Source organism: Neofelis nebulosa, chromosome 7, assembly GCF_028018385.1.
Source record: "Neofelis nebulosa isolate mNeoNeb1 chromosome 7, mNeoNeb1.pri, whole genome shotgun sequence".
NCBI lineage: Eukaryota > Metazoa > Chordata > Mammalia > Carnivora > Felidae > Neofelis > Neofelis nebulosa.
Genome location: NC_080788.1, coordinates 74,003,236 through 74,146,630, shown reverse-complemented (window position 1 = coordinate 74,146,630; position 143,395 = coordinate 74,003,236). Strand labels below are relative to the sequence as shown.

General features: G+C 44.7%; 2 protein-coding genes, 2 long non-coding RNA genes and 1 gene segment (V, D, J or C); 3 read left to right on the top strand and 2 right to left on the bottom strand.

Annotated features, from left to right (window-relative positions):
* LOC131516933 (uncharacterized) overlaps positions 1-8,806 on the top strand; it is a 14,153-nt gene extending 5,347 nt beyond the window's left edge. The window contains exons 2-3 of one of the 2 annotated variants that reach the window (XR_009264296.1): positions 4,830-4,932; positions 8,639-8,806. This is a non-coding gene — a long non-coding RNA (uncharacterized LOC131516933). Of the gene's footprint in view, positions 1-4,829; positions 4,933-7,007; positions 7,306-8,638 lie in introns of those variants that run through there. The other variant, XR_009264297.1, reaches the window with a different exon arrangement.
* Positions 8,807-16,735: 7,929 nt separating this feature from the next.
* Positions 16,736-40,689, bottom strand: ABHD4 (abhydrolase domain containing 4, N-acyl phospholipase B). 3 transcript variants are annotated; one of them, XM_058738471.1, is made up of 7 exons: positions 40,569-40,689; positions 25,789-25,877; positions 24,379-24,751; positions 24,067-24,221; positions 22,021-22,132; positions 19,036-19,222; positions 16,736-18,300 (listed from the first exon to the last, which is right to left on the bottom strand). In XM_058738471.1, the coding sequence occupies exons 2-7, from the start codon at positions 25,826-25,828 to the stop codon at positions 18,211-18,213; spliced, it is 957 nt and encodes a 318-aa protein (XP_058594454.1). In that variant the 5' UTR covers positions 25,829-25,877; positions 40,569-40,689; the 3' UTR covers positions 16,736-18,210. The 3 variants fall into 3 exon arrangements, with proteins under 3 accessions (XP_058594454.1, XP_058594453.1, XP_058594455.1); XM_058738470.1 differs by lacking the exon at positions 40,569-40,689 and adding an exon at positions 29,785-29,899; XM_058738472.1 differs by lacking the exon at positions 40,569-40,689 and adding an exon at positions 29,676-29,805.
* Positions 40,690-40,770: 81 nt separating this feature from the next.
* On the top strand, positions 40,771-62,629 carry DAD1 (defender against cell death 1). 2 transcript variants are annotated; one of them, XM_058738477.1, is made up of 3 exons: positions 40,776-41,068; positions 51,292-51,466; positions 62,388-62,527. In XM_058738477.1, the coding sequence occupies exons 1-2, from the start codon at positions 40,858-40,860 to the stop codon at positions 51,420-51,422; spliced, it is 342 nt and encodes a 113-aa protein (XP_058594460.1). In that variant the 5' UTR covers positions 40,776-40,857; the 3' UTR covers positions 51,423-51,466; positions 62,388-62,527. The 2 variants fall into 2 exon arrangements, with proteins under 2 accessions (XP_058594459.1, XP_058594460.1); XM_058738476.1 differs by lacking the exon at positions 51,292-51,466 and having other exon boundaries at positions 40,771-41,068; positions 62,388-62,629.
* Positions 62,630-74,889: 12,260 nt separating this feature from the next.
* LOC131517959 (T-cell receptor alpha chain constant-like) lies at positions 74,890-141,649 on the bottom strand. The segment is given in 5 exon segments: positions 74,890-75,420; positions 76,105-76,212; positions 76,995-77,039; positions 78,590-78,844; positions 141,394-141,649. Coding segments are annotated over 4 exon segments (663 nt in total).
* LOC131516928 (uncharacterized) lies at positions 103,340-114,953 on the top strand. The gene is made up of 2 exons (XR_009264291.1): positions 103,340-110,487; positions 114,170-114,953. It is a non-coding gene; the product is annotated as an uncharacterized LOC131516928 (long non-coding RNA).
* Positions 141,650-143,395: the final 1,746 nt, after the last annotated feature.

Sequence of the window (143,395 nt, the reverse complement as noted above, 5' to 3'; positions counted from 1 at the left end):
TATGCTTGCTGCATTTACCCAACACCTTAGGGTCTATTGTGTTGGAGGAGGGTGCTTGATAGATGTTGAAGTCTTTGAAGCTAAATGAGCATCTGGGGGGCCTGGGTGGCTCAGTCGGTTAAGCATCTGACTCGATTTCAGCTCAGGTCATGATCTTACAATTTGTGAGATTGAGCCCCGTGTGGGACTCTGTGCTGACAGTGAAAAACCTGCTTGGGATTTTCTCTCTGCCCACCCCCTCAAAAATAACCATTAAAAAAAATTAGCATCAGGGGCGCCTGGGTGGCTCAGTCGGTTGGGCGTCCGACTTCGGCTCAGGTCACGATCTCACCGTCTGTGAGTTCGAGCCCCGCGTCGGGCTCTGTGCTGACAGCTCAGAGCCTGGAGCCTGTTTCAGATTCTATGTCTCCCTCTTCCTATGACCCTCCCCTGTTCATGCTCTCTCTCTCTGTCTGTCTCAAAGATAAATAAATGTTAAAAAAAAAAAAATTAAAAAAAAAAAAAAATTAGCATCAGAGTTCCAGTCCCTTTTCGCCTCTAGGAGAGTTCTCAAATTTATATACACACTGATTTATGTAAACAGATATGAGGGGGCACTTTTTGCCTCTATTTGTTGCAGAATTCAAGGCACTAGTGTAAGTGGGTGCTCTGAGAAATGGGCTCAGGGGGCATGCCAATGGTGCCAGGCTGGTGATGGATGCTCTCTGCTCTTCCCAGCTGCACTGGAACCCCAACTCCTACCTGGCCAAAATATGTGGCTAGTCCAGCTTAGTGGTAGACATTTTGCTGTGGTTATTTTTTTATAATTGCTCAATGACTTTTTCTCTGGTTCTCGTTCTTCATAACCTTTTCATATATTGGAACTACTGACACTCCTACCATCTTGGATTTTTCCTCCCCTGCTTGCTAACCCTGCATAATTCTGTTTCTGCTGCTTTGCTTTCTGACTACTCTTCTTGTTCCCTGTGGTGACACCTTCTTCTGCCTTTTAACTGAAGGCCCTCACTGAGGTTCCATTTTTTTTTTTTTTCCCTTCTCTACATAAGCTTCCCCAGAGTATATGGTTTCAGATTCACTTGCTTGCTCCCTTACTCCTACTCACTCACTATGGAGTCTCTCATGTCTCTGATATATTACCAGGATTAGGGAATACCAACATTAATAAAATCTGCCTTCAGGGAGTCATATAACTGAGATCCTGGCTCTTTCTGCATGCATCCCAATGCTCATTGCTTTCTAGTGAAAGACTCTAAGTTATTTAAGCATGCTTAATTTAAATCTCATATCTTCCATGAATCCTTTGCCTGCACTTCCCAACTTTTACTGGTTTTCTTTCTATAAACTCATCAGGAGAGTTGGCTTTTATTCCTTCAATACTTTGTTACCTTAGGTGACTCTTGACTTGTGTTGGGCTTGTGTGTAGAATGAGGGAGCTTGTAACACTAGGACCCTTTCATCTCCAAACTTCTATGGTTTGATGATCACATACAATTGGAGGGAGGTGGTGGCTAATATAAAACAGCAATTATATAGTGAACCTAATGCGTTAAAAAACAAACAAACAGGGGCGCCTGGGTGGCGCAGTCGGTTAAGCGTCCGACTTCAGCCAGGTCACGATCTCGCAGTCCGTGAGTTCGAGCCCCGCGTCGGGCTCTGGGCTGATGGCTCGGAGCCTGGAGCCTGTTTCCGATTCTGTGTCTCCCTCTCTCTCTGCCCCTCCCCGTTCATGCTCTGTCTCTCTCTGTCCCAAAAATAAATAAAAAATGTTGAAAAAAAAAATTAAAAAAAAAAAAAAAAACAAACAAACATAAGTAGCATCCTCCTGCCAGTTCATCATAGAATTGTTTCTTTGGTCTGGAAAATATTTGCCTTTGTCACTTATTATAGTTAGCTTAGTTGTCAGAACCATTAACATGCTCAAGTATAGGAAAAGCAGGCATGCGAGTGGCTGGAGTTTAAGCAGGATAAAGTGGCAGCCTGAAACTTTCTGGAAGGATTATCCTCATATAGATAATGTTGTAAAACCATTGACCTTAACAATAATTTGTGCCTTACTCTATAAATTTATGAATGTAATTCATGTTAAATAAATTTCTGTAGAGTAAGAATTCTGCTTTGGATTTAAAAAAAATCACTTTTGGCTGAAAAAGTGATATTGTTTCCTCAGTCATCATACTTTGAATTTAAAAAACAGAGGCCCACTTAAGCTAGATGACTAAGGGCGTGCATGTGTGTGTGTGTGTGTGTGTGTGTGTGTGCAGGTGTGTGTGTATGGCAATGAAGATAAGTCACAAATAGCATGGTTGATTTCCTCAAATATAAGGTTGAGCAAAGATGTCCAACACAAAATAATACATGCTTTATTATTCAATTTATATGAATTTCAAAGAGAAGCAAAACTAACCCATGGTGTTAGAAATCAGGAGGAGGGTTACCTTTGGGATGGGGGAGGCAGCTTGAAAGGGACATCTGGGGTGCTAGTCCCATTTTATCTCTTGATCTGGGTGGTGATTACATGAGAGTACTCACCTTATGGTAATTCACTGAGCCTATGCTATATATGTGTTACATTTAAATAAAAAAATATTTAAAGCGCTCAAGTTTTACATTGTGGATTCCTGATTCCAAGTGCAAGAAAAGTATGTCTAAAGAGGGACAACCCAATTTAGGCTTCAGCAAGAAGGACAAGAGCTGGGCTCTGGAAATGAGGTGCCTGAACACTTTCCCAATGGTAAGACACATGGGGGCACAGGACCAGTTTGGGGCAGAGTGAAGATAATGGCTAGATTGAAGTAAATGATGTGTACGGAGTGTGTAAGGTGGGAGCTAAGGTTGGGGGGTAAGTTTTGGAGAGACTAGGCATGGGGTTCTTGAGTGCCAGGCTCAGCAGCTTGGATTTTTTTCTTTTGGAGAGTGGAAAATCACTGAAGATTTGGTACTTTGATAGCAATACTTCAGGATGTTAGGGAGGAGGGTATTGGGTAACATAGAGTGGCAGTTGGACTCAACTGTTATAATGGCACTGGAGAGGGGGCAGATGGAGGACAGTGCACTGGAAGATTCTCTGAGATATGTCCGGTGGTATTAATCTTGTGCCTACTCTAGTTCTTGCTAGTGTAGACATGTTTGGGTTTGCTTTCTTTCCTAAGTGGGCTTCAGGGGCATTAGGTTCAGGTAATGGCAGTTCAGAAACAGCTTTGTAAATTGTGCCCCCAAGGACCCCCCACAATTGGATCCTTCTCAGAAAGTGCATGCTCTTACCTGAACCGAACTTGCCCCACTTTCTCCCAGTGGGGTCTAAGCACGGGACCCAAATATGAGACTTTCCCATAGGATTGCCCCTTTTGGTACTGAGAATGCAGAGCCTGTTTGTGGGAGTAGAAACCTCAGCATGACAGTGCCCAAGCCTGGGCTGCCCTGTGCACGGGACATGCTGAGGGCTGGCCAGTCTGCCTCATTTAGGCTAATGTGAGTATTGCCGAGTCCCCTCTGTGAGAGTTGTTCTGAGTATTGCCGACCCCTCTGTAGAATGCAGATGGTGGAAGACAGGGTCGATTCCTTATCCCAGGAATCCTAGGCAAGCAAGGTTGAGCAAAATTCCCATGTAGAGATGTAGCTTCTCTTTGTCTTTATTTGCAGTAACTGAGTAACCCACCCAGGTGCCCTTAGCTTTTTAAATATAAATTTTGACATGTGCCAAAGAATAAATTTAACATGGTAAACACGCAGGCCTAAAATGGTGTGTCATTTAGATCCAGTCCCCAAACCAGGGCTTGATACGTAATCTAATTGCAATTTCAACCTCCCCCAGAAACATAGTCTTAACCTATCATTCAGGAATTTTTCCATCAGCGCCAATGAGTCTGCCCTGTGAGTCTTCTCCATGGCTCTAAGGAAGACGAGGTAATCTGTATTGATAAGACCCCTTGCTTTTCCCCCATCAAGAAAAGTTGCCTTGCCTGGAACAATCCTTTTCTTTTGCTAATAACTTTCTTTCCCTACCTTTCTTCTATAAAAACCTTCCATTTTGTGCATCTCCTCAGACCCCTTCTTGTTGCCAAATTCATGAATTGTGTATTAAAGACAATCAGATCTTTAAAATTTACTCAGTTGTGGGGTGCCTGGGTGGCTCAGTCACTTAAGCGGCCAACTTTGGCTCAGGTCATGATCTCACGGCTTGTGGGTTTGAGTCCCCCGTTGGGCTCTGTGCTGACAGCTCAGAGCCTGGAATCTGCTTCAGATTCCGTGTCTCCCTCTCTCTCTCTCTGCCCCTCCCCTGCTCATGCTGTGTCTCACTTTCTCAAAAATAAATAAACGTTAAAAAAATGTTTTTAAAAAATAGCAAGTAGATTGGAGGGAAAAAATGGAGGATCCAAAATAGATCCCATTATGTGTGAAAGTTTCTCAAAAATAAATAAACAAAAAATAGTTTTAAAAAATTTTACTCAGTTGATAAAAAAGTAAATAAATAAAAATAAAATCTACTCAGTTGAATATTTGTTATTTAACAAAATACATACTGGAGTCTAAATTATAAAGCTTTCTAATATACTGAGTCCCAATGAACCCACTACCTGAATCCCAAACTGAGAATTACTCATGTGGGTTCCTCCCCTAGTGTATGCCCTGCCTCCCACCCCGGAGATAACCACTGTTCAGAATTTTGTGTTTATTATGACCATTCTGGGCTGACCATTCTGGGCTGACTGCTGCAGGGGTTGTAGCTTGGTTTCCTTGCCTGGTTGCTTCAGAGTTTGTGGGCCAGATTCTACCGTCGTATGTGGTCTGGCTATTGGCCATTTCTATATTCAGTGTCTCTGTTCTTACAGCATTGCAAGTTCCTGTAACATTTTACAACTTAAGTTGATGGGCAATCCTCCCAAAGCTGACACCCATATCCTGTGGGTAACAGATGATGAAAGGTGAGCTCAGGTAAGTGGAATTTAGTTGGGGGTTAGCAGGCCAGGAGTGGGAATTGTAGAAACTGAGGCGGCCTCGCATGTACCGAAGAGCCTGCTCCCTCTAAGTGGACTCAAGCTCCAAGATTTAGACCCTTTGGCTGGGAGGGCCTGCCCAGGGCACCCCTGGCACTAGAGGCAGCTTACTGTTGCAATGCATCTCAGAGCAGTTAAGGCTCTGAGGCCCACGAGATTAGAGACAGAACAGGTGTCTGGGGTCAGATTAGTGGAGAGAAGGAAGGTAGGGCCCTCTGCTTCCCTGTAGGGCACTGAGAGGGCCTCAGAATTATGTCCCCTCTGTGGAAAGTTTCACCTAAAACATCTGGACGTTCATGAGCTGTCAGTTGTCTTTCTTTCCTAGCTCCAGAAACTCTTTAAAACACTGACCAAAAGTTTCTGGGTTTGGATTTAAAAATAGCAAACACATTTCTAAGTCCCCACTGGGAACTTTTAGCCAAGCACTTACATTCTCAGCTCACTGAAAAACCTTTCTTTTAGGCCTGTTCATTCTTCGTGGGTTTAGTGTGCTAGTCTGTCTTCCCCAAGAAGAGAAGTGCCACTGAGGGCAGAAAACGTGGTGTTACAGGTTTCTGGGTCCCTGGCCCTTTTTCTCCAGGAACCTACATTAGGGTTTCTCACACTAGATATGTCCAATAGATGTTTATCTAATATTATTTTTTTTAAACATTTATTTATTTATTTTGAGAAAGAGAGAGAGAGAGAGAGACAGCATGAGCACACAAGTAGGGAAGGGGCAGAGAGAGAGGGAGAGAGAATCCCAAGCAGGCTCCATGTTGTCAGCACAGAGTCTGATGCCAGGCTTGATCCCTCAGACGGTGAGATCATGACAGGAGCCAAGATCAAGAGTTGGGTGCTTAACTGACCACCCAGGCACCACCCAGGTGGTGCCTGGGAGCCACCCAGGCAACCCAAGAGATGGTTTTTCTGCGTGAAAACTTTGCTTCAGTCAGTCTATATTTACTTTCACTTTTGCACTCATTCCATTTCTTTCTTTTCTTTTTTTTAAAAATTTTTTTTAATGTTTTTATTTATTTTTGCGACAGAGAGAGACAGAACATGAGCAGGGGAGGGCCAGAGAGAGAGGGAGACACAGAATCGGAAGCAGGCTCCAGGCTCTGAGCTGTCAGCACAGAGCCCAATGCGGGGCTCGAACCCACAGACTGTGAGATCATGACCTGAGCCGAAGTTGGACGCTTAACCGACGAGCCACCCAGGCACCCCTCTTTTCTTTTTTTTAAGTAAGCTCTAGGCCCAACATGGGGCTTGAACTCATTACCTTGAGATCAAGAGTCTCCTGCTCTACCGACTGAGCCAGTCTGGTACTCTATACATTCATTCCACTTCTAAGACCCAATGGGAAGTAGGTTTTCCCCTTCCTCAAATGACAGAACCTTAAAAATGGCCTGCCATCTGGTCCCAGAAAGCCTGGGGATTGGAGAAGTGTGTCCAAGTGGCCCCCAGCAGTGCTCTCCATTCATTGATGTGACATCCTTTTCCTAAGGTATTCCCACTGCCCTCATTTGCCTTGGGCCTCCATGAATCCTCCTCCCAGCCCCAGAGGGCTGCTCCAGGCTGCAGCAGACAGAGCCTGGGGAGCTCCCAGGCCTCCAAAGATGTATGAGCCCATCTGATCACTTGGCAGCTGTTGGGGAAATATAATTAAAAACCAAGTTCCCTGCCAACCCAAATAGCCTCTCCACAAAGGTAGAAGAGAAAGAAAACGACTTGACTATTAAGTAAGGATGAAACCAGAATGTGATTTTTTTTTAAGTTCACTTATTTATTTTTGAGAGAGAGAGAGGCAGAGAGAGAGAGAGGGAGAGAGAGAGAATCCCAAGCAGGCTCCACACTGTCAGAGCAGAGCCCGACCTCAGGAACCACCGTGAGATCATGACCTGAGCCAGAATCAAGAGTTGGACACTTAACTTACCGAGCTACCCAGGCGTCCCGAAACCTTAACGTGATTGAAGGAGGACCTCTGCTGCCTCCATTTTGACCTCAAATTTCTAGTTGGGTTTGTCTTTTCAGCCTGTCTCTTGGCTCGAGTGGAAGACCCTGAGGGCAAAGCAACCCCTGATGGGAACAGAAACCACCCTCTCAAGTAACTAGACTGCCCTGAGCCACAAGTCACAGCCAGTGATTGACTCTGAGACAGTGATTGATTTGACCTTCACTGCCCACCTGCAAGTATCCACCCACCTTTGCCTCAGGTTTTCCTTATATAAACCTGGAATTCTTTTTGGCACTTTGGAGATAGTCTTTGAAACGCTAATCAACTGTCTTTCCAGTGTTGGCCGGATGGTAATAAGTCCTTGTTTTACCTTCACTGGTCTCTCTGCCTTTGAATTTTTTCAGCAGCAAGTGGCTGAACCTAGTCTGTTTGGTGGCCCCTGAGTCAGGGGCTCTCACACCCTTGAGCCCTGGCTACTTGATGAATATCCCAGGCAATCCTCTAAAGAGACTGTGAAGACAGAAATAAATCCCACCCTTTTATATAGCCCAGTAGGTTCAACGAATTGCACATTTTGTCAAGATAAAGAATGAGTGGGGAGCCTGGGCGGCTCAGTTGGTTAAGCTTCTAGCTTCGGTTCAGGTCATGATCTCACGGTTCATGGGTTCGAGCCCTGCATCAGGCTCTGTGCTGACAGCTCCGAGCCTGGACCCTCCTTCGGAATCTGTGTCTCCTTCTCTCTTTGCCCCTCCCCCACTCATGCTCTGTCTCTGTCTGTCTCAAAAATAAATAAACATTAAAAAAAAAAGATAAAGAATGAGTCCTCAAGAGAACTTGACAGCTCCATTTGTCACGCATAGTTCATCCTAAATTCACTTGGTAATTGGGGTGACCATCTGTTAGCTAACTGGCTTTAGAAGAGGTAGTTTGGGAGTGAAGGAGATGGGGTGCTGACTTTCTTGAAGATTACACTTCAAGGAGACGGTTTCCAGGTCATTAAGAAAGACATTACGGGTGGGGTGCCTGGATGGCTCAGTTGGTTGGGTGGCTGACTCTTGATTTCAGCTTAGGTCATGGTCTCATGGTTTGTGGGTTTGAGCCCCACATTGCGCTCTGTGCTCACTGCGCGGAGCATGCTTCGGATCCGTCTCCCTCTCTCTGGCCTTCTCCTGCTCGTGCTCTCTCTCTCTCTCTCTCAAAAATAAATAAATGTCAAAAATTAAAAAAGGCATCATGGGTTACAAAACTGGCCAGAGGCTCATTTAGATTTTTAGAAGATTTGTATTATATATTTCAAAGAGACAGAGAAAGAAGTTACACGTCTTTTTATTTTTTTATTTTTTTATTTATTTTTTTTTTTTTCAACGTTTTTTTATTTATTTTTTTTGGGACAGAGAGAGACAGAGCATGAACGGGGGAGGGGCAGAGAGAGAGGGAGACACAGAATCGGAAACAGGCTCCAGGCTCCGAGCCATCAGCCCAGAGCCTGACGCGGGGCTCGAACTCACGGACCGTGAGATCGTGACCTGGCTGAAGTCGGACGCTTAACCGACTGCGCCACCCAGGCGCCCCTGTTACACGTCTTTTTAAAGTAAATGTCTAAGAAAAGGGAGAAGGGAGAAGTCTCTTGGTTGATTTTCAGCAGGGAAAATTAAGCCTCTTCCTTTTTTTTTTTTTTTTTTTTTTTTTTGCATTTGTCTTTACATAGCCAGCCCAGGGAGCCCAGTCCACAGTGCTCTCTGCTTCTCTGCTTTGTCAACCCTAGGTATGTATTTGTGCTAGACCTTGTGTAAAACAAGGCAAGCAGACCTGCTTCCGGCCTCAAGGAGCTCACCCCTGAAACCAACAACACGAATATAAGTCAAAATTAGGATCACCTTTGACTGGAGAGCTTTTTTGTCTTTAATCATAAAAGTACACACTCGTTGCCAAATTTCAGCCAGTGGAAAAGTGTATAAAGGGAAACATGAGAGTCTCACCAGCCAATTCCACTCTGTAGCAGCAAAAATTGTTAAACATATTTTATGTTTATGGGACATACCCATAGTTATTCACACACAAGTAGCTTTTATTTTACAAAAATGGAATGGTGTTACATGAACTGTCCACAACTTGATATTTTAAAATATCTTTGCATGTCAGTACCTATAAAACTACATAATATATTTTTATTTTTTTCCATAATATAATTTTAGATGTCACTTTTATAGCCAATGGACACTGAGATTCATAAATGGTTCTAACATTTATTGGCATAAATTTTGACTATTAGGATTCATGGCTCCTAGTATATGCCCATTTTATTTATTTTATTTTATTAAAATTTTTTGTTAATGTTTATTATTTTTGAGGGAGGGAGAGAGAATGTGAGCAGGGGAGGAGCAGAGAGGGAGGGAAACAGAATCAGAGGCAGGCTCCAGGCTCTGAGCTGTCAGCACAGAGTCTGACACAGGGCTCGAACTCACAGACCATGAGATCATGACCTGAGCTGAAGTCGGACGTTTAACTGACTCAGCCACCCAGGAGTCCCAATTTTATTTTATATTTTAGAGATTTTATTTTTTAAGTAATCTCTATACCCAACATGGGACTCTTGGGACTACACAACTCATAACCCTGAAAGCAAGAATCACATGCACCCCACATGCCCATTTTAAATTTCAGTAGATTAGGGGTGCCTGGGTGGCTCAGTCGGTTGGGCGGCCGACTTCGGCTCAGGTCATGATCTCGCGGTCCGTGAGTTCGAGCCCCGTGTCAGGCTGTGTGCTGACAGCTCAGAGCCTGGAGCCTGTTTCGGATTCTGTGTCTCCCTCTCTCTGACCCTCCCGTTTATGCTCTGTCTCTCTCTGTCTCAAAAATAAATAAACGTTAAAAAAAGAAAATTTAAATTTCAGTAGATTAAAAAAAAAAGCTTAATGAGGAAACAAAAGGTTTAATGAGAAAAATAAATAAATTTAACTAGATACTTTGGTAGATTCTGTTAAATTGTCTATAAAAGTGTGGTAACAATTTCCTCTCCCACCATTATATAAAAATGCCCATTTTCCTCACATTTGACATTATATTGTCAATCTTAAATTTTTTTGACAATATTCATGTAAAAAATAGTATCTCATTATTATTTTGTATTACTGTATTACTAGTGAGGCTGAATATCTTTTCATGTGTTCATTGGCTATCTGTGTATCTTTTGTGAATTGCTTTTTCATATTGTTTGTCCTGTACACAAAGATAAAACATTTATTTTTCTGCTGGCTTGCTTTCCCTTTTCTGATTGTTTGGTATAAACTATTTTGGGGCTTATCAAAAACCTTAATATTCTGCATACCCTTCAATTCTACAATTTTACATCTAGGATTGGTCAAACAGGCAAAAATGAATACACAAGGTGCTTCATGCATTGTTCATAATCTAAAAATATTCAGAAAGAACTCTAAAATCCAACAATAGAGAAATGAATCAATACATTATTGCAAATCTACACAAAGGACTACAATTAAAATAATGATATATTTTTTTACATTCTTTACTTATTGATGTAAAAAGAGATTTATAACAATGAAGTTAAGAAAACATTTAATAAAGCACTTTGTCAGTATGCTTTTATCCTGGTAAATATATATTTATATATAATAATGTGTGTGCATATATATGTATATGTATCTAGAATATAAATACACACATATATAAACATATAAATGCATAAATATTCCAAAATGTTTAATGCGGTTATTTCTGGATGGTATAAATATGGCCGGATTTTTTTTTTAATGTTTATTTTTGAGACAGAGAGAGACAGAGCATGAGCAGGGGAGGGTCAGAGAGAGAGGGAGACACAGAATCTGAAACAGGCCCCAGCCCCATGGCTGGATTTTTAAATTTTTTTTTTTTTCAACATTTTTTATTTATTTTTGGGACAGAGAGAGACAGAGCATGAACGGGGGAGGGGCAGAGAGAGAGGGAGACACAGAATCGGAAACAGGCTCCAGTCTCCGAGCCATCAGCCCAGAGCCTGACGCGGGGCTCGAACTCACGGGCCGCGAGATCGTGACCTGGCTGAAGTCGGACGCTTAACCGACTGCGCCACCCAGGCGCCCCATGGCTGGATTTTTAAAAGACTTTTCTTTCAGGGTGCCTGGGTGGCTCAGTGGGTTGAGCGTCCGACTTCAGCTCAGGTCATGAGCTCACAGTCCATGAGTTCGAGCCCCGTGTCGGGCTCTGTGCTGACTGCTCAGAGCCTGGAGCCTGGTTCAGAATCTGTGTCTCCCTCTCTCTCTGACCCTCCCCTACTCATGCTCTCTCTCACACTCTCTCTCTCTTTGTCAAAAATAAATAAACATTTTAAAAAAATTAAAGACTTCTTTTTCCACGATGATAATGTTTTGTTTACATAAAAAAGGAAAAATGTGGGGCTCCTGGGTGCCTCATTCGGTTGAGCCTCTGGCTCTTGGTTTTAGCTCAGGTCATGATCTCACAGTTGTGCGAGTTTGAGTCCCATGCCAGGCTCTGCACTGACCGTGTGGAGCCTGATTGGAATTCTCCCTCTGTCTCTGCCCCTCTCCCACTTGCGCTCTGTCTCTCTCAAAATAAATAAACTAATTAAAAAAAAAAAAGAAAGAAAGAAAGAAAGAAAAATGTTCTGAGTTGAACCTGCACTCAGATCAGAGAATAAGGGGGCTCACTTACCACACATTGCATTGGGTTTTTTGGCAGCTTCATCTTTTACTGCTTTAAACTGAGCTTCCAGCCCACTAAAACCTTCGTATTGGTTTAATGTTTTCATATGAACTGTCCTTGCTTTACCTGTTTGATACATTTTTTGATGTAAGAGATGTGACCTTCATCTCAGCCCACAGTTTGATCACATCAGAAGACAGAGTGTGCAGCGGCCCTCCTTCCTTCCTCAGCAGGATCCTTTGGGGGAAAACTACTAGAACTTCACATTTGAGAACTCTCTGTCCCTTTTTGAGCCCCTTAGGTAATTTTCCTTGGATCATTTTAAGATCTGACCTCTTGAAATCTGTAAAAATTATGTCTGGCCATCTTTCTTCAACATTGTAGCAAGTGAAATTGTTAGTGGGCCAAAAACTTACTAGGTGCTCTGCTTCCCACAGAAAGAGCTGATGTCCTGGCACAGCCATATCCTGCCTTGGATCACTTTTACAGTTTGAATTAAAAAAGCATCACCCATGTCCTCTGTTTATTTTAACATCTATTCTGAACTCCTACCACGTTTTATTTCCTGTTCATTTCTTCTTTTATCCACATCCAAAGGCTTCTTTTCAGAAGGTTTGTGATTTCCTTTTCGACATATACACTACTGTTGAAAACTGTAATTAGATCTACTTCCTCTGAGCAATGTTATCTTTCCAGGGTCATCCACCAGTCATGAGCTCCATATAATCTATTTATCTTCTTCTGATAAAATTCAAGTTCCTTTCCCAGTCTGGTCTTCTAAAATGTAGCACTTCCCAGACTTTAGGGTTTTACTAAAATTAATTAAAATTTCAGGGGAAAAAATCTCCCAAATTCATGTGTTTGGCAACAGGAAATGACATTTCCTCCCACCCCCAAACAATCTTAGACTATCATCATCTTTTCATAGGAGAACAACAATTTAATCCTGAAAAGGTTAGAAAGGGCATAATTTCAGAATTTAAAAATATTGAAAAAAATATTCTTTCATTATAGACCTGAAATCCTTTGTCATGGACCAGCTCCAGTCCACAGACCCATGTAGGAAAACCACAGCTGTATTATATGGTTTTGCAGTTCTATTTGGAAATCTTTCCCTTTCTCCAACAATTTTAGGAAGTACACGATGACCGGTTTTTGTGTTAGTTACCTTGACATTTATCAGAGGCCCATAAATCTTCTGTCATAAGTCACAGCTGTCCCCCAAATCCCGATCCGTGACACTACATGGGTTGTCAGTGCTCTTTCTTTTCCAAAGCCACTCTTCAAGTTGAAAAGATGAAAATATCGCCTGCAGCCACAGTCCTTCAGTCCTTTTTTTTTTTTTTTTTTTTTTTTTTAATTTATTTATTTATTTATTTATTTTTTAATATATGAAATTTACTGTCAAATTGGTTTCCATACAACACCCAGTGCTCATCCCAAAAGGTGCCCTCCTCAATACCCATCACCCACCCTGCCCTCCCTCCCACCCCCCATCAACCCTCAGTTTGTTCTCAGTCCTTCAGTCCTTTTTAGTAACTAGCATGTCTCAGGTGTATTTTGCCTGTATAATTTATGCTCATATGGATCAATTAATATACGATGTTGCCAAATTGTAACAAAGTCTTCCTCCTGCTTCAGAATACACTGGAGGAAGGAACTTAATCATTAGCAAGGCCAGGTCTGCTGTGGGCTCCTCTTACCACCTTATAGAATTACCAACTGAGAGAATGAGGTTTTATCTTCCTGAATTGGGGGGAGGGTTCTGTACATCCATTGGCAACAATGAATCCTTCTTGGTAATCTGTCTAAGAATGCATGATTCCCATGAAAGTCAGGTTAGGATTGTCTTTTCTCCTTACCCTATTGAAGAGTGCTATTTAGTAGGATAAAGACAAAGACTTCTAGCATAATAATGCTGAATTTATGCCACAAAAAGCAGTCAACATTAGCAAGAGAAGAGATGGTTTCTTTTGAGCTATTTCGCCTGGATGGGGTTGGGACTGACGCTCAAAATCCCATGTTTGGCTTGCCTCTGCAAGACAGACTAGGACTTTGTGGGAGGGCAGAAGAGGGAGGGATCCCAGAGGAAAAAGACCTTCCAGACTCTCTCCAGGGAGAACTCTGTAGGAATTGAAAGCTCACAGGATGAGAAAAGTGATGTTTCTCACTGTTTATTAGACATTGTGCTTATTATCAGCCAACAGGATTGTTTTCTATCTGGTCATGAACTGCACTTGCAGTTGTGGGCTTATAGTGTGATATGTCAGAAGGGAGAGAGGTATTCATCAAGTTTTCACCATCTTTTTGGCAATGAAAGCAGACTGCATTTTTAGCACACATATTTTGGTGTCTATCCCAAGAAGGCAGTTAAATTTAGCACATTTCCTGCTAGCCCCTGAATTGTGCAGGACCGCCCCAGTCTTGAGTTTATGTCTGTCTGTGGAATCTCTCCTTGCAAACTGCTAGGTCTTTGGGGAACTCACATTTATAGGGTGAACTGGTACCCCAAATCCTTAGAACCTACCAGGAAAGGTGCAGTCTAGTGGTATATACATAGTGGTTTCTTAGTCCTAGCCCTGAGAATGTTAGGAGTGTGTGTGTGTGTGCGCACAGGCGCCTGCATGAATCCATGTGTGTGGGCCTGGGAGTGGAAACAGGGCACTCTGGGTGACCTTCCTCAGACTCTTACATGTGGTCATGAGGAATGTATCTGGATCAGCATGTTATGCAGGTTCCCAGGGAGAAGTGGCTCTGGAGCAAGCAGGAAATGGAACCCCCAGGGCCATAGGCTATACTTCTCCACCTAGGGCCTTCCAGGTCTAGGGTCAGAGACACAGATTCCCTTAGATCAGTGCCTGCGGACAGGAGGCATCATCATCTTTGAGGTAATGTGTTTAAATGCAGATGTCGTGGTTGGACTGAACCAAATTCTGGCAGAGACAGCCCAGGAATCTGTGCTAAAAAATATACTGCGGGGGCGCCTGGATGGCTCAGTCGGTTGGGCATCTGACTCTTGATCGGGTCATGATCTCATGGTTTGTGAGTTTGAGCCCTACAATGGGCTCTGCGCTGACAGTGCAGAGCCTGCTTGGGATTCTCTTTCCCCCTCTCTCTTTCCCCTTCTCCCGCTAGCTTTCCCTCTCAGAATAAATAAACTTAAAAAAAAAAAAAATACTGCGGGTTGTGTTGCTATGTGAGTGGGTTTGGTGACCAGTGCCTCACTCACTCAGTTCTCCAAGGGGGGTGGCAGCATCATTCAGTGTTGACATCAAGTCCCTTTGATTTTATCTCCTAAGCTTTTCTTGCAGCTCCCTCCTCCCGTGTGTCCACTAGCCACTAGCCAAGTCCAAGCCACCAACATGTCTGGCCCGGACTGCTGCAGTAGCCTCAAGTTTCCCAGCAGGGACACGCCCCCTCTGATCTGTACTCCACAGAACAGCCTGGGCAGCGGGTTTAAGTCACAAATCAGATTCTGTCACAACCCCCACTCCACCCTGGCCCTCACTCCAGCTCTTTCCTTCCACCGCTGTTCAGATGAACACAACATTCTTCCAGAGGCCGGAGGACCCAGATTCCTACCTACTGCCCCAGCCTCATTTCAAGCATCATCCCTGCTGACAGGCCTTTGCTCTCTCCAGATGCTCCTTCCCCCTTTACTGCCTTCAGACTCAGCAGTGGTCCTTATCTCTGCAGAGAGGCCTTCCTAACCTCTCAAGGGTGGCCCTTTCAGTGGCAATTTTGTATAGATTTACATAATAATTTAATTGTGTCTCTCTGAGTCTGATGTGCCATGAAGACAGGGACCACGTTTCTCCACTATGTAACCCTAGTGCTTGGCATACAATAAGCTCCAAACACCAGCCATAGCAGCGGTTGGCCATCAAGCAATCTTCAGTCACAAAGACACAGCATCCTGGGATGGATCAGAGCTTTGTAATTATACCCAGGAATTCCGTTCACTTACTTATTCATTCATTTATTCCTCATGACAAGTGTGGGCTTCTATGCTGTTTGGAGTGAGGAATTCGGAGACTTGCTGGAGCCTGCCAGCCCGCAGCAGGCACTGTTGGTAGTGATTTGAACCTGATTTTGAGCAGTTGGCATACCTTGTTTCTCTTGGCTCAATCAGAACTAACACTTACTGAACATGAACTAGGTGCCAGATGTGCTCCTTTTCCTTAAGTAGCTTCTCGTCTACGATGAAAAGGCAGACAGTAAACAAGTGACAAGTTCATGAGTCTTAAAGAGGCAGTTGGGTACACCATGGAGACACAGAAGAAGGAGTCTAAGTCTAGTGTAGGGGGTCAGTCTCGGAAGCTTCCCTGAATAAGGAATATTTGAGCTGAGACCTGGAGGATGAGTAGGAGGTAGGAGCAGTCCAAGTACAGGCCCATGTGGAGTGAACTTTGGAAGACAGGGCTATTTTGTTAAAAAAAAAATTTTTTTTTTCATGTTTATTTATTATTGAGAGAGAGAGAGAGAGAGAGAGCGCGCATCAGCATGGGAGGGGCAGAGAGAGGAGGAGACACAGAATCCAAAGCAGTCTTCAGGCTCTGAGCTGTCAGCACAGAGCCCTATGTGGGGCTCAAACTCACAAACTGTGAGGTCATGACCTGAGCTGAAGTCGGATGCTTAACTGACTGAGCCATCCAGGCGCCCCTGGGCTATTTTGTTTTTAATTTGAGAGAGAGAGAAAGAGAGAGAGAGAGAGAGAGAGAGAAAGAGGAAGGGCAGAGGGAGAGAGGGACTCCTGGATCCACGCTCAGTGCAGAGTATGATGTAGGGTTCGATCCCATGACCCCTGGGATCGTGACCTGAGCTGAAATCAAGAGTTGGATGCTCAACTGACTCAGCTACCCTGGCACACCGAAGACAGGGCTTTTTGATGGGCAGTGGGGAAGCACCCAGTTCTCCCGATTCTCCTCCTGTGACTTGGGGCTTGGCCTGTCCACACTCCTCATCCATCCTCTGAGGGGCTTGGCTGACATGGCCCATGCCGATCTGGGTGAATGATACATTAAACAGGAGACAGGTGGCATGTAAGCAGATACTTCTTGGGCCTTCTTCTCCACCTCAAGTACCATCCCAGCACTCCTATCAGAGCAATAGTAAACATCGCTGCCACCAGTTTTCACTCATTTCTTTATTAATATAGAAAAGGAGCCCAAGGCAGCCGGACCAGTAGTACAAAGCACCAGGAGTTAATACTATTCTGGTGAAAGGGTTGGCTTTACAAAACGGGAGCAGACAGGAGCTGCCCTGGTTCCGGGGCCAGGCCCAGCCTGCTGCCCAGAACCTCAGAGCAGCACCCGGAACCAGCCCCTGGGAGACAGTTGACAGGTAGTTGGGGGGTGGGATGGGCTGGTGACTGTGGGGACAGATGGCAGGGATGGAGGGCCAGGCAGTGAGAACCATCCTGTGGCTGACGAGGACAGGGAACTGCTGGCTGGAGGCTCTCCACTGGACCGTGGGCAGGGGCTCACAGTGGGCTTCGGCCCTGGGGACAGTAGAAAAGCCCCGCAGATACTAGGGGGAGTAAGGAATCCAGACACAGCCCTGGGGTTGAAGGGCCTTTCCCTGTCTCTCCACCAGGGGCCACCTTTGCTCTATACTACAGGTGGGGCTTCAGGCCCAAGGCACAGAGGGAGGCCAAGAGGCCTCCCAGTTGGGAGGATGAGGGGGCAAGGGAAGGAAGCCCTGGAGTGTCCCCAGCTCAGGCATCTGGAGCTGAGACACAGGACAGGACAGTGGCACCCCTGCACAATGGGGCTAGAATGTGGGACAGGGATGGGCTCACCTATGGCCAGTGACTAGGACCAGACTCATGGCAATGGTGCCTGCCTTAGACTTTAGCAAAATAGAGTCAGCGATGAGTCCTGGGTGTCAGCAGACCTGGGTTCTGGCCTTAGCTCTCCTGGAGCAGAGCTGTATCACCATGGGCCAGCCATGTCCTGCCCTGGCCTGCTCCTCATCCACTCATGAGGGCTTTGAATAGGACTTCTTAGGTCATGGGTGGGGGGGGGGGGGGGGGGGGGGTGTGGGCGGCACTCGGCAGGTCAAGGGAGCTCTGGGACCTATTCTTGGTAGTTGAGAAGTTAGTAGTTAGTTGGTAGTTAGCTCCCAATCAGAATCTGGACAAAACAGGCAAGGAATGGAGACTAGGGGGTGATGGAGGAAGATGTTTTTGCTTGGAACCTACCCCCACAAAACACTCCAGAGCTGGGAAAGGCTGCTGGGAGCCTCTCCTTCACCCAGGGGAAGAGGCCGCCCTCCCTTTGGCTCAGGGAGGGAGCATGACTCGTGCGATCCCTTCACAACGACCATCTGGGGGACACTTGGCATGGAGAGAATGGGTGGCACTATGCAACCCTTTATGTTCTTCCCCGGGGAGGGGAGCTCAAGGCCTCTCATGGCTTCTGCCTCCAACCCTTAGCGTGGGCTCAGGAATGCGCTTTTTCACTGTGGTCCTGCGCTGGGGACAGCCCAAGACTGCCTGGCTGGCACGTGTTAGTCGGTGAGGAAAGGACACAGGGGCGAGTAAGCGGACAGGGAGGTGAGAGCGACTCTCTGGCTTTCTCCTCTTCCTCTACGGACAGCATCTCAGTCAACGGAGTCACAGATCTCTTCTACCACAGCATTGAAGATGTGTGGCTGGTCCGCATAGACGTGGTGCGACGCACCCTCAATCTCCTATGGAGAGAGGAAGAGCCCGCCAGGGGTGGAAAGGCCCTTTATTCGGGGCACCGGAAACTGGTGTCTCACACCGATTCTTTTTCCCTTATACCTGCTTGCCCATCACCTATGAGCACTTACCAGAAACATCGGTCCACCTTTCTCCTAGAATCTGGGCACTTTTCCATGCAGGGGGAGGGGTCCATGAATCCCAAGGTCCCATTCATTTTCTCCTCTGGTTATTCACTGTACCTCCTTCAATGCCAGCCCCACCGCTATCTGCTCATTTCATCTACAGGTCTGATGAACCAGGGCCCATACGTGGCACCCAGCCTAATTAAGCATTCATTAGCAAATGGGGGTGGAGAGGGATAAGAAAAAGGGAAGGCAGGAATGTGGTGGGAAGGCTTCTGGGCAGCCTTTACTACTTGCTCTACTGTTCATGGCTCTGGTATTGGGTGGGACAGGGGGTCTGGAGTGGCATCATGCTGTCTGTGTCCAGCTACTGAACGAGAACCAGTCATTTCCCTGGACCGTGCTAAGCAAGAATGAAAGCCCCTGATGACGGTATTACTGAGTCAGCCCTTTCAAACGCACTACACCATCCCCATCTGTCCATTCCTTTTTCCCCCCAACTCTCTGATCCCCCTTCTCCATCCCAAGGCTCATCCATGCCCAGAGCTAATCACTGTGTGCAGGGATTCAACGCACCACATTTCCACCTCAATCCTGTGCCTTGGCGGGCCAACATACCATGTCTCGGACATAGGAATCCGGCCGCTGCATCTTTACTTTCTTTCCTGTGCTGGTATCTATCCAGGTGTTGGCCCCGTAGATCATGGTGATGGGCACATCTTTTCGAATCAAGTGAATTCGCTCCAACATGGGGCGCCGTGCCCAGCCGAAGGACTCCATCATGGCTTTGAATGCCGTCTCACCACTGAAGGAGCAAAACACGGTGAGGCAATTAGTAGAATAAACCCTGCAGCATAAAGTGTCAACGTTTTGGTCTCTTCAGATGCTGGGGCAGTATCCTTGTCCTGTGTGTCCCTCTCAGGCCCCAGCACTGGGCGCCTTAAATCCTGATAAGATTAGGAGGTAGGCCCGAATCTGTGGAGGCCTCCCAGCACAGAAGACAGTTAGGAAGGGACACACGTATGAAAACCCCGGACACTGAGAATTGTCCAAAGATGCAATGGTTAACATTTACTCAACAAATATTGACATGTCATGCCCTGGGCTGAGTGTAGGGACGCAGGAGTCAGATTCACGTGGTGCCGGCCCTGCTGGAGCTCACGATTATCCCACATTTTGGGGAGGCAGGCGTTAAATAGCTAATCATATGATTATTTAACATCAGATTTCCCAAGAATCATGAAAGGGTGGTGGAGCAGGAAGAGAATGGACTAGGGGCTTAGCTTGCTGGGGGTGAAGGAGAGGGGCGAAGGGCTCATGTTAGAGGGGTAGTGAAGAGCAAATACTATAGCAGTGCAAAGGGCTTCCTGATGGGATTGTTACCAGTCTTGTGAGGACCCAGGGGGAGCCGTACTTTGTGAGAAGCAAGGCTCATCTAATCTACTTTGCTCCCCGGCCATCTCCTTAGGCAGAGCTGACCGAGAGGAGCATAAGGGGTCTGCAGGGCTGGGGAGGAAGCTGACATTCTGAGCTGCTCTGCAGCTTTTGCAGGAGGCAGGAGGCAGGAGGCGGGGTGCTTCGGGAGACTGCTGCCCGCCAGGCTCAGCCTGTTCAGGTATTGTGTCCCCCCTCCTTTGGAGCCCCGGAATGAAGGCGGGCCTGAGTTCTGCACAGGCCAGCAGAAACAGAGTTCTTCCTTCAGACATAGCAGCATGGTGGAAAACTATGGACTCTGAAGTCAGAGAGACAGGAGTTCAAATTCTGGCTGTATTTTCTTAGCCGGTCATGTAACCAGAATACATTTTAATGTTTTCATCTACAAATTGGGGAATTATATCTTCTTTATTCCTTCATTGAAGAAAATGACATGTACAGGGCCCCTCAGGTTAGGTGGAGCAGAGTAGGTAGCCCCCACATATTTCTTCTTGGCCAAATGTCATGTTTTCCAAGGGACTGGTAAGAGTTACTACGGGCCTGTCAGGGTTACAACTCAGAAACACTCAGGTGGTTATAAAAGTGAGTGATGGTGGGGCGCCTGGGTATCTCAGTGCATTGAGCGTCTGACTTCAGCTCAGGTCATGATCTCGTTGTTTGTGAGTTCGAGCCCTGCATCGGGCTCTGTGCTGACAGCTCAGAGCCTGGAATCTGCCTCAGAATCTGTGTCTTCCTCTCTCTGCCCCTCCCCTGCTCGCACTCCGTCTCTCTCTCTCTCAAAAACAAATAAACATTAAAAAAAAAAATTTTTTTTTAAATTGAGTGATGGTGTTAGGCAGAGAGGGCTATCACTGATGTCATCTCTGCTTTCCCCAGGACACAAAGGAGCTGCGTGATTATATATTCTGAGGCTTAGATTGGGAGGCCATTCATTGCACACAACTAGGTCTGGGACTGGGGAAAGTTGTGAGGAGGGAGCTGGGGTAGGAGACTGGCACTGAGCCCAGTGGGGGCTGACAGAGGGGTCGAGAGCAGGAAGCAGAGGGCTACCTGATTTGACTGCAGAGCTGAGTTTCAATACTGCTGCTTCAGCGGGGCCCTTCAATTAGCTGAGCTCATGCGGAATGCTGGCTAGACAGTTCCCACGCTGCCCCAAAGCCAGCTGGGTGTGAGGCTAATGCTCAGACAGTAATGCTGGAATGCAACCCCCCACCATCTTCACAGCTTTGGGCTCACGATGGGTGACCTGGACAGGCCTGGCATGAGGCGGGGCAGTGCTGCTGCTCCGGTGTCCTTGGCTTCCCCCAGATGCCCCACAGCAAGCTGGCTGAGGTCTCCACAGAGGCGGTGCCACCCACAGATCCTCCTGTATCAGCCACTCACAGGGCACTGCCTGAGAGGAAGATAACCTCCCTGACTCTGCCCTGGCTCTCAGGTGCCAAGAATGCAGATCAGCAGGTTTGTGGGGCCTGCTGTGTGAGCAGTCATAGATAGGAACCTCTCAAGATTCTGGGGACACCCCAAAATGTTCAAAAGGCGTGGAAGGAGTTCCTGTCCCAACAGTAAGCATTTCATGGTGTACAGAATTTAGGTTTTAAATCACACTTTTCCACCAGCCATTCTACTTGTAGGAATGTACAGATCTAGTCACGTGTGTGCAAAAGAAGATGTGCAAAGAAGTTCTCTGAAGCAATGTCACATAATATCTCAGACTGGAAACAGCAAGGAAATTTGAGAACTACAGGCTGGGAGGGAGAAGATTTTCCCTTTTCTTTCTTTCTCTTTCTTTCTTTCTTTCTTTCTTTCTTTTTTTCTCTCTCTGCCTTTAAAAAAATACCACATATTCATATCACTTTTTCAGTTAAAAATCTTTTAAAATGTTTTCCAGACTCTTGCCTGTCAGGCTAACTGCCTATCTCCAGGGGAGAGTAAGAGTCTTCCTCTAGAGATGGGCAGCATGTTTCATCAATCTATTATCTTCTCCATCCCTTTGGGCCCATCCCTGGGGAGGTCTCTGGAAATAATTGAGCCTGCTAGTGCCTGCGTTCCCCTAAGTGAATGAGAGCTTTGTGCAAGATGCATTGCAACAAAGTTCTGGAGTTTTTCTACCAGCTGGAGTTTCATCTCCAAACCTGTGCACTCCGAGCTGGCTCTGGGAGCCGCCCTCACCTGGGATTCTGTGCATTGCAATGGTAGATATACTCAGATATAGTATCATCTTCAAAGAAGTCTGCAAACTTGCGCTTGAAGTCCGGCCGGAATCGCTGTACCAAGCCAGGCCCTGGAGGGGAGAGAAAAACATGGGAGTGGCCAGTTTGGGGGGCGGGGGGCGGTGGTGGGGGTGTGCAGGAAGACTTCTGTGTTACGTTTGCTTGGACAACTTTACCAAATGTTATTTCTCTAGGGGTTTGTTTACTTCCTACATTTAACTCGATAGTGGCAGACAGAGTGTGTGAGCTGTCAGGGAGCTCCAGATGACTACAAATTGAGAGTCAGTTGGTTACCAAAGAAGGCAGACAGTCCAGTGTCACTAAGGAAGCAGGTTATTTTCAGTTCAAGGAAGTCCCAAGCTCTTTTCCTCTAAGGGTCTCAAGCCCAAGAGTCCATGGCTGAGATGCTTTTCTCCCACAGTCTGAACTAAGTTCTTTCTCCCTGAGACTCTTGGGGCCTTTTTTTTTTTTTTAAAGTAATCTCTACACCCAGTAAGGGGCTCAAACTCATAACTCTGAGATCAAGAGTCCCATGCTCTACCGACTGAGCCAGCCAGGCACCCTGAGACCCTTAGGGCCTTTTAATATTCTGAAGGTTGCAGATGAAACCACCTGCCAAGAGGCCTCTCATGTTCAGGTCTGTAATAGAATACGAGTGGAGAAGTAAACTTAACTCTGGCATGTCAGACTTGGGCTGCTGTTTTAGAGCAATCTGTTCCCTTCACCTTCCTTTAGAGCACACACATAAGCAGTAGGGCACCTAAAACAGACTAACAATTGGGCCTGATGGTCAACTTCTGATCTCTCGCTCTCTCTCCTGGTCTTCTCTCTGCATCTGAGGATCAAGGTGTTGAGATGGAGGCACAGCCAGGATCCTCTGGGCCCTGGTCCTCCTCCATGGCTGCCAGCCAACTGCCCAACCATACTGGCTTTGAGGCCCATGCGTGAACTTGGCCAGATGCAAGTCGAGAAATGGGGAGAGTGGTTAGAGCAGAACTTCTCTCTGGAAAAGGGCTCCAGAGGGTCTGATGGAGTCCAGAGTGCTGGGAACTCTAAGAGGGTCAGCTCTCTGCTCATTTACTCTTCTTTTGCACCTGTCTCTTGATATCCTTCCTTTCTTCCTAAGCTCCTACCTCTACTCAAATGCTCATTTTTCTCTTTTATCCAAAGTCATTCTGTTTCTCTTGAAGGGCGTAGAGAGACAACTCTTATTTAGTCATTAGCAATCAATATGTAGTAATTGGCAACTGAATATTACTATGTGTACATAAGCCGTCACTGCAAGATAGGGGGTCCACAATCTTTTCTACAGAGGGAATCTGCTTGTTACTTCATCAGATTAAAAAGCCCCCCCAGAAAGGAAGGGTGCTGGCAGGATGAGGTCAGAAGGCCGAGACCTACGAATTTTACTTACTATGGCTGGTTTTCCCCGACTTCCTTTCCTCTCCTCACCCATTAAAATTTGCTGACTACTTCTAAGTGGGGAAGATGTGATACCTAACCGGAGTAGGCCATGGTCTAGAGGGGCTTGCCTGCCACTGTGGGTCATGTTGGAGGCTCTGGTTCTGACATCTCCCTCCCACAGGTGCTGGGTGAGCTGCAGAGATGGTATCCAGTGGTGGTTACCATACCGAATCACCAACATGTGATTGTATGTGCCACATACTCACATATGTAGCATAAGAACTCAGCAGAGGAAGAGTCACTTCATGGCCTCCTTCTCTCTCTCTCTCTGGGGGTCTAGCCAAGGCACAGAGTGATAGTTCTGCTCTATCTGTGCCCCACACAGGAAAGGTTTTTGCATGCAGATGAAGGAAAAAAAAGAACCTTCTGAAAATGCGGACAAAGAGATCTAGTTCAGATTAACAGCTTTAAATAACAATGCCAGGTCTATTCCCACCTCTCCTGGACAAGTGGGGATGGTGGGAGGCTGGATGCAATGGGGCTTCTAGAATGGCACAGCCTTGGGTTGAGGAGATAGATTCTTTCTTTGCAGGCTACTCACCCCAGGGCCCAGCTACTCGTAGAACAGCCAGTGGATTGGAACGCCCTAGGACAGACGCCACAGCCTTGAACCAGGTTGGGGGTGCACGGATCTCACTGGGGTCAGTCGGTCGAAGAGGAAAGCCCCATGGGTCTACCAGGATGAGGTGTTTAACTCTATGGGAGGAAAAAGGGAAAAACAAGTTGTATGTGCTTAGAGGTACCACAGCCCTTAAACTGCCCCGGAAGAAGAGACCCACTGGAAACTAATACTGTAAGGTTCCCAGTGGGAGAGGGAATTAGGTCATGAGCAAGAGGGGTGGCTCTTCCTTACCTTTCAGGGTACTTGATAGAGTAAGAGGTGGCCAGGAATCCTCCCAAACTGTGCCCGAGGAGGATCATACTGGGGATCCCCATGGTCTCCCGCCACGTCTCTATTGATGTCACAAACTCATCCTCAGCCCCCTCTGGGTCCCTCGGGAATGTTGGCCTCGAGCTTCGCCCAAAGCCAAGCAGATCAAAGGTGTGCAGGGTACGGCGGGCACTCAGTGAATCCATGTTGAGGATCCAGAGGCCCACGCCACCCCCAAAGCCGTGTACCATCACCAGGGGGGTACGTTCCCTCAGCTCGGGACTCACGGTTACCGTCCAGATCTTGTTCTGGTTTGGGAGGGACACATATCGGGCCAGGAACTTGTTCTGGAGGCCTGGGGAGACGGGAATCCAGGGCAGAGCAGTAAGACTGTTTTCTGACAGCACCATCACTTTGCCTGGACTACCATTCCTTGGCTTTCTCTCTCCACTGCCAAATCCCTCCTGACCTGCCTCACCTCCTTCCTTTCACAACCTTCTGACCCATACGCCCTAAGAGATGAACTCCAAGCACTATTTGTAGACCATCTAGTCTCTCACAGGGCAGTGCTTGCTCTGTGACAGAGCTGCTTGGGGGGGAAGTTGCCTGGATCCTGAGTGGACGCTTGAGAGCTGTGACTGCTCTGCAGCCCTACTTCCTCAGGCCCATGGGAAGAGAAGGTATCTGTGGCTGAGGCAGTGGATGCAGGGCAGGAAAGATCATAAGGGAAACCAGGCAGACGTGACTCAAGGGTCTTGTCTGAGCCTGTGGCTGCTGCCAATCATGGGATGCCTTGCCCCAACATAATGCTGCTCTTGATAGTTGATCTGTTGGAATCCCAAACTACCGTAGTAACCAGGTAGGTGGTGTGCCTAACTGGATAGAATACAAAGAGAGCAATATTAGAGAACAGAGGATTGCTGCTGGTCCTTAGGTAGAAGGTGGTAAAGCTGAGAAGGGCATGTGTGTTTGGAAGAAGAGAGAGGGAGAGAAGGAAGAAGGGAAGAATGGGGGAAGAAGGAAGGAGGGAAGAATGGGGGGAGAAGGAAGGAGGGAAAGAGAGAATATATAGATGAGTGTGTGTGTGTGTGTGTGTGTGTGTGTGTGTGTGTGTGTTGTGTTGACAGTTGGTACTGGCTTTGAAGTGAAGTTATGGGATGTGTCAGGAACCAGCATGATGGACAGGAAGGGAGATGTCGAAAAATCACTATCACACAATATGGTATCCTCAGTGCAAATCTCTCCCTTCAAACCACTGACACCACTTACTCCCACCCCAAGCACTATTAATTAATCAAAAATCTGTGGGTTCTGTCAACTAGGCTCTGGAGAGATCCTGTATCCTCCTTGGGCCTCTTGATGGAGGTGGGATAAACCATCCCTCCTACTCACATTGGAGGATCCTGGCTTCCACATTCTTCAGGTGAGACATCGACGTGGGGCGCCAAGCAGGCAGCCAGCTACTCAGCCAGCCTTGAGGCCTGAGACAAGGAGACACGATGACAATCATTGGCAACATTGACACTCTCAGCCTTGCTGACAGTTACAAGAGTTATCGGGGTGTTTCCCAGGCTCAGAAGACCTGCCGCTGTGGCGGTCAGCAATTCCCTGCTGCCTGATAGACTGTTACTCTTCTCCAGCAAAGGGCTGGTAACAACATGCCCTTTGTTTCAACAGATACTCAGGATGCCGTGTGTATAACACTTTACAGTTTGCAACGCTCTTTCACATTTATTATCTCATTTGAGCTTTATAACTTTTGTTACTGGTTATCATAATGTTCAAGGAGATCACAAGAGAAAAAATGCCAACTATTAACTAATGTTTCAATTATCTTTATCTTTTGCCATCCCCAGGACCGGATGTTCCTTTAGGGTAGGACAAATTCCCATGCCATCTGCCCTCCTGGCAGGGCCTTGGGGTTTGTGCATGCCCTCTTCTAAGCCCCTAGAAGAACAGAGCAAGGTCAGTGCCCAGCTGGGCTCTCACGTAATCAATCAGTCCAGCCTGGAACAATGAGATGGGACAGGAACGGAGAAGAAGGCAGGAGACCTGGGTTCAAGTCCTGCTGTGATTGCGTTCCCAGGTTGCCTCTGGCTTTGTTTTTCCAGATTATAAAATGCCTACAAAGCTCACATATGTCCTCACCTCCAATAGTATGAGGTAAAATAGAGAGAATCCATCCTGCCGGCCCCTTTATGCCCAAGGAAATTGAAGTCATTTCAGGGTAGAGATTGAAAGCACCAGTTTTGGAGGGGAAACAAAACAAAACAAAACAACAACCCCCTCTGGTTCTGCCATCACACTATCACCATTTACAAGCAGAATGGCTTTGGCCTGATAAATAACCAGTGTTGGAGCATCTAGATATGTTGAGAGACCTCATAACGTGCCTGGGACAAACTGGACACTCAACAAATGAGTTTACTACTCCTTTTCCATTGTATGATATTTCTCTTGAATTGTGCCTGAATGAAGGAATTACAAGGTGGATACCACCAGCTACAGGAAGGGTCTTTCAATATCGACATACTCAGGCAGGGGTATTTTGTGGGGGAACGAGGACAACCATTACTTATCCTCTTGGCCACACACACAGGACATCCTGATACACCATCTGAAGCACAGAATTTTAGATTAGGATGGTTCCTTAGGAATCATCTAGTCCAGCCTCTTTATTTTACAGATGAAACTGATGCCCAAAGAGGCCATGCTGCTGGTGAGAACAAGCAGAAGTACAACCCAGACCTCAGATCCAGGGTTCTCCGTACCCTTCCTCTGGGCAGGTACCTCAGCTTTTCTTTTTTTCTTTTTTAAAGGAGAATTAGGTTTAAAATTTATTTATTTATTTTTCAGTAATCTCCAGTGTGGGGCTCAAAGTCATGACCCCGAGATCAAGAGCTGAATGCTCTTCTGACTGAGACACTCAGGCCCCAGTCTCAGCTTTTCAAATTCACAATACATAACCACATCTTCACACGGTCTCCGTTTTCTTTTTTTTTTTTTTCTTTTTTTATTTATTTTTGGGACAGAGAGAGACAGAGCATGAACGGGGGAGGGGCAGAGAGAGAGGGAGACACAGAATCGGAAGCAGGCTCCAGGCTCCGAGCCATCAGCCCAGAGCCTGACGCGGGGCTCGAACTCACGGACCGCGAGATCGTGACCTGGCTGAAGTCGGACGCTTAACCGACTGCGCCACCCAGGCGCCCCCGGTCTCCGTTTTCTGAAAGGAAGTGTGATCTAAAACCAGAAGCCAGAGTTCTAATCCTGGCACTGCCACTTATCAGCAGTGTGATTTGGGGCACATTATGTAGCCTTTATCTGTCAGTTTCCTCATCTTTAAGAGACAGGTAAGGGGCGCCTGGGTGGCTCAGTCGGTTAAGCGTCCGACTTCAGCTCAGGTCACGATCTCACACTCCGTGAGTTCGAGCCCCGCGTCGGGCTCTGGGCCGATGGCTCAGAGCCTGGAGCCTGCTTCCGATTCTGTGTCTCCCTCTCTCTCTGCCCCTCACCCGTTCATGCTCTGTCTCTCTCTGTCTCAAAAATAAATAAACGTTAAAAAAAAAATTTAAAAATAAATAAATAAATAAATAAACATTAAAAAAAAAAAGAGAGGTAATAATAGTATCTACTTCATAGGGATCTCATAAAGATTAAGTGCATTTATGCACATAGAATAATGCCTAGCATAAGATAAATTTCCAATAAAAGTTCTTTTCCCCCAGCTAAATCATAAGCTGCCTACATTCAACTCTTCAAGGACTGCCAGAGGCTTGCAGGAAATACTGAGGGTTCAGCCAAGAGTGGTGTATCAATGGCTTAAGCCAGATGAGAATTGTCAGTCTCAATCAATCCAATTCTATGGAGACTCTCAACCCTTTTAATACTCCACTGGAATTCCTTACTGTGGGCTTAAAGCACGAGCACCAAGACCGCAGAATTTTGCCAGTCTTAAGAGACAGACTTTCTCTCCACATCAGACACTGTGACAAGTCAGACCATGACACGTGGACCCCACATTGCCTTGTATCTGCCCAAAGCAGTGCTCAGGAGAAACGCTGTCCAATGGAACAACACGATGGGCTGCTCAGAGGATATTCTTCAGGGAGAAGCTTTACTTTGCCTCTCTTCTTCACCAGAAATGTTCTAAAGCACTGGAAGTGATATCTGGCACACTGCATTTGCTAAATACTACTGGGGATGTGAGGGCTGGAGTGGGAAATTGAGGCAAGGGGCAGAGAAGTCACTTAGCCTTGAACTTGGCCTGGCCAGAGTGGTCTCTCCCCTCTAAAGGGCTCTTATCCCGTTGGGAGGTGAAGCAAAAGGAGTTCTGTGTTGGGTCAGAAGCCTGCTCTGGACCTCTGTGATTTGGGCAAGTCTCCTCTAACTTTCATGGGTGCTGGCTTCTTCATCTGTAAAAAAGAGTTGAATTACCTGCATCTCTACCAGCTCTAATCTGTGTTTCCCTAAGTCATCGTAACCATTGTAAATTTCCTTTTGGAAAAGTCATCTTCAGAAAGCAACACTCTTCCTGAGCAGTTCCTTCAAGCTCAGGAAGATACTATGGTCATAAAGTTAATTAGTTTTGCAGGCTGCCAGTTCTGCAGCTCTGAAAAGCAGGAACACAGGATCCAGGAGAGGCCCTGTTCTGGTGAAACCAAGGCTTGGCTGGGAGCTGAGTCATTCTGGAAGCAACTTTTCCTTGCTTCTATCAGACTGCGAACTGCTAGCCACACTACCTACAGGTGGCATCCCGAACCTGATGCCCTTGAGACAGTGTCAACAAATCCCAAAAACGGTAATTCTGAAAGCACAGCATTAAGGATCTCGTGATGATTAAAAAACGTTATTAACTAGAGTGGGAAGCGGCTAAGTGTCTCAGTAGGCAAGAACTAAAGAAACTTGCGAGCCCATTACTCCAGACAATCCCAGCGCCGGCGCCCTCTCTCTTTTCTTCGCGAGCCCTTTCCCTGCCGGGCTAAGAAAGGCCCTTGCCACCCCCCGACCACCGTTCTGGGGGCAAATCCCAGTGAGCAGACCCGGCTGCTACCCCCGCGCCCGCATCCCACGAGCTGCGCGGAGGATCTGGGCCATCACCACTAAGTCTAACCTCTCTGTACCAGAGGAGCGAGGAGCGATCGCGAAGACTAAGCGTGGAAAGTCAGAGTCCCCCGGCTCAGGCAAGCTAATCTACCATCGCTCCCCGAGCTCTGCTGCTGCCTCTTCTGGGCAGAAGCAGAGCATGCAAACGCAACCCCGGGCCCTCCCATGAAGCCGACCTGGAAAAGGAAAGGCGGGAAGGTGTCTACAACTGTTCCTCAGTCACCGACAGTCCCGGGATCATGGCCCAGAGAGAGAGAGCAAGAGAAAGACACAGGATTAACTCACTGTTGCTCCAGATCATCAGCCATAGTAAACAAGCCCTGCCGGGTCGAGCCGAGCCAGCCCATCCCTCCGCCTGACGCCAGCACCAGCTGACCCAGGAAAGGGTCGGATAACAAAGTGGGGCGTGGCCAGGGCCGCCGGGCGGAGGCGCAGGTCCCCAGAACGCCCAGGCGGGACCTGAACCCGGCTGGTGGTCGAGCCGGGCGGGGTCTGCGTGCCGGCACAGGGGCCTCTGGGGTCTCACGGAAAAGGACGGGATTCCTGCTCACACATTTGGGGGACAGTGAGGGAGATGGGTAGTACTGAAACAACCGGCTCCCTCACAGCCCTCGTTCGGCCCTAGTTAAAAAGTGACAAAACTACCCCTGCACGCTCACACCAACTCTGGGCTTCCCGGCAGAGCTCCCTCTCCGCTGAAATCCTCCTCCTGGTGTTTCTTGTAAGGTGATGCTTAAGATGCTTGTGGAGACACTACTATTGGTTAAATGTTTCTACAAAGAGCCTGGGGGCCTGTAACTCAAGTACATTGCCACGTTTTGCAAATAAAAAACAGGATGCCCAAAGCTGAACTTCAGATAAACAACGAATGCTTTTTTAGAATAAGTACATCCCGTGCAATGTTTGGGACATAACTGGGCATCCTGTATTTTATCTGGCAACCCTAAACTTTAGCGACATGTGCCAAGATGCAGTTCTTGTGCTCTGGAGATTTCCCAACCTAGTTCCCAGGAAAGATGTGCTCAATGCCAGGTCTCCCTCAGTTTGGGGAATCCCTGCCTCCCCTACCCTCAGGAAGGGCAAATGAAGTACTAATCTATAAGGCTGGGTCTGCTCTAGGTTGCTGGAATCCCATATGGGGCATGGGGGTGGGGGTGGCTGGCTTATCTCTTAGGTCCGGAGCTTACTTCAGGCTTGCTCAGCAGAGGACCCAAATCTTGAGGCTGGCTCCAGAACTTACCTGAACTGGTAAACAAGTCCTAATGTTGAGGGAGTTGTCGGGGTTCAGGTCATCCCCTTGGTTAGATTAAAACCAAACTAAGGAGTGATGGAGGGTGAGTGGGAGAATGCTGACAGGGACGGGGTTTGTCAATGTGTTTTTCATTAGCCCTCTTGCAGGTCTTAGATTCTGAGATTTCTCCTTTTTTGTTACACAGTGTTAAATTGATCTGATGACCATTATAAGGCCTCAAAGTTTAAGAGAATGGGCATGTATAGAGTTTAGGGACCTAGGAATTTGCCAGATGTGGGGCAAAGCAGTATAAAGAGTGGAGTTGTGGCATACATTCTTTCAACTGGGCGCAGTGGTTCTAAACTTCAGTGTGTATAAAAATCATCTGGAGGGCTTGTTACAAATTCAGGATTCTAATCCCTAACCTCTGAGATTCTAATTTAGTTGGTTTGGCTTGATGCTAAAAACTGCATTTTTAGGAAGTCCTTTAGATGCTGGAGTTCACTGAGACTCATTGGTTAATTAGAAGCATTGTTTCTGGGGTCAGAAATCTGGGTTAAGGGTAGTCTTGGTTTTGCTACATATCCACTACATGCATTTGGGTAAATTACTTAGTGTCTCTTAATTTTCTTCCCCTGACTGTGTCTTGTGAGGATTAACCAAGATAATTCCAATAAACATTTAGTACATTTATGCTAAAATTTATTACTATTATTGTTACTGTATACCTATTCAAAGCCAAACCTTATGTTAGGCACTAAGAATACTATTATCAAAAGGAAATAGACAGCCTGCTCTAGTGGTAAACATAGACTTTCTATCTGCTGCCACCCCAGGCTGTTTGTCCCTTTGCAGGGCTGGAAGCTTTATTTTCGGAGCTCAGCTCAAACCTCCTGTCTTCTGAGGCCTCTCCTGACCACAGGGTCTAAGAGAGACCTCCAATCACTCTATTTTTATTTACATTTATTTACATCACTGTATTTTATTATCTTCATAACACTTATCACCATCTGAAATTATTGTGCCTTTGTGTTTACTAATTTATTATTAGTTTCCCTTCACTAGAACTGAATGAAGGTTGGGGAGAGGGTATGGGGGAGGGTTGTCTGTTTTGTTCTCAGCTTTGCTGCCAGCACCTACAACAGGGTGTGGCTCAGAGTAGATACTCAGTAATGACTGGATGAATAAATGGATAAAAAGTCCAGCTAGGAGGCAGCTGTGTAAACAATTACCTATAAACTAATATGCTAAGTGTCAAGGCTTTGGGAGCTGTATTTTAAATTGTACCTTATAGGAAATTCTGGGCTTCATCATCTCAAGATAGGACAACAAAATCTCTCCTTTTTCTGAAAACCTGTTAAGATGTAGCAGTTTTTTGAGGCAAGGATGACCTGGCTAGAACTGATACTGTATCTCTCTAGACTTCATCTCAGGAGGCAGTGTATTTTGTTTCTGTGTGCAAAACCATCTTTTGTTTGTTTGTTTATTTATTTATTTAGAGAGCACACATATGCACACGCAGGGGAGAGGGGCAAATACGGAGAGAGAATCCCGAGCACAGGGCCTGACTTGGGGCTCCATCCCATGAACTGTGAGATCACGACCTGAGCCAAAATCAAGAGTCAGATGCACAACCCACTGAACCACCCAGGTGCCCCACCAAACCATCTTTATGAGGTACTTCCTACTTGGAAGTAGGAAACGTGTAAATGGAAAATGCCTTTTTTAACCAAAGTCAATATATTCCTTAAGGTGTCCCCAGAGCTGGGATAATTTAGGATTGGGCTGGATCTGCTAGAATTACAGACTGGAGAAGACTCTAAGTGCCTGTTCTAGGCAGGCCTCTGGAGAGAAATTTTCTCCTTACCTTCAAGACAAGACACACTATGTGCAAGTACAAAATAATCTATTTTCTGTCTATTGCCATTATGTGTGATTTTATGTATGATTAAAGTTTAAAAACATTTTTAAAAATGTTTTATTCATTTTTGAGAGAATATGAGCAGGGGAGGGGCAGAGAGATAGGGAGACACAGAATCTGAAGCAGGCTCCAGGCTCTGAGCTGTCAGCACAGAACCTGACACAGGGCTTGAACTCATGACCCTGAGATCATGAACTGAGCCGAAGTTGGATGCTTGACAAACTGAGCCACCCAGGTGCCCCTGTATGATTAAAGTTTTAATATGGTCTTTATGGATGGAAACTAATTTTGACAAACCCTCTTTCCTATGCCTATAAGTTGCATTAAATATTCTAGGAGTTGGTGGAGCTGATAACTGATAGATTAGGTCTGGCAGGGATAGAACATTCTTTGGTTTCAAATGGGTGTGACTGTGTTTTGAATGAACTATGAACAAGGTATGACCCTTAGATTAAACATAGGAACTGAGTGGAATAGTTGTAAAGTTGTTTTGTCCAATATGATAGCCATTAATTATATGTGGCTACTTAGGTTTGTTAGAAAACAAAATTTAACAAGTAAATTTTGCAGATCTAATTGCCTTTATTAAACAATTCATGAGGGGTGCCTGTGTGGCTCAGTCTGTTGAGCATCCAACTCTTTTAAAAAAATTTTTTTTAAACGTTTATTTATTTTTGAGAGACACAGAGAGAGAGAGAGAGAGAGAGAGAGAGAGAGACAAAATACAAGTTGGGGAGGAGCAGAGAGAGACACAGAATCTGAAGCAGGCTCCAGGCTCTAAGCTGTCAGCACAGAGCAGGACATGGGGCTCAAACTCATGAACCATAAGATCATGACCTGAACTGAAGTCAGATGCTTAAGTGAATGAGCCATCCAGGGACCCCAAGCAACCAACTCTTTATTTGGGCTCAGACCATGATCCCAGGGGTGTGGGATTTTCTCTCTCTCTTTCTGTCCCTTTCCCCTACTCGTGTTCTCCCTAAAAATAAACAGACAATTCAAAATCTGGCAGTGTCTCCTCTAGCAAATAGAGGGGAAGAGTTTTATGAAATGGAAGGGTTTTATAAAAAGAGGGTGGGCAAGAAAGCTATTAGCAAAAGAAAAGGATTGTTCAGGCCACTTTTCCATAGTAGGGGAAAGCAAGGGGTCTTCTCTTCCTTTGGGGGAGGGAGAGGGCCCATGTGGCAGACTCATTGGCACTGATGGAAAAATTCTTGACTAACCTGTTAAGACTACATTTCTGGGGAATGTTGAAACTACAATTAGATTAGGTACTAAAGCTTGGATTTGGGAATGTGGTGTAAGTGAAGCCATTTTGGGGCTTTGGTTTTCTTTTTCTTTTTTTAGATTTAATTTTTTTTTAAGTAATCTCTGCACCCGACCTGGGTCTTGAACTCATGACCCCAAGACCAAGAGTCACATGCTCTTCTGACTGAGCTAGCCAGGCATCCCTGGGCCTGTAGTTTTCTTTTTAACAGATTTAAATTAATAAAAATGAAAAAATTTCTTAGTTACAACTGGCTACATTTGAGTGCTCAGTAGCCACAAATGTTTGGTGGCTGCCATACCCGACAGCACAGACACATCTGCATCATCACAGAAAATTCTATAGAACAGTGTTCCTCAAGCAGTGATAAGTTCAGTCCCATGGTGTGGAGAGTGTTCTGCCCTTGCACAGCACAATATAGTAGACTCCTGGGCACTAGAGAGGAAAAATGAGGGGTTTTCTTTAAAGATTTGGGCTCCCAAAGATTATGTCAAGGAGGAAGAATTTCCAGGGCGCCTGGGTGGCTCAGTCAGTTAAGCATCCGACTTTAGCTCAGGTCACGATCTCACGGTCCGTGAGTTCGAGCCCCACGTCGGGCACTGTGCTGACAGCTAAGAGCCTGGAGCCTGTTTCGGATTCTGTGTCTCCCTCTCTCTCTGCCTCTCCCCCACTCGCACTCTGTCTCTCTTTCAAAAATAAGTAAACATTAAAAAACAACAACAAAAAATGAGGAAGAATTTCCTCTGCTTTCTAGCTGAAGAATCAAATTGACATGACAAATAAAATAAACAGGAGAATATCAAGTCCAGGTTATCACCTGTGCTTCTTCCAACTGGCTACAAATTGGAGATTCCCATGACCCCCTCCTGAGGTTCAATAATTTGCTAGAATGGCTCACAGAACCCAGGAAAATAGTTTACTGTATTACTGTATTGCTAGAATGGCTCACAAGGTCTAAAATGGAGTCACTTTTGCTAAAACCTCACCAAGACTTAATACCTAACCTAACTGCAGTTTCTGCCTTTGGAACTTCCTGGTCAGCTCTGGTGAGGCAATCTGACTGAGACCCCAGGGACTTAATCTATGGGAAGGTAACCTTGCCTGGAATAATCCTTTTAGCTTCCTTGTCCCACCCTCCTCTTGCCTACAAAAACCTTCCATTTTTGTACAACTCCTTGGAGCTCATTTCTATTTGCTAGATGGGATGTTCCCTGACTCATAAATTCTTGCATAAAGTCAATTAGATCTTTAAATTTACTCAGCTGAATTTTTTTTTTTTTTAACACTGATTTAGTATAAAAGGATACAACTTAGGCACAGCAATATGGAAGAGATGCATAGGGCAAGGCATGGGGGAAGGGGCACACAGCCTTCATGTTGTCCCCAGTTACACCACTCTCCCAGTGCCCAGATGTGCTCAGCAACCCATAAATTTGCCAAACCTCTCTGGTTAGGCGAATTTTTCCTTTTTACTTTAATGGAAGTTTCATTACAGAGGCATGACTGATCAAGTTATTGCCCATTGGTGACTGAACTCCATCTTCAGCCCCTTTCCTCTCTAGGATGGGGCTTCAAGTTCCTACCCTGGAATCAGAGTTAGTTTCCCTGGCAACCGGTCCCTACCCTTGAGGGCTTTCCAAAAGCCATTTCATTAACTTAGATTCCAGTGTGGTTCAAAGGGGCCTGTTATGAGTAACAAAAGATGCTCTTTTCACCTTTATTGCTCTGGAGCTATTACAGAAACTGAGGACAAAACCAAATATTATAACAAAAGATTCTCCTAGTGCTCTTATCATCACTTAGGAAATTACTAGAGTTTTAGGAGCTCTGTGCCAGGAACAGGGGTGAAGACTGAATACACATTTCTTACATTAAAAAATATAAAGAAGGGGGTGTTAGCCACACTGGGGCAAACTTAAAAGGTGGAGCTGTTATATACAATACTTAAGAAAAGCAAAAGGAGGGCTCTGAAGGATAAAATATACAGGGAAGAAGAATTGGAAAAAACTCTTCTTTCCCATGCAGAGATTTTCTTTAGAAGAGTCCTTTTCTCTGCAAGATTTGTATTTTGATAAAGAGTGTCATTTCTTACTGTACAGAGACACTGTAAAGTCATGGCCTTTGCCTGTAAGGGGACCATCTTGCCCCTCCACTTTCCTATTGTTTTATGATGTTGAGTGTTGAATAGCAGAACATGCCACCCCAAAATATGTCACTGTACCATAAAGATTATTTTGAGCCAAAGGCAATTGAGAAGAAGCAGGTACAAGAAAAGCTCTCAGCCTCCTCCTATTTGTGTAAAAGCAAGACTTAACTTTGTAGATGTGCCTTCTCCCTCCCCCGCCCCCCTTACAAAGGAAGAACAGAAGCATTCTAGATCCTTATCAACCCAGAGAGGGCACCAGAGGAATCTACGTAACAAACTCTAACTAACCCTTATTTTTTATTAATTCCCTCATATATTTTTACCTTCCCACAATTTGCTGCCCTAGAAACTCAGTCTTTTTTCTTTGTCATTTCTCCAAAAGTGTATTCCTTTTTTGTTAAGGTGATGTTGTTTCAAACAAGGCAACAGGCTCTAAATGGAGTCACTTATACTAGGCCCTACATCATCAAATATTAGTTTTGACTTTCCCAGAAATGGTAACAATCTGGAATTACCTAATTAGCCTTAATCAGTTAATGTGCCTGATAGATCCCTGCCACCCCCTGAAGGAAAGTGACCTTGATATAACCAATCTGCTTTTTGTCATTATAACTTCCTAGTTCCAGCTCCCTTCTGCCTATAAAAGTCTTTCATTTTGTATAGCTCCTCAGAGCTCCTTTCTGTTAGATTGAATATTGCCTGATTATGGATCATTGGATAAAGCCAGTAAGATCTTTGAAATGTACTCAGCTGAATTTTGTTTTTTAAGGTGATATAAGCCCAAGTTCTAACCACCCCTTTGAGTTACTCATAACTGGGTACTCCCATGTGTATATACGATGCATATGTTAGTAAACTTCTGTTTGTTTTCTCTTGTTAATCTGTCTTTTTTTAGTCTAATTTACAGGGCCAATAAAACTAAGATGGTTAGAGGGAAGAGTTTTTCCCTCTCCAACAGTGTTTTTGTAATAAAACCTCTAAGGTCTATTCTGACTTCAGCTTCAATTTATAAATTTGTAGTCTTTCAGTGCCATCTCTTGCGTGCCCCAAATACTGGGGCTCTGTGGTTTGCCCAACTTGTAATTATTCAGAGAACTAGAGGAATCATAGTTAATCACCGGTACTAATGGTTGTTAAGAACAAACATTTACTGAGTGTCAAATACTATGTTAAGTGCTTAGTGTCAACATCTGATTTAGTCCTCACAACTGTTAAAAAACAAGTCAACCAAGTAAATTTTGAAGGCTTAATTGGCTTTTTATTTTTTTTTATTTTCCTTATTTTTTAAATTTTTTTTCAACGTTTTTTTTTTATTTATTTTTGGGACAGAGAGAGACAGAGCATGAATGGGGGAGGGGCAGAGAGAGAGGGAGACACAGAATCGGAAACAGGCTCCAGGCTCCGAGCCATCAGCCCAGAGCCTGACGCGGGGCTCGAACTCACGGACCGCGAGATCGTGACCTGGCTGAAGTCGGACGCTTAACCGACTGCGCCACCCAGGCGCCCCTTAATTGGCTTTTTAAAACGATTCATGAATTGGGTAGCATTTCATCTAGCAAATAGAGGGGAATGCTGAGGAGTTTTACAAAATGGGGGGTTTTTATAGAAAGAGGGCAGGGCAAGAAAGTTATTAGCCAAAGGAAAGGATTGTTCAGGCCACTTTTCCATGGTAGGGGGGAAAGCAAGGGGTCTTATCTAACTTTGAGAGATGGAGAGGGCCTGTGTGGCAAACTCACTGGTGCTGACTGAAAAATTCCCGACTGGTTAAGACTACATTTCTGGGAGATGTTGAAACTGCAATTAGATTGCATTAATATGCATTAAGCCCTGGTTTGAGGACTAAGCCTAAGCAGTGCCATTTTGGGCCTATGGCTCTCTTTTTAACATAACATTCCAATGATCTTGCTATTGCTATTTCCATTTCATAGAAAAGGAAAATGAGCTGCCAGACTAACTTGTCATGAATTAGACAATTAGTAAACAGCAGAATCAATGTTCCAACACAGGACTGGCTGACTGGGAAGCCTGCATTCTTATCCATTATTCTGACCCTGAATTTTTACATATATTAACATTTTGATTTTAACTATTGAAATCAGATCTCCTGGGTGGTGCAGTAGGTTAAGCATCCAACTCTTGATTTTGGGTCAGGTCATGATCCTAGGGTCTTCTTGGGCTTGAGGCCCATGTCGGGCTCAGCACTGAGCATGGAGCCTGCTTATGATTCTTTCTCTCCCTCTGCCCCTCTTCCGCACTCATCTGTGCTCTCTCTCTCTCTCTAAAACAAACAAAAAGAACATTTAAAAAAATGAATAAATGTACAAACGATTGAAATCAATACTAGTATTAGCAATTTCCTATTGGCAGATAAGTCAAAAATGTTTCCGTGATTATAGAATCATAAACTGAACACAGAACAAGACCTTTTCTTGATGTTTTAAGTAGTCCAGAACAGCTTTAGTTTATTATATTGGTGTTTGACTTTGCAGGTCTCAGAAAAGAATGCACTTGGTAAGTGAATTTGGTATTTTTCATTTCTTCTGCTTTCCCCCTTTGGGAGTTCCTGTGGAGATGCTAATGATGATAGTTGACATGGATCAAAGGCAGACAAAGCATAAGGGAGAAACTGCTGGAAGGAGCCTGGCTGATGGAACAGAAACCCCTTGAGAAATTCACTCCTGAATGATTAAAAGACATCAGCCTAGCCTTTAAAGTCTGAAGTTGAATACTGGTGAGGAAGCTACCCTCCTACTTGCTGATGAGGCAGGGAGAAAGGTTCAACTTGTCAGAGAAACTGAAGGTTCCTGCTTTATTATATTGAAATGGGAACCAGCCTGGTTATTCACACTTTTTTTCCCTTTTCTTCTCAGAAACATAAGAGAGTTTAGACTGCACTTAAGTTCATATAGCAGCAGTGCAAATCTCTGTGGGTGTGAATATGAATATACCTCTTCAAATAGATTGTAAAGCTTTCTTTCTTTCCTTTAATTAATTAATTCATTATTTTTCACAGCGGTTAGGGGCAGAAGGAGAGAGAGAATCACGAGCAGGCTCCATGCTTGGAGCCTGACCCTGGGGTTGATCTCAGGACTGTGAGATCATGATCTGACCAAAATCAAGAGTCTGACGCTTAACCGACTGAGCCACCCAGGTGCCCCATAAAGCTTTCTGAGGACACGAATTATTTCTTTTCTTTCTAGAACCTGACCAAGGTTTTCCTCACCACTGCTAAATGGCACATTTGTTGATGGTGATATAGCTTCCAGTTTAACAAGTAAAAAATGAAAATGCAGAACCCTTGTCTTTACTTGCTGCTTTAGGAATTTTGATTGAGTACCTAGGATAGCTCAAATTTGTTAATAAGCTTAAAAAGCACCTGGTTATGTACAACCTGCAGCTGAAAGATGAGATGAACTTGAGCTGGAAGGTCAGATTAATGTGAAATTAAAAGTGCAGCAAAAGCCAGAAATTAAAGTGGATCTTATTTTTTAAAAAAGTTAAAACGCTAAGTAAAAATAGGCAATTCCACTTGTTAAATACAAAACCACAAACCTTCAGTTTCCCCTGCAAAATGAGTTGGGGGTGGTGGTGGTGGTGGTGGTGGTGGTAGGGTTTGAACCAAGCAATGCTCTTATGGGACTTTTGACGCTGATATTCTGGGATATTACACAGGATTCAAGATGCTAGCTTGGAGTAAGAGGTTGCTAAACTTTATCATTTATTGTCTTCACATTAATCGACTGTTTTCTCTTGCTCCCCGCCCCAAACACAGGCCCCTTTAAGACCGCATCTGAAGGGCCCCTGAGTGGGTCAGCGGGTTAAGCATCCGATTTGGGTTCAGGTCATAATCTCCAGGATCCTGAGTTCAAGCCCCACATCAGGTTCGCTACTGTCAGCGCCGATCCTGCTTCGGATCCTCTCCCCACCACCTCTGCCCCTCCCTCACTGGTGCGCTCTCTCTCTCCCTCAAAAAACAAACTTAAAAAAAAAAAAAAAGAGACCATATCTGATTGGCCCAACGGTACCTACAATTTAGCACAACGCTACGAGGAGGCGACCAGTAAATGTCAGCTGAATTACAATTTAGGTTCTACTGTGCTTATTCGTAAGCGCTCCCAGAGCGAGATCTCAGTCCCAGTTCAGGACCAGGTAGAGGTCAAGCTCCCTCCCTCCTCCATCCGTCCCACACTTCCCTCCGCCCATAACCAAGTGTAAACTAGTGCTTGCGCAGTGATTAGCAGCGGTGTTTTTCACTGAAGGGGAACTTAACTTGCCCTAGTGATCTGGGACAGGCATCTGCCCTTAACAGCTACGGCGGCTCGGGTGCTGAACCCCGATAGCACCAGACATTGCCTCACTTCCGATCCAGTTAATCTTTGAAGACGCCAGTGGTCCAAAGAAAGCCCGAATCCTAGGGGAGCTACGCCTTCCTTTGTAAAACGTATCCCCGGGGCTCTTTCTCTCACGCTATCCTGTTGCTAGAGCAACTGTGGGCGTCACCAACCTGACCGCGGAAGTAGGACAAAAAGAGTACACGTCTCCAGGCCACGAACAGATCCATTGCGCAGGCGCATTAGCTTTCTCTGGCCGCAGCGCTCTTTCTGTGGATGTATTCTGCGTCTGCGCATTAGTTGTTTCGCGCCCTGGCCTGCGTGTACGCCTGCGCAAAGTGGCAAATCGGAAAGGGCGGAGCTGGGCCACAGCGGTGCGCAGGCGCTAAGGCTACATCCGGTGTGGCCATCGGTTTCGCCAGGTGTTTGCGGAGGGCAGGCCGGAGGACCGAGTGTGTAGTCATGTCGGCGTCGGTAGTGTCCGTCATCTCGCGGTTCTTAGAAGAGTACTTGAGCTCCACTCCTCAGCGTCTGAAGTTGCTTGACGCGTACCTCCTGTACATACTGCTGACCGGGGCGCTGCAGTTCGGTTATTGCCTCCTCGTGGGGACCTTCCCCTTCAACTCTTTTCTCTCGGGCTTCATCTCTTGTGTGGGGAGCTTCATCCTAGCGGGTAATGATTCTATAAGTAATCGCAGTAATAATGTGTTTACTTTGGCGCACTGCTTTTATTCCCACAGCACTCTTTTTTGTATCACCTCCCCGCCTCGTGACGTTATGAGAGGAGCTGCATTGCCCTCTTGTGAATGGGGAAATTGAGGCTCGGAAAGGTTACCACAAGCCTAATGCCAAACAGCCGCCTAGGAGCTGGAATTAAGTCTCTAGAAAAACTCCCTTCATGCTGCTGCTCAATTTGGTGATCCAGTACACTATGTTCCTATTGGTCCAGGAAAACTCCATTCCAACTTTCATTTAGCTTTAACATATCTTTAAAGTTGGTAGACCTTTAAAATGGAAACCCAGCTCTGAAAGCATCTCTCTCAACTTGGCCTAATCACTGCTAACCTCCAGTGAAACATTTCAATGAACAGTGTAAGAAATATAAATACAGGTGGTTTGCTCATTGAATCAACCTTTACTTGACTTTGGCTTTTAGCTGCTTCTACTGATTTCTTGTGGATGAAACTGTTATTTCATTAGCCTGAACTCAGTTTTTATTCACATAGTTCTGTTTTAGCTTTTATTCTGATTCCCAGCATTTGATACCTTGTAGACAGTCATATTTAACAAGAGTTGACTGTCCCATAAATTTTTGCCAAAATCTGACCTTTCTTGCCCAATAGGAACTGTATGAATGCCAAGTTCAGGCTTGACCCATGAGTGTTAGGCAGTCCACTTTATAGGTGGCCATCAGATGGCCTTTCCAGTCCCTGGTATCGCCTTCTCTCTGACTTTGAGAACATGCCAGAATTAATTTTTTTTCCCAGTGTGATTATTATCAGTCAGGCCATCAATTGCATTTTGAATCAAATACAAATACTGTGATAAAAGCTTTGGAGGTGCATCAGGTTTATGTTCCTTGTTCTTAATGAGTGTACAGTTTAGGTGGGGCACAGACAAAATACAGGATTAGAATTGTTAATTTATAGTGGTTCTCTGCTTATAGGTCTATAGAATGGCTTTTACACAAATGCTACTTCAGACTCAAACCAGAGATATTTTGCTTTCTCTCTCAGAACTAAGCCTGAAGACTTACTGACTTGTGCACTAGCTTGGTCTGGAGTTTGAGAGTTAATAGTCTGTTAGTTGGATGTTTCATTATGATTTTGAGTTTTGTCCTAGAGGACCAACACTAGGTTCTTTGTGGCCGCATCCTGGCTATCAGTTCAAATGTTACCACCATCATATACCCCAGATGCACTACCCTTTTTGCTCCAGATTCCTGACCTATCCCACCTCCCCTCACCCTGCCCCCGACTTTTTGTGACTAGGATTTTTATTATCTAGGCTGGAGAAGGAATTTTGAGAACCTCCAGTGACTTTTGTTTGATGGTTTTTGCCTTCCAGGTCTGCAGGAGTAGGAATAGGGTGGGGCCCAAGCTGATTAAAAAGAAAGTTTATTGCTGAAGTCTCCCCGGTTTCATAAGCCTCTTAAGGTTAAGAATGCTTCCTCAAGGGGCGCCTGGGTGGCGCAGTCGGTTAAGCGTCCGACTTCAGCCAGGTCACGATCTCACGGTCCGTGAGTTCGAGCCCCGCGTCAGGCTCTGGGCTGATGGCTCGGAGCCTGGAGCCTGTTTCCGATTCTGTGTCTCCCTCTCTCTCTGCCCCTCCCCCGTTCATGCTCTGTCTCTCTCTGTCCCAAAAATAAATAAAAAAAAAAAAAAAAAAAAAAAAAAAAGAATGCTTCCTCAAGGCTATATGGAAGAGTGTGATTTACTGAAGAGTAGGTATGGACTACAGTTGTAGATTATTAATGTGATAAAACCAGAGCAAATTATTTTTATTTTTATTTTATTTATTATCTTTAATGTTTATTTATTTACATGTTTTTTTTTTTTTGGGGGGGTGGTGGTGGGGAGAGAGAGACAGAGCATGAGCAGGGGAGAGGCAGAGAGAGAGGGAGACACAGAATCTGAAGCAGGCCCCAGAGTGTGAGATGTCAGCACAGAGCCTGATGCAGGGCTTGAAGCCATGAACTGCGAGATCGTGACCTGTGCTGAAGTTGGATGCTTAACCTACTGAGCCACCTAGGTGCCCTGGGAACAAATTCTTAAAGATGTTTATTTATTTTGAGAGTGAGAGTGGTGTCCATGTGAGAGTGGAGATGGGCAGAGGGAGAGCGAGAGAGAATCCCAAGCAGGCTCTGTGCTGTCATCGCAGTGCCTGACTTGGGGCTCAATACACAAACTGTGAGATCATGATGTGAGCTGAATCAAGTCAGATACTTAACCGACTGAGCCTCCCAGGCACCCGAAAACCGAAGATTTTTTGAGCAGATAATTTTTCCTGTTTTTGAAGCTATTGTATCTACAGTTGAGTTGGCAGACTCCCTACCCACCTCCCTAGTAAGAAGTCATAGCTTGTCTTTGAAGAGAATGTCTGTGAAAGGGCACTTTATTAGTGGAGTCAATATGGGGGATTGGGATTTCCAAAACTGTTAGATTACAGGTAATTGGGCCAGAGAAATGAAAGTTGCTTCAGGAAAAGAAAGCATTCATCACAATTCATAGTTACCACCAAAGGGTATCGTCTGCATTTCTTTTGACAGCGTTGCCCTTATTAAATGCCCTTACTACCTCTCTGCTCATTGTTAGCCCAGATCCTCAACAGATTTTTTTTTTTTCTTTCTTTTTTTTTTTTTTAACGTTTATTTATTTTTGAGACAGAGAGAGACAGAGCATGAATGGGGGAGGGTCAGAGAGAGGGAGACACAGAATCCGAAACAGGCTCCAGGCTCTGAGCTGTCAGCACAGAGCCCGATGCAGGGCTTGAACTCCCGAACCGTGAGATCATGACCTAAACTGAAGTCGGCCGCTTAATTGACTGAGCCACCCAGGCGCCCCAACAGGAGATGTTTTAAAGTGTGTGTGTATGTTTAATATTTATTTTTTGAGAGAGGGGGACAAGGATCTGAAGCATGCTCCACACTGCATACAGTGAGCCCCAATGCGGTGCTCAAACTCAAAAACTGTGAGATCATGACCTGAGCTGAAGTCATGCTCAACTGACTGAGCTGCCCAGGTGCCCCTCAACAGGAGATATTTTAATGGGAAATTTGAAATTTGGAGTTTATCCTTTGTTGTGATTGTTGGGAAGGGAAGACTTGTACCTGTTTATGGTGCTGGGTTGCTAATTTTCCTGTGGTTTCCTGTTGGAAGAGGAGGGAGGAGGCCATTTAGCTGGAGAATGGGATTGTAGGAGGTTATGTTGAAAGTTTAGGTAGTGCGGATGCTAGAGCTTTGAGTGCCAGGCCAAAGATTTTACTCTGTAGGTAATGGGAAAGCATCTCAGGATTTAGATTTTATTTTATTTTACTTTATTTTATTTTTATTTATTTACTTAACTTATGCAGTCTCTACACCCAGTGTGGGGCTTGAACTCAAAACCTGGAGACCTAGAGTTGCATGCTTTTCTGACTGAGCCAGCCAGGTGCCTCCCCCTCTACTCCCTGCTTTTTTTCTAAATTTGAATAAGGGAGAGACTTATACACTGATGAATTGGAGGGAAAACTTACTTTGTCTGGTTTCCTAATTTCTTTTTGGCAGCCTGTTTTGTTCCATTCCTTCTTTTTTTTTTTTTTTTTTTTTTTTTTTTTTAATTTTTTTTTTAATTTTTTTTTTTTTTCAACATTTTTTATTTTTTGGGACAGAGAGAGACAGAGCATGAACGGGGGAGGGGCAGAGAGAGAGGGAGACACAGAATCGGAAACAGGCTCCAGGCTCCGAGCCATCAGCCCAGAGCCTGACGCGGGGCTCGAACTCACGGACCGCGAGATCGTGACCTGGCTGAAGTCGGACGCTTAACCGACTGCGCCACCCAGGCGCCCCTGTTCCATTCCTTCTACATGTGTTAATTTAACATATGTTTTTTGGAAATTGATCAGTATATTTTTAACTAATATAGAATGCTATCACACTTTTTTTCTTTTTTCTTTCTTTTTTTTACTGTCACATTTTTAAAAAACCTGGTGTTAATTTGGTGTCAGTGAAAATAGTCTGTTTTCTTCTATTCCCTTATGGCTAGGAGACTTATCTGTGGTTTCAAGGAGCCAGAGGTAGAAAATTGCCATTGAGAAATCTTTTTTTTTTTTTTTTTTGGATCAACAGTGTAAAGTATAGTAAGCTTGAAAAAGACAGATTTCAAATTTCCTTAGCAGCTGACTGTTTATCTTATGGTTAGATATCTCTAGCTGAGGACATCTGTCCCTTTGTTAGAGTAACATTCCTGGGTTGGCAGCCCTTCTAGTTTCCTTTTTTACCCTAAGTGAAATCCCTCTTTCTACTCATTCAGAGTACTATTTAGGAGAGATAAGCAGAAAACATGAAGATTTTTAAAAATAAGTCTTTGATCTTGAAATCAGTTTTTAAGTCATTTTACAACTTTGATTTATTTTATTCTCTAATCTATATGAAACAGTTTTGGATTAAAAAAAAATAGTTCGTTTCTTCCAGTGTACAAATCCAAAAGCAGTTTGAATTTAAAAGGCAAGGATGCCTAAACCAGAGTATTTATCTCATGGGAGCTATTGGGCCATGTGGACTGGGGTCCAGCATTTCTTTGGGAATTATCTATCAGATTTATGGGCCCTAATATTATCTACCATAACTGCTATCCCAGAGATTAGAAGTTTGCTAACCTTGTTCCTGTTTCTAAATCTCTTTCATATCTGTAGCTAGCTCTCCATCCTCAGTGACCAAGGCTCTCAGTATCTCTTGTTTATTTATTTTTTATTAAAATTTTTTTAGTGTTTATTTTTATGAGAGGGAGGGACCGAGCATGAGCAGGGGAGGGGCAGAGATAGAGGGAGACACAGAATTTGAAGCAGGCTCCAGGCTCTGAGCTGTCAGCACAGAGCCTGACGCGAGGCTTGAACTCACGAACTGCGAGATCATTACCTGAGCCACAGTCGGATGCTTAACCGACTGAACCACCCAGGCACCCCTCAATATCCCTTATTTAGACCACTGTAATCTTCCTCACTTGTGTCCCAGCCTCTGGTCTCTCTCCCTCCAGTCTGTCTTCCACTTGTGTTTGTGGGCTCGATTTGACTTGCAAATCAGATCATTCCACTTCCCGCATAAAATTTGTCAGTGTCCCAGTGAAAAATTAAAAACCTTAAAAAAATTTATTTGTTTGTTTGTTTGTTTGTTTTTGAGAGAGACAGAGACTGTGAGCGGGGGAAGGGCAGAGAGAGGAGACACAGAATCTGAAGCTGGCTCTAGGCTCTGAGCTGTCAGCATAGAGCCCGACACAGGACTCGAACCCATGAACCATGAGATCATGACCTGAGCTGAAGTTGGAAGTTTAACCAACTGAGCCACCCCAGGTGCCCCTAAAAATCTTTTTCATGGCACCAGGCTCTTTCATGATCTGATCCCATCTATATCTCCAGTTTCATCTCTTGTCTCTGCTTCCTCTGTACTTCATACCCTAGCATTTGTTACTTGATATTCTCTGAACGTGCTGTGATGTCTCAAGCTATTTTACTTTTGCTTGACTGCCTGGGAAATTCCTTTGTTTCTTAGCTTAGCTCAAGTGCTGCTTCCCTTTGGAACCGTTCCCTGACTCCTCCAACAGATATTGGTCTTTTTTTCTATATTCTTATTTCACGCGTGTGTGTGTGTGTGTGTGTGAGAGAGAGAGGGTGGGAGGGAGGTGTGGCACTTTGATACTGTGCTGTATATATTTGTTTGTGTGTCTGTCTTCACTCTGGAAGATGGGCCTCTTGAGGAAAGGGACTGTCTTTTCATCTATTCATCTTCAGTGCTTAACACTGTATATGTTAAATCGTGAGTGTGCCCGTAATAATTAAGTGAATACTAAGCAGTTATGTGCCAGATTCTCTGCCATGTACTGAGGATGAGCTGTGAGACCCACAGACATGGTCTCTGCTGTCCTAGAGTTTATAATCTAGTGGGAGATACAGACAAGTACCTGGATGGATGGAGTGCTCTGATGGAAAAGTATGGTGAAAATAGGCACATGGGCACACATACAGGACCACTTACCCAGTGGTCCTATAATACTCCCTTAAAGGTTTGCTTTTCCAAAATAATGCATTATAACTTCTCTCTTAACTCTCTTCTGTATATCCTCTTTTCCTTTATTCTCAGTTGATGATCTTGTTTTATTTTTTTACTAAAAAGGTAGACAGGAATCCTTTCGTCTTCCCAGCAAGGAATCCTAGCAGCACATCTGCACCTGTACCCTTACTCTTTGACTTCCCATGATAATGGTTGATGTGTCCCTTTCCTGCCCAATGCCAGCTCCTTCACTTGGGTAGTGTTCTCTTGTTCCCTCAGGGACCCAACTTATGCAATCATCTTTTCATTCTGCATTATTATTTTTCTCTCAGCAGATCTTCCTGCCCACGGGTCCTGTCCTCCTGCTTTAATAAAATCACCTTTTTGCACCAAAAACAAAACAAAACAAAACAAAACACCCAACCCCTCCCCCCCCACCAAAAAAAAAGCCTCTCTCTCTCTAGTGGATCATTCCCATCATATATGCAGATTCTAATATTATCCAATTAAGGGCAGCCTGGGTGGCTCAGTCAGTTAAGCATCCGACTGTTGATTTTGACTCAGCTTATGATCTTAAATTGTGGGTTTGAGGGCCACGTCGGGCTCTGCACTGACGGCATGGAGCCTGCTTGGAATTCTCTCCCTCTCTTTATCCCTTCCCCTGCTCACACGCTCACATTCTCTCTCTCTCCCAAGAATAAACAAACAAACAAACAAAAATTTGGCCCCAGAAACGTCTCCATGATTTCTTCCCCATCATCACAGAATGCCTTGACAGAATAGTTGCTGTTTCTTTCTCACTTACCGTTCATTCCTTACCCCACTCTTGAGGTGGTCTGTTCCACTGCTCAGTGAAACTGCTTGCCATCTTGCCAAACCTAATGGCCATCTATTTCACCTTGCCTGAATGCACAACAACATTTAGTATTTAACATGGTTGGCTGCTGCCTCCTATTGGAAGTACTTTCTTCTTGAAGCTTTTATAGCACTACACTCTCCTGGTTGTTCCTTCTCACCTCATTGGTTTTCCCTTCCTACTGTTTGTGCTCGGTACTTCTCTGTCTGAGGACATGATGCTAGATCCCTCCTGTTCTCCAATTTCTTTCCGTAGGTGAGTTTAATGTCTATATAACTACAATTTACCACATTGATGTTTTTAGTTCTGACCCATTCCCTGCATTCCAAATTAGTAAATCCTCTTGCCTCATCTTCACGTGATGTCTGGTCTGAAACTCCAAATTGAACCTTTCCTTGTTTTATTTTCTTCATGGCACATAATCACTACCTGATATTTCCTTGTTTATTTGCTTACTTATTATATGTTTCTCTCTATTAGAGTGTAAGTTTCTTGGGAGCCAGACTCTTGTCTGTCTTGTTCTGTGCCATGTTCCCAGCACCTGGGATGATGCATGGCACATAATAGGTGCTCAGTAAATAGTTTGCTGGATGAATGAACATTTAAGGAGATAGATTGAATTAGGACTGCTTAAATGAAGTTGTCTGCCTTAGGAGGTAGTAAATTTCCATCTTTGGAAGTGCTTAGGGAGAGACTGAATGATCATTTGTGGAGGAGCTTTTTGAACAGATTTTCTTTGCCATGTTTGTATCCCAGTGCTTATGAGGAATAGGACACCCCTATTAGTAACACAGGTTCTGGAAGGTTTGTAATTCCTTACCTAGGGATGGCTTATCAGATTCTAGTAGTGGTGAGTATACTTTGGAAGACTTCCCAGGTGATCATGCACCCTCCGCCAGTATGCCCCACCCCCACCTCTTCTTGGGCATTTTATGTGTCAGATGGGTATTGGCCTTTATAACTCCAAGGTCCTTTCTGTCTCCATGGAACTCTGATTCTTACATTGTCAATAAAATAAGGTGGCTTACTGTGATTGTAGTAATGAAAACGCATCGATTCATTACCTTACCAACCTTCACAGGGAGCTTCTCTTTTGTCCCCTCATATTTTCTGAAACAGTACTCTGTCCCCACCCTCCATCTCCAGAGCCACTGTTAATAGTTTGGTATCTATTTCTCCATATTTTTTCCCAGGTTCCAACTAACAGAAATGAGAAAATATCTTTTTTTTAAAGAGAAATGGAGAATGGAATAATTTTTTGGCTTTTTTTTTCTTCACTTAATATATCTTGGTTGTCTTTACTGTCAGGATATAGAGAATTTATCTCTCTTTTTTTAAATAATTGCATAGGATTTTATTGCATGTCTGTAGTGTAATTTATTGAAATAATCCCCTTGGTGACATTTGGACTGTTTTCACTTTTTTTTTCAACTTTATGAACATGCTGTTAGAAATTCTTTGTTCTGGGGGCGCCTGGGTGGCGCAGTCGGTTAAGCGTCCGACTTCAGCCAGGTCACGATCTCGCGGTCCGTGAGTTCGAGCCCCGCGTCGGGCTCTGGGCTGATGGCTCGGAGCCTGGAGCCTGTTTCCGATTCTGTGTCTCCCTCTCTCTCTGCCCCTCCCCCGTTCATGCTCTGTCTCTCTCTGTCCCAAAAATAAATAAAAAATGTTGAAAAAAAAAAAAATTTAAAAAGAAATTCTTTGTTCTGCTAGACAAATTCCTTATTCAAAAAGTAAAAACATTTAAAATTTTAATGGATATTGCCAACTCTCCCAAATGGTTGAACCGGTCTGTACTCTCCACAGCGGGATTTTAATTGGTTGCCCTTGCTTCAGTCAGTGTCCTTCATATTTTGAAGAGTCCAGGTGCTTGAAAAGATCAGTAGTGTTTCCACAGTATTTACATGTTTAAGCATAATGAAAACTGTTGCCATGGTAATGGCCTCTGGAGAACTAATCTGGTAGTTTTCTGATCTTTGGGTTAGATCTCAGTTCATTTCATTTTCTTGGTTGGTGATGTAAGGGGTGCTAGCCTGAAGCAAATTTAGATTTTCTTAAGTAGTCTAATTATTTAACACAGGCATAAAGATATTTTGGAAAAGTGTACTCGTAGAACTTCCGTTTCATGTCAAATGGTGACTGTGGCTAATGTATCAGGTTGCATCTTCAGGGATCTAGAGTGTGGCAGTGGAGAGTTCTGTCAACGTTACATAGTTTAGATCTCTTGCCTTTTTTTGAGACAAGCAGCTGCTAGAACTTTAATATCAAAGATGATAACTATGAGGTCCTCATGGATAAGCATCTTCTATTTATAGTCTGTGCTATCCAATATTATGCACATTTTATTAGAAAATAATTCACAGTTTGGGGTGCCTGGGTGGCTGAGTCGATTAAGCATCCGACTCTTGATTTTGGTTCAGGTCATGATCTTGCGGTTTTATGGGCTTGAGCCCTGCATAGGTCTCTGCGCACTGACCGTGTGGAGTCTGCTTGGGATTCTCTCTCTCCCTTTCTCTCTCTGCCCCTCCCCTGCTCATACATGCACTCTCTTTCTCAAAATAAATAAATGAGCTAAAAAAAAAAATTCACGGTTTTATAACTTTTTGTCATTCAGCCCGGCCTCTTTGTTACTGCCTCACCTACACCCCAATTGAGGTGTAATTATAAATTTAAGTCAGGAGATAGGAGAGTTCTGAAGATATGTTAGTAATATATATCTTTTTCTGAGTGAGCTTTTGGTTTTTAATCTGACACATCATATTTTTTTCTTTTAACTTAAACATGAACATAAAACTGAGTTGTACCATCATGAATTCTTAAATTCACCTGTCTGGCCGGCACCCAGAGCAGAACATTACCAGCACCTAGAGCCCTCCTTACACCTTCCCAGTCATTCCTCTTCCTGTGAAAGAGGCTTATATGGCTTATATTTTCGTGGATTGGTTTGCCTCCTGTTAAACTGTATATAGATGGGATCATACAGCATGGGTTTTTGGTGTCTGGATTGTGTTGCTTAACATATTTGTGGGAGGTCTTCATATTGTGAAGTTCTTTTTCACTGCTGCATGGTACTTTATTGTGTGCATATGCCATAGTTTATCCATTTGCCTGTTGAGAGACATTTAGATTGTTTCTCGTTTGGGGCTGTTCTGGGTATCATTCCTGTACGTGCCTTTGGATGCACTTATGCATCATTTCTGTTAGAATTATTGGGACGTAGAGTATGGGTGTGTTCATTAGCAGTCATATTTGTGTTTTTTTCTAGATAATCATTTTCATGTTTTGCTTCTTGTGCAGTTTGCCTCAGGATACAGATCAACCCACAGAACAAAGCGGATTTCCAAGGCATCTCCCCAGAACGAGCTTTTGCTGATTTTCTCTTTGCCAGCACCATCCTGCACCTTGTCGTAATGAACTTCGTTGGCTGAATTACTCCCATTTACTTAATTGAGGAGTAGGAGGCTAGAAGAATGTAAGTAGTGATCATAGCCCTTGTGCCATAATGTTGATTTTAGGCATGGAAGTTGAGTGTGGCTGGTTTTGATTATAGTTGCCCGGGTTCCCATATTGCTGATAAGACATTTGCAGAATTTTCTATTGGAATGCAAAGCATTAATATGATCATGAGTCTTCAGTGCTGTCTCTCTTGGTCATTGCCTTCTCTTCTCACTGTTTTGCAAATCATTAAGATAACAGAAAGTAAGACTTTGCCTGTAGCTAATACCTAAATTTCTGCATCAGTAACTTCATGAAAATAACGGAAATCTTGGAAGAGACATAAATTGTAGGTTCTGCCTGGAGATTTGCTCTATAATCTTTTTCTTTGATCTCAGGTAACTTTTAAATGCTGGGCCATTGTTCCCCTAGTAGAATGCTCACATCTGGTAGACATCCAGTATATGCTGAATGAAGGACTGTGGCCATTTGCTAATAATGTGTGCTAAAGTGGAAATAAATGGGGAAATTGGATTAGCTTGGGGGAAGACTTTAAAATATATGATGAAATGTCATTTGGTTCGTTTGCCATTTTCCCTTTATTAGCGTAGAACTCCTTTTTCTCTAAACTTTTATGTAGAATCTCAGTATATAAAACAGCAATGGAGCTGGAGTTGTTTTGATTGACAGAATTGAAAAGCCCTCTCTGCTTGGCCTTTCTTCCTCCCAAGCAGAATCCTAAATCTCTAAGAAGCACATGGGTGGTTTCCAAACTGTGTGTTGACACTGTTATTTTATATATGAGAAAACAGAGGCCTTCTGTGGCCACACAGCTAGGTGGTTGCAGAGTGGTGCCTTCCCTAGTGGTGCCCTTGGCCTAGTGCTCCTCTAGTACCCTACCTGGCTTACGATGAGCGAATGCGCTATTTTCTTTGCCTTTCCATCATAACATTTAGTGTTGCTATTGGGTGGTAGGAAAAAAAAGAACCTTAGGAAATGTTATCCTTTTTGGGGGAAGAATATCCTAGGACTAGCCTCTGTCACTACTTAGAAATCTGTCATGTTTGTACTAATTGGCAGTATAACACAAGAGTTAGCGACTCTGTCCAAAGTGTATGCAATAATGTGACAAGGACTGTACATTAATTTCTGGCATGAATGAATCAGTTGCTTACAGTGTTCCATGGATTCTTTTTGTCATTGATAACTGCTTCAAAAACAGTTCTGTTAATTCAGGTAAGTTTTCATTTTTGGTAGTGGTAAGTTGACAGAAACAGTTTATTTCAGTGAAAAAGTTTGAGAAGTACTTCTTTCTACTATTCTGATACAGTTTAACTCTTTGGAAACCTGATCAGGGCTTGAGTTGTCCCCCTCCCTCCCCTTACCACACCTTCTATGTGGCAGTCAGTGCCTTGTTACTGGGAATACAAACAAAAGTAAAATGTGGCTCTTAACTTTTCTAGTAGAGGAGAAGGCCTATAAACATAGCAGTTAAAATTCAGCATAGTTAGAGCCACACCAAAGATCTGAACAAAGTACTGTGGGAGTCCAGAGAAGGGAGCTATATGCCATTTGGGAGCAGAGGCAGCAGACAAGGTATCTGAGGATGATAACTCTTTGAGTACAGCTAAAAAACCAAACCACCAACATTGACCTTATACTTGCAAACCTCATGAGTGACTCTTGGGCTCTCTGATAGTAACCTTGCTGGGAAAGTCATAAGTCTTTTGACTGATTTGCTTTAGATTACTAAAATTATTTTTTCTAGATGAGTCATGTGTATGCTTAGGAAGGGAACAGAGCAAACAATTCAAGGGTGTTCTTTAGGCTCAGGGAGATACCAAATCATGGAAAATGATTTCCTATGGCCGACGTGATTGGAAGAGGACTCTGCTGCAGAGAGCTTAGTATTTCAAAATTATGACAAAAACAGAGACAAAAAAGCAGGCTCAGCAGGAATTGCATACTGCAGACCATATTAACAATGTAGGGCCACTTGTTCAACTGGGAATTAATGGGCCCAAGGTAGAGCAAAATCTTCCAATCCCAGATTATAGTGGTAAATCATTCTGTAGAGAGTATGCTCATTGAAAAATCCTTTTCTTGGACATCGCCCAAAAGATTTTTCACAGAGATCATTTGACACAGGTTATACTCTCCTACTTTTAAACCTGTATCTATTTTCCCTTTTTATGTGCTTCTTTTTATTTTAGCTTTTTTTTTATTTTTAAAGGTTTATTTTTGAGAGAGAGAGAGAGCAAGCAGGGAAGGGGCAGAGAGAGAGGGAGACACAGAATCTGAAGCAGACTCCAGGCTCTGAGCTGTCAGTACAGACCCCGACGTGGGACTAGAACCCACAAACTGTAAGATCATGACCTGAGCTGAAGTTGGATGCTTAACCGACTGAGCCACTCAGATGCCCCTAACTCTTTCTTTAAGTTTATTTTATTATTTATTTTGAGAGAAAGCAGGGGAAGGGACAGAGACAGAGGGAAAAAGATGCTGTCAGTGCAGAGCCTGACATGGGGCTTGAACTCATGAACTGTGAGATCCTGACCTGAGCCAAAATCAAGGGCTGGATGCTTAACCAACTGAGCCGCCTAGGCACCCCTGCCCTTTTTATGTGTAGTGTGCCAAAACACTTTTAAAATATTTTCCAAGTAAGTTCTCAATATTTACACCAACTCAGAAGGTAGAACAAAACAGATTGAACATTCTCTATACTTGCCAAGTACATTGAGGGTTGGGTATAAAAAGAATAAACATCTATAGTGTACGCTCTTGCATGAATTTGAGGATGACATTTAAAACTAGCAGCTACTCTGAAAAAAGGCAGATCAGAAGAAAATGGCGTTGAGTTGAAAAAATAAATATTCAAGAAGTAACTAAATTAACATACAGATAGTGAGAGCTCACCATAGGTCAGGATTTAAGTGCTTCTTGTTCTGTGTCTTTTATTTATTTTTTATTTTTTAAAAGTTTATTTATTTATTTTGGGAGAGAGTTCGAGCAGGGGAGAGAGGCAGAGAGGGAGAATTCTGCGGGGCTTAATCCCACAAACCACAAGATCATGACCTGAGCCGAAATCAAGAGTTGGACACTTAACTGATTGAGCCACCCAGGCACCCATGTCTTACTTTAATTTTAAAATAACCTCATGAGGGGGGCACTTGGGTGGCTCAGTCAGTTGAGCATCTGACTTGGGCTCAGGTCATGATCTCAGGGTTCGTGGGTTTGAGTCCCTGCATTGGGTTCTGTGTGAATAGCTCAGAGCCCGGAGCCTGCTTCAGATTGTTTCCTTCTCTCTGCCTCTCCCCTGCTCATTCTCTCTCTCTCTCTCTCTCTCTCTCTGTCTCTCTCAAAAATAAATAAAACATTAAAAACAAAAAAGCCTGATAATCCAGTGTGACTTCAAAAAAGTTTTCTTATGCCCCATTTTTGCTTGTTTGTTTACTATAGAGTATTTGACAATTGAAGAGTTAAAGAAGTGTGTTTAAAAAGTCAGCTATTGGGGCGCCTGGGTGGCTCAGTCAGTTAAGTGTCCATCTTTGGCTCAGGTCATCATCTCGCGGTCTGTGAGTTCGAGCCCTGCATCAGGCTCTGTGCTAACAGCTCAGAGCCTGGAGCCTGCTTCAGTTTACGTGTCTCCCTCTCTCTCTGCCCCATCCCCTGTTCACGCTTTGTCTCTCTCCATCTCTCAAAAATGAATAAATGTTAAAATTAAAAAAAAAAAAATCAGTTATTTATCACTGTGCTTTCCTTACTATTTTCTTTGCTTTTATTATAACAAGTTTAAAAAATACAGAAAAGTAGAAAGAATAACCTAACCAATCGATGCTGGGAATTAAGATTTTGAACAGATTAGGGGTGCCTGGGTGTCTCAGTCAGTTAAGTGTCCAACTTTGGCTCAGGTCATGATCTCTTGGTTGTGGGTTCAAGCCCCGCATCAGAGCCCAGAGCCTGGAGCCTGCTTCAGATTCTGTGTCTCCCTCTGTCTCTGCCCCTCCCCTGCTCGCACTCTGTCTCTGTCTCTCAAAAATAAATAAACATTAAAAAAAAAAAAAAAAGATTTTGAACAGATTAGACATTGTAGATTCAGCTGAAGTTCCCTTCCCTCTGCTGGAAGACCTGAGCTTCATGACAATTTCATTCAGCTAGGACTAATGTAAAACCTAGATCTATTAACACAGCCTTTTCCAACCTTTAGCCAGCCTATGTGGTCTCCCGAAAACCCATCCTGTGCCACTCAGTTGGCAGCACTGGTTATATAGTTGGCTAAAGTTTATTTATTTTGAGAGAGAGAAAGAGAAAGAGAATCCCAAGCACGCTGCACACTGTCAGCGCAGAGCTCGATACGGGGCTCAAACTCATGAACCGTGAGATCATGACGGAGCTGAAGTCTGACGCTTAACCACCTGAACCACCCAGACACCCCTTACTTTATTTTTAGGCAAACTCCACACCCAACGCCAGGCTCAAACTCAATGACCCCAGAGATCAAGAGTCGCATGTTCTCCTGCCAGGCATACCACTCATGATAGTTTTTAGATGATCCTAAAAATGAAAATCCAAAAGTAAAAAATGCTCCTAGTGACCTTTGGAGTTGCTGATTAGTGTCTGGCACTTAGGTGGCTGTAAATTTATTTTGGATGAATTTATGACACAGTTCAGTAGATTTGAATATTTTAAAATTTACATACTATCTCTAAGTATTTCCTATGTTTGTTTCTTTACGTCTGTGAAGTTCTTTTCAAAATTTGTCAGCTTCTCTGAGGTGTTCTGAAGGGAAATGAAGAAGAGGGACACAGCTCCATTGGATCACAGTTTGGGAAGGGAAGTTCCTGATGACAAGGTCCCTGGATCTGAGGGAAAGTGAACTGGGCACAAGGGACAAACCTGAGCTTGGAAATGTGCTCAGCCCCTGGGGAGGTTGTTTGCAAAATGCTCCAATGCTCATGCTAAAATCTTGTTAGTGTTGCTTTGTTTTTATAATAGAGACCATTCTCCCACAGATCTTTAAAAATTCATGGTGTTTAATCCTGGCTGGAACAAGGGGACTAACCGAGCTGGGCAGAACAGAACTCTGACAAGCAGTGCTATTTACAAACAATTGTTATTGGCTCTTTGAATTTATCAGGGGAGCACAGTAGTCCCCTATTCTCTGTGGGGGATGCGTTCCAAGCCCCCCAGTGGATGCCTGAAACCACCAATAGTTCCGAACCCTATGTATACTATTGTTTTTCCTATATACATATACCTGTGGTAAAGTTCAGTTCATCAGTTAGGCCCAGTAAGAGGTTAACAACAGTTACGAATCACAAAATAGGACAATTATATACTGGAATTAAAGTGTTGTGACTATATTCTCTCTCAGAACATCTTACTGTTCTGTATTCACCCTGCTTGCGATGATGTGAGATGATAAAATGCCTATGTGATGAGATGAAGTGAGGTGAATGATGTAGGTGTTGTGACCTAGTGTTAGGGTACTATTGACCTGACAGTACTTTAGAAGGAGGGTCATCTGCTTCCCCTGTGATGGACTGCAGTAACTATGGAAAGTGAAACCTTGAATAAGGGGGTACTCCTGTGTAGTGTCCTAGAAAATTTCCTCTGGACGGGAATCTAAATATTCTTTAGGCTCTACTGCCACCTAGTGGGTCGTACATTTCATGCCAAGAATGTACTACTACAAAGCAAAAGTTGAGTTGGGTGGGGGCTGGGTGGGGGTGGGGAACACTGATACCTTTGTGATAAAATCTAGTTTTTTTCTAGTCGCAGGAGGGCAGCAGAGGTCCAAGTGGGCTTACATGCTAGGTGGGGGTCGCTTTACATTCTGACCACTGGTGGGCAGTGTGGAGTTAGGCTCCAAAGGTCATGCAACCTTAATGTGGCTTAGGGATTTTGTTATCCAGGGAAGACCTCAAGTGCACAGAGACCCACAGATTTTCCCTTTATTTCCTTTTCTTGTCAGTTGAAGAGCACCTTTTTGGTTCATTCTAGACCTGTTTTTGTTCCCAACATGACCTCCACTGGTAATAATCTTTAAGTTTTTTGAACGGGGGGGGGGGGGGGCGCTGTTCAGTTTTTATTTCATTTTCTCTTTGACACTTCCTCTTACTGAATTAGAGCTAGCCACCAAGTAAGTTCTCAAAAAAGGAACTATTCTAAATTTGTAGACTGTATTTTGAGCTAAGCACACAGTATAATCTTTTTTTTTCCAGCCCCCTTTTTTCACCAGATGGAGGGGGAGATTCTGTACCCATTATTAAGGCCCTAAATCTGCTTATTTTATTTACTAAAAAACACTAGTTAACGACTAATTGGTGATTGAACTCTGTTTTGTATTTGGTCTGTTTAAAGCTCTCAATAAAAAAAATATATCAAGTAGAGTTGTATTTATGAAATTCATTGCTGCCCTAACTCCTTACTCCATCCTTTCAGCTTGGATAATTCCTACCCAAGTTGTATAGGAGTCTTTTCTGGGGCCCGTTGTGCATACCTGTAGTGCTGCATTTAGCCAGTAGTTATGAAACTGTTCATTTGCTTTCCTGTCTCTCCCACTGAACTCTTAAATTCCCTGAAGGACCTCAGGGCTTAGCATGAGGTGAACAGTCACTGTGCATGTTTGTTGAGTGAGTGTATGAATAAATAAACCCTTTCAACTATAAGAAAATGCTATAAAAATAGCTAAATCATTAGTTACATGGATGCTAAGACATGGAAAGTACTGTGGAAGAAAGAAGCCAAGGAAACAATTTGTTTGAAGGACTGTAGGGTGGAGCACAAGCATGAGACTAGAAATTGGAAGGCCTGCATTGTAGAGTTTGCTCTGTTAACTAGTTGATTGGACAAATAAGCTTGTTTCTGAGGCCCAGTTTCCCAATGCACATCATCTGGATGTTCATCACTCTCTTGCAGCTGCTATAGCCTGTGATTATTAGAATTCATGATAGTTCCCAGTGTATTTCAGGGAGATTGTGCTGTTTGTGTGGATCCTCAGTTGAGCTTTGCTTTTTTTTCTTCAATTGTTGCTTTTTATCCGTGTTACCAGATTTCCATCATCCATCCACAAGAGGTAGAAAGTTAGTGTCAGTATATACAACAAAATGCACAATGTTTGCATAAGACCTTTCACAAAATTAGGTAACATTTGGAAATGTTTTACGGTTATCATATTATCAGGCTTATGGGACTCACATATACTCTTAGACACATTAACCCATGTGATCCTGTTGCCTCTTCCTGCAGTGAGGTTGATGAATGATAGTATTCCTATTTTACACATGAGGTAATTAAACTTTAGTGAAATTTAATTTTTAAAAAGTAATCTCTACACCTAATGTGAGACTGGAACTCATGACCCCAGGATCTGGAGTCCCATGCTTCACCAACTGAGCCAGCCAAGTGCCCGCCAACCTTGGTGAATTTTATTTTATTTTATTTTATTTTTTTTTTTTTCAACGTTTTAAATTTATTTTTGGGACAGAGAGAGACAGAGCATGAACGGGGGAGGGGCAGAGAGAGAGGGAGACACAGAATCGGAAACAGGCTCCAGGCTCCGAGCCATCGGCCCAGAGCCCGACGCGGGGCTCGAACTCACGGACCGCGAGATCGTGACCTGGCTGAAGTCGGACGCTTAACCGACTGTGCCACCCAGGCGCCCCCCTTGGTGAATTTTAAATTAACTTGTCCAGGCCCTGGAACTGTTAAGTAACTGAGTGGCAACTTGATAACAGATACTTGACTCTAAACTTTCATATTCCTTCTTCTCTATTTTGTTCAGAGACTTTTGGATGATGAATTACATCTTCTTGTTAAAAGGTTTTCATTAAAAATATTAAGCTGCTTTTTTTTCAATGAGAAAGCTTAGGAGAGATAAGAAAAGATGAAGGTAGGCTCTCTAAAATATTTCTGCTGGGCGCCTGGCCACCCATGTTGAGTGTAGAGATTACTTAAAATTAATAAATAAAATATTTCTACAAAGTTGGTCATCTTGGGTCCAGAAGACATGCTAGAGAAGGCAGATCAGGAGACCTGACTATCCAGAGGGGATGACCTTGGTGTAGTGCCCTCTAGTAGAACTCTGCAACGTGGAAATAGTTCTAAGTCTGTACCATTTGGTATGGTAGCCACTAGCCATGTGTTGTTAATGAACATTTGAAATGTGCGTGACTGAGGCACTGATTTTTACATTTTATTTAATTTTAACTAAGTTTAAATAGCCACGTATGGCTGGTGGCTTCAGTGTTAAAGATAGCATGGCCCTGGAAAAATCTATTAAACTCCCAGTACCTACTGCTTTCCTCATCTATGAAATGAGAGGATCAGACTGCTTGATCTGTAAAGCCCCTCTCATTTTTAGAAACACATGATTTGTGCCTTCTGAGATTGTAGTGATTCACATTGAGCTCGGAACCTAGAATTTCTGCAGAATGGTCTTGATTCACATTTTCTCTAATTTCACTGTTAATTGGGTGACCGGGATCCAGGATGAGATGGGTTTGAAGGAAAATCAGTATTTGAGCCTATCTGCTCAGTGCTAGTGTCTGAATAGAGATGCTGCTGGAGAAGAATACGGATTCCAAATGGAAATGACCCTGTCTGGCATTCTCTTTTGTGTCTATACAGAGAATAATTATTTTTAACTTTGTGTTGTGCCTGGCTTTCTTTTAAGGTGATTAGAGCAGACTGATCAGATGGCACTGTCTTTTCTGCATGGGTGACATAGACTGAAGAAGTCATGCTAATTTTTCTCAGTAGGTGCCTTCCATTTTGCATGTCTTGATACTATGGGAAGAAATTTGATTAGTTTCCTGAAATCTTCGTCCCCTGGTTAGCAGTTGAAGCCATTCTTCTGAGCTGTTGAATAGTCCAGTTTTGTTAACATTTCAAAGAATCCGAGCTCTTCTGCTTTTATATTTTTTTAAAGTTTTCTTTTTTTTTTTAATGTTTATTTATTTTTCAGACAGAGAGAAACAGAGCATGAACGGGGGGAGGGTTAGAGAGAGGGAGACACAGCATCCGAAACAGGCTCCAGGCTCTGAGCGGTCAGCACAGAGCCTGATGTGGGGCTCAAACTTGCGACCACAAGATCATGACCTGAGCCGAAGTCGGACGCCCAACCGACTGAGCCACCCAGGTGCCCCTCCTCTGCTTTTAGAATACTATCTGGTAAATGTAGTTTTGTCTTAAAAGAAGGGAGCAGGTCTTTGTTAAGTAGAATTTTCTGAAAACCACTATCACGAGACTTAGGTCCTGAGTCATTTTTGCCTTCTAGATGGACCAGGCTTCGTGCCTTAGATTTGTTTGACAGTTTTAATACCATAGAAGCTTAAGACTTGACTTTTGTACTAAACTATGATTTCTTTTATAATTCTGTCTCAAGGCTCCTCACTCAAATGATCCTATGTTCTAGTCTGCTCTCACCTGGGCCATTAGAACTGATGCATTCATAATTCATAGTCTGTGGCCAGAGTGGTTTTTTTTTTTTTTAAATTAATTAATTATTTTTTTGAGAGGGAGAGAACACGAGCAGGGAAGGGGCAGAGAGAGAGAGGGGAACAGAGGATCCCAAGTGGGCTCTGCTGACAGCAGAGAGCCCGAGGTGGGGCTCAAACCCACCAACTGTGAAATCCAGCTGACCTGAGCTGAAGTTGGATGCTTAACTGACTGAGCCACCCAGACATCCTGAGAGAGTTTTTGCTTTAAGAAATTTGATGGAGTGGGGCACCTGGCTGGCTCAGTTTGTAGAGCATGTGACTCTTGATCTTGTGGTTGTGAGTTTGAGCCCCACGTTGGGTGTAGACATTACTTAAGATTTTTTAAAAAAAGGAAGTTTGGTGTAGTGAATAGGTGAGTTTTAACAGGTCTGTTTGTTCACTGTGAACACTTTTCCCTGTTTTTTTTTTTTTTTTTTTTTTGCTCTTTTATGCATTTCTCACAATTCTATTGATATAAGAATGTTCTACAGTTCTGTATCATGTCTCTAAGTACCATTGTTACTGACATAAAAGCACTCTGGCTAGAAGTCTAATATGTTTCTATTAAGCTCTGATGCTAGAATCTCCAGGTCACCTTAACCGGTATGCAAAATAAGGTGATGCCCTTTTACCTGCCAGGGTGGCTCAGCTCTTCTGAAAGGTAGTGTTTTCAAGCCCTTTTCAAGTCGTGGCAGCCAAAGAAGATTGCAGAATTTTAATGGCACACTGCAGGAGAAATGGCTACTGACGGCTCAGTGTGTTGGAGCCCCTAAATCTAAGGGGCCACTTTCTGGCTGCACCCTTAGCGCAGCACACGAGACGCTATGAGGAACCCATCTCACAGCTTACAGCTCGCATCTCAAGTGACTAGCAGTAGGGCAGCTGCTTCTCTTGGAGTTATCCTCCACCTTCTTGCCAAAAATAACCTTATCTGTCAGTGCAAATTATTTCTTCTCTTTCCGTGTTAAATTTGAGATTGGGAGTTTTTCTCTGTTGAATTCTTCCTTTTACTCCCTGTTCTTCCCGCTGAAATGTAGTGCTTTGTAGGCTTTCTAGATCCAGAAAAGCCCCGGAGGCTCAATTGCAACCCCTGCCCCCCTCCTCCCCCCCAAAGAGTTTGTGAGCCAGAGAGGTCAGAGTGACTTCTGTTAAGTCATGTAGCTTATTAATTCTAGAGCGGAGTTGAAACCCATGCCTGCAACTCTTAGTAAGTTTTGCCTTGGTGTGCTTGGGATTCAGATTTGAACATTCCTTTTTATGGATATCTCTGTAAAATGTTCTGTGAAAAATATTTGCTTTATTCTGGTTCTTCTAGCCTGGCTTAAATGCTGTCCAGAATTTGGGAACCCCATAGTTGTCTTTGTCTTTGTGGGTTTAGAATTTTGTTGGAAGGATTTGGGGCCCTGTCTTGTAGTGTTCTAAGACATTTTTAAAAACCTTGGATATCTCTCTTACCTTTCTGCTTCTCTCTTTTAGGTTCACTTTTTGCTTTCCCCTGGATAAGAGCTTTTGAGATGGCAACTTGGACACGTGGATTTTCTTCCGATTTATACTTCCTACCGACTCTGATTTGGAATGTAGGTGGAGAGCCCAGAGAAGTTCCCTTGCTTCTGTGTTAGAGCAGTTTTGTAATGAGCATTTATGAAGATGGCCTCTACTTTCCATTAAGTGGGACCTCCTTTTTGCCTTTCAAATTAATAAACTCCATGCCACTCCTTCCTCTGCCTGTGGCTCTGTTTTTTATTTTTCTTCTTTACTGGTATTAAAATCCTTCTTTCCCTTCAGTCCTCTGCAGAGCTCTTTAGGAGTTTATAACTTGCAAATGTGAATCTGCTTCCGTGTTTTCATTAAGTATATCTGAAGTTAATGACAAAAGGCAGTGCTGACGACCCTGGGAAATGACAGTCCTTTGTCTTTTCCCTGAGGCTGGTAATCCTTTACTAATCCCTCACTTGTTACAGGTGGTTCCATGCTTATGACACAATGCATTCCTGGAACTGCATCATTAAGCACTTTGTTAGAAATTGAACTAAGTACTTCCACATTTACATGTTTCAGCTTGCTTTGGTGGCGAAAAGTGGAATGTAACTCTTAGGCAGTGTTAACGGAGTGCAGGATGTGAGGATTGTTTATGTGTTTGCTTATAGGAAATGGTACTCTTCAAACCACTTGCGCAAATAATTCTCTCGTTTTGTTCTTTCAACTGTCTCGGGGGTTCTAATTCTCATGACATACGCGAAGAAATTAAAGATCAGTTTTGTCACTTGCTTAAGATCAGAAGTCCTGACACAGCTTGTGTAGAGCAATAGATCTGCTGGTTGAAGTGTAGGCATATTTATGTGTATCATGCTAGCAACTCTGTTTCCATCTTGGGTGCTATATATAGGAACTAAGCTATGCTGAGAATTCCACCATTTAAATTTAGCTGACTACTGAGATGACGGGTTGTGCTCTAGAGGTTCTCCCAACTTGGCTGTACATTAAAATCGCTTGAGGAACTTCAAAATGAGAGCCCAGTGCCCAGGTCACACCCCAGACCAATTAAAAATCTTTGAGGGTGGCATCTATACTAGGTACAGCTGATCCTCCTATGCAGCCAAGTTGGAGAAGCCCTGGTCTGCATTCTTGCTACTCAAAATGTAGTTCTCTGACCAACAGAATCACCTAGGAACTTTGAAAAGGAGAGTCTCAAGCACCTGCCTCCCCACCCCAGATCCTATAGCAGGAAAATCTTTAACATGGTTCTCATGTGATTCATGTGCATATTAAAAATTTTTTAAATCTTTAATCTTTATTTATTTTTGAGAGAGACAGAGTGCAAGCAGGGGAGGAACAGAGAGAGAGGGAGACAGAGAATCTGAAGCAGGCTCCAGGCTCCGAGCTGTCAGCACAGAGCCCAGCGCGGGGCTCGAACTCATGAATTGTGAGATCATGACCTGAGCTGAAGTTGCTTAACCGACTGAACCACTCATGCACCCTTTATGTGCATATTAAAGTTTGAGAAGCACTAAGCTAGAACAATGGTTCTCAAATTTTGGTATATCTCACAATTCTTAGAGATACTGGTTCACTAAAATTATCATTGAGCAATTTAATTTCCTTTAAATGGTATACCGATAAGCTTTATCAGGAGGCTTCTATTTTTAGCCTAGATTGATAAACAGGTATTTTGGATAAAAAGTCTGAACTTTGAGGCAAATGGGTCATAAACTGGGAATATATAAATTTTATCAAGGAAGAACATCATAATTTTCAGAGACTTTAATGTACAGGTTTTGATGAGGGAGCATGAGGCAAGCTGAGGGCAAAGTACAGGCTAATAGCACCCAACCCCTCCCCCAAAATGGGATAGCCCGGCTACCCAAGAACAAAGGAAAGGGGTTTAAGTACTTGGCCATGGTGATGTGGGAAACTAAGGCAAATGAAAAATCAAATTCCCTTACTGCTTATAGCCCATTGACAAGTTCTTGAAACCGGCAGAGTGACCTCCCTCTAGGAAGGAGCTCAGCTGCCTCAATGATGACACTTTGCTAGGGGCAAAAGGGAATCTTGCCTTAACATCCTGATCCCCCAGGACCCTGTAACATATAACATGTTATTTTTAACCTATAAAAATTCCTTCGGAAGCTTCCTTTATCTCAACTCCTCCAAGATACATGCTGGCAATCATACTCCAAGCTTATGGCCCCCTGATACACATCTGAAGGGTCTCATGACTGAGGTTTTACTGAACGGAAATAAATGGCGTTTTCCTAACAGCAGCTAGCCCCTCAAGGTCCTGGAAACCTTGCTTCCAAAATTCCTTAGAGACTTAAGCTGTCCCTAACTCCTTCCCAACCTGAGGGTATATAATCAGTTACCCATCACAACCCCACTGCAGCCCTTCCTGCCCACGGGTCCTGTCTCCATGCTTTAATAAAATCACCTTTTTGCACCAGTGTCTTCAAGAATTTTTTCTTGACTGTCTGTTCCAAACCCCACCATCACTCCCAAAACTTCATCAGGTTTTGTTTAATGCCTTTCAATGATCTTGAGATACATAGTTCATCAGGTTAGCTATTGTTTCAGAGGCCATTTAACCCACACCAGGGACCGTCAACCAGAAACATTCATCTTTGAAGTGTCTTTTTCCCCATATGTAATAGGGCAAAATGCCTATAGAATGCTTTTGAAGTTCAGGTTTTTAAATTTAGTTAAAAACTCATTACAAGTGACTCACTTGTTTGACTTGCTCGGTGGTTCTCAGCTATGCATATACAGAAGAGTTAGCTTTGGAACTATTCCTTCAAGCTTAAAAGAATGTGTTACCCCTACTCCACTCCCCTAATGGAGTTTCTGACTCTTAGGTGTGTGTGTGTGTTTTTTTTTTTTTAGCTGAAGTAGCTAAAGACATGGTAGATGAGAGGCACTGAACCAGGATAGGTAGTCTGTTCATTAGATGCCTCTTCTTATTTCTGGACCTTTCTTAATACCCACCGGTGGTGTTGCGATAATGTCTCTCCACGGGCCTTACACGTGGGTGCTCAATACAGCATGTGGAACAAGTGGATTTTGAGTACTACGGTACAGAGAGTAGCAGCATTTCCTGCTGCTTCTAGCTCGACACCTTTTATAAGGTGGGTTTATTTTTATTTTCTGTTCTCTTTTGTGGGGCCGGAAGCCATTTGCCACAACCACTGTACAGAGTCTGTTCCCCGCCATTCTCTGCAGCCGTGGGAAGCCCAGCCCTGAGCACCTCCTGCCCGCACATTTCCTGTGCCCTATCACATGGAAACCATCTCATGTGTTTTCTTCTCTTAGCAGCCTATACCTTTGGCCTCTTTGATCATACCCTTTCATCTCAGGCTTCAAAATACTTTTGTTATGATGGTTGGAAAATACTTGGCGAGGTCACAGAGGCCTGTTCTCTGGTTGTGGAAGTTCAGAAAGTGAGCACTGGCCAGTTACCAGAGGCTTGGGCTGTCTAAAGTTTGAGTGCTCTATGGCTTTGTACCTACGTTTCATTAAAAAAAAAAAAAATTCAACAAATATGAAAAAATGGATCTCTCCTGTGAGGGGACCAGAACATTTCTCGGAACAAGGATTCTCAGATGAGGGAAATAAGAAAGAAGTAGGAGGAAGCTTCTGCAAAGCAAAATAAAGCACATTGGCTTACATTGAATTAGTAAGCAGGTCCATGCGTATTGCAAAACTTCTATCGATGGGATGAAAAAGAGATGTATTTTCCAGCCACCCCTTCCCCCTCCCCCAGGCAGCCTGGTGTTGCAGAAAGCATTTTGTTTGACTGGAAAGTGTTGATTTAAGAACCTGTTCTGCTGCTTATGGTCTGTATTGACCTTTTGTGCTGTCTCTAAAATTTAGCAAATAATTAGGCACCTACGTACTGCACTGCATAGTGCACAGGGTTCTAAAAGGTAAGAACCCTTGCTGTCCAAGAGTGAGTGATTTGACATGGAGTGTCTACCATTGTGCCTGCAATGGTATTAAGTGCCCTCCTGCTGTTTATGTTTCCCTATAAATCCATGAGGAAGGGGGTGCTATTCCTTGAGATGAGGAAATGGAAATTCAGTCTGCAAGTGTTAGGGTTTGAATCTTATTTCTGTCTTATTCCAAAGCATTTGGATTAGGCTTTGAGTGCAATAAATAATAAAATAATAAGCATGGGGATAATAATACTTCACATGTCCCAACAAAATGTAAGTGAAAGTACCTTGTTAATGTAATTGCTCTACAAATGTGTCCATACTCTCATGGCTGTCATCAGAAACGCTGAGGACCATTTCACACATATTGCTTTTTTCCCTCCGCTGCACATCCAGTTTTACTGGCTTTAGGCTACAGGACTATGATGGCCAATGGCAGGCCTTCCTCTCCCCAGAGGAGAGAGCCCTCGCTGCCAGGAGCCCTCATTAGGTCAGCTAGCTATTCAGGCTTGCTCTGCTTAAAAAAATTTTTTTTAAATGCTTGTTTATTTTTGAGAAAGAGGCAGAGCATGAGTGGGGGAGGGGCAGAGAGAGAGAGAGAGAGAGAGAGAGAGAGAGGGAATTGAAGCAGGCTCCAGCCTGATGCGGGGCTTGAACTCATGGTCAGGTGAGATCATGCATGACCTGAGCCGAAGTCATATGCTTAACCAGCTGAGCCACCTAGGTGCCCCTGGCTTGCTCTGCTTTTTAAAATTCAAGGATGAACACTTAGGTTTTAACTTTTTTTTTTTTCAACATTTTTTATTTATTTATTTATTTTTTTGGGACAGAGAGAGACAGAGCATGAACGGGGGAGGGGCAGAGAGAGAGGGAGACACAGAATCGGAAACAGGCTCCAGGCTCCGAGCCATCAGCCCAGAGCCTGACGCGGGGCTCGAACTCACGGACCGCGAGATCGTGACCTGGCTGAAGTCGGACGCTTAACCGACTGCGCCACCCAGGCGCCCCAGAATCGTGTTGTTCTTTGGGGAGTGGAGGACATAAACAATGCGAGGTGGCTGTAAATGGAGCTGGGGAGGGAGCTCCTCAGAAGCAGTGGTCAGGAAAGCCCTGAGCAGGTGACATTTAGGCTGAGATCTGACAGCTGAGAGAGCCAGGAGCCCAACCAGCTGAGTGTGTCTAGATATTACTTTACTAACTTGTGTTGCCATATGAATGAGTAGTGGAGTTTGCGTGTGCAGAAAGTATTGCCTCGGGGGGCGCCTGGGTGGCTGAGTCAGTTGAGCGTTTGACTTGGGCGCAGGTCATGATCTCACAGTTCGTGAGTTCGAGCCCCGCATCAGGCTTTGTGCTGACAGCTCAGAACCTGGAGCCTGCTTCGGATTCTGTGTCTCCCTCTCTCTGCCCCTTCCCCGTTCATGCTCTGTCTCTCTCTGTCTCTGAAGATGAATAAACGTTAAAAAAAAAAAAAAAAAGAATGAAAGTATTGCCTCGGGAGATTACTAGGAACAATGTGCATTGGAGGAGTGCTTCCTAAATGTGTGGGCCTCTGTTTTGCCTTCTAGTCTGATTCTAAAGGGGGGATCAAGTAGGTGCAGAGTCTCAGAAGAGGGGAGGGACAATCAGGCAGAATACAAGACTTGTCTTGGGCAAGTCCAGAGACCCCAGGTCTTTCCTGTTCCTTCCCCTCTGATGGCAGCTTCTGGAACCAACTGGGGCTTCATGTCCACAGTTGCTTCCTGGAAAGCCAGGGGGTCCTGATGTGGGCCTAGTGCTCTGTATCCCCAGCAAGCCACTTAACCTAAGCTTCCTCACTTGTGAAAGGGAGAGATAGTACTCTGTCTTAGGCTTAGGTTTACCATGAAGATCAGAGGAGACAATGTTTGCTTTGGTGTGGAACAGGCCATTATGCACTAAAGATTCTAGATAAGGACGTTGCCACACCCATGTTGCTTGGTAAATCTCTGGAATAACGGGCCAGCCAGGAGAAGCAAGGACACCCCAGAGTTTGCTAAAAATAGTGTCTTGAAGTCTTCACTGGAGAGAAGTCCTTTTTAAGGTTAACCCAGTTTCCCCTGATCAAGGCTGGAAGCATGAAATGGAGGCCAGTTTCTCACCACTCTCTAAACCACATTCCTTCGTCTCCTTAAGCTCTCTTAAGTCCTGCCAGCCTTGTCTTACATTTATGTGCTCTTCCCCTAATATTTTCTTTTCTTCTCCTTCCTTGGCTAGATTATATTTGGGTGGTTCAGGGAAAGGGTAGACAGGCACTCTCCTCTGCCTCAGTGGGATTTTCAAAAGGTTTTGAACATGGGAGGGATCTCTCCTGTGGACCCTACACCTGGAATGGGAATGTGCTCCCATTTCAAGAGCAAAGAGGAAGACTGGGCTCTTCCCAAAGGTGGTGAAAGCCCCCTGGAGCCATTAAGGGTGTTCTGGCCTGCAAGATGGCTGCCCCGAGAAGCTGTCCCCTGGAGGGTGCTGGAGAAGTCTGCCTTATGCTTTCAGATCTTGTGTCCTGTGGGGCTCCCAGGGACCTTTCTGGGGGCACAGAGGCCCCGGAGGGTGAGAGGGGAGATAAGAACCAGAAGTGTTCAGGGTAGGGGATCAGGGAGGCCTGGAGTGCTCTGGGGCCAGGAGTAGTGGCTTTTGTTAGAAATGGGGCCACAGCCTTGCCAGTGTTTCTGGCAGGTTCTCCATCAGGAGGTTCTTTCCATCCAGGTTCTTCCTGGAAGCTGGAAGCCATGGAGGGAGCAAGACGTGCATGCTGGTATAGTTAGAAGCTCCCACGGCCATGGTGAAGTGAGAGGTGGTCATCTGCTATGGGAAACAGCACATGCTAGTGGGACCTGGGAGCCTGGAGCTCGCCAGGGGCTGTTGTTGGTCAGCGTGGTGGGCCAGCCTGGCAATCAGGATGCGGGGCCATGGTCCTTCCTCCCAGGTATTTCCTTATGCAGTAAAATCTTGCTTTGTGAGCATAATTAGTTCCAGAAACATGCTTCTAATCCAAAGCACTCGTATATCAAAGTGAATTTCAAGAACATTGGCTTTGTTGTGATCGTGTGACGTTCGGCGTCACATACTACTCATTGCAAGATATCGCTCATTTATGAAGTTAAAATTTATTAGAATTGTTTGCTCATCTTGCAGAACACTCGCAGAACAAGTTACTCTCCACCCAAGGTTTTACTGTATATGCATGTGTGTTTACTAAGCTTGTGCACCCTTACCGACAGCATTGAGAAGTAGGTGGGCTACTTTATATTTTATCCACATGACTGGTGAAAAATTGGGACTCAAAAGTTGAAGACTAGTGAGGCTGTGAAGCTTACAGATAATCGGTTCTCCTGACTCCTGCCCAGGACTCGTCCCCAAAATGTAACGGAAACCTCCATCATGAAAGTACAGAAATTGACACATCTCTTTCATGCTTACATAGTCACTGGACTGTTAGCTCCTTGAGGACAGAAACTGTGTTTGCATTTAATAGGAAGGGTGCTTTATTGAAATTTAATTAATATACACAAAAATGCACAAGTCCGAGGTGTAGATTTTGACACATTTTGACAGATGTACACATCCATGTAACCATCACCCAGATCAAGATACTGATAGTTTTCACCACCCAGAAACTTCCCTCATGGCCTTTCCCAGTCAATCCTTCTACCTCAGAGGCATCCACTGTTCTCATTTCTATCACTGGTGATTGTTTTTGCCCATTCTTGGACTTCATCTGTGTGGAGTCATGCAGTTGTACAGAGACAACGCCCAGAGCCTGGCACAGGGTCCGGCACGTGGCAGGAAAGCAATGTGAAAGAAGGCGTTGGTTCTTAAACTACCCTGTGAGAGAGCACTGATCTCACTGGGAAACTGAGGCTCTGGGCATTTGCTGATCCTGGCACCAGGCCAGGGTGAAGGTGGACCCTAACGCCAGTTATGAATCTCCTAAGGCTCCCCTTAGCTCCTCCCCCTAGGCTCCCCTTTAGCGCTCTGCCTGAGCGTGAGTGAGCGAGCCTGATGATCCTGGGCAGGTAGTGCCCCCTGCCGCTTGCGGGGCCTGACCCGGGACCCACTTCCCTCTACGGGGAGGTGATAGGATCACAAAAGCTCTGGAGCCCCGTGCAGCGACTGGCAATGATCAGGGGCTCCGTTCACGGAATGAAAGTCACCTGCCCTTTTATTTTCTTCTGAAGGAGGTTTTCCTAAGTTTTGGGGGGCTTCCCTTCCTCAGAATAAGCAGACTAAGGGAAAGAGGCCTTTTTTGGTGGAGCGCTGCTGCCCCCAGGTGGGCGGCGGGGGACACTACCACCGAGCGGGACGTCCAAGCCCTGCGTTGCGTCTCGGTTTCTGGTCTTAGTTCTGAGGCTCCTTGCCTATTGGTCTCCTGCATCCTGGGCTGTTGGTCTCCGAGAGGCAGATGTCCGTCAGGGCCATCACCCAGCACTTCAGCCTCGGCCTGGAGTAAAGGTCTTCTTCCGAGAACCAACCAGCTCCAGCTGTGTGTGGGGCCAGATGTGGCTCCAGGGAGGGTGGGCTGGACGTAAGCCTTGAGGGCCGGCCCTGTATTAAGCAAATGTTTAATCAGGTGTGGTCAAGGTTTGATCTTAGTGCTTGGTTCAGAGGAGGGGCAGAGGCGGGCGGGGGAGGTTTCTCTGCAACGGGGTGTGCAGCACCTCCCCGGCCTGCTGCCCGCCAGCAGCCCTCCCCCCGCCCCGTCCCCTCCCGGCTCCGCGCCCCTCCCAGCTCTTCGTCCTCCTGTCGCACCTGCGGTTGGTGGCGGTATAACGGCCCGGCCCGCCTGGCCTCGGCACGTGGCCTGGGGCGATGCTATCTCACACTCAGTATTTTTAACTCCTGTTTGCAGAGGATGTGGCTTTTGCGGGAGAGCTTCAAAGGGTGCCCCATTTGCCCTCTCGGCAACCATGACGTCATGGAAATGGGGAGGGGAGGCCCTGAATCCCCAAACACCTGCAGGGAAGTGGGAGACTTTTTCCACTTCCTGTCCTACTTCTGGCTACTGACTCAGTGTCTGACCTGTTTATTAATTTCAAAATATAGCTCTCCGGCGTGATCCTCAGAGGAAACCTTATACATGTGTGTGCCTGGGTGAAATGAGGTCTGGAAACCAGGTGGCCTTATACAAAGGCAGGGCTCAGGTGGTCCTGCAGGCTTCTCACCAGTCAGCGCACTTATTAACAGAATGACAGCACGGGGTCCCTACCTGGCTTACTCCCTGCAGGTCTGTCCTCAGTCAGGAGCCCTTTGTCCCACACATTGCTCCAGGGAGGTAGACTGGAGAAGTGGTTTTAAGATAGGCCACGTGGGGAAAGTGAGGTGGAACAGTCATGTGACCTTCTGGCCCAGACCTTACAATGGTTGGGCTGTGTCGGGGGTTCTGCCTACCCTGCTCCCTGTGTGTTCTCCCAGAGTAACACCCTCCAGACTATTGGATGATTGCCTGCTTGGGGGCTTCACTGGCCAATGGACCATCACTCAGGTTTTGCTTTTCCTGATAGTTCTTGACAGGTTACTCTCAGCTCTTGGCAAAACTGTGAAATAGTGGCCAACTCCTCTATTAATCTCCATTTCCCTTTCTCTTATGCTCCTCTCACCTCCCCCACCAACTTGGTTTCCCTCCCAATGCCAAACGGCACTAATTATGTATTTGTCCATTTGCTAGTTATGTGTATGTTAAGGGTCTCTTGTGTGACAGAAACTGTGCTAGGTGTTGCGGACACACAGATGAACAAGATACACTTCCCATCCTGAGGAGTGCATAGTTGAGTGGACTTTCTTGCCAAGATGTTACCTGATAACTAAGATGATACCTGTTAAGGCTTCCCAGGTGACCCAGAGGGGTTGGATTTTAATGGGTAAAGCAAGAAGATGAATAATCCTTGAAGACTCAGTTGGCTGCTTCTCCAGCAGCCAGTGGGTCATGGCAGAGGGTCCCTCTGTTGGAGCTGAAGACCCCACTTCAGGGTGTTCCTGAAGCACATGCTTGTGTAGCCTGCCCTTCTCCTGACAGGATAGTGATTCCAGTTTTACACTCAGGGGTAGGTCTCTGGGTCAGAGAATTCTCTAGGATCTTAGGCCTGGGGTTGAGAAGTCGTTTGGTTCATTCTTCTGCCTTCGGGGCAGGAGGGTGTCTGTCCAGACGAATCCATTCCACAACTGGCCTTGGTGACATATTCCCTAGTGGGATGGACAGTGGCCTCCTCTCCTTGAGGCTGGTCCCTGTTCATGGGGCCTGGGGCTCTTCAGGGCTGGGCCTTGCTATAGATGTAATGACTGTGTCTCTAGGTTTCCTCGGCAGCCTCTTCCCTCCAGGCTGAGCAACACCTGGTCCTTTACTGCACTGAGGGGCTCTGCTGCAGTGACCCTAGGCCCAGCACTGACCCTCCCAGTGGGCACAGGAACCCTGTATCTGGGCCACCTCATAAGCCTACTTTAATTCCCTCTGATACCCTTGATGGGCCCTGCAGCCAGACATGAGGGCTGAGTGAATAAAGATGAGCACAGTCTCTGCACCACACCCCCTCAGCACACCCGCTTGCTCCTGGTCTGCCCCCTGACTTGGCTCTAGGTGGCTTTAGGTGTAACCACTTTAGACTTGAGGGAGGGTTCTTGTTGGGATCGAGGAGCGCTGGTTTGGGATAGAAATGTCTCTGCTTTCCAGATGGCTTCCTACCTGCCCGAGGTGTTGTCACCCTTGGCTTGGGCTGGGCCTGGAACCAGGAGCCCCTGCTCTCTCTGTGGGTCTCAGTGGATCCCCAGCCACTGTCCATCACCTCATAGGTCCTTGGGTGGCCTTAGGGGTCCATGACTTCAGAGCCCTGACAGATGAGGGCCCAGGGCTGGCATGACTCCACAGGCTCCCTTGGCCTCCTTCACTCTGGGCTTCCTCCCAGGTTCTTGGAGGGGTCTCTCTGTCCGGTCCCCTGCCCTGAAGCCCCTGTGTCTCCTTTAGCCTCAGCATCTTTGCCGCCAACTCTCAGGAGCAGAGCTGCTTCTCCAGCCACCCACACATCCTGTGCCTGGGTCTTTTGCATACAGACCAAAGTGAATTACTACTTTAGGGGAGAAAAAAAAATAAACGAATTTGCCTTAGGTTTTTAACGGTTGATAAAGTCTTGCTCTGTTAACCCTCCCAGGGGCATTTGCATTTAATATGGAGAGGAGAATCCTTTAATTAAAAGAAATTCCCAATGGTGGGATCTCTGGCATCGTGTCAGATTCATGGGGAGGCAGTTTTCAGTTCCCCACAGGTGGCAGAATCTCACTTTTGGCAAAGTGGCCTCTGTCCTATGTGTGACAGTGATCCGCCAGGATGAGATTTCCTCGGCCGATGTTCCCTCCAATGATCTTTAAAGGGACTTGTATTCAGGCTGCAGATGAGGGGGTTCCGAGAGAACTGAGGATTCTGTGACTACCCTCAGTAAAGCTAGCCAGGAGATGGGCAATGGTTCTTAGTTCTGAATGGAGGCCACAGAATCAGAGATGCAAGGAGCTTCCATGGATCTTCCTTCCAGGCAGCCTTCTAGTCCTAAATGACATTTTATAGGTGGTGATCCTGGGGCTCATGGAGGAGAGGGACATGCCTAAATCACTTCTTGAAGTAGTGGCTCTATCCCTGTGATAAGAAGCAGGCCTGAATTGTAGCTTGGAAGGATTTGTATATTAATGGTTGGTGTGGCCAGAGACACATGGGTGAACCATAGAGGTGTCTGGGGATAGGTCCCTTTCTTACCCCTGGGAATTGGTAAGCACTGGGCTTGACATCAGTAATTGTGAGGAGGATGGCTGAATCTCTGAGGGATGTTCCCATAAGTGTCCATGACCCCAGGAAAGGCACTCAGGTAGCAGAAGGCTCAGAAGAATCCCAGGGGCCCCAGGGAGCCCTACCTTCTGTCCTGTAGGTGAGAGCTTGAGACATCCACTCTCCTTGGCAGAGTCCCTGGGCTTGAGGGGAGAGGACCCATTTCTAACATCCGGGGTTGGGGGGGGGATAGAAAGTCTGGCTAATCTTCACCCCTTTCCTCTTAGACTGGGCACCCCAAAGTTGGGGCATTGGGTTGGGACCCAGGCATTCAAGTGGTGGGTGGTCCCAAGCCATGAATTTGTGGGGGCAATGCACCGTTTCAGTGGGAATCGAGTCTGAAAGGAAAGGCAAAGGAAATGTTCCCGGAAGGCAGGAGACAGTGGGTGGCATTTTGGGGATACTTGCTGTGTGGTCCCCGTCTGCCAAATTTCAACTGCCAGTCATTACCAGTCATGGATGCAGGCCTCCTGCTATGGGTGGCCTAGTGGTGTGGCCTGAAAACGGAAGAGCAGGGACCTAAACTTTTAAGTGGGTTTGCCTGGCCCCCAGCACAGCCTTCTAAGTGGAATTTTTAAGAGGTTGTTCCAGGAAGAGGTTGACTTAAGCAACTTGTTGAGTTAGGCTTTCTGAATGACATTAGGACGAATGCCTTGGTTTCTTTCTGCCAAGCCAGTGATCAAGAGCAAGCCGAAAGCGACCCTGACCAAACCCAGTCAAACAGAAACACAGTCTCTGCTCTTTCAATTGCCTTTAATGAAGTCATGGGTAGCAGAATATACAATGTGGCTCAGATACACAGCACAGCAGGGCCTAGATAATAATTTTCCTCACATCTTGGGGACAAGTGTGATGTGTTATTCCTTTATGAACGTAATTTAAAATATATAAACTCCTCACAACATTCTCCAGGAGCTAGAGCCTGAGAGGACCCACTGGGGATCCCTCATCCAGGGGACATCTCAGGGGAAGGTCGGGGAGTTTCTCCCCAGCCAGGTGAGGCCACAGCAGCAGCTCCTTTGCCGGGAGTGTCAGGCAGTGACAAGCAGCGATGAGGGGACAGACTGGTGGCAGCGGTGTTTGGCAACTCTTCAGCATCTTGATCACAAATATCTGCTAGGGTCCGGTCAGTGGCGTTGCCAGTGGGACCAGAGAGGTGGAGGGAAACTTCTTCTCCATGGGGGCAGAGAGTGTGCCTCTCTTCTTGAAGAGGGGGAGAAGGTGTGGGAGGAGCAGGGGAGCGCTGGGCTCTCACATTCTTGGCGACCTGGGATAGGGAAGAGCAGAAGTCAGGCTAGGTACCGAGGAGACAGACTCAAGACAGTTAGGGATGTGATGGAGATGCTTCTATGTGCAGAGTTCTAATGGACTCTGGAGTTCTTTTTGCTGGTGGTGGAACAGGATGCACTTGTCAGTAGGATGACCAAGGATACTGGGAGAGAAGGGTATGGAGACGCTAGCCAGGATTAGGGTGTATTAGGAATATAATATCTTCCCACCATATTGGGGGTGGAGGAGATGAGGAAAGGAATTGTGGACCCCTCTAGGTTTTGCAGTGAAATGGGGACAGTGGAAGGCATGGGTACGAATGAGCCTGGGTTCTGAGATTCTCTTATTCTTTGACTCTAATTAGTGGGTGGCCCTTGATGTTGCTTGGCCTCAACTTCTTCCTTCCAAAGTGAGGACAATAACAGCCATTCTTCGTGATTCATGGGAGAGACAAGGCTCAACTGAGGTAACTGTTGTCACCTGAGGAGTGTACTGTGTTATACCAGTGATCCAGGCCATTGTGATTAACAACAGGGACCCCTAACAGGAAAAAGTAGAAGAGTTCGGTGTGCCCAGCCTTAGGACCTAAAAGCAAGACCCTGGGGGGAGGTTTGCTTTCTGACCTTGGGGACCCACCCTAAGACCCTCACGGCCCGCATTCCCACAGGAGATGCCTGCTCACCTCAGCTGGACCACAGCCGCAGCGTCATGAGCAGGTTAAAGCCAACCACCTTCAGGAAGGTGATGCGGAGCACGATCACTAGCAGGTTGTAGAAATTTAGGTTCATATCTGCAAAACCAAGAGATTATTAGCATGTACATCCGATGTGTCTACACAGCCCCTATGACCTACCCACGATTTCCCCCAAAGCCTCAGCTCCTAGCCCACCTCTCCCTTTGAACTTGGGTACACATCCCCTCCTAAGCATATTTGTACATTCCTCCAGGGTTAAGAGGGTTCCCTTTCAAAAGGAAAACACCAACTGCGCTCAGTATTTATTTTATTTCTGCATCCTTCAGGAGTGGGGATGGGGTGGTGCTCAGAACTCACTGTAATCCCTTGGATCTGGGCCCCTGAGTGAGAAGCTGGTGTCTGGACCCCAAGAGGGACCATTCAATGAAAACGGCTCAGATGGAAATGGATGGGTCCAGGGTAGGTGGTGAGGAGAGGTGAGGATCCTGAGAGATAAGACTACTGCTGTGTGAGTTCTGCTGCTTTTCTCCAAAGGAGGCAGACAGAGAGAAAATGTCCTTAGGGTGACCTGGTTAGTTCAGGCCTTTGTGTAAGCCAGTGGGAAATATCATAGGTGGGCCACCGAGAAACTCTTTGGTTCTCCTGACAGTGGAGCAAGGGAAAGGAATACAGAGGCCTAGGAGTGAGTCATGGGTCTAGTAATACTGAAAGTACTTCGAGGGGAAAAGAACATTAGAGATGGTGAGAGGAGCCTGGGCATTCCAGAATGTTCCTGTTCCTCCTAACTTCATTCTAGATCCACATATTCCTTCCCAACTCTCCTATCTAGTCAGGGTGATTATGGATGCATTTCAAGCCATGATAGACCCCTCTCTTACCTGTTTCAAAGCCTTTCTCTACCACATTGGCATCACAGGGAAATTCTAAAAGGAGAAACAAAGAAATTTTCTTAGAGTTGAGTGTGCTGACTTTCCCACCCCAGACCTTGGATTTGGGCAGATGAATGTCTGTCTATAGGCTTTCCACATTCTCTCATGGAAATGTCTGGAGGGAACTTGTTGCATATGGGCACCTGCTAGGAGAGCCCCTGGCATTGGTGGGATCAACACCGTAGCTTCCAGGTACCACTCCATTCACGTAACAAACACTGGTCGTGCAAAGTACACATTACATGACACACAAGGCCACAAGGAGCCATCAGACACAGACCCTGCCCTTGGGTAAGTTCCAGTCTGGTGTCTGAAAAGAGGCAGTAAGACATACACAGTGACAAGTGCTATAAAGAGTGTGGATGTTTTCATGTGTCCCACAAAGTTTGGATCCCTGCACTCTAAATTTGTTCCTTTGTTGTCACCATCTCAGTAAATGGCTCTGTCACTGACTCAACTGCTTGGGCATACAATCTAACTGCCTTCCTTGATCTCCTCTTTCTTTCTCACCCCTCCTTGGGTCTAACTTTAAATCTGAGATAGTGTTGGCCACTCATTTCCCCTGCTGCCTCCCTGTCTGGGCCTCCATCATCTCTCTGCTGCAATAGCCTCCTTTCTGCTTCCACTCTTGGTTCCTACAATCCATTTTCCACTCAGCAGTCAGAGTGTTCTTTTAAAAAAAGTAAATTGGATGTCATTCTCCTGCTTAAAACCAATCGATAGCTTCTCATTGTACTTAGAGTGGTGGCTGTCCTCTCATGACCTAGGAGGCCCTGTGTTGTGACCCTTCCCTACTTCCTCCATCTCATTTCCTGCTGCTCTCCCCCTTTTCTCACCGTGCACCTGCCTCAGGCCTGCATAGGATCCTTCTTTTGCCCTTGGAATGGCTGGTCTTTTCTTATCCTTTAAATATCATCTCACAGGGCATTTCTCTAGAGAGCCCTTTCCTGACTTTTTGTTCCAAAGTTGGCTGTTTCCTCAACTCCCAAGTTAAAGCACATATTACAATCTGAAGCTGTCTAGATTTCTGCTTGCTGATGGATGGTCTCTCCCAACTAAAATGGAGCTTCCTCATGGCACACCCCTCATCTGACTTATTTACTCCTCCATTCCAGCACCTGGCATATTGTACAGGCACAATCAATGTTGAATGAATAAATGACTGGGTGAGGTTTGACCTTTGGCAGAGAGACAGAAACAAGGGGTGGTATCTTGGAGAAAGGCATTGGACTGGAGCCTGAAGAGCAGCAACAGGGGCAAACAGCCTGAGCAGAGGCAAGGAGGCAGGAACTCAGGGCAGGTGAGAAGCCAGTGCCCTTCCTGCCACCTTTTCCCCATCTGCTCTTTGCCTGCAACAGCCTGCAACCTGCCAGGATGGACCTCACTGGTGCTCAGTGACAAGAGGGTAGGGCTTTGCTGACCATCGATGAGGCTGAGACCACCAGTCAGAGCAGCTTTTAGATGCCCTCCACTTGACCTCCGGGAATAACCAGGCCTCTCAAAGTGAAGAGACTCAGCTTGCACAGGCACCAAGGCTGACTCACCTGAGCTGGAGTGGAAGGTGTAGTTGAAGGTACTGTTGCATCCCAAATCAAAGCTGTTGCTCCAGGCCAGGGCCCCGTTGCTCTTGGAATCCATAGTCTTCATGTCCAGTGAAGTACTTTTCAATCTAATCATGTTGGACTCTGTGGATGGTTTCATATTGACTTCCGAATCAAAATCAGTGAACAGGCAGACAGAGATGTTACTGGATTCAGGGCTTTTCAGCTGGTACACGGCAGGGTCAGGGTTCTGAATAGCTGTGGGCCAAAAGAACCCAGGTTAGGAGATATCCGTTTGCCTCCTGCCCGAACCCAGGCCTGAGTCCAGATGCCAGTGATGGGCAAGAGCAGGGCTCTGTGGGACTGACAAGTCACATTCTCAGGCTTTGATGGGAAAGAACATTCCAGAAACCAGTTGCTCCAAAGAGCCTGGGAGTCAGAGACTGGTATAAACCATGAGTCCTGACCAAGCGGCCAGACTCTCAGTGAAGGCTTGCTGCCTGGCCTTGCCGGCCATTCAAGGAAACAAGAAACATAGGGCTGGCTACTTAATGGTATTGCTCATTTTTTTAGTTAATAGGAACTTCTTCAAAAGCACAAGGGGCCTACCAAGCAACAATATAGCTCTGGCAGGACAAAACAAGCCTAGAAAAAAGGCCTAGCAAAGCAAACCGTATGCCTTAGAATCTGGGGTGGTCTCCCCCAACTGAGACTGGGTATTGACAAGAATCCGAGGTTTATTATTGGCTGGCATTAAGTTGGAAGGAGGGTCACATCACCAGAAGACTTCTCACTGATAAAAGTTTTGGACAATAAACCTGCATCCCAGACCTGGTTTTACCATTCACTAGATACAAGGCCCTGTGCAAGTCACATCGGCTCCTTAAATGTCAGGAAGTTCATCTGTAAAATGGAGATATTGCCTCTTCCACCTTCCTAACCAGGCCATTCTGAGAAACAAAGGGGGAGTTTCTCCTTATAGAATTATATTTAATAAACCGTAAGGCACTGAATAAATGTTAGTGATTGCAGCTATTGATACCACTAGGACGTTGCCATCATAACGTGCTACCGAGTTATACACAGTTTCTACTCTTCACCCCCCCATGAAGCAGGGGCTGTTGGAGGCTTTTCCTTAGTGCTGAGAATCATTCTTCAGTATTTCTGGAGGATTTTGTGTTTTTAATGTAACTCTCATTGTTTATTCTTTCAGACCTCCTGCCTTTAGAGGAGGAAGCAGAGGTTTGCTGGGAGGGTTAACACGCTGGGGCCACCCAGAGAGTTTAGAGCAGCACTGGGACTAGAGCTTCCTGCCCCTGTGGTTCCCTGCTCCCACACCTCCTCATCATGCATGCAAGGTTTCTCAGACCAGGAGTGCACCCCATGTGTGAGGCCAGCCAGGGTGGCCTTGGCAATGCAGACTTCCGGCTGGACCTGAAACCAGGGGAATCAGCCCTTGGCATGGCTTTGGGTTGCTTAGTCAAGGCATCCCAAGGGTGTGGGGCCGTCCCTGAAACAGCAGAACAAGGGTGGGTCCCTGGTCACGTGTGAGGGATGTCCAAAGCTCTGGCCCTGAGGGATTCTGCCTTTTCCCCTCCAGTGTCCACATATCCAGGGAGTCTGCCATCACTGTGGGTTAAGGCCCTAAGGCATAAATCTTGCAGGGAGAGGAGAGACCAGAAGCCATTATGCACCACAACACACCCCAATGGATTTTTTAATCATCAGTGGGAGTCATGGGTGGGACTGGGGAGGGGGATGTGGAAGGGTGTGGAGGTGCTGAGAGAATGTGGCTTTGAGGAGAAGGCAGAAGATAAGGTGCCACTAGATGCAGTTTGAGCTTAGAGGGGAAAAGGGATTGCAGTGGGGGCCAGATGTCCAACTTTCAGTCCTGGTTAAACACTCACTCAAGTCCTAGAGCCAGTCAGCGTCAGACTAGAGAAGGTCTAGACCACACTGTCCAATATGATAGTCTTTAGCTACATGTGGCTATTTAAATTAAAGCTAACCAAAATTAAATAAAATGAACATTCAATTAAAAATTAAAATTCATTCCAAAACCAGACAAAGACCCCACTAAAAAGCAGAACTACAGACCAATTTCCCTAATGAACATGGACACAAAAATCCTCAACAAGATACTAGCCAACCAGATCCAACAATACATTAAAAGAATTATTCACCATGACCAAGTGGGATTTATACCTGGGATGCAGGGCTGGTTCAATATCTGCAAAACAATCAATGTGATACATCGCATCAATAAAAGAAAGGACATGATCCTCTCAATAGATGCAGAGAAAGCATTTGACAAAATACAGCATCCTTTCTTGATAAAAACCCTCAAGAAACTAGGGATAGAAGGATCATACTTCAAGATCATAAAAGCCATATATGAAAGACCCAACGCTAATATCATCCACAATGGGGAAAAACTGAGAGCTTTCCCCCTAAGCTCAGGAACACAACAGGGATGTCCACTCTCGCCACTGTTATTTAACATAGTGTTGGAAGTCCTAGCCTCAGCAATCAGATAACACAAAGGAATAAAAGACATCTAAATTGGCAAGAAGGAAGTCAAACTTTCACTCTTTGCAGACAACATGTACTCTATATGGAAAACCCAAAAGATCCCACCAAAAAACTGCTTAGAACTGATCCATGAATTCAGCAAAGTTGCAGGATATGAAATCAATGCACAGAAATCAGTTGCATTCCTATACACCAATAATGAAGCAACAGAAAGAGAAATCAAGGAATCGATCCCATATACCATTGCACCAAAAACCATAAAATACCGAGGAATAAACCTAACCAAAGAAGTAAAAAATTTATCAACTGAAAACTATAGAAAGTTCATGAAAGAAATTGAAGAAGACATAAAAAAGTGGAAAAATATTCCATGCTCATGGGTTGGAAGAACAAATATTGTTAAAATGTCAATACTACCCTAAGCAATCTACATATTCTCTGTAATCCCTATCAAAATAATGCCTGCATTCTTTACAGAGCTGGAACAAATAATCCTAAAATTTGTATGGAACCAGAAGAGACCCCGAATAGCCAAAGCAATCTTGAAAAAGAAAACCAAAGCAGGAGGCAGACTTCAAGATGTATTACAAAGCTATAATCATCAAGACAGTATGATACTGGCATAAAAGCAGACACTCAGATCAATGGACCAGAATTGAGAACCCAGAAATGGACTCACAAATGTACGGCCAATTAATCTTTGACAAAGCAGGAAAGAATATCCAATGGAACAAAGACAGTCTCTTTAGCAAATGGTGCTGGGAAAACTGGACAGCAACATGCAGAAGAATGAACCTGGACCACTTTCTTACACCATACACAAAAATAAACTCAAAATGGATGAAAGACCTCAGTGTAAGATGGGAAGCCATCAAAATTCTTGAGGAGAAAGCAGGCAAAAACCCCTTTGACCTTGGCCGGAGCAACTTCTTACTCAACATGTCTCCAGAGGCAAGGGAAACATAAGCAAAAATGAACTATTGGGACCTCATCAAAATAAAAATTTTCTGCACAGTGAAGGAAACAATCAGCAAAACTAAAAGGCAACCGATGGAATGGGAGAAGATATTTGCAAACTACATATCAGATAAAGGGTTAGTATCCAAAATCTCTAAAGAACTTATCAAACTCAACACCCAAAAAACAATCCAGTGAAGAAATGGGCAAAAGACAGGAATAGACACTTCATACATCCAGATGGCCAATTGACACATGAAAAAATGCTCAACATCACTCATCATCAGGGAAATACAAATCAAAACCACAAGGAGATACCGCCTTACACTGTCAGAATGGCTAACATTACCAACTCAGGCAGTAACAGTTGTTGGCAAGGATGTGGAGTAGGAGGATCTCTTTTGCACTGCTGGTGGGAATGCAAACTGGTGCAGCCACTCTGGAAAACAGTATGGAGGTTCCTCAAAAAATTAAAAATGGAACTACCCTACGACCTAGCAATTGCACTACTAGGTATTTATCCAAGGGATACAGATATGCTGTTTCAAAGGGGCACATGCACCCCAATGTTTATAGCAGCGCTATCGACAATAGCCAAAGTATGGAAAGAGCCCAAATGTCCATCAATGGATGAATGGATAAAGAAGATGTGGGGTGTGTGTGTATGCGTGTGTGTGTGTGTGTATATATATATACATATATACACACACACACACATATATACACATACATATATGTATATATACGCATATATATATATATATACACACACACACACACACATACACACACACATTAACAATGGAGTATTACTTGGCAATCAAAAAGAATGAAATCTTGCCATTTGCAACTATGTGGATGGAACTGGAGGGTATCATGTTAAGCAAAATTAGTCAGAGAAAGACAAATATCATATGACTTTACTCATATGAGGAATTTAAGATACTAAACAGATGAACATAAGGGAAAGGAAGCAAAATAATATAAAAACAGGGAGGGGGACAAAATATAAAAGACTCTTAAATACAGAGAACAAACAGGGTTGCTGGAGGGTTGTGGGTGGGGAGATGGGATAAATGGGTAAGGGGCATCAGGGAGGACACTGTTGGGATGAGCACTGGGTGTCATACATAGGGGATGAATCACTGGAATCTACTCCTGAAATCATTATAGCACTATATGCTAACTAACTTGGACGTAAATTAAAAAATAAATAAATTAAAACAAATAAAAATTAAAACTTCATTTTAAGAGCTTAGTAGCTACATGTGGCTGGTGGCTACCATATTAGACAGTACAGGTTGATAGAACATTTCCATTGTCACAGAAATTTATATTGGACGGCGTTGGTCTGGAGAGAGCTATGCCACAGAACATGAGATTTTGAGGAAGGGCACTAAGGGCTGAGTGTGGGTCTTAAAAACAATCTCTAAGTCTGTTGTGGGAGATGACTCCATCAGGGGCAGGCCAATTTTTGCTCAGCTTTGCTAGTGAGAGATCAAAATGAAATAGCAATCAATGAAGTCAGAAGAATTGAGGTGATTTTGGCCTCTCTCAAGTCTAGTTGTCATCAATTGATACACTTTGGGCTTCTCTATCTGCATTTTTGCTGTTGTTTCTCCTGTCCAGCTCTTTTTGTCTGAAGACAAGAAATGAGTCACTTTTAATCTGGAGGTCTTTAGGGGTCCATCTGCCAGAGCCCTGGGAGGAGAGGCATTCTGTTGCACCTTAGCAAAACATATCCTACCACCGATGACATCTCAGCAGTTGGCCTTAGCAAGACCATCAATTTTTCAATGTGGAAGTTCAACTATTCTGGATCCTAAACTTTCATTTTAATTCAAAACTGACCACAGAAACCCATGCCCAGATGCTCAGTGCTTTGGAGGCAGAGGGGCACATAATGATCGAAAGCTTCCTTACCACTAAATCTGTGCTTTGTAGTTAGGTATCAGGAACTCGGAAGTGTGAGTTAGCAACCCTGACTCCAGGTCCCACTGAGCCTCTGGTGAGCATGGAAGCAGTGAGCCTGGGCAGACTTACCCAGAGTTATGAAAATTCTGGTTCCTTTGCCAAATTTCAGCTGGGAGGCAACACCTTCATGCCACCCCTAATATCTCCATTACAGAAACCCTTGGGTTTCCCCTCCTCTGAGGGATGGGGTAACCCACCTCTTAGAGCCCACTGAAGAAGGAAGAAGGGAGGTCCCTAGGCCTTGAGCTGTCCACGGAAGGAGCCAGCTCCTCTCACATTCACATCCAGTCTGCATTTCTAAGTTGGATCCCTGATTTCCTAGTGGGGGCCTTTGGCCCTAATTATCTGTATTTCTCTCAAAGGCTCTAGAATCCCTTTTCTCTGTTGTCTAAGAAGACATCTTATTTGCCTTTCTCTGCATCCGAATTTATTATCAGATGTGTTTACTTAGGCCAAAATGCATGTGCCTTGTTCATGCCCAACATCATGCCTTCTTTCTTGTTGTTCCTTATGCCTGAAATTCCCCCTTCTCTCCTTTCTTTGCCCATACGGATCTTACCTGTCCTTCAGGCTCAATGAATCCTTTCTACTGCATAAAACCTTATCCATCTGGGCTGGCTCCCAGTCGTAACCTGATTCCTTTGAATCTCTGTTGTGCCTATTGACGTCACCAATTGGTTAATACTAAAATAGTTTTCAGGTTGCTAAATTTATAATAGTTATGTGCCTTTGGCTAGTTTTCATCCTATTTGGGAATAGGTTAGGCATCTATGTTAGACTTCTTCGCACTCAATCTAACACTTTATAGAGTGATGTCCACACAGAAGGCATTAGAAAATATCCATTGAACCATTAAAGTCAAATTTTAATGTGTTTGACCTAGAGAAACACAGATTTTGAAAACTGATAGTGATGTGGGCACACAGGTGGCCTGGTCCCAGCTCCAAGACAGCTCCAGGCCTCTGAAGACAATTCATTGTAACACCCATAGTTAGTCTTACCATAGTAAGACTGATACCCCTGAGGAAAGGAATAGTGACACTCACTGGCCCATGGGTGTCACCTGGGATGATGACTCACCAGATATTACAGACACTTGGGTTCCTTTTCCAAATGTGAATTTGCCCACACTTCCTCCAGTATTCACACTGCAGGTGACACCATTACAGAAACTCACTAAATCTACCTCCTCCTTCAATAGGAGAAGCACTGATCTCCCACAGAAGACAAGAGAATCACACTTTTTAGAGTTAGACCTTCTGCTCTTTTTGGGTTGAGACTTTGGTGTGTTCATCCCTTTTCCTCCTGCCCTATCCTGCTGTAGTGCCCTGGGTTGGAGGTTGTGATTTCAATAAACCAAGAATTCAGTAGAGCAAAACCCCTGTTCAGGGCAGCAGTATCTTGGATCTTCTCGTGGAAGGTCCAGGACTACTTGTTTATCATTTGCCTCATGATTCTTAAAGTCTCAGTCTAAAGATGTTTCCCAAGCACAGAGTGCTGGTTGGGGAAAAATCCCCATTTGGGATCCTTCAGAAGAAAATACCTGGGCTTAACTTAGCATCTTGGGCAAAGAAGAATCAATTGTCAATGTCGATACTTGCCCCACTTTACTTACTTGGATGGACACTCAGTCTGGTTCCTGCTCCAAAGATTAGCCTGGTATCCATGCTGTATCCTCACTGCAGCTAAGGCCTTTCTAATATCCTTCCTGACATAAATCTGCCTGAACCCACCAGGCTGTGAAAGTACCATCCTCAAAGGCTCCCTGAGTCTTTGTTTCTTAGATTTCCTATATCCCAGGGAAGCTGTTCCCCCTTCTCTTTATAATAATGTAAGCCTTTTATAGCAAGGCCTTGATGATGATGATGATATCTTTTCTAGATAATAATAATTATTAAAAGCTACCATTTATTAATTACTTGCTTTAGGCTGGACATTGTCTTATATTATTATGATGTCCTTATTGTCATTTTGCTGTTGAGGAAGGAGGCTTTATTAGTTAGAGAGGGTAGAGCCAGAATTTTCCCCAGATCTGCCAGCGTCTCAAATTTGCTACGAACCCCATACCATCCTGCCTCCATGCCTTGCTCTGTCACATCATATAATTGCCATGCAGATAGGAGTTGGGGTTACTTTTACCCTGGGAGAGGTTCAAAACTCTACCAAACTCCAGAGAGGAAGATTCTGTGAGAAGGTAAGTCATTAGCCAAAAGGAGGAATTTAGCTACCTGCAAGCATTGTGTTCGCCATTAAGTTATTCCTTCCCCCAAGGGCACGGAGCTAATTTCCTGAATGATCAGATTATCTGGTGCTGATATTATCAGCTTCGCTTGAGAGCACAGAGTATCTGGAAATCTTTTTATGTTTCTGTAAATTATTCTGCTCAGATTTTCATTTACTCAACTGCCTCTTGGCATTTCTGTCTTTAATATGAGAAATGGGACCATTTTAAGTCACCAAGAAAGCTTGTAGAAATGGGAAACTAGTATTTAATATTGCCCCGTTTGCCATAAATCATTGCCTGTTTTCTCATAGACAGGTTGTCCGTTACTTTGGTCCTTGACATGTGCATGGTCATACTCACACGGCCGCACAGCTAGCCTGGTCCCAGCTCCAAAGATCAGCTTATTGTAGCTACCAGACAACACACAATAGCAGGGTGCTTTATAAGAACTCTAACCTAGGCAGGCCCAGCCTTCCTGGGGCAGCAACATCTCCTCTGTTCTACAGACTCCTCCAGATCACCCTTTCTCTGACACTAGGAAACAGTCTGGGTCACTGAGTCCTAATTTCTCAGCTTTCAGTGTAATAACCCCACAGATCTTACCCTCATAGTTAGCCTTGAGCTGTTCTGGCCTTCCCGGAGGGTGAACAGCCTTTCTGGGTCCCACACTGAAAGTGAAGGAGGAAAATTGGAAGAGTCTGAAGATGAGCCAGTAATTAATTAGGAAATGAACCTTGAAAGAGAATTCAGAGCACTGGCAATAGATGGAAAACCTAGGGTAGGGCTGAATCATGAAATGGAGGCCTGCGCAAGGCCCTTCTTTTAGAAAGTAGTTTTATTATTTCTTGAGGGCAGAGAAAAAGAGAGGCTAAAATTGCCATAGGAATATTCACATGAAACGCACAGGGAAGATTGCTTAACTCTGAAGGTTGTGCAAATCAGGAGGGAGTTATGTACGGGGCTTGAGAATCTCTTTCTCCAGATGTTTCTAAGGTTAGGGTTGACATCCAAAGGGGGAAAAAATCTTTCAAAGTTTGAGAGTGGTTTAGATAAATCCTTCTGGGTGAGAATTTCACAGAACTCTACTCTTTCTAAATTTTTCTGCAAAAAAAGATTCTAAGCTCAAATAAGTTTGGAAAGTGCTGTATACTGTATACTAACAGGGCATATTAGCTAGTTTTAAAGGCTCCGAGAAGTCCTGCAGTAAAGAATCCAGAACCTCCCAACCATTTGATCCAGTAATCTTTTTTTCTTAAAACATCCATTAACATCTGTGGAACATATACAGGTTTAGATATATATGTATATTCCTTAGAAGTTCCTTTTCTAGCTCTAAGAATTTAAAATTCCATTCTAAATTTTAGCCTAATTTTAATCCTTAAGTTTTCTGTGTTCTGAGTCTGTTCTGCCTGTGGCCACAATTAGGGGTCTCATTGATTCTGATTCTTTCTTTCTAATTATCATGAAACAGCTTCATTCTATTTGGGGAATTGCTGAACATGTAGTCAGCTGTATAGTGAATTCTCCTGCCACCATCAGGAACAGCTCGAGGGCAGTTACGGATGCAGTCAAGATGCAGGAATCACGTTGCTTTAACACTTTGCAAAGTTTACCTTCTAGAAACAATGGCAACTTTAAAACCTTTCCCAAATATGAATTTATTGGTCTTCCTTCCACACACCTTCCTATACACCTTGAAGCTGTGTACTTCAAAGAAGATTCTGGTCCTAATGGAGGAAAGTTTCCTGGGTGGTCTCTCAAGTGGAGACCTATTTATCAACAGACCTTTTTCCTTTTTGCCAGTAAAACCCATTTATGCTGCTTCCCTATCACAGGCATTATAGTTCTTACATGACTCTGAACTCTGGTTCTTGAGGAATATGATAGGTTTCAGGCTTTTTATTTTTTATTTTTTATTTATTTATTTTTTTCAACATTTTTAATTTATTTTTGGGACAGAGAGAGACAGAGCATGAACGGGGGAGGGGCAGAGAGAGAGGGAGACACAGAATCGGAAACAGGCTCCAGGCTCCGAGCCATCAGCCCAGAGCCTGACGCGGGGCTCGAACTCACGGACCGCGAGATCGTGACCTGGCTGAAGTCGGACGCTTAACCGACTGCGCCACCCAGGCGCCCCGGTTTCAGGCTTTTTAAATACAGCCTGAACAGACCCATGGCAGGGCAGAGGCTTTGCTGAAGTGCACTAATGAACAGGTCAAAGCAGAGGAAGTTTTCCCCAGAGAGATGGGCTTTATTTCACCCATGTGGATTTGGATGGATGTAATCTCCCATTTTGAAGTCTGACAACTCTCTCCATTGGGGAATACTTACTATTGTCTAAAGCAACGTGTTCTGGGATGCCTGGGTGGCTCAGTCAGTTAAGCATCCGACTCGGTTTTGGCTCACATCATGGCTTTGTGGGTTCGAGCCCCGCATCAGGCTCTGCACTTCCTTCCTTCCTTCCCTCCACCCTCACATCTAGCATAGTGCTCAGAATATAGTAGGTGCTTTGTAAATATTTGTTGAATAGAAAAGACCTCTAAATATTTGAATTCATTTTTAATGCAGTCCTGCTCTCTATCTTCTTTTATTAGCATTATTTCATTTCTCTTTTGAATTCTGCATGGTGCTATTTTCTGAAGTTTTTATGGTTTTTATTGCATTATTTAGGCTTTAAGCTCTTACTACAGCTCTTGATTAGATATGGAGTTTTGTGAGTGTGTCCAATGGCCAGCATCTTTGGGGAGTTTAATTTCCCACCTTTCATGAAAACTAGATGATAACAAAAATATATTTTTTGGCATAATCAGTCATAATTTCTTTTCTGATAAAGATCTTTTGTCTCAAAAGGATCTAGAAACAGCAAAAGAGTCTGTCTCAGGAATGATGAAAAGGCCAATCCCCGTGGGCAATTTCTAGCATTAGAAAATAAACCACTATTGAGCCAGTGGCTGGAAATTAAAATTTCAAAACATTCAAGTCTCATGAAGAAACATGAGAAATTGGCTCAGGAAGTGCAGATTCATCACCTAAGAAAGCAGAGTAGGGACTTTCTGTGTCTTTGACTAGAATCTAAGGTCAGGCACTTACTTGGATGCACTTGGAGTCTTGTTCCACTCCCAAAATTGAGCGCTCTGCCACTTGTCCCCGCACCCTGATATGATTCAGTACAAATACCTGCCCTCTGCCACCCAGGGTGGCTGCCTGGTCCCCTCACGCGTTCACAGTGTTCACTCTTGGGAACAGGGCTTTTAAATAGCCTGTTCCATGGTTTTATGATAGATTTCTCTTTCCATGTCACCTCGTGCCCATGGTTCTATTTCCCTGCCTGCCTTACCTGCATCCTGCCAACCCAATCCAATGACTTTACTGATTTCTCCAGAAATGCCAAGTCCTTGCCAAGGCTGCCATGGTCACCATGGCAAGAGGGCTCAGGATGGGTGAAGCAAAGACCAAATAAGTGGCCTCTGAGATCTGGGGTCTTCTTTCTCAGAGTGCAGGAGAGATGTGGTAGCAGGGATAACAAGAAAACAATAGTCAGATAGAAGTCAAATATATTTGAGTTAAACTCTAAGTCTATCATTCCTAGCTATGTGATCGTGGGCACGTTACTTATGGGAAGCCTCTGTTTCCTTATCTGTAAAATGGGCATGATACCAGCTACCTGACATTAGCATGGATGTGAACCTTGCAAGAGAACTTATGAGCAAGATAGAGAATATCACTGGTACATGTCAGGCATTCAGTAAATAGTAGCTAATAATGTGATGATTCCCAGCAAGGCTTTACACTAAGGGAAAGAAATGAGGCTTCTCACCGCTAGAGGAGACCCATCCCTGCCTCACATGCCCCTCCCTCCAGCACCCTTGGGTGCCTTACTCTGGCTGGGACACTTTCACATAGGACAGGTATTTCATGGATCCACAGGGAGGTATGAGAGAGAGTCTCAGCCACAAGGTTGAGGGAGGGGGTAGACATGTTGGCTGCCATGAAGAAAGTCCTGCTTCAGAAACTGAACCAAGAGTGAAGTATCTTTTCTCAAAACTTGAGAATTTGTCCTCTGAAAGCACCATGAAATACCCTTGTTCAGCAGACCCTTGACCATTTCATTAGACCCAACACCCTAAGTTACTCCCAGACAACAAAGGATGGAGCAGACCGCATCACGGACTCTCATTATTATGATATCCTTCCATAATATATTGCTGTCTACAAAATCTGCCTTATTGAAATGGTAATTTCTGTAATACTCACAAGGATGAACAACAAGGCTGGTCCCTCTTCCAAATATAGGTCTGTAGTTGCTTCCTGATACCCACAGCAAAGAAAGCCTTTGCTAAATCCTGTCTTATGTGACCTCCCCCTACCGACGGCCCGAGTGATGCTGGGGCAATAATCCAGGGAAAAAACACTGGGGACCCTTTGAGAGTTGCAAGAAATCTCCTGAGCCTTAGCCTCAAGGGGTGATGATGGGAGCCAGTGGTGGGGGCTGGAGAGTGCCTCACTTCCTTTACCCAGGAGAATATCATGTTCCTGGCAGCAGAGAAGTGGGGAGTGACTCCCCAATACCAGCACCACCACCCTGCCTGCTTGGCCAACACTAAGGGTCTGATCCTGCTGCTCTTCTGTCAGATACAAGGGGCTTCTGGAAGTCTCCAAGGCTGGAGGGCCCAGGACACATTTGGTAGTACATTGTGCTGAAGCTGTTCTATCTCCTTTTCCTGAAAGGCTTCTGTTCTGTCTTTCCCCTTCTTTTTTTTTTTTTAATTTTTTTTTTCCAACGTTTTTTATTTATTTTTGGGACAGAGAGAGACAGAGCATGAACGGGGGAGGGGCAGAGAGAGAGGGAGACACAGAATCCGAAACAGGCTCCAGGCTCCGAGCCGTCAGCCCAGAGCCTGACGCGGGGCTCAAACTCACGGACCGCGAGATCGTGACCTGGCTGAAGTCGGACGCTTAACCGACTGCGCCACCCAGGCGCCCCTGTCTTTCCCCTTCTTTAGCTCTTTAGGGTTTCCCATTCCTCGGCTTCTTCCTGCATTGAGGCTCATGGGTCTAGTCCCTGCATTTCCCTGGTTGTAGGCCAGACTCCAAGCAGATTTTGGCCCTTCCTGTGATTGGTACTTTTCTCCTTCCCTCTTTACCACCTGGAAATAGGCCAAAGCATCCAAAGGTCTTTGGTTCCTTTTTTTTTAAGCTCCCAATATGGGGGTTGAACTCATGACCCTGAGATCAAGAGTCACATGCTCTCCTGACTGAGCCAGCCAGGCACCCCTTTATTCCTAATGACCTTGATTCAGACAGGGCCTGGCTTTTATGAACCATAGCGCAGAGAAAAAAAGTCACAAGAATTTCCATAAAATCTCTGAAGGATGAGAGAACCAGAGACCATGCTCCCTTCTTCTGAGATGGGAAAGCTAACCTCTCAGAAGTTATGGCCTGAGCTGAGGTCCTGAACTGAGGTGGGAACTCAGCTCTTGGTTTCCTGGCCAGTGCATGCTGCTGGTCCTCAGAGGGCTTACCTTGCACTAGGCTTGAGCTGTGTGTCTTTGCTGAGCTCAGGGCTTGCTGAGTGAGGGGCTGGGGCCTTGTCCCTACTTTTCACTGCCTGCCCAGCATGGCCCTGGACAGGTGCTTGGACCCTGGGCCTCTGGCTCCCCCTACAACAAGAACAAGATGTCCCCAAGGCCCCTTCCAGCTCTCATCTCTGTAGGTCTTTGTGCAATTTGAAACCCAATCTCAGGGAAGAGCAGGGCAGATTTTCATGGAGGATGGGAGCATGGTCAGTGGAGATGCTGAGAGAAGCGGAGGGTAAAAGAAACAAAGGACAGGCAAAGGTTTGGGACAGTCACTGTCTAAGAACCTTAGGTGTGGCATCGATGAATGACATGTCCCCTACCCCCATGGACAGAAGAAGTTGTCCAGCACTGGGGGTTGGAACAGTGTTTGGGGGTGATGGGAGGGAGGTCATTTGTACAGGAGGATCCCAGCTCACTTACCTGGTGTGACCATCACCTGGGTCCCCTTCCCAAAAGTGAGTCTGTTGTTCCCATAGCCACACTCTGGGTAAGAGCATTACAAAAAGGTCCTGGTTTTGTGCACCCTCTCATGGAGGACACATACCTTTCACTGGAGCTCTAAAAGCTGGGGACCTAGAGGGACACCTGGGTGGCTCAGTCGGTTGAACGTCCAACTTTGGCTCAGGTCATGATCTCACGCTTCGTGAGTTCAAGCCCTACATCGGGCTCTGCACTGACAGCTCAGAGCCTGGAGCCTGCTTCAGATTCTGTGTCTCCCTCTCTCTCTCTGCCCCTCCCCCACTCATACTCTGTCTGTGTCTCTGTCTCTCTCTCTCTCTCAAAAATAAACATTAAAAAAAAAAAAAGCTGGGGACCTGGAAAGCCTGATCCTTCTGTTTTCCCTGTAATGCATGCTACAACCACCCTAATGGGTTTAGCTGTGCCACCTCCCACTGGCCTCCCTATTCCTCATCATAGCTGTCAACAAACACAGCCTCTGGCTATTTTTCCTCTGGGGATGGCGGGGGGGGGGGGGGTGGGGGGGTGGTGGTGGTGGTGGTGGTGGTGGTGGTGGTGGTGGTGGAACAGAGCCTTCACAAAAGGTTGCGGAAAAACCTGCCTCCAATCTAGGTCAGGGTAGGTGTGAGTATTTCTAAAGATGGAAATTACAAGGCACCGGGGAGGCATTTTCTTACCTCAGCTGACACACCTGAAAAGAAGGTACCATTTTCTTGGGTAACATACGCAAAAATGTATTTTTCACTTTGCCAGAAAGAGTAGGAGCGAGAGCATTTCCAGCATGCCCTGCTGGGGCCCCGTGCTAAAAACATGCCTTGGCATGACTCAGTCACCTCTTCCTCTCTGGGGCTGAGTAAGAGTCCTGGTGACTCAGCCTGACTCATTGCAGTTTCTATCCTCACCTCACTCAAGGATTCTGCCCAGGGGGCTTTTTGTCCTCAAGAAAGTCAAACATCTCAGCAGATAACAGACATAAGTCCTTTTCCAGAAGCACATAGGTGGAATCATGCTTGGTCTCTGCCTGGGAATGCGGACTGACCCTTGTCACCACTGTCCTGTCTCCAGCCAACAGGACTCCCTGCCAGGTCCCAGGTCTTGTGCATGACCACATACAGTACCCATCTTGGCACATTCACATGTAAATTATCGTTAGACTTTTAATATATAAGTGTTGTTTCTCTGATAAGACTGGAACTTCTTGAGAGCAGGGGCCGTATCTTATGCTTCTTTTTTTCTTTTTTTCTTTTTTTAAAAGCAGCTGTGGTCCCTAGCTTATTGATGAGACCCAGTGATCATAAACAGTTGAACTGATTTTTGCTGTGCATAATTATTGGGACAAGGAGGCCAATTATGGGAGAGGTTAAAAGCAAAGTATACTCTGGATAAATGTAAGTTGCAAAATCTAAGTACCTAGGCAGGGAAAAATCAAGGAAACTTTTCTAAGACAGACAATAAGGAGGCAGTATAAAATCCAAAACATTTTGAGGTTCATATTGACCCTCAGCAGAGAAGGGGAGCATCTGAATGAACAACTAAGTTACTTGATTCCAAAGGAAACTCAAACATTTACCTCCTGATACCCTGACACTGACTCTCTTTAAAAGGTAAAAAAAAAAATAATATGGTAGAAAATGTATATTCTGAGTTAGCAGCATTGTTATGATCAATAATAACAAAATAGCAGTAGTACTAGTCATAATGATGTTCTATTACAGACCATGCTAAATGCTACATATAAAAATGTAAACCCAGTTTTGGAGATGGGTTTACACATTTCAGGAGTTCTGACTTACTTGGGCTGATCAGAAGTTGGGTGCCAGTTCCAAATATGAGTTTCTGAATGGCTGTGTTCACACTCTGACATAACTCTATACAAAATGGCACCCTGTCACTGAGCCTGAGCCTGGGATTCCTATGTCACACAAAGGTTAGTTACTAAGCATATTCCTGCATCTGTGTGCATGTACCGAAGTGGGACAAGGCATATAATTTTACTATTTACCCTTCATTTTCCTAAGACCATTGGAAGATGACAAGAAATAAAGAAGAACCCAATAGGAGATCCCGCTTTATATACAGTAGATTATATAAAAAAAATGTTATGAAAATTCGGGTTGAAAAGGTCATTCATATAATTACAGAATTTCAGTTCTATCCAGAACCTAGGGTAGTTTTATCCATCCACACTTGCTAGGTGTTCAGGACGTGTTTCTTGAATTCATGATGCTCATGGATAATAATGTGACACTATCATTGCCAACCTATCTTCTTATTTAAGTAGCAGACAAAACCATGCCCATCCCCTCAAATAAATCAATGAAAATGTATGTCCCTCAGCTGTAATCCCAATCAGATCATTTCATAGAACTTACTTGTTTTGACAAACAGTCTTGTTCCTGGCCCAAAGACAACTTTGGAGCCTATAGTATTTCCCACAGTGATTTGTGCTATGACAAAATGGGCCATTTCCTTCCCCTTCCATTTTTATACCATAGCTGGGGAGCAGGCCCAGGGTGCCCACTGGAAGGTGCTAATAAAAAGGAACACTTTTTTAATACTCCTGTAGTAAAACCCATTTGTTTTTTTCCTGTGTTGAACATATCTCACACTTCCTACCAGGTTCATCAAACACTAGTCACTATTCTGTGAAATCCAGGCACCAGAATCCCCAGGCTTTAGTCCCAGACCTACTTCTCACTGACTTTATGAGGTTGGACAATTCAACCAACCTCCCTGGCGCTTAATGTCCTTGTTGTAAAAGTAAAGAGGACAGAATTAGATGATGTCTAAGCTCCCATTCAGAGCTGATGTTCTGTGATTCAGTGATGTCCAAAGTGCCCTTACTGTTACATTTTCTATAACTCACACTTGTGTTGGGCACTTGCCGATCAGTTACACTGGTGACTGGTCTACCTGGGGAAAATATAAGATACAGCCAGGGAAAGGGAGCATCAGGACAGTGGTTACTGGCAGCTCCTCTGTGTCCATGGGGTAAATGCCCCCAGTATCCCTGGTACTTTTTGTCTTTTCATGAAAAGGGGACGAGGATCCTTTGGACTCTTGGGGAATTCAGGTCAAGATCTCCCAAATCTCCATCTCTAAGTCATGGCAATATTTAAGAATAAAAAGATAAATTCCATGTTTTTCCTTACTCACAGTGATTGGCATTGTCTCTCATTTCTAAGTAAGCCCTGGCACAGGGTCTGTGACAGAATGTAGTAGAAAGAGCAAGGCTTTGAGATCAGGCAGACCTTGGTTTGAATCTAGACTTTTCTACTCACTAACACTGGGATCTCAGGCAATTACTTCTTTGAGCCTCAGTTTCCTCTTCTGTAAAATAGGGATACTGCCTCCTGCCCCCTAGAGTTGTTTGAGGATAAACAATACCATGTATTATGTACCTAACATCGCATCCACACATCGTAGGCACAAGTTTCTATGATAAGGGAGTTACTGTTTCTATGATAAGTTACATTATTGATTAACAATATTATTTTCTCAGGGTTGTAGAATTTATGAAATAGCCATAAGTCTGTGCCCTTGAGTCATATAAACTCTAGAGTGGTATATGAGTGAGGTCCCAGAACCACAGATTTTGAGTGTTTTTCCCCCACTCATCTCACACAGGAGGAGTCTAAGGCACACAGAGGGGCAATGACTTTTTCAATGTTACACCACCAGCTGGGGCCAAGTTGAGAATGCTAGACTGAAACCAGAAGCCCTGGGCTCATTTCTCTGCACTTCACTGACTCTTCTTGAACAATGTTTATTGTAAAGGGACACAATCTCTGGAGTGAATTTGGTATAGCTTATTTGGGGCATGGATAAAATGACCTTGAACATCCTTCCCCCAGTTCATCTATGAATCAATGGCATTGGAAGTAGAAAGCATCCATTAGATCATGGCCATGCAATTTTCTGCTCTTCTAGCTTTTCCTCTCGATCGGGCTCCATTTAGCTCACTTGCAGTGCTAAAAACTCTGATATTAGACAGAACTTCTGCCAGCGTCATATCTTGGGAAAAGTCTTAATGGTTCACTAAATCCTATCCCAGAGAAAATATGCTTGTGTAGTCTTTGAATACTTTCACTAATTTGTCTGGGTGCCACAGTTCTTAATACATCAGTCCTAGATTATAGTTAATTATAAATAAGATACAAATGATGCAAATGACATCTCCTTTTCACCTGTTCACTGACACCAGAATACATTTTGTAGCTACTACTTACTCAGCTCCACCTTCAGCCATGTGCCTGTCCCAAAGGTGAGTTTGTTGTTCCTCCCAGTGAGTCCCACAGTGTCTGATGCCTCACAATAAATTCTGTCACTTCACCTCTTTTCCTGATTTACCCTAATGAGTTAGAAAACACTCAAGATTTCAGATAGCTACTTGACTTATTTGTAGAAGAAAAAAGCATCCCCCCTGCCATGGAATAAATTCATAGCTCCTGGTGCTAGGGTGGGCAGAGAGGCCATGCAGATCTGCTTCCCCATTTACAGAAGAGAAAACTGAGGCCCAGAGCCAGAGAGCTGTCCAAAATTCCACTGCTAGTTGGTAGTAGAGACCAAACATGGATCTGTTTGATTTCTAATCTAGAGTCTTCTCCTCTTCACCACATTCTGGATGTTGTCATTTACTTTATCTCTTCTTCCCCTTGGCCTGGAAACTTGATTTCTTTAGGTGCTTGATTTCCATTAAACAAGCACTTATGAAGCACTTACATTGTAAAAGGACCATATTAGATGCTTCATGGGATATAACAAGAGTCTCTGCTTTCAAGGATCTTTCAGTTTTAATGGGAAGATCTTCTCAGTAATGAAAGGTTTCCATAGCTGTATTTGTCACAGATTATCCAAGATCCCATAGCTAAATTTGGGATATGGAGGGTAAGAGGAATGGGAGGGATGCCTGGGGAGAAAGTACAGCCAGGCTTCAAACAGGAAGCCAGCCTATTTCCAAAGATACCCGGTTTGTCCTAATTGTCTAGAGTGTTAGTCTCTGCACCATTCTGACCCAGTGAATTGGTTCTACTGTTATTTCCAACTCTTCCATTGCCTATTTTCATTTTTAAATGTTCCCCATAAAGGCTCAATCTTAAATTCATAGGTTGCCTGATAGAACAAGGAAGATGCATCCATAAGGGTAAAACACACGTAAGTACACGTAGAAGCCTTAAGGTAGACACAGAAAATAAGGGCAGGGTGGGGTCAACATTTACCTGGAGAGACTAGAAGCATGGTCCCTTTACCAAAGATGAGTTTGTTGTATCCTGACATTCACACCATAGCAAACACCCACACAAAAATGGCCTTCCAGTGTTGGGCTTTGCAACCTCTAATCTACTTAGGGAAGGCAAAAGAAAACCATTTATGGAGAACCTATTACATGCCAAGCAGGTTAATAACCATATAGTACATTATCTCATTCAGGCCACAACTGCCTAGATATTATTATTCTTATTTTACAAATAAAGACCAGGTGATCTGAGGCTGAGCAGGTAGAACCATTACCACTATGAAAGATACAAATGGCTTGGGCGCACAAGACATTTTGGCATAGGACAGGTAAATCGTAGAGGAGCTTCAAGAGAAGAATCTTCCTCCTTGTCCCTTTTAGAGGAAGATTATGGCTACTTGGGGTTAATTCTCCTGCTAGAGCCAGATGTCAGAACTCTAGTTAACAGTGATCCCCTAAAACTCCAGCTCATCCTCCATTACACAATTATTTCTTGAGACATGAAGACATTTTGTCCTCTATCTTTCCATTATTCATCTGATATTCTACTCACCAGGCCTGACCAGCAGTCGAGTCCCACTCCCAAAGACCCATGTATAACCTAGGCCCTTCCCACAGTTGTTTCTTAGTCAGCTAAAAACACCCACAAGTCTACACTCTTCTCATACCCCCAACCAAGAGGTAGAACCCTTTCATCTATAACGGGGGTTCCATCTTTGCTTTCTTTTTGTATTCTACACAACACACAGGCCGTTTGCCACAAATTTGGGCATTTATTGTGCAATACTTAAAATGAAGTCTCTATATACCCACATCTCTGGTTTATCACCATCAAACTCATGATTTTCAACTCTATTTATCCAACAGATAAATCTAGTCCTTTTATTGTTTCCATTACAGTTATCAATTTTTAGATTCCTGCCATAGTGTCTCTCCTAATTTTAACTTCAATCAATCTGAAACTTTATGGAGTGGCATCTAGATCATTATGAGTGACAGCTTCCCATTCCCCTAGTCAACTTTTTTTTGCAGACTCAGTGCAGCCTTGTTACTTACTCAAGTCCTGTTCTGCCCACAAAGCCAGGTGTCCTTCTGATTAAAGGACACCCTGTCTGCTTCAGGTCTGGTAAAAAACACCACTTGTCTTCTCTTTAGTTCTTATCTGTTGCATATCTACTATTTTCCATGGGCCTCACGAGTAATATCTTGCCTTTCTCTTCTATTAAGAAAGAGCACGACTTGGACAGAAGAATACTATTAGAATGTTAAAGGACAGCTGAGGCTATCCTTCTCTCACCTCTTTATTTAAATATTCTGAAAATAGTCAGAAAGGCCTATTACATCCTATCATGTACTCCAAATGTTATAATTGGAGAGGAGATGACATAAGGAAGAAGAAATGCTTGGGAATTTAGACTTACCTGGGGTGACTTGGAGCTTTGTTCCAGTTCCAAAGGTAATCTTTTGGTTACCCCCAGTAGTCACTGTAATTCAGGCCTTTACAAAAATGGCTTCCTTTCTCCTGCCATTTATATTTGGGTAACATACATGTCACTGTACCTCAGAAGAATGATCTAATGACTATGGCTATAGATCCACATGAAAATGGCTAGTGTACTAAGAACCTATATATATATCCTACATATGTAATTCCTTGAAAGAATTATACTAGCTGACCTAGCATTTTCTTTTTGTTCTGAAAACAGATGTTAATTTACATGTGTATAGCATTTAATAATTTATAGAATACTTTAAAATACATTATCTTATTTTGGTTTTAAAATTACTTATGAGCTGATGTTAAATATTTTCATTGTACTGACGAAGAAACTGTGGCCCAGATGCACTAATCAAGCCAAGGTTAGAAGAACTGGCTCAGCCAAAGTTTCTGCCTTTTTCTTTGAATCAACTCCTTGGCGGGGCTGTTTCAGTATGTTATTTTTGGTTCATCTCCATGCCTATTTTTCTCCACAGCTAGATCTTTGTATCCTCTATGCCATTATTTTAACATTTCTTGCTACATCAGAATGCACTTAAGTCTGCATAAACCATTAATTTCTTGACACTTGGGCCCTACAAATACTGCAGTAAGTTCAATGGGCCTCAGTAGCCACATTAAGTCTCCTACCTTAGTGACATATTGTCTACTTACTGGGTTTTACTAATAATCGTGTCCCACTGCCAAAGATGAATGTGTTATAAACCACTGCACCGTGCTGCCTGACAATACATGAGCTACCTTGATAATAGATTAATGTGGTTAACATGCCTCTCCCCTCCCTCATGAGAGCTCTGTCTGGGATTCCACCCTCCCCCCCCCTTTTTTAAATCACTGGAATAAAGACTATGGAATTAAGTCTGTGAAAGCCTTTTTTCAGGACACAATAGTAGTGATGTAGGGGAAAGCCTGAGAAGAGTTCAAGTGATATTCTCTAGACAGTGCTGACACTCATTTCCTTCAAAATGATTTGCAATTTTTCACCAAGTAATCTGTTTTTTAACAGCCGTATTTATCAGCTCTGATCCCCATTTTTACTTCAGAACCAACACCTGCTCACAATCTCATTTTACCAGTGGTTAGCAAATTGGCTCTATCCCTGTAGGTAATCTTTCTTTTATCTTTTTAATGTATCTAAAAGTTTTATGAGCATGGAGTGGAACGTGGGATATCGTTGGAGTATTAGGGGTGGGGACAGCATCCCTTTTTTTTTATTTTGTTTTAATGGCTTTCATCACTAAACCCCAATACTCATTGAGTTAAAGAATAAGGAGACATTTAGTCCCCTGTGCAATAGAAGACTACACGATAAGCACAAGTTTATAATCAGTAATAACCAGATACTTACTGGAGCTTACTGATAGCATGGTTCCTTTCCCAAAAGTCAACATACTTGCCCCCTGGTAGGCACAGTGAAATGAGGCCCTACAAATACCTCGAGTACCCATTCACTCTACCTTGTTTATCACTATAAACAATGGAAATCTCGTATTCTGTCCTTACCCTCTGCAAGGAACTCAGTGGGCTTTAGTGTTTGGGTATGCAATAATAAAGCTCTGTTACTTTGTAAGGAGGATAGGTCCTACACTCACTCGATAACTAGTCTCTGAACACCTCTGTGTGTAAGGCACTGAACTAGGCATAAGTGATATAGTGGATGGCCTCTTTGACACCATTCCCATCTACCACCTGTAGGTTGTCAGTCTAGGGAGTGACACAAGTAAAAATACACAGATAATATAATGTCAAGTGATGGAAATGCATGAATAAAATCAGGCTGGGCAATGGGATAGAAAACAACCAGGCAGCAGCTGGGTTTGATGGCTTGTTGGATTGACTGGGCAGGAAGTCTCTCTGAGGATGTGAGATCCAGGCATGGAGGAATTAATCATCACCTCCATTTACAGATAAGCAAATTGAGGGCTTGAGAGATCAAAGCCTGGATCCAAATCACATAGCATCAACCGTGGAGATGGAGGCTTAGATCATGCCTTCTCTCTGCTGAAGTACTAGGTCTAGTTCTACCATGTAAATTCCTGGTTAGAAAAGTTAAAGTGAGACAGGGGTTTTTCCAAAGTGATTTTGGGATGTTATTTGGGTAGTTGGAAGCTGGTACTGGCCATTGAGGACATCAAGGTCGTGAGAAGACACCAGCCACAAGAGAAGGTGTTGGTATTTCAGAATAGGTTTATCTGATGAACTGGCTACTAACATGAAGAGGTTTCCTTCATTTCAATTAAAGAGAGAGAGAGAGAGAGAGAGAGAGAGAGAGAGAGAGAGAGAGAGAGATGGGGTGCCTGGGTGGTTCAGTCGATTAAGTGTCCAACTTTGGCTCAGGTCATGATCTCACAGTTTGTGGGTTTAAGCCCTGCATTGGGCTCTATGCTGACAGCTCAGAGCCTGGAGCCTGCTTCAAATTCTGTGTCTCCCTCTCTCCCCTCCACCTCAAAAATCAATAAACATAAAAAAATTAAAGAGACAGAGAGAGAGAGAGAGAGAGAGAGAGAGAGAGAGAGAGAGAGAGAGGCAGTCTCTCCATTCTGCTTTCCTATTAAGTTGGCAAAGAATGCAAACTATTACCTAGCAGAATGAAATCTTACAGTTAGGATGGGGCAGGCACAGAGAATGCTCTACTCCCCAATAAATCCGCATAAACTGAAGATACCTGGAAGTCCACTGAGACTTCCAAAAAAGCTTGTTACATGTGTGAATACATGTGGTGATACTTACTAAGATCCACCTTTACCACGGTCCCCTTCCCGAACACCAGCTTCTGGGTATTTGAAATACCACAGTGATCTATGTCCTCACAAAAACCAAAGGGTGCTTTACTTTTAAGTGTGGGAATCTTCCCAGGTTCTCTCACTTGGTTGAAACCCAACTCAACACTAAGCCTGTATTTAGGTGAAACTCAAGAAAGGTCTTAAACGCATATACTCTTTGGGATGTTAGGAAACCTCTGAAACCATTTACTACAAGCTCCCCAACTCACACATTTGTCTCTTCAGTGATCTCAGGTTTTTGATAATCTCCAGGGGACAATCCTGCTTAATAATTACCATGTTCTATTTTCTCATAATGGGAAGGGTTCATCCAATATCACAGTTTAACCCTTTCTCTGCCATAGCTGAACTTTGTTAAACCTCAGGGTTACCCTCCAATAGAGTTTTTCATAAAATCTGACTTTTTAAAAATTATGAGTCATCTGACTGCCCACACTTTTCAAAGAGATTTCACACACATACTATCTAATTTGAATCTCACAAAATCCTTTGAGCGAGGCAGAGCTGGAATCATTATCTCCCTGTGACAGATGAACTGAGGCTTAGAGAACTTGAATGGTGTTCCCATGGCACAGAGTTGGTGAGTGGTTGAGCTGGGTCCACATTATCTTTTGGCTTCTAGTTGAATGTCTTAATGATTTATTTTGTACACATTCATGTGTTGATCACATCACCTTGCCTTTCAAATATTCCTCCCTTTCTTATTCTCTTCTGCATTGAAAAAGACAATATCATCAGCAACAAAAACAATACTTCTCCCCCATCACCCCTCCTCTCCTGCAAAAACCCCAAGCAAACCTCCAGCTCAACTCTTTTTCAGAGCAATGTTTTTTTAATGCTCATATGCTTTCTGTGAGCTGGGAGATAAGAGTTACCAATATTTCAGTTGCATTAATTGGGAAAAATGAGGGCCAGGGGAGATAAATCAGAATGCTAGTTATTGAGGTTGTAGCCTGTACAGACAGCAATATATTGAGCCTTAGAAAACGTGAGTCCTTGCCCTGCTATTGTGTCCATGTTCAAATCACTTAACCACTCTGAATAAAGAGAAGCACACCTTTCCACCGTCCTCTGCTTCTTGAGACAATCAGATAAAAGATGTGAAGAAATAAGAAAAATATACCTTAATCGTTTTCCTTCTCTTAAGAAAATAGACAAAATATCAAGGTAGCAATATCTTTTACCCATAATGAATTTGTATATACATATGTGTTTGTGCATAAGAGCAAGATTAAACATTTTTAAGGCAAATTTGGGACAGATTACTTTGGGCTGACATAGCACATTAATGGCTGGGTTCTGGCTTCACTGCTAGAAACAGAATTGTGGCTCAAGTGCCAGTAGTCACTTGGTTTGACTAACACCCTAGTTTCTCCTCTAAAAATTAGCTTGTTTCCTGCAGTGTTGGTCACATGGTGATTTGAGGCCATCAAAACCCAAAGGGACCAAGGGACTCTGTAGATACTTGACCAAGGACATTTCCTACAGCCTTGACAAAGTGGAGGGGATGTGGTATTTAGGATAATCCTGTTTGCTATTGCTGTACCCACATTATAGAGCTGGAATGCCTGGAAGTGGGCACATATTTGGGTCTAACCCAATTATATGTTTACTTATTTCTCTGCTTTGGCTGCTTGGACCTAGATCTATGAGTGAAGTTAATAGCTCTCAACCATAGCTTCATTCAGGGGTCTGTTTGACCATTTTTAACCCACAGAGAAACCTGAGAACAGGAAGCCCCCTAAGCCCTGGAAACCTTCCAGGACGTTCATGCTTCCAGGGTGGAAATGCTGATAAACACAGTCACGCACAGGCATGCACCATTAGGGTCTCTATACTCAATTTAGTGCTGAAGGAAGATGCCAAAGGGAGGAAGGATACATTAGTGGGTCCACCTAGGCTCTCTGAGTTGCTCTGCACTATGGATCAGCTTTACTTTCCTTGGTCTAAGTTTCAAACCCAGACATCCTATACCTATTCTAGAGCCTCCACTGGTGAGGCTAGTATTAAGGAAGGGGGTAAGGAGCCTTCTTGGGGAAAGTTTACAGAATACAATGGAGAAGTCATTCTTGATAAGAAAGGAGTATAACAGTTGATGGCGCTTCTAACAGCGAGATGACCAAGAACTACAGGACTCAACAAAAATAAACCTTGCAAATCTATCCTCCAACTTGGCATGCCCATTCTGGGCTGAGGGCCAAATCTTTCCCCAAGCATTGGGTATAAGACCAGAGTGTATGTTGCAAGAAGCCTCACACACTCTAGTGGGATTGCCCTTCTCTTTTGCCTTTGGTGGGGATGAACACAGTCTCCTTTTAGATTCTCAAGTTCCTAAAAGGGACCCTAAGTCATCTTGACCTTCCTTTTGCCTCCCCATCCCAGTCTACCTAGCAAGAAGGGTCCTCCAGGAGGGGCAGTACACATGTTCCCTTAGTTTAAGGGAATTCATTCATTTCCCTTTCAGTTTCTTCATAGTGATGTTTCCCTAGAGTCAAAAACAACCCACTCACCAGGCCGTACAGTTAGCTGAGTTCCTTTTCCAAAGTACAGCTTCCCTAAGGTTGAGCCTCTATCGACACAGTGCTGGCCCCCTTTACATGAACCTGGTGCTGATGTTCCCCAACCACTGTCTCTCCTGCCCTGGGGATAGGGTTGAAAATCCACCTCCATCCTCTTTAAATGGCTTTAAGTGTTTTTCTTGTGCAGCCAGCAGTCTTAGCTGGACAGTCAGTCCTCAGAGGCTCTCTCAGGGGACAAACCGTCTACGGTAACAATAGCCTTCCCACCTGCAGAGGCCCCTCCCGTCAGAAAGCAATTACACGTCCTTTTGAGAGGGTTGAAATTGGAAGGAACTTTGCTTCCCTGGCCCTATTTCCCAGTATAAAAGACTGCTCACTTACTTGGATTGACATTATGTTTGGATCCCTTTCCAAAGCTGAACTCGTGAAAACTTTGATAGACTAGATCTGCCCTCTGCAAAATCACCTCATTTCCCTCATTCAACCTCTGGTCCTCCTGCCAGGCATTTCTCTTTTCTCCTTTTTCTTTTTCCCTTCCGGATACCCCCTTTTATTTTCCCATTTACTGCACTGGGAAATCATGCCCCACCATCTTCTAGGCTTAAAAAATCCCAAATAGCCTTTAGCTCATGAATAATTTGGTGACCGATTTCTTCAGCTATCAAAATAATAAAAATAGAGGGAACAGGCCTGGGCTCTCACCTTTTCATCCTCTAGGCTTGAATCCTGGGATGTTAGCACTTACGAGTTGAAAGGGAGCACAGAGGTGATTCAGCCCATAGCTAAAATGGTATAGACATCCCTTCTCTAACATCCAGTGCTTACTAGCCTTAAGGACCCAGAGTGAGGATCTCCAAGGAAGAAGAGCTCTGCACTTCCCAAGCAGCCTTTCCACGGCAGGGCAGTTCTCCTAGTTCAAAAAGATTCCACCAGAGGCTGAGATACATCTCCTTGCAACCACCGGTTTTGTTTTTGCCTTCTGTACTAACCCCTTCCTCGTCTACATGGCAGTTCTTCAAATATTTGAAAAGAATTATATCTCATCTTAATAGAGTACAGTGACATCCTCTCTCACTCTTTCTTCAGGGACCTGAGACCATTTCAGATAGTTAGCTTGATTTTAAGCTGACCATGAAGCCCTTGCCCTCAACAAATTTATCATGGTGAAGGTGTACCTGATGGGGAGAGACATTTCTGGGGTCGAAGAGGAGGTGAGGGAGACGAGTGAAGTAGAAATCTTAGGATCCTAATGCAAACTGGGAAAGCTTTTTGGGAACATAGCTACTGACTATTGAGTTTCCCAGGTGAAACTGCCCATAACCGTAGCCACCATTTTATTTAAAAATGATTCTGACCCTTTCCTTCTTACTTACTTGCTCTTACAGTTACTGTGGTTCCTGTTCCAAAAACGTAGTTGTAGCCACTAGTGCCACAGTGCTAGGTCTACCTACACTAACCTCATCAAGACTGTGGGCTGAGGCAGGCAGGCTGCCTCCGGGCCTAGCTTTACGCCCCTGTGCAAGAAGCCCTTGGTAACTATTCTAACCTCTTGCTTTGGCTTTTACTTTCACAGAGTTTCCTCATTTGTGAAGAAAGCAGGGGATGCTAATATCCATCCTGGGGGATTGTTCAGAAGGCAATATGAGTTCAAGTAGGAGACACACTTAATACAGTACTTTGTACAGCACACAGCAAGCATTCAGTAAGAGTTCGTTAGGAAGATCAAGATTAATTCTTTTCATCTTAGAAGATGCATATAATTTTAGTTTGTCACATCTTCTGTCTGAAACCTGGAACGTTCATAGGTACTTTAAATTATATCCTAAGGCTCCTTTGTCAACTAGTAAAAAATTGCCAGCAGTTAAACTTTGGGAATTTTTCATATATAGGATGCCATCCCAAGAGTAGGGTCGGCAGTTTCATAATGTTTACTGAATCATAGGACTTGCTTACTATGTTTTATATCTGTTTAAGAGACATATGAACAAGGAATGATAAATTGTTATGGGGGGGCGAACCCAAAACACAAAATAAAAGAACTCAAAACAAATACAAACTGGTAAGAGGAATTTAGGATAATATGTTGGTTACTTTCACTTATAGACAATTATAACTTACTTGGCTTTACGCTGAGCTTGGTTCCAGATCCAAAGTAAAATATGTTAGAGTTGTACACCGTGTTTACTATCATTACAAAAAGTCTGGGACTTCCTAAAAGGGAGGTGGTTAAACAGAGGAGACCAACCAAGGTAGGTCAAGCCTCACTCAACCCCACCAGCTTCTTGCTATTTTCCTAGAAAATTCAAGAACCAAAGTGAGGAATGAGCCAAGAAGACACATTCATTATCAGAGACAGGCAAGATAAGGGCAACTGATTTTCTCCAGTGGTTTTATCGATTTCTTTTCTTTAGTTTTCTGCTTGGGTTCATTCTTATGTCTTCTGTGCTCCATACACACAATATTTGCAACAAGGACACTGCCAGTAAATGCTTTTTACCTTTTTCTTTTCCTAATTATAAGTGAAAATTCTCAGGTGGACTGGACTGTGAGAAAAATCCTTACTCTCTGCTTTTAGTTCCAGGGCTATCTGGAAGCTTCTCTCCCTGGGTCTGTACCTGGATCTATGTGCTTGACAACTTGAGCTGGGCTACTTTTAATGATATCTTAAACCACACCAGCTGGTTTGCTGTAGTCTGTATGTATCATCCACCAAGATCCCTGTGTCCTATCTGTCAGAGTACCTACATTACATAACCAAATGTACTTTAACATCCACATCGACACTCTCCTTCCAGCCCCCACAATGAAACCGTACATTTTGGCTTTTGTGTGTGTGTGTGTGTGTGTGTGTGTGTGTGTGTATGCTTTCTGCCTGCATGTTCTCTTTAGCAAAGAAGAAGAAAAGAGGCCTCAGTGCTGGCTGTCATTTGCAAGTCTAGATGAAACATTATTTATGAGCAAAATATTTTGCTGACAATAAGAACAGAAAGGGAAGCTCAGTGCCAACAGTTAGACGCCCACACAGTTTGGATTTAAACAAATCTCAACAAATGAACACAGTTATGAGAAATAAAATAGAGGTGACTTCAGTCTAAGCCAAGTAATTATAATACTTAGGCAGTTTTGGAGGACAAGGGGTTTACTTGTTCTCACTTGTAGAAATGATAAGCAGTGTGTTACGGGAATGCTTTGCTGGAAGGGCACCAGAGAGCTATAGAAAGAGAGCTTCATTTAAATATCTTAAATAGGCACGTTTGTGTTTAGCAGTAGAAGTAAGCTAGAATAGGCTAGAAATATGGCTGGCTAACTAGACTTGGTTTAAGATAGTTAGTTCCTGGTAAAACCATCTTGTAGCATTCGGTCTGGCTCAAATGGAAATGTTATGAGACACAGAGACTCCCTTTATGGAATCTGTTCCTATTATTCAGCATTCTTCTAGGTTAGGATAGCTTCTTCTCCACTCATTTTTCATCAACTCCCCTTCCAAACTTAGCAAAAAGCCTTCTCTTTCTCTTTGGTCTTTGATAAATACTTCTCTTCTTACATTACCCTTTTGGGCATGTGCTGTTGGTGTCTCTCCACCAGCCTCAACCCCAGGCCCATTAACTTACATGTATGTACAGTAGACATTAATAGATTAATAGATCAGTGCAAATAGAATTTGATTGTGGAGGCCTACCAGGTACAACAGTCAACTGGGTCCCAGATCCAAAGGTCAGTTGCCAGCCTGAACCTGAAGAAACACTGTGATATGCCCAACAACAAAAACCAGATCAAAAGGCTAGGCTGGCAGTGCAAAGAGTTGGCAATTACTTTATGGGTTAGGCCTCACATCATTGCCATACTATTGTCTGTCTACAAATCATAAATAAACCTGTCTTTATAATCTCCCTTTCTTTTAGGGAATCTTTGCTTTCCACTCTCTACTACAGAGTTCTAAGTGTCAAACATAAGCTTTCAACATATATGTAGAGTGAGTGCTCTCTGATTTCAGATGTTAAACCAGGGTTCACATCTTTTCATCTAAGAAGACTCACAAAGCCCAGGACAGAGACAATTTCTCCTCCACTCTGGGCATCACTGGGTTGTGCAACTAGGGAACTGCTCAAATCCTTGCGTCCTCCTTAGACTCAGTCTACAGGATCTAAATGAGGTACGGAGCTGCAATTATCTGGTTAGTTTGGCTGCTAGTTTGATATTGCTAAAATAATTTTACAATGATTAAATTATCAGGGGAAATTTCTAGTTTTCCACTTTACTTTTGGATCATTTCTTTTCTCCTGGCTAAAGTGGGACCTATATTGATCTAGCTGCCAAAAGTCTTCAAAAATGGGACAAAAATAAATTTTAATATTTTCTAAAGTAGTGAGGATGGCACGAAAGGGTCGTGCCCAGGAGGGATCAGATACAGATTGTCACATTCGAGGGAACAAATGAGATCCACCTCCAGAAGGTAACTTCCCTGAGGGCAATATCACATTGAGTTTGTTCCCTAATGGGTCCCTGGTCTGAGCATCAAGCCTGGCAGAGAGTAGATGAACAAAAATATTTGTCAGATGAGTCCTGTGGACTCCTCAAACATCAGGCCAGGTAAATTAATGGTTGAGACAAGCTCAGAAAACTGGAGATTTAAGTTTTAGTTCCAGCTCAGGCACAGATAGGCTGTAAGACCATCATAAATTACCTGGTAAATTAGCTGGTAAATGAAGCCATGAGATCATGATCAGTCTCTTCCCCAGGCCTTAGTTCCATCATAAATGGAGACAATCAAAAGGGATGATTTTAAGGGTTCTTTCTGCTCCATGAGGCTATGTCATACAAATTTTTGGCCTAAAGTTTCAGAAACAAGAAGGATCCCCTTGTACTTATGAGTAAACTTTTTTTTTAAGTGATTTTCAGGGGCGCCTGGGTGGCTCAGTCAGTTAAGCTTCTGACTCTTGATTTCAGCTCAGGTCATGATCTCACGGTTTGTGGAACCCTGAGTCAGTTTCTGCACTGACAGCATGGAGCCTGCTTGGGGTTCTCTCTCTTCCTCTCTCTCTCTCTGCCCCTGCCTTGTTCTTGCTCTCGCTCTCTCAAAATAAATAAATAAACATTAAAAAAAAAAGGTGATTTTCAGACTCTGGGAGAGGCTAGTCACAGTTATTTTGGTCAATGATAATTACTTGCAAGTTTCCTTCCATAAATGGACATAATCTTACTTAGCTGAAAAGAATGGTGCCTTAGAGGCTTGTTAAAGAATTAGAAATCTTGTCACTGATGACTGTACAAATCCAGGGCTACAGGGCCTAGCCAGTACCCCAAGAATCAGTCACACCCCTTTACTCTCACCACATATATTCTGGGAGAAATACCCAGGGCTCCCCTACATGCCCATTTCACACCAAGACATCAGGTCCTAGCCAGGGGTACTTTTGTCCTCCTTCTATTTGATGCTCATTCACCCTTTCTAAACATTCTTCGTATAGTGTATAATTGGGGCTAAATCAGCTCCTAATCCACAGACATTCCTTAATCCAGGGGTACACTTTTATACTTACTGGGCTTCACAGATAACTCAGTGCCTTGTCCGAAGATAAGCTTTCCTCCCTGGTTATAATTCACACTGTGTTACATATCCTGTCAAAAACACATCCAATCTTCCTGAACACATTTCTAATCCTCTCCCTCCAAACCCACAGCAGATCTCTTCTCACACCATAGCATGAATTGTGGCTATACTTATTGTAACTTTTTTTTCTTATAAGGGGAATAAAGTACTTACACAGGAGACTGATAGAGAATAATGAGAATTCCTATTTATCCGAAAATGTTTCTATCCAAACGGATTTCTCGTGTTTGCCTAATGGCTCTGGGTATTGCTGCTCAGGGAAATGGCTTCCTTTCAAATATGTTTCTTGTGGTCTCAGCTAGAAATACTTGGCACACAGGGGTTAAAAAATTAAGGGCAGGTGAGACTCTGGGGAATCAGGCGTACCCGCAGTGACCACAACCTGGGTCCCTGCTCCAAAATTCAATTTCCACCAGCCATCAGTTGTCACACTGGTGACAAACACTTCTACAAAATGGCTTCCCCCGAGAAGACAGCTGGTAAATGAAGACAAACTGCTCATGGGGAAACAATCTTGCTACAAAATGAGGTAACTGCATGATATGAGATATAAGCTTTTCCCTCCCTTCTCTTCTAATTTCTCTTCTTTCAAGATGCCAAGGATGATGTGTGCCAAGAGCTGTACTTCCCAGGCAGCAGGGCCAGAGAGCGGCACCTCTGGGGTTAACAAAGCCTCGGCCCTCGCTCTAGACTCTTTAGTGACCCCAGTCCTCGGTACCACTGGAGTGCAGGTGACAACTGATCACCACTGCTACTCTCACCTTTAAATTATCTGGTGATTTGAATTCATGAGTCTCCTAGAAAAGCAGTTGTAGGATGTCTGAGCTTGGAGCCTCTTGGAACTATATCCGTCACTGGCATCTACTAGCCTCGGTTTGAAAGTTTACAAAATAGGGATAACTCTACTGAAATCTTTGAGGAAGATTTGCCATCAGATGAGGTTACTTATTGGAAGTTTGAGAGAGCAGGCAGACCCCAGGCCTGGATTCCTGGTGGGGTCCTGCTGGGTTTCTTCCCCTCTACCCCTCCCAGATCTCCTTCAAGGATGAGAGGCTGAGGAAGATGACTGACCCTTGGTCTGCTCAACCCCTTTAATATTCTTCTGACTCAAGGAGGCCCCCCATAGAAAAGAGATCAGGTCTTCCCTTTGGAGATAATAGTATTCAGTGCACAATTCAAATTACATGCCACTTACTTGGCTTGACAAGCAGTCTTGTCCCCTTCCCAAAGATAAAGAAGCCTTGTCCTTGTACACAGTGATTAGCTCAGCATCAAAAACCTGCCAACTCAGCGTTCCCCCACACCGAGCCCTCCTGAGGAGGGAAACCTCCAGTGCACTTGCTTGGGTGTCATTCACACACACCTATGATTTTCCTCCCTGAATAAGCGATCCCTACCCCTCATTATCCCTTTCTACCTCCCTCTCCATCCCTGCACCTGAGGTCAAGATGGACCCAGGCCTCGAGACGCTCGGGCTCATTCCATCTCATCTCCCTCCCATCTAGTGGTACTTACAGGGCAGCACAGACAAGCTGGTTCCCTGACCGAAGATCAAACCCTGGCCATAGTTATTCCCACAGTGCCTCTGGGCTCTGCAAAAACCCCCTAGAGCTCCCCTGACTTCATCTCAACAGCCCAAGTGACCCAGGACCCAGAACCTGTGTTTCTAGCTTTAGGATGAAAAAGCCAACCTGTTTGTCCTGTCCAGTCCCGGGAACAAGGGGGGGTTTGGGACACGCCGAGCAAAGGTTCCAAAACCTAACCCAACAACCCTGGCGTCCTGAAGGGTGCAGCTCTGCGTTAATGAGCCAGAGTTTTTTTTTCCACAGAGAGAGACTCCAGGGTCTGGAAGAGGCTTTAAGAGGTTCTCTCATTTCTCCTCCTGCCTCAAGGCAGAGTTGTACTTCAATCACCCCTTATAGGAGGGTGTCTATCTCCTTTCAGAAACTCTCTAGAGAAAGTGCTCTGGCAACTACTCCTGACAGCTCATTTTCACTGTTCAAAAACCTATTAGGAAGGTTTTACCACTAAGCTCGCTCCCTTCTTCTTGCAGTCTTAGCTGCGTCCTATGGGCTGCATCCTGATGGGGCTGGAGAACACAGCCCCTCCAGCTCTTGTCCAGAGCCTCCGTTCCCAGACTGACATATGGGAGGCAATTCCACTTGCCCTTTAACCTCTTTTCTTCCATAGGCACTGCCCCTGTTTGCCTCTACAGAGACTTTACTGATCCTCAATCTCTGGGTCTGAGAGTTTCATTCAGGGGCTATTTTCAGGCACCATATTTCACCATGAGCTTCACCACCCAGAGGAGCAGAAGGACAGTTTGGGGGACCAGTTGCTCTTTTCTGTGAAGCTTCCAGCCTCTCTCTGTCCCTGTCCCTCCATAGGGGAAGCCTGTGTCTTGGGGCATTCTGGAGGTAGTCACACTGGGGTCAGCGTGGTGGGAGGCTGTGTAAGGTTTCAGCTACTGTGAGTGCATCCCTCTGAGTGGCCTTAGGAGCTCCAACCACGCAGCTCTCTGCAGATACCTCTCCCTTGCCTCTGACACTTGGATGATTTTGTATTTAAATGAGCAAGAATTCTTTCTATTTCCGCTTAGATACTTTCAAATCCCAGGTGAAGAATTTCATAGAGCAGGCTGACATTCTCCACCCTCCCCCCACCAATGCCGGCTCTTCTCCTGATGCATGACAGAGTCTTGACAGAAGAGCCCGAGGGGCAAAACAAAAGTTCCACTGTGTGTTGGGGATGATGTTTATCATTATTATTAATAGCTAGGGTTTAATGAGCTCCTTTTATGTTTTGGGCACTATGCTAAATACTTTAGCTATGTCATTTTATCTGATCCTTACAGTAACTCAACAGAGTGGGTATTTGTTTTTATCCTTATTTTATGGATGGGGAAATTGAGGCTCAGAGAAGTTAGGTAGTTTGCCCAAGGTCACACAGCTGAGCAAAGTCTTGGAGCCAGGACTTGAATTTAGGTTTTTCTATCTCTAAAGTTCATTCTATGTCACCTAATCCATAAACACTTGTGTTTAAAATGTCCCAAGGGAACAATGGCATCTCAGGGATGCTGCAGAAGTAGACTCAGTGCTGAGTCTCACTTTCTACAACAGAAATTTTGTTCCCAGATGAGATGCCCAAAGTTCTAATGGTTCTTTTTAGAGATTTAAACTGCAGTGGCAGGTGGTGTGGTGGTGGGTGGGGTGGTCAAAAAAATGCTTTCTGACAGCAAACATTGCTAAATTTCAGAATTGATTACAGAGAGGCACTGAGGAATTTCCTGCCCTAGACCATCCCTGGAGGGCCAGGGAGCACACAGGGAAGCCTAGTTAGGGGTGGTATGGCATTGGGTCCCTCTGGGAGTCCTTCCTGACATTCTCATTGGCTCAGTGGTTGTTTATATCTCTATTTCTTTGAAAATGTTGTATATGCTCCTGAGAACCCCTCACTATGAGCCGTAGTAACAGATTGTGTGTGCATATGTGTGTGTGTGTGTGTGCGTGCGTGCGTGCGTGCGCGCGCGCGCATCTCATTTTAAAGCAGAGAAGGAAACCAACTCTCTTTGGCCTGGGGAAAGAACATTAATAAAGAGCCCAAGCAGATGCACAGGATTAAAGTATTTTTCAAACTAATGATTTGATTGATTGCCCCTTAAGGCCCAGCCAAAGAAGAATACAACTTACTTGGCTTCACAGTGAGCGTGGTCCCGTCCCCAAAGGTTAATTTGCCTGCGTTGGTGTTACACAGTGTTCAGTGCTATTGCAATAACCTTGACTGGGGCCTCTAGGAAGACAGGTGGAGGTGGAGGAGGCAAGCAGGAAAACAAAATCTAAAATGACTGCCCATGGCCAAAACAATCTTCTTGTAATTAGGTTAGAACGTGGGATGAATACTAATAACTAGCAACTTCCCAGCCCGATTGTATTTGCCGTAATCTTCCTTGAAAGAATGGGCCTTGGCGGGAGCACCTCTCGGGAAATTCACTCAAAGTGGCTACTGCTAGTCTCCTGGGATCCCGTCTTGTTTGTTATTCCTGCAGGCCTTTTGTCTATTTTCATCCAATTCCTGCCTTTTTTCTCCCTACTTTCCGTGGACCTTCCTTCTCATGGAGGTTCACATATTTTCTCAGGGAGAGACTCCACGGATAGTAAAAGCTAAAGCACAATGCTGTAGGGAATATACGCATTAATAACTTTGTTTTCCAGCTGGTATCACGAATCACCAACACAAACCAAGCAAAAAAAACACCACCTGTGTTTTGACAGCTTCTGCGTGATGGAAGACAGGCTTCTTGGGAAGAATAATTAGCCAGAAAGAAGAACTTACTTGGTGTGACCATGAGCTTGGTGCCTTTCCCGAATGTGAGTTGGTAACTCCCAACCCTAGAGTCTACCCAGAGTTTCCTTTCTTTGCAAAATCCCTGCAGATGCTGAGAAAATGAAACCACTCACAGCACAAGGAGCAGTGCTGACAGAAGCTCAGACTGTCACAGTAACCAGAAGACAGGCAGAAGAGCTGTGACAGAGGCTGGCCATGGGGTGGACCATCCCTTGGAGTCCTAGAGACATGGCTGGCTTTCAGAGGCCATCCAGTTCATCCTCCCATCTTCTGCCAAGGTGTTCTCTGACCAAAGACCTATCCAGTCTTTAAGAGCTCCTGGGAAGGTGGTTCTCCTTTGCCAACAGCTTTTGCATTCAAGAAACTGTGCCTTTTCTAATTGAAATCTGCAAACTGCAGCCCGAGTTCTTTGTGTCTCTAGCCTCCCTCCTTGAAGGAAATTTCGCGTCAACAGACTCCAAACAGAAACTCATCACGACGTACCACACTAGTCCCAGTGGTTGTTTCTGGGCAGCAAACTGATACTGAAGGAAATGGGTCAAGGTGAATATTGGCTTTATCTGTAATTTGAATTGTTTTTACCATGAGACATCTTCATGTATTTCTTAGACAAATTTAAAATTAATAACAACATTAAATATTTTAAATGGCTCTTGGATCTCACACAAGCCTTCCTATGTGCCTCAGGCCAAGGAGTCTCCACTTTTCTTTCCTAAGGTTTTGGTCTCCTGGGATCAGAGGAGGGAACTGGGCCAGGATGTGTGGTCAGAGCAAGCCGGAGGCACTGAGGCTGGGCTGCACTATATGCCCATGATTGTCTGCTGGGCTTTTGAATCCTGCCATTGTAACCTGTTTAACTTCCTGCTCAGAACTAGCTTCCCAGCTCTTAACAGACCTTTGTTTGGGGGCAAAGCATTCCTGGGAACATTGAAAAATCATTAAGGGAAGAAGCCATGCAGATCAAAATTAGAGATAGCCAGGGACACTTACTTGCAATCACAGAAAGTCTTGTGCCCTTTCCAAAGATAAGCCTGTTTCCTGAATCCCCACAGTGATTGCCTCTATAACAAAAACTCTGAATGTCTGGCCCAAGTTTTTTGGGATGTTTCCTCTTGTTAATCTTTTTCCCAGATAAAAATCTTCCCACTTAACAATAGTTTTTGTTTTCCCTTGCTTGTCTTTGCCTCCTTCTCCCTGATCCTCTACAAAATGTGGTGTAATTAAGATGCCTCTAGCTTTGACCGTCTCCTGTCTGTAAGACTTTCTGTACATGGAGCTGTGGCCCAAGAATGCATTTCTGAACCACCTGCAAACTTCCATTTTATTGTTAGCCTGTGAAAAATATTCTGAAGGAAACTCCTATCTCTGGCCTCATAGTGAACTCTTTGCTGTGCTAGAACTCAAAAGGAGTGCCTCCTTTTCCTACATGAAGGAAAGGATTTGGAAAATGGCACACAGGGAGAAGGCTTGACACAAGATGTTGCACTTGGCTGACATACCATCTTTGTTGCCTCTGGCATTTAAATAGGTCTTTACAAAGTTATCTCCCACCCATCCCTGGAACAAGGGAAATGAGAAGGCATGGGGCATCAGAGCCAGGAATCTTAGCAGAGGCCAAATGGGAAAAAGTGGGTCTTTTATGAACAAGTGGAAGGAGACGGTCATAGGTAGGCTGTGGTTACTTCCAAAACCACTTAGGTTGGAGCCAGAAATCACACTGGGTTTAGCAGTGTGTTCAAATAAAGTCCACTGGGGACAAGCCTGGGGGGAGACCTGAAGATAGACTCTGGGCAAAGTTTCACAATTTTGTACTCTTGATAATATATAAACAATGAAAAAGATAATTGATAGGTAAGCAGCAAAACACTGACAGCAACTTTCCCAGCCCTAGAGAAGAAAGAATTGGCACTTGGCTGAGCTGTGGAAGGACCAAGGACTGAGTCTCTGTGAGAGCAGAAGGGCCCAGGACCTAGACGTTCCCTACATGTCTTAGAGCCTGAGAAACTTTTCGTGCCTGACACCAAACAACTTTGAACTCTGTGAGATTTAATATCAGAAAATTACAAGAGTAGCACTTACTGAGGAGAACATGAAGTTGAGTCCCCTTTCCAAAGATGATTTTTTCAGAATTTGTTCACACTGTGATTGGGGCCACAACAAAAACTCTTGGTGACACTTTTCAGGAAAGCACCCCTTAATGGATATTTCATCTTCCTGGGACTTAACAGATCCCCACACTATCTCCTCCTACTGTAATGAACAGGCTTCATTATCTCTTCAGCCATCTTTCTCTGTATCTCCTGGTCATTTTGCCGGAATTTTATGCTGCTCATTGCAAATGTGCAGAGAGGAAATTGGATGACCTCATTTAACACTGAGGGCAAATTACCAAAGCAACCAATTCAGCAGAGTCCTTTGCGATATCAAACACAATTCTATTATGGCAGTCAAAAAAATGTCTGGGCAACAGCCATGGGGCTAGAAATTCACCCTTCAGAGCCCAAAGAAAGATGGGGGCAGGTCGGGGCCATGTCAGCCACACATCTGATTTTCCACCTGAGTATAGAACTGCATTACAGAGCCCTCCCCTCACCCTTGGCTGTTAGAGTGGCCATGTCACAAAACCCTGAAGATACGTCACCTTAGGTCAAGCACAGGTTTGCTGCACTCACTAGAGCCCTGAGCCAGCCGGAAGTAGTGGGGATCATTCATTTTGGCCCAGAGGGATCCTAATCTCTTGGGAAATGTTCTCCTTTCACTGTCCACAGATACAGTCTCTCAGCACTAAGAGATGGACACCTAGTGCCATTACCACCAGCCCTGATGGGGTCCTTGTTTGACTCATAAAGAACCAAGCCCCACTGTCTCCTCCTCATTGTCTACCTGACCCCCAAATGCTGTTTATTGCAGTCATTTAAAAAGATTAACATGGGTTGGTCATGTTTACTAGATTTAAACAAACTTATGGAGCAATGTAGCTTGTTTCCTGGTCTTTTGGCATTTCCCACAGCTAAACCATTCACAAATAGGCTATCCTATTTTAAAGCTCCTTAGGTTGGTCATTTCATAGTCTCAATTATAACCCAGTCAGTCAACTTGACAATACATGCCTCTTAATATGAACTTTTCGACTGACATTTGGACGGGCCCTGTTGTCTCCAAAATGGTGCTGTGGAGGAACTAACACCTTGGGTGCAACCCCCAGGAATGCTAGCCTCCTGAATTCCTTATTTCCATCCTTCCCAGTGGGGTATGTGTAAAGTTTTTACTCCCTACGGAGGAATTGATTGTTAAACAAAAATCTAGCCATCACACCTGCCATTTTATTTTAGTCTGAATTTCCTTTCAGGTGTTTATAAAGCCATCTGGGACCATCAATTTATCTCTGAATTGTTTTAATCCCCCATTGCATTTGAATAGTAGAGCTATGTTTTTAGCGAAATTTGACACGTATGGGACTAGATGTGGACATTTGTCAAAACAGGAAACTTTGTGGGTTTCGTACTGGATCTATTAAAATAAATACATATGCAGGCATGAGAGACAAAGAAGGTACCTTATACATATTAGTAGAATTTAAAATGAGATGGATTCTCATTTTTAATAGAACGAAAGACAAGTTTGTTTGGTGGGCAAGATCACAGCAAACACACAAATCATTGCAGAACGTAGTTTAAGAACCACTGTGGCTGTAAATAACTCAGGGCCCCAATTTCTCTTCGGAAGAAGGAGAGCTAAGCTACCACATTAAAGGCAATTTGGGGAGGTCTCATTTTGCATCTATTTGTCGTTATTGCTCTATTCTCAACAATCATGAATGTTTCATGCATTTGCAAAAGTCATCTTTCAAAAGGTACATTTGTCTACATATTAAATTAAATCTTCACTAACTTCACAGGATTTATTTGTTTGGTCAAATATAAATAGAACATGGCCACTTACTGGGCTTTACCACCAGCTGGGTTCCAGCTCCAAAGAAGAGTCTGTCATTGTTATTCCCACAGCATTTCCTCCCTTTACTGAATCCCCTAGTAAAACCCCACCAGACACATGGTGTGGTGGTGAGGGGGCAGTTGGACTCCCTGTGATTTTTTTTTTCCTGTGTCTCTGGAAATTGGCCTTTTAGGGTAGGAAGAAAAAAATTGGTTGTGTTACATAAAGCAAAACATTTTTATTTTAAAAGACCAAACTTATGAGCTTTTCAGAACGTTTTGCATTTGTAAGTTTAACTCTGCCAAAGCTGAATCAGATAATTTGTCAACTCTTGCTCTCAAATGTGTGAGCTCAGCCTTAGATGCACAGGTCTGCAGGGATGATGCAGTCCTATTCTACAGGGATGTTTCCCAGCAACAGAGACATCTAAACTCACATCCAGACTCCCCCCAAACTCTGCAGTCCTGTCCCCTATTCATTGGTCAAGTTATTTCAAAGCTTTCTTCCTGTGTAATAGTGTCTATGTGGTAGCCAAAGAAAATATTTCACCAGGGAGGAGTAATAAAACGTAAACAGTCCTATCATTTCCCAAAGAAGTTCCACCGTGAACTCATGATATCTTAGACAGACAAGGGCAGGGAGTTAGGATGCACCATCTCCTGCACATTTAGAAAGTCAAGTCCTGAAACAAATGGAAGAAGTGAACATTTTTGTTATAAGAATGGTTGTATCCTAAAGGCAGGCATAAGAACTCACAAGAGCCCCATTATCACAAAGCTGAGCATTGGTTGGGTGGTAATATACATCAGGTATTGAAGAAAAGACATAGGGTGAGCCTCTAAGACAGTGGTACCAGGTCTTGGTTAAAAGTAGAGCTTGAGTGTCAGAATTGTACACTCTGAGAGAGGAGACTCGATCTCATCTCTGACATGACTGTGACTTGCTGATTCTTCAGATTTGGAGAGAAAGAATTCAAACCTGAATTTTTGACCCCTCAGCCTGGGAGCAGTAGGTGTCCAGAATGAACCAAAAGGACTCATTGTAGGGGAAAATGAAAGGGGAGACAAATGCAGGAAAGACAGGAAGGTGCTACAAGGGTCACAGTTTTAAAACTGAGTTAACCTACTCTAAGCGTCCTCTCTGTCCTCCTCCAGCTCTGGGTCAGTTCCGCCTGACTTCTTAGCAATCTCCCCCCTGTAGCTCTGCAGTCTTGTTTGGAAGAACAAGACAAAGAAGAGATGGCTGGTAGGAGAAGGTGCTTGGACCAGCTGACACACAATTGTACAAACAGGTTAGCAGAGGCTGTCTCTCCCCAGGTAAAGGTACGACCAGAACAGATATGTGGCCTGGAAATTGAATTCACGGAGCAGAAAGCCTGCAGCATTTAGATAGGAACAACATTGCCACAGAAGTTTTTCTTCCTAGGATTTATCTCAACCTTCGTACTCTTTCCCCTTCTCGGCTGTAGCATGGTAGGAAAGGGATGACCGTGGGGGTACCAGGGCAGCCCTGGCCCTCCTTCTCACCAGAGTGGCCATTACTGGCCACTTGTCATGGACACAGAACCCCACTACTCACGCACTTGGCTTCACAGAAAGTGCAGTTCCGGTGCCAAAGATGAGCTTGTTTCCAGCACCCCCATAATTCACACAGCCCTTCAGAGCCTTACAATAACCCGCAGGAAGGGGCATGGTAGGATGGGGTGAGGATGGGCCTAGTCTTTCTAGGCTAAGCACGTCTCTGTCCCACCACTGCAAAGGCCAACTTGCCAGGTATCCCTTCAGCCTCCATATTTCCTTGACCTGCCCCGATACTGCCTGTTAAGTTCCATCCTTGTGGGACTTGCACTAAGGCCCAGAACCCGAGGTGATGCACCAGCAAGTGACTGGAAGTTTTGCAGGCATCCAAAGACGGGAGCCAGAGGCAGTGATGTGGGGAAAGCTGCAGACACCCAAGACAGGAGCCAGAGGTAATGATGTGGGGAAAGCTGCAGACACACTACTTTTCACCCATTGGTCTTTGACTGTGGACCTTTCTCTTTTCTTTGAATTTGCTTTTCCAGTGGAATGAAGCCGGTTCTATCCTTGGGAAAGAAGTCTAACTGTATCTGGGGGAATTAGATACTCCCCAACAAGTCAGCTCTGCTCTCGTACAGGGCTAGTTAAGTATTATTCATTCTGGAAGCAACTAGACCAAACAAGAGAGCTGGTGGCTGACATTTCCTCTCACTGGGAGTGAAAACCCCATTTGGGTTGAGTGCATTGTCTCCAGCAAGCCAGATTGTTCTTAAAAATATAATTTGCATGCTATGCTTCCTGTATTATTCAACTCATGTCTCCTCTCCCTTACAGGCACCTGAGACTTACCTGGCTTTATAATTAGCTTGGTCCCAGAGCCCCAGATCAACCGATAGTTGCTATCCACACAGACACAAAAACCTTAACAAAAACCTTCACTGTCCTTCCGGGGAGCCTATTAGAGATAAATCCCAGATAAAAAGTCCAGAGCAAAGCACATAAAACAATGTAGGAATATTGACTACTGAAGATTATTTGCTCATTTAATTATATTTGATTCCCTTGCCCATTACAGATTCTACACACAGATGGTGAAATTGAATGACTAAACATCCAAAGTCAATCTAGGTCTCTCTGCATATAAGAGAAGCATAATTCATAAAGTTTTCAGATCGGCGAAGTTGAACTTGCTTCGCCTTCCCCAATATTTTAAATAAAAATGCAAAAGAGAGGAACAGATCATTTGTCTGGAGTCGTAATGCATCTGATTCTCTAGCGTCTTATTTTCACTGCTGATAAGATTCTAGTCAGAACCGTGGCATTCACACATAGGTTAAGCCGATTTGGTTTACAGAGAGTTCTACCTGTGAGACCGGAGTCCCTAGGGACCCAGGCAGGTGGAGGCGCCGAGGACCCTACAGAGCACACTGTTAGGCGGCCTGCGGTACCGTGAGGAGGTACCAAAGCAAGTTGGCCATTTAATAGAAAACACCTTTTCAAAATCGCTGCTTGGTTTCCAGCACTTACTTGGAAACACTTGTAATCTGGTTCCAGCCCCAAAGAAGAATTTGCCACTGTTGGAGAACACTGTGATACCGAGGCCTACAAAAACCCCCGAGCCCAGGATGCAGCTGATAACTACCAGCTACAAAAACTTGGAGATCCATTTAAAACACAGTGCAGTGACACAGTCCATTTTTGTTTTGGTTAAATTTCAACCCCTGCACGTTCCCATGGCCTGTGCCTATTGTTTTCAATTCACAAAGATGACAGCTCAAAATAATTCACCCTAAGAAAACAGGGCGTCTCAAGCTCTAATCTCAGTTCTGGGTTTTTTTTGGTTTGACTTAAATTATTTAACTTGTCTGTGCTTTGGCTTTTCTGTCTGTGAAATATGTCTGATGATGTGTGACCCTGTTTATCTTATTAGAGCATGTTGAGAAGATAAAAGGGCTGGGGGTAGAGCAGTGGGTTCACGCCAGAGAAACGCATTTTGAATAATGTGGGGGAAATGGGCTTGTTCAAGCCAAGATATTACTAACAGGAACGGGGGTGGGGTGGGGTGGGGGGAATATGTTAGCCGAAGTTTATTGTCAAAATCACTAACGAAAAGCTTTCTTAGTAAAAACTGAGGGAGAATAGATCTGTCTCGTGTGTTTTTTCACAAGAAAGTTAGCAAACACGACCACTTAATGTGCCAGAAGGGAAAGGCGTGGAAAAGGTCAGCTGAATTCTGAGGCCTCACTGCCGGGGGGAGAGGGGGAGGGATAAGAAGAAATGACAGCCCCCACCTCCCCTCACCCTGTCCCCCCCCCCCCCCAGTGGTGAATGAGCATCGATTAGCTTGCCATGACATGCCAATTTCCCTTTGCTGTCGGTGGCATTAAATGAAATCAGTCAAAGTTATTTTTAAAACGAATTTCACCATCTTAATGGTCAAACTGGCAGTGTAGCTAGATCTGGAAGCTGTATACGCTCAGTACTCCCTGGGAAATAGGGGATAAAACAGAAGCCCTCGATATGATTTACAGACATACTCATGCACAGAGAGGAAAAAAGACACTTACGTGGTATGACCATCACTTGAGTGCCGGACCCAAAATGCAGCATATCCCCAAAGCCTGTCAGTCCACAGTGGCTGACGCTACTACAAAAAGCCTGCTGTGAAACGTCTCTTCAGAGACAATGTGTCTCGGGTCCCAAGGTGGAAGCTACAGTTTCCCAGATAGGAGAGGATTCAGACTCATGTACCATGAAAACCATGGTGTTCCTTACTCCACGCAGATCTTCCTCCAGGGGGTGTTCCTCATCCAGGGCCCCCTGTGCCAGCCTTGATGTAGGCGTTCGGTAGCCCATGGTGGCCACCTCCACCTCCATGGGGACTCTGCTGGGATCTGCCTTCAGGGAGGATTTCCTCAGGTGCCTGAGCCATTGAGGATCACCGAAGGAGCCAAGAAACTTCTCCGAAATACAACAGATGGGCTAAAGAGGCAGGCAGCAGTGTGTGGTGGGGTTGGTGCTGGGGTGGACATGGCTGCCAGGAATCAAAGGAGGGAGAAAGGAGCCAGTGATGGAAGGGACAGACCTGGAGTGGAAGGGTCTGAAAACCAAAGTAAGAAGGAGTAGACACACACCAACAGCTGATGTTGAAATCTGTCGTGCCCTGCTTTGTGGGAACACAAGAGTTCTAGGGGAAAGAAATGCTCCTGGCTCCGTCAGTTGCCCTGACCTATTTAGTACTGTTCTACCTCCTGTAACCACCTCTCACGTACGGCAGAGAAGACCCACACTACAAACGAAGATCGCCTCCTTTTCTCATTTCTGTATCACAGAGCAATCTGACCAAATGTTCTACACGAAAGGGCAGGAACAGCAGCCACAAAAAGATACTCAGAATCTGCGTCTCTCCTTCTAATTAGGCTGTCAATCTGTTTAGCTAATAAGTTGTATGAAGTGTCTTAATCTCTTCCAAGGAAAGGAGTCATATAAATGCAAACTAGCAGCAGCAATCAGTCAAATGGCTTGCTGGGTATCTTTCCTTTGTGTGAATAGAAGGAAAACTTTCTGTGTGGAGAGGAGACAGACTGGGGGAAAAACAAAACAGCATTTGTTTTTATTAGGCTGAGTCTATACAGCACAAAGTAAAACAGATCTGGCAATTATTTAGGTAATGTGACAGTCAATTCAAGCAATTTTGAGCGCAAAGAAGTTTTCTCAAGAAGTGCCTAAATATCTGGATCAGCTGCTGACATTAATCAAATTAACTGGACAATTGTGCTGTGTAGACACAAACTAATAAATGTGCCCTGAAACGGTTCTTCTGAAAGGGTTACATTTTATAAACTTAACATTAAAACTGGTCCAATATTTATATCCACCGTCTTCATTTTGGCACTGCAATTGACATTTCCTAATTTTTTTCTTTCAAAACATGTCTTACATTTAGAGCCAGGAAAGTAAGGGTGACCTTCTCCCTGGAGAGTCTTATCAAGTTAACACACGGAAGCTCATTTAGAAATTCATTAGGAGTCTGGGATGTGAGAGCTGGTCATTATAGATTAAGGGCTTTCTCTCAAGTGGTAAAGGACTTACAGGGAATAACGGTGAGTCTTGTTCCAGTCCCAAAGACAAGCTTGTTTGTTCCAGAATCAGCACAGTGTTTTTGCCCAGTACAAAAAGACTATACTCTGCTAAATTTCCTTCGTCTTCTTCCTCTATAACACTCACCAGGGGTATGCTGCACACATTTCGACTCCTATTTGGTGATAGCCTCTTAAAAATCATCCTGTGGAGGGGCTCCTGGGCGGCTCAGTTGGTTAAGCGTCCGACTCTTGGTTTCGGCTCAGGTCAAGATCCCACGGGTTGTGGGATTGAGTCCCGTGTCGGGCTCTGCACTGACAGCACAGAGCCTGCCTGGGATTCTCTCTCTCCCTCTCTCTGCCTCTCCCCCACCCATTCTCCCTCTCTCTTTCTCAAGATAAATAAACTTTAAAAACCAAAACCCCATCCTATGTAAAATGCTGTCTTCCATGTTTCTTGACAAAAAAAAAAAAAATCCAAGTCACCAACAGTTTCTCTTCTTTCCTCCCCATTTTTTCTGCATTTCAAATAAAAGCTTGCTATTTCCATGCTTGAAAGACAGTTTTCTCCCTGAATGACAGTTCTTGGAGAATTCTAGTAGCCATAGGGGCGGTTTCTACTCTAGTGTACTATTAGGAAAATCACTTTTACTTTCTGTGAGCCTCTCACATTGGATGTTTTTATTTCTCCAAGGTCAGCCAAATTTATATTCTATCAGTCTTAGCCTAGAATTTCCAGACCCAGATCACCTCCAGTCTTTCTGCCCTTTTTGCCTCTAGCTGAAACCAGATGGGTTAGAGAAGACCCTATTAGCCGGGATTTACACACATCCTACTAGCTTGTATAAAAGGAAAATAAAACCTAACAATCAAAGTCCTTGGTTAGAAATTGAGAAGATGGATAAGATGACCCTCAAAAGGAATGTAGTGGGCACTTGTGCCTCAGTCAGGAACATTCAGACCCACCTGGTTTTACTTGTAAACTTGTCCCCTGCCCAAAGATGAACTTTCCTCTGCTGCCAGAGCCACACTCCACTGCTGCACTTTACAAAAACTTTAGGATAGGATTTTTTCCTTTTCCTTCCTGCCAGCAACCTGATCTAGTAATAATAACTGATATTTGTTGAAGACTTACTATGTGCCAGCCACTAGGCAAAGCCCTTTATAGGTGTTAACTCTTTTAATCTGATAATTCAGTGAGGTAGGTAGTATTATTATCCCCATTTTACAGATGAGAAAAAGGAGGCATAAAGAGATTAGGTAACCTGCCGAAGGTCACATGTCCAGTAAATAGCAGAGTTAGGGTTTGCCCAGGCAGTTTGATTCCAAAATTCATGTTCTTAACCACTATGCTCTTAGCCATTTTTTCTATTTTGGGTTCTCCTTTGAAGTGTGTATGCCAGTAACATTGACAAAACAGTTAGCTCACTGACCCTAATAAATGTACCCTGAGCTGGTTCTGCTGAAAGGCTTACATTTCACAAACTGAACATTAAAACTGGTTCAGTATTTATACCCAGTCTCTTCATTTTGGCACCGCAATTGACATTTCCCATTTTTTTTTTTTTCTTGCAACGCATGTCTTACATTTAGAGCTGCAAAGGTAAGGTGACCTTCTCCCTGGAGAGTCTTATCAGGTTAACACACAGAAGCTTGTTTAGAAATTCATTAACCCCTATATCAAAGATGTCTTTCCTGAAGCCCCTTGGCTCCACTGTGAACTCCCCTTCTTCTCCCTGAGCGTTGCCAAGCCTGGAACTGTCCTGGGAGCTAGCCCCAGCCAAAGCCACAGCAAACACTACTGGGAACAAACACAGCCTGGTTATACAAAGCACAATTCCAAACAGGGTAGGTGGTCTCTAAGATGCTCTTGGAGATTCTTGGAGAGAAGAACTTCTTGGGGGAGGCCAGAATTAGGATGAAACCAATTCCTTTCCCGTTACTTCTAACAAATCCACTGTAAGGCTGTAAGCCAAGGAAGGCTGAGAGAAGGAGTAATTATATGGCAAATCTGAGTCATCCTGGGTTGTCCTTGGTGGGGAGGTGCTCTCCAAGGAGGTCACAGGGATGGCCCTGAGTCCTGGGAGTTCCCGGCAGTGCTTGACTTATCTTTGGCCTCAGGGGAACAGTATTTACAATGGCCCATGCGAAGTTGGCACAGTATGCATGGAGGAGGCCATGAAACATGATGCATATTCCCACCTTCTCCAACTTTCAGTGCTCCCTAACAGCCCTTTTTTGGAATGGGCCCACCTGTTTGCTCTATAAGAAAACAGTCAGGTACTCCAACTGCCTTCCTACCCTGCATTCCTGGATCCCTCTATCTTGTCATTTTGACTGAAGGAGATGCAAGGGCTCAGCTTGGGTGGAGGGAGAAAAACACCACCCGCAACTGCACATTTTAAACATTAGGGCTCAAAAGGGAGAGACGGTTTCTGAGATATTGCAAACTGCCCAGACAGGTTTGAGAGAGTTAATTTGAAGACTCACTTGGATTTACTGCCAGACTTGTCCCCAATCCCCAAATCAGCTTACGGTTGTTGCCAATATTACACAGTCATAGAAAGCCTTACAGAAACCGACCAGGCCAACGTGTACCAGGAACTCCCTTTCAATCCCCCAATCCAGGCAGCGTGCTCCTCCAGCTGGGACCCCAGCCAAAGAGGAAGTGGAGGGGACTACGTATTATTGTGGTCAATTCATAGCGTGGTTGGGACGGAAAGGCTCTTCTCGGATTAAACAGTGCATCCCTCCCCTCTAGACCAACCCACTCCCTGACCAAGAAGGAGTCGGGCAATCCTGACAAAGCCACTGGAGAAGGACTCTCCTGACTCCAGTGCTCACCCAGCCCTGCACCCAACACAGTCAGGACTTTCTCACCCAACGGTTAAGACAAAAAGCACAAGGAGTCTGTTACTCTCCAATCCATCTGTTCCTGTGCCCGGCCATCACACATGTGCCCATTTTCACATGTACCTATGGCATATGTATAATTATGTACCTATGGCACAGTATAATCATGAGGATTCATAATCAGAATTAACATAAAAAATAAAATTGGGTGGAGAAAACAGCCCCCAAATGAAGCTCAGTGCTACGGCTTCCTTTAGAAATTAGAGCACTCATTATGGATTCAGCAGAGATACTCACAGGATTTGACCATTAACCTTGTTCCCCCTCCAAATGTGAGCTTGCTGCCTGCATTATTATTCACACAGTGATCTTCAGCTCAGCAAAAACCTCCTAGAAACTGAACTAAGTTTTCCCTAAAGATCTTCTGGAAGGAGCGATACCGTGAGCACAGAGAATATTAAGTAATTGTCACAGTAATAACCTGGCACAGAATCTTAGCACCAGCTTGGATTTCAGGACTGTTTCCACGTTGGATAAATGAAGGATATTCTTTCTAAATATTCTAAAGAGGGAGTTTTCCTGTACAAGCCCAGAATGCTGACTGCCAAAATCCTAGTGTATCCTCTGGTGTTTTAGATAATAATTCTCCAGGGGTTCTGAAGATCATATTCCTCGTTTGGACAAAGGAGGAACAGTTCGTGTCCATGGCACCACGCCAAAGCAGTCAGAGATATTGTTGTCACCGTGGGAGAGACTGAGGGCGGCTGCCAGGGCCCCCCTGGCAGGGGTGGGGGTCAGCATGTCGGTCCATCCCTCAGGGTGCTGGAGCCAGACACCTCTGACCGACGTCCAGCTTGTGGAACAGCAGAGGGGATTCTCACCTTTTCTCATTCCATAGAACTAAAGACAGTTACAGGCACTGGCCAGCCCTGAATTCACCGACTCCAACTCCAGCCCTTTCTACTCCCTGCTCAGATGGTCACCAGGACAAGACATAGATCTTTGTCCTAGTGGACACTTTTCCATTCTTACTGTCCCTTTCCTCAGGTAACACATGTTGAGAGCTAACCTGAAATGTTTCTCTTATAGGTAGCTTCTCCTATTCTGTCTAGGTGAATCTTTTGAATCTCTCTTAACTTTGAGGGTAACTTGAAGGAAAATCTGAGAAGAAAAGTCCATGGACACCCCTGCTGAGTGTATAGCATGGTGTCCTCCCTTTTCCTCACCTCTGGCTGCTTGGAGGACCAGGGGCTTAACAAGAAACAATCAGGAACAGACCATACCAGGGGGGAAACAAGGAACACACAGGTAATATGGCAGCCGATACATTTCCTTCTTGGATTTAGTCAGTGTTTTTTCTCCTCTGGAGAATATCTTCCTGTGGATAGATCCCTCCTTCCCACATCCACTACAGAAGCATTTCCTTCCTTCCTACTTTGCTATTTGCTTGCTGGATCTCTCTTACCCAAGCCTCTTTAATTTTTAAAAAGGGATATGATTTCTCAAGCTCTCCCTATGAAATTCAGTGCGGTGTCACCTGTGAAACTCAATGTGTTTCATGTGTTCTAGTCTGTTTTCAGTTGTGGGTCCATGGTGACTGATTTATGAACACCAGGTATTGGTTTGGGCAAGTGCAGGCATTCACGGGAAGTAGGTGCCTCATTTGCCTCGAGCAGAGCATTTGTGGAAGGGAACAAGTAGGAATACATTTAGAGAACCAAAATGGCCAGGTTTTAGAGTCTTAAGTGACAGGCTAAGAAGTGGACATAATGGTTTCTCAAAATATGAATGCCCAGATGAAATGCTGAGTTGGACAAAGGAGGGAGGCCAAAAGAAGGGTGGGAAAAGCAAGTGAAAAGTATGGAATGAGAATACAGTTTTATTTTTTTTTTAAATTTTTTTTTTCCAACGTTTTTTATTTATTTTTGGGACAGAGAGAGACAGAGCATGAACGGGGGAGGGGCAGAGAGAGAGGGAGACACAGAATCCGAAACAGGCTCCAGGCTCCGAGCCATCAGCCCAGAGCCTGACGCGGGGCTCGAACTCACGGACCGCGAGATCGTGACCTGGCTGAAGTCGGACGCTTAACCGACTGCGCCACCCAGGCGCCCCGAGAATACAGTTTTAAAAGAAGAGAATATGGACCAAGGAATTCCTACAGTGTTTAGAGGGGTCTCTCAAGCTTTTTAGCTAATATTTTTCTAAGGATTAATACAATTCAAATGAAAATGGTGGTAAATCCATCATGGTGGTCCTCAGAAGTCTCCTTTACCTCTCCTGTCTGGAGTAGAGAGACCCAGAATTACCACTTTAGGGAGCAGTAATTTTTGCTTCTATAGTTTATAATGAATATCTCTCTTATTTTACCTTCTCTTGATCCTTGAACACCAACAGCTTTAAAAATAAAGTCTTGTCTTGTCTGTAATACTCACTTGGTAAAACCGTCAGCCTGGTGCCTTCTCCAAAGATGTATTTGTAGTTTCCTGAGTTGTCACAGTGTTATGTGGCTCTACACAAACCGACATAAAGTTACCATTTCGTGGAATAGGTTTGTTATCAATTAGTAGGACATCATATGCACTTCCCATTGGAAGCTACTGCCCTCATGTTTTTCCAAAAGGAATTTATTTGGGATAATTATCTCAGTTCATACATAAAGTCTTCATTGGTTTGATGAGGTCTGAGTTTGCACAACTTCCTCAATTTCATGCTATGTTTATCTTAAGTGTGTTTATTAAGTAAAGAGGATAAAATAGCTAAAAGAGGCTCAAAACATCTCAGGATTTGAACATCTAAATGATTTTTGACCCCTTTGAAGTAGTCCCTTTAGGACTCTCAATGAGAATCAGTTTATGAGCCACACAAACACACCAATGATACTATTTTATATTCATACCTCATTTTGGAACCAAAATAGTACCAGTAACGAGTTTGAGTCCCTCCTTTATTTTATAAATCATGGCTCTGAAAGGCTTGTGATTATTAACAAAAATGAAATCCACCTTCAAAGACAGAGGCATCATGGATGGTACAAAAAGAATGTGTCTGAAAAAAAAAAAAAAGGATGTGCCTTGACCTTTGAGGGTGGATTCAAAAGCGAAGGGGTGCCATGGGCAGTGTTGGAATAACCTGTGTGCCACTTGAAGCTGAGTGGTTTGGCTGGGCCACTCATTTAAATGTATCAATTCCATTTGTTGACAAATCAGCCCCATTACATTATTGTCACACCTGCTTCAGGCACAGAGGGTTATCGATGAGAAATACCACAAAATGTAAAGTGGCAGGCATTGCTACAAAGAGTATGTCGGTATGGAAAGCACCCAGTTGCTGTGACTCTAATGGGAAAGCAAAAAAACAACAACAAAAGCCCACCAAAAAACACTGAATTCTGCAAGGTGCGGGGATGGCCTGTAACTCTTCGATACTGCTTCCTATAATCCATCTCTATTACCCTGTCCCTGACAGCTTCACAGTTCGGATAAACATTCTGCTTTATCACAGATAATCCGGTGGAGGTGGGGAACTTTTCAGGGTGTCGGGATTCTCTGCTCCTCCCACAGGGACAGCTCAGTCAGGTGAATGGGTGAAGTGGGTCCTCTCGGCGAAAAGGGGGCTGTCCAGAAAGCCATGAGAAGCTTTTAACTCCTGCTGCTCAACCCTCATCCGAGTCCCCAGTCCACTTGCCAGATTTTTCACCTCTACCCGGTGACACGGGCATAAACTCAACTGGGTCCCTGTCACTTGTCTGTTAAGGACACACTTCCTTGGCTACACACTCCTGCTTTGGTCACCTCCCTTTCCACTGGTTTGTTTCTGTCTCTAACACAGAGCCTTTCTTTCTCTTATCTCTGCCTCTTTCCCAAAGCCTCAACATGCTATGTGGATTTTCGAGAAACACCGCCTGTGGTATTAATACAATTTATCAAACTGCCCATAGACCTGATAACCAAATCCAGCCTCTGGGGAAACATGTATTCATATCTGGCTCACACATCTGACACAGTTAATGCCTGCACGCTAAACGAAGCAATTAAATTCAGCTGTGTTTCAACAGGCCCCACTGGGTTTCTTTCCAGAAAGAATAATTAGTTAACCACAAGAACTCACCGGGTGTGACCAGCAGTGAGGTGCCTTTGCCAAAGTTGACTACATACCCGCCGTCTGAGTTCCACAGTGCGTTTTCCCTAAATAAAAAGCCCCTCGCAGTAACCACTCTGCTGCCCCCTCATGTGGTGCTCCATTAACTCTAGTGTCTGAAAACCAACCACACAGCAGCCACACAGACCATGGCTCATCTACGACACCACTGTTGAGAAGGTTGCCCACTCACCACAGTGAGGCGGGTGATCACTCCTGAGAAATGCCATCCTGGGGAGAACTTTGTTTCCTGTTATGAAGCCCAGAGTTTTCTGCCGTCCAGCAGAGGGAAGTGCCCGTCTGGACTGAGGACAGCCAGGGGCATAGACCAGGGGCAGTTTTGAGGGTCATGGGTGAAGGGTGGAGAGACACCACAGAGAAAGAGGCTGGTGAATTTCGCCTCCTTCACTCTGGGTCATCCTTGAGTCCTGCTCACCGATTTAGTTTCTGAGACCACCCCCCCAACTTACTTGGTTTAACAGAGAGTTAGGGCCTTTTCCAAAGTAGAGCATGCTTTGGCTGCCTCTGTAATTCACACAGTCATACGAGGCCTTACAATAATCAGGAGGAAGGAAGGACTGAGGGGGAGACTGGAAGAGTGAGGCCACTTTCCGCTCTGGCAGAAGACTCACCGCCCCGCAGCCTCAGCTCCCACCTCCTCGGCAGGGTTAGGACATACCTCTAAAAGTAACAGCCAGCTGTGCAGAGAGATCTGAGCTTGCTCTTAAACCATCCATTTTGCTTCCAGAACACTGGGTTTTGATGGCCTGCTCATGCCTGAGACACATAGGACAACTTACAAGGTCAGGCAGAGACAAGCCACCTAACACAGGTGGTTAACACCGGGGGCAGGAGCACCATGCCACTTTCAGCGCCGTAGTTCATATAAAGAATATTAGTAAAAACAACAACAAAACCAACAAAAGCCAAAAACCACATTAAGAGAGCTGCTTGCACTCCTTTTGGATTAGAGGGGTCCTTATGGAGGGAACCCCAATTTCTGAGTTGTTAGGTCTTCATCTTATCACAGAATGTGGGTTTGCCTGTTATCCTTAGCATTTCTTTATATCCAGAGCCAATGAAGAAGCCAGTGAAAACTTCTACTTCTCTATGATCTGTCCTTAGGATTGCCTGAATTCATTAACTGACAGACTTCCAACCAGCTCAGGCACAAAGAAACTGGGTGCATTGGTTCGGTTGGGAGGGGCAGTGTCTTAATCCCACTAAAACTGCACAGAAGAACACCACTACTCACCCTGATCAGCTTTTGAGATTGACCCACTTCCCTCACTCACATGGCTTTACCGTCAGTCTGGTCCCTGCTCCAAAGCGTAGGTCATTGTTGTTATTGCCACAGTGACACACCCTTTAACAAAAACCTCCTGGGGAAGACTTGCAGCCAGGCTCCCAGCGTGGCCGGGATGAAGGGGAGAGGCATCCACCAGTACCACACAACGCAATAGTCCTATTCTCCATTTACTATAGGAACCCAGCCACCTTGTCATGCTTCTAGGCTGTAAAAGCGGGCACTTCTCAGCTCACTGAGCACAGCTCATCTAGACCCCAAATTGGCACTTGGAGACATCTAATCAGCTTGCAAACAGGTTCCTGAACTGTGTATCAACCCATGCCACAAACAAATCGTGCCCGAACACACTGTTTGTCTTCAGGGACCACTATGTATGAGGTACTGGCTCGTGGCATGCTCCAGAACTTCTATAATTTGCATCTTAATTATGGGTTCAAAATACTCAAACGACTCATCTATATAATTTCATGTTAATTATCATGTAGTCATCTTGTAATTGGCAAATAATGAAACACAGCAGAGCTTTGGGGGAGAGGGTTAGTGATTGACTATGTGTTCAGAGGGTCGAGGTTTTGCTTTTAGTGCACTGAGTGTCTGACCAAATGACTCCTCTCAGAAGCTGAGTGTGTAGGACGTCAAGCAAGTTTCCTTACAGTCTCTCTAAAACAGTCATTAGAAGTTCACCTAGCCCACTTCCTCCCATTTGCACGTATTGCCGCTGAAAAGTTACCAGAATAAGTGGCACTCTCTAGTCTCCATTTGAGAACCCTTTTCGTTCTGCTGCCTGGAGTGACAAATTAATTCCCAGACCCACTGTTCCAATGGAAACACATAGGATATGAAGACTGAAGAAGCGTGGAGCAGGGAGAAGTCTGTTTGCCCAGGTGGAAAGGAAAGATTCAGTAATGGAAATAAAAATAACACAAATTCTGACTGAATGCAGATATCCTCTGTGAGATCACCTCCACTGGAAGGGAGGAAGGACTACATCCAGCCAGGACGTCCCCTCTGTAGTACCCCCTGTTTTAAAGCAACACACAGTTAAATTACCTCATGGCTCCTATCACCTACCCGGGGTGACCTGAAGTCTCGTTCCAGTCCCAAAGACTAATTTCCTGGCACTGCCAGTGGTCACACTGTGAGATGCTCCATAACAGAAACTTGCTCAAGTTTCCATCTGGTCACCACCCTCCACTGGCTTACTCAGAGCTCTCTCCATGACCTCCTCCCAGATGTACAGCCGGGTGGGCCCTCAGGGACCCATGTCCATTTTCCAAACACTGCACTCTTAGCCCCTGTGAGGGCAGGGGGGGTCCAGGCAGATACCTGCTTGGCTAACACTATCAGCCTGTGGCCCTCTTTAGCCTCAACTGATCGTAGGGTGCTGGCTAGTTGATTAAGGCCAAAGACTTGTCAAGTTCAACCCTGGAGACTCTGGGAAGTGAACTCTTTGTCCTTTTCCTTTCTGGGTTTTATGTTAATGGATCCCTCTTGCCAGACTTGATGAGTGATGGGGCTCAGAAATCAAATGATTAATCACTGTTCTAACGTAAGGTCTCTAAGTCAGGCAGAGAAGAGGGCATGAAGGCAGAAAAAGAGAAACAATCAAACCTCCACATGCACAGCCATTTCCACAATTCCTGTGAAAGTCATTGCACAGTGCTGCTAAGAAAGCAGCCCACAGATGTTTGTGCCCCAATCCTAAGTGGTACCTTTTGTCTCTTGGAGCCTAGAATTCCCAACAATGGCCTCGTAATCAAATACAATCGCAAAAGCACACAGGAGTCCTCCGAATCACAGACTGTATCACCTCCCTCATCTACACAGCTCAAAATCCCCTCTGTGTGTAGGAAGGTGCCATTGGTGGCAGGGGTAGCAGAGGCTCATGAGCAGGGTTGGGAAATGTTCCCAGGGGGCCTGCATTTGGATCCTGATGTCCTGAGCAGAAACACTTACAGGGCTGGATGATGAGCTGGGTCCCCTTCCCAAAGGTGAGTCTGTTAGTACTTCCTCCTACATTGACACCGTGGGTCAACCCTTTACATAAATCTCCCTGCCAGAGACCCACGCCTTGAAACCCTCAGAACCTCTACAGCTGCTCAGAAGCCCCCAGACACCGGCCCGGCTGGTGCTGTTGGTTATCTCTCCCCCTCCCTTGTTGCTGTCATAAAAGCTCAAAAAATACACGATCGAGGGAAGGGGCCCAAGGATGAGGACTGGGAGTGCCACTACACAGCCACTAACCCGTTTTACCAGAGTGGCTGTGGCCACAAACTTCTCCCCCATCATGTCGGAGAGGATGGCTAAGACGGAGACCCTCCGTCACGGATATTTAAAGGGGCACAAAACAACGCCATGGTTTGTCTATCTGGAATCTAAAACAGGACAACTCAATGGTCAGTCTAGAACACATAATAGGAAAAGACATGAAGACCTCACTTGCCCTCAGACGTAAGTTAGCCTGACAGTTAAAGGAGTCCTGGTCCCCAAAATCAGCCTTTCCCTGCTGCCAGTCTTCTCACTGTTGTCAGCAGCTTTACAGAAACAGGGCAGATGCCTGTCGCAAGTGTCGTCTCGCCAGCCGGTCTGCCCAGCTTCCCCCTGACACCACCCAGAAATGCCCTTTGAGCTCCCACACCTCCCTAAGTCGCAGGCTTGGGAGAAGTGGCTAAGCTTGAGACTGCACACTAAGTTTTCCATTTTGGAGTCAAGACACCAAACAGCAAGCAGTGTGGTCCATAGAGATGCTGACATAAAAAAAAATTTTTTTTTTTAATTCTGTTTTAAAGCTGTGGGTCACTCTAGTTAATTGGTGTGATTGGCTCTCTCAGAGGCAACGCTTGGCGATTCTTAAGTGAGTGACACTGGTGAAGTTCTTATGGTGCCCCTGAAATTTCACTTTCTTTCTTTGGAATCAAATATGTCTAAACCAGAAAGTTTCCTCAGCACGGAATGAAACTCGGGTTGAGACTAGGGAGTCCCAGAATGTGTTTTATACTCACAAGGCTTGACTCTCAAAATGGTTCCGGAGCCAAAGATTGGGTTGTTTCCCACAGCATCAGACTCCTCTACAAAAACCACGTGGGCAGGGGTGTGCACCGGGTGGGGTGGGGGCCAGTGGCTTGGCTCTGGAAACAGAGGACTGTTCCACTTTGCTTTTAGGAACTGCTGGGATTTGGCCAAGAAGCCAAGCCAAGGCCATTGGAATAATTGCAGAAACTTTTAAATGTGACCAGGTCGATTGTGTATGGAATTGGCCTGTGTTTGCTTTTTGCTTCTTGGCCTAGATAAATGTTGCAACTCTTCCCTTGAAGGAACACTCCAAAGGCCTAGTGTATCTTTTCTTTCAGGACTTTTCTAGCCCTCTAGCCAGAATTTTCTTTCATCTCATTAATCCTAATCATGCTCCCCCTGTTCCAAAACATTCTACTGTGCTGTGATGTCCTCTAATTTCAAAACCCATAGCAACTACCAACCACTAACAATTTTTGGAAGCACTGCTTGGAAACAAACTCATTATAGCTGGCCTCCACATACAGTTTTCAAATATTTGGGGCTCTGCGTTGATTTACAGCCACTCTGACTGTCCCCTGCTGGGTATAGCATTCTTACATCGAGCTGCTCTTAGTGATGCGGGGAAGTTTGGCATTTTCCCTGGTTTGTTATGTTTTGACCCTGGACAATTTCCCCGAAAGTTTCTGGCTACTAAGCTGACTGACCATTGCTGGGTCCCCAGATCCCACTGCTCAGGTCTCACTTTATAACTCTGGGACACTCTCTGAACTCCCTGTCCTTGGATACAGAGAAAGGAGAGCACCACTTTCCTATCGTATCTGGACAGAGGAGAAGAAAAACCTTGGATGTCTAAAGATGCTCCATCCAGCCTGGCTGGGAGGTGCTTTATCACGTAATTTTCACTGTAAGAGTCTGAGCCATCCAAATCCTCAGTACTCGTGCCTGTAATTTCTAATGCAGAAAAAAAAAAAAAAAAAAAAAAAAGATTCCTCTAGGTAACTGAGTCGTTAAGACAGTTGGAAAATGCAGACTTGGAAAGGTTCCATACCTTCAGTTCTCGCTTTTTCAGTATGCTTTTCTTTCCATTTTGTGAAGTTGTCTTTGGTTACAAAGTGAACATATTCAGATTTTCCACAGCTTTTAATTTCAGGTGCAAGAAATGTATGCGCCCTATGTTTTTCACATTACTGTGTGTATATATATCCAGTATCCCTCTCTCTTTTTCTCTCTTCCTCTCTGTCATAGATCTAGACATAGTTGATTTTAACAGTTAATTATGTGCCTTGCCTAAACTATAATTTACTAAATGTAGATGTGCTGCCATACTAATAAACTACTGGAACAAAACAAAACAAAACAAAATCTTTGGGTTTTCCAAGTGTAAACTTTCCCCTTGGAGGGGCGCCTGAGTGGCGCAGTCAGTTAAGCGTCTGGCTCAGGTCATGATCTCACGATTCGTAGGTTCGAGCCCTGAGTTGGGCTCTGCACTGACAATGCCGAACCTGCTTGGGTTTCTCTCTCTCCCTCTCTCTCCGTGCCCCTCCCCTGCTTGTGCTCCCTCTCAAAAATAAAGAAAGAAACTTAAGAAAATAAATAATAAGCTTTCTCCTTGGAATGAGTGCTTAGTCTTGCCACTGAGTAAGCCTGTCCCACCTAGAACATCAGCTCTTAGCACCTTTCCAAGTACCTATGCCATCTGCAAAGAGAGGCACTTTGCAGTGGCTGGACTAATTTTGTAAAATTATACTGCCTGGCATTCTGTCTGCCTGCCTTTCTGGGTCTCCTTGTTGCTTGTCTCTTTGATAGCCTGTGTTTCTACCATTTCTTCCAAACATGTGCACTACTCGGAGTGAAAATTATCATACAAGATAAAAGTGAAGATGAAGTTATTCTGTCTGAATTTTCTTCACATGTCACATTAGCATATGATGGCAGCAGCAAACAGAGAATTGTGAATCATATTTTCTCATTTTGAATTAAATATTCAAGTGTTCCAGAAAGCTCAGATATTTGGTTGACACCCATCTCTACCAGTTATGAGAAAGGACAGATAGAAACTCCCATGTCTGAGCCTGCATGGTCTAGTAGGACACCCCCAGCATCTTACACAGGTGACCTAGAAATTAAAGAATAACTGAGTCCCTGACCAAGGATGAAGTACTTACTGGGTGTAATAGTGACTCTAGTTCCTGTCCCGAAGGTTAATTTGTTGCCTCCGTAGTTAGACACACAGTGTTCTAAGTCATTACAAAAACCATTGCTCCAAACTCTTTAAACTGCACTGCAGCCCCCCACCCATTTCTCGTGCAGCACACCCTCCTCGCAATGCTTCTACAACCTCAAAGCCACCAGTGACTCTTTTGTCCTATTTCCTGCCAGAGAAACTGAGAGAAACTGAGATGCGAGACTGTAATTAGGAGAGGCTTGACATGTGAGGTCTGTTTGAATTCTTCTGCCAAATTTTCCTTTGGAGAGAACAGAAACCCTCTTTCTCTCTCCACGTGCTGTCAGTGATCCCTCGGGTCCAACACAGTGACGAGCCTGGACACCCCTGCCATCCTGTTCATCCTTCTACGCGGCCTCATATTTTGGTTTTCTCCCAAATTATCTCATTTCCCTTTTCTAGCCTTCTGGCCCACTTCCTCTCAGTTGATACTTGTGCCCCTATTTGCTGCTCCCACGACCTGTGCCACAAAGGGCCAGGCGTCTCTGGTCAGTGCAGAAGTGAGGGGTGAGCTAGGGGACAGCTTGCCTCCTTCCCTCAGGGATTTTCAGGCAGGGCAATAAAGACCAGTCAAGGCATAAATCATTCTTGGTGTGGAGGGGAGGGGCTCTTAGCTATGTTCCAGCAAAAGTTATCCCCAGAAGCAGAGAAACAGAGTAGCAGACTTTTGACAATTCTTGCTGGAGTTTAAAGGCCTTGCTTGACACAACGGCGCGCGCGATGGAAAATTTTCTTTGACTTACTTGGGATGACAGTCAAACTTGTCCCTCGCCCAAAATAGAAGTTCTGGTTACCGGTGTTCCACTGTGATAGGGAGCTCAACAAAAACCAGGCAGAGGAGAGAGCCAGCACTTACACCTGGGACCCCACCCAGCCTGCTGGCTGGAGAGCAGGCATGCAGGCAGGCAGGCCTTGTCTCTCCCTGGGCAGGCGAGGGAACAGAGCGATAGCGGAAAAGGAGCTGCAGGGCTGAGAGCAGCTGTGACCATGCACTGCTGGAGGGACGGAGCCCTCCTGAGAGGGGATTAAAGGGAAGGCTAATGGGCACCTTGTGCTGCTCCCTGCCTAATTAAAGGCGTAGGCCCATTTGTTTTATGCCTGGCCATTTAAAAAATTCTTTTTCTTTTAAGACGTAATTTCTCTCCTGATGATCATATGATTTTCAAGTGCATTTTAAGTAGGTCTCTTTATTAGATCTTTTGAGTCTGGGAAGGATTTTCTTTGTGAGATTTCTGGAACAATCCATCGTCTCCAGATTAACTCAGTATGAGGCTCTGATCACCTTGCTCCTTTCCAACCTGCTCATTCCCTGAACACCCTGTCCGTTGCACTGTCCATTGTTCATCTTCACCCCTGCCCCACCTTGTCCCCCATATGCAGGGACATCATGTGGGGAGGACACAGGTTGGTGACACAGGTTGTTTTCCAAATTGCCATTTTCAAGTCCTGAGCTCTGTATGCTAACTTTTAAGGTTGAAAACTACATTTGCTACTCTTTGACCTTTTTTTTTTTTTTTTTTTTCTGGCTAGAGTTAATAATCCTTGATTTTCTCAGCTTGGTATCCTCAACCACCATGCCACTTGCACAGCCCTTTGAGGCCCATGCATGTGACAGCCCCACCACACCCCACAGGCAAAGTCACGGGGAGACTTACTTGGAATGACTGATATGCTTGTCCCCTGCCCAAATGTCAACTTGTTGGAGGAGGTTGCCACACAGCCACTCAACCCTTTGCAAAAACTGACAGGTGACTCTTACAGATCTTAGACCTCGACCTCTCTATGCCACTTCAAAAGGCATCTCAGGTACCCATGGTTTCTGTGAGTTTGGGGCCACAGTCAGGCCATATTCTATAGGGAATGATAGGAAACTTGCTGCAAATGTGTTCTCCACCTTGGATTCCAATTTTTGACATGCTGCAGGTTTGACAAAGCATCAGTGAGCTCTCCTCTCCTCCTCACTTCTTTGTTATTCCCCCATCCACAAAACATCCCAATCTGCATCTCATTTCCATCTCCAAGCTCTAGCTTGGTGACACCAGGTCCTCAGGCACCATTGATCGGCCTTCCCTGAGACAGCATATGTTCCCCAGCACGCTGTGATTAAAAGACTGGAAATGCCAGGCTCTCAGAGGCTGAGATCTGGGCTCCTTATCTCTGGTCAATATGTTGTTCTCATTTGTCTGGCTAATGAAGAGCTGACCTTTCTAAGTGGATGCGTTTTGCTGAAATGACAAGGACCAGGGGGCTGACAACCAAAGCAGAGCCCTGAAGGCAATTTTGGCTCTTCGGACCCGGCTGGCATCGTTTGGTCAGAAGGCTCCCAGGCTGAAATGTCAACCTCTCAGCTTTGGCCCCCATCCGACTGGGCTTGGAGAAGCTCAACCAAAAACTGGGCAATTGGTCCGAGTGCCCCCTGCTCATTAGAACCAGGTTTCCCTTGGAGGCATCTGGCACATTCAAGATGGTCGCAACAACCCGACATTCTGCCTTGTAGCAGCCCTGACACATTCTAGCTCCATCCCCACCTGACGTAAACTGATGCTGCCACTCAGTGGAGAGATAACTGGGATGTCAGACGACCTCCCCAGCACACACAGAGCAGGGACTCCACCTGATAGACTGTGCCTGCACTGAAATACATAGCCTCCACTCTCGTTCCTTTGGCACAGGTGACTCTGCCCTGGAGGGAGAGCCTGAGAAAACAGAGTGCCCGGAAATAGCAATCGGAGTGACATCCTGCTCTCCTACCCACATCTCCTCATCCTAGTCTTCTTACCAAGCCACCTCGAAAGATATATTTCTACCTGGTTGTTCATTTCCTATTTCTGAGCGCCCATGGGGCTCCAGAATCTCCTCGATCCATTTCTATTTGACTCCATTAGAATCCCTGCAAGAAAGCCAAAAGGTCTAAAATGCAAAAAAGTGCACGGGGGACACTGAGTGTGGGTCTTTCCAGCTTGCTTGGCTTCATGGTTAGTCGCACCCCCCTTCTAAGTATCGGCTTCTTGGAGCTGTCACGCTTCTCCCTGCAGCAGGGAGTTTTACAACGACTGACAGAAGGAACTTTATGAATCTTAAAAAAAAAAACAAACAAAAAAAACCCAAACCAACAACAACAACAAAACAACCAGGCAGAGTTTTTCCTCTCTTCCCAGCGGGGTGCAGCAACAAACACATGGAAGCCAAATCTTTCTATCTGCTCTAATTATCAGCAAGGATACAAGTCACCGTGAGGAAAAAGGTATTAAGCCTTGTATCTGAAAGTCTTTGGAATTAATTGTAATCCCTTGCCTGGTGGTTTCAGCGATAGGAATGGACACAGTGGCTATGTAATTCTTTCCATTCTGTTCTCTCTCTCTCTCTCTCTCTCTCTCTCTCTCTCTCTCTCTCTTTGTAGTTTTGCATCTACAGAAGCAGTGGGAGACATTCAGAGAACATAGAAGGATTTGAAATAAGACCTCAGATTCCCATTCAGTTTTCATTTTTTCCCCTCTCTGCTTTCATTTAAAAGCCATTCTGAACTGAACGCCACATACCTATTCAAACTCTGCTCTCAATTATCCCTCTCCACTGCAGAAGATACCGGTGGGAATGGCTTCCGCTGCACTAAGAAGAATTTAAGATTCATACAAGGAAGAAGTTCCTGATAGGAAATGGTACTAAATGTTAGACTGGGTTACTTGGTGGAGGGATGGGGGTTGACTGGAAAGGGTGACCTTCCCAACCCCCAAAGTTGGGCAGCATCTCTAAAGAAGGTTCTGAAAGCAGCAAAGAAAGATTCTTTTCTATCTTTGTGGGGTCAAGGTCACCTTCACTCAACAGCAGGGATCAGACAGACCTGGTGGCTTAGGGTCCAAAAGAGAACCTGTTAACATTGAGATTAAAGAAGGGACAGGACCTTGGGGGTCCTGTTGACTTCAGGCAAGATCTGGTTCCCAGGCAACATACATTTCTGTCAAGCCTGATACCTGGGGTGAAATTCCAGAATTCCCAGTGTGCAGCTGTGTCCTGTTACACTTACTTGGATGGACGGTCAAGATGGTCCCTTGTCCAAATGTCAGCTTTCCGTAGCCAGAGCTACCAGTATCAGCACTGCAGTGGAGGCCTTTACAAAAACCCCAGGGAGACCTCTGAGGCTCATAGACACCTTCCTCTTTCACTCTGGGGAGAAGAGACTCACCTACAGGGGCCTGGATCCCACTGAGGGCCAGGGGAACATTTCCATGTTTGGTTCTGGGACACTGACCTGCCGGGTCCCCTGAGGGTCTGACTCTCATCTCTCTCCCCTTCCTCTGGTTGCCATCCGGAGGCTTACTGATTTCTCATGTTCAGCATCTCTCTTTCTAAAGGTCTCATTTCCATTTTACGGCATCATTTTCGGGACAATTTCTCTGATCAGTTTTCAAGACATGTCCTCTCCTCCCTTCGAGGTGTCACACATTTCTGATGACAATGAATTGATTATAGGGAGACAGGAGGAGAGCGTTCAGCGTTTTGGAGGCTGACTAGAATTAGATGAGGTTTAGTCTCTGGCTTCATGAAACTCTATCTCCCAAGCTTCCCTTCTTGCCCCAGCCTCAGAAATGAAAACGACAGGCACATCTGAATCTTTCTTCACACGTGTGGCTTTTCTGTCCGTCTCGAACCTGGTGAAATGCTAGTGGTATCTCACAGAAAGTTTACATTGAGCTTTGTTATGGTGTCTGACTATCCTGGGGGCTATTCTGGGGTTAGCAAAGAAGACCTTTGTCCCGGGAAGGTCCTCAATCCCAGTCAAACGGGAAAGCTGGTCACCCTACGGTCTAACCCGCGGTGTCCCGACCTCATGCAGCAGCCCAGTGAGCCCCAGTGGGAGAGTTAAGTGAGCCCTCTGTCAGAGCCAGGCTCTTGAATATTTACCTGGAGTTGTTATAAATGTCCTCCTTTGACCAAACACAGCTTCCCCATGGCTGTGTCTGGTGGATGCCACAGACAGTGTAAGTAAGGAACCGAGGTGGGGCATTATTTGGCACACTGGTGACCAAGCCCTGTCCCCGAAGAAGATGGACAACAAATATTTTAGCTCCGTAACTGCATTCAACTTTTAAGCTCTTTGGCCTTTTTGACTGAATTTGTTGTGTCTGTCTAGTCAGCCATCGCTTCCAGCAACTACTTATTAGCAAAGGGACAAAGCTTTAGCTTGCTTACCAACATGGAAGCGAGGAGAGAAAACTCTACTATTTAGCTAAGAAGTGTCCACCTGCTTTATGGACAAAGGAGGCAGGAATTCCAATGATCCTTCCTGTCTCTCCCCCGCTTCACAGCCTCACATTTTCCAGAGTCCCCCACACTCTACTTGCGCTGCCTTAACAGCAAGACATAAGCGAAACAGATGGCTGCCCTCAGCTGAGTCCTCAGATGGCGCCAAAGTGTTGCTGTGGCAGCAATCTTAGTGCTCTGCTGATCGAAGGAAGACAGAATGTAATCCTGAGTCTTTGGAATCCAGCTCTGCTACTCTGTAGCCCCCGCATGTAAAAAGCCAGACACAGAAGGTAAAACCTCCTGTTTGGTCTCCAGGTTCGCTGCCCACCCTCTGAAAAGGGATGTCTCGGAGCCTCCCAGGATGTTCATATGAATCCCCTGGAAGCCTTAATTAGGTAGGACCCCAGAGACTACTGAAGGCGTGGGATTTAACAATATCATGTATTATTCATTGTTTCTGTTGTGGCAGACATGTGCCGGGTTCGTCCCTGCTGAGCAAGGCACTTGTGCGCCTGACAACTTCATGGCTAACCACACTGCGTGTTCGTTAGGCAAGGCCTATCCCAGAACATTCCATGCTGTCTGCTACCGGGGCTGCATTAACTCCTTCCAGGCTGCACACACTGTATCACTTAATTATTTACATGCCCCTGAACCAGTCTTCTCAAGAGCTTTGACTAGGCTGGGTTTGGCAACATGCCTTTTCCAGCGCTGTATCCTCTCCTAATCCCAGAAAGCAGATCTGAATAAATGAAACTCAGTAATCAGGACATTTAGCTTAT

Excerpts from the sequence above, each read along its gene's own strand:
- ABHD4 (XM_058738470.1), bottom strand. The coding sequence starts at position 29,846 with ATGGGCTGGCTCGGCTCGACCCGGCAGGGCTTGTTTACTATGGCTGAT. Across the intron at positions 24,752-25,788 it reads GGAAGCCAGGATCCTCCAAT|GCCTCCAGAACAAGTTCCTG; the intron begins GTGAGTAGGAGG and ends CCGTCTCCCCAG. Across the intron at positions 18,301-19,035 it reads ATTCCTATGTCCGAGACATG|GAGATTGAGGGTGCGTCGCA; the intron begins GTATGTTGGCCC and ends CTCTCTCCATAG.
- DAD1 (XM_058738476.1), top strand. The coding sequence starts at position 40,858 with ATGTCGGCGTCGGTAGTGTCCGTCATCTCGCGGTTCTTAGAAGAGTAC. Across the intron at positions 41,069-62,387 it reads GGGGAGCTTCATCCTAGCGG|GTTCACTTTTTGCTTTCCCC; the intron begins GTAATGATTCTA and ends TCTCTCTTTTAG.